The sequence below is a fragment of the Colias philodice genome, chromosome 27 (genome assembly GCF_061535455.1).
Source record: "Colias philodice isolate Cphi_HAF_F1 chromosome 27, ilColPhil1 Martin Lab GWU primary, whole genome shotgun sequence".
Lineage (NCBI taxonomy): Eukaryota > Metazoa > Arthropoda > Insecta > Lepidoptera > Pieridae > Colias > Colias philodice.
The window spans coordinates 6,515-150,693 of NC_143112.1; the positions used below are offsets into that span (position 1 = coordinate 6,515).

The window sequence follows — 144,179 nt, forward strand, 5'->3', positions numbered from 1 at the left end:
GCTCCGACCTGGCGCAAGATATCCGAATCTTGGGGCTGAGCAGGCAGCGACGAGCCCTGAGAGGCCTTCACCTCTTGGAGTTCCCTTTTCAGGGAGTCGAGCTCCGCCTGTAGGCGGGAATTGGCTGCCTGCAGCAATCTCGTCTCCTCAGAGACAGTGTGTTTCTCTAATAGAGCTACCGACTGCTCAATGTCATCGTGGGCCAATTTCAAGGCCTTTTTGAAAGTGCCCTTGAGATTTGATGACTTGGTCATCACCTTCAGGATTGCAGCCAGGTCATCGGCAATGCGGCGACTGAGAGCCTCGGACGTGTTTGTCTTTGCTGGAATGGGAGGGAGAGGAGCGCTAGCTTGCGCCACTTCAATGCGCTCGGCGCATTCAGCGACCTCCTTCTCGGCCTGTGCTTCCAACTCCCTCTTACGCAACCTCGTCATATCGAATGTGGCCTCGCGCCGAGTGGCGCTTGAACCCGATGGGCGGCCCTTCCCTCTTTTTGAGGTGGTCTTAATAAATGGGGATGTAAAAACCCCTGTGCCATCTTCTGTGTCGGAACCAGAACAGCTGGTGTCCAGCGTCCGCTTCCGCCACAGCCTGTCTTTTCCATCCATTTCTATGATGCTGTTGACAGAGCTGGAGCTTGAACGCAGCACAGCCCTGCCCCGCCTTGTCTCGACACGCGCCGGAGATATACTTCCGTCAGTGTCTTCCAAATCATAGAAGTTTTCAGTGTCCATAATTGTGTGTTTGCTAGAGTCGTCGTTGATCGGTTCGGAGTTAAAGGACATTTTTGTTCCCACGAGTATGGGGGATATAAAACGTCCATCCGGGCGGTGCCCCCTGCACCCGGATAACCCTTTTACACCATGGAGGTCGGGCGGTATCCATGGGTGTACACAGCTAAAAGCTCACGCTCTCCCGAGCCAAACTGTCCAAGAAGGACAGGAAATCCACGCCGCTGGACTACAACGCGGATTTGAGGGTTTTTGATGAGGTGTCCTTCCTCTCAGGCCAGCCGATTAAGGCAAGCCTCCTGGTCCGTCGTAGCTGCTAGACGTGACAACAACACTACGACGGATAACAGGTTGCCCGACGGGAGGCCGAAGCCTCTAACCAGGCGACAGAAAAACCTGCCGCCCAGCCCGCCGCGCCGCGATTGATACAACCGCCATCCATCGCTGCAAAGCAGCCCGTCGTCCAGTAGGACTAAATCGTCCGCAACCACTGGTCGCCATACCTCGCCGCAAAAGCAGCACTGTTCGAAAACAAACCCAGCAATTTCTCTGCAAAGCAGAGATTGCAACGAGGACGTGGTAGCCCTCGAGTTCCTCCACGCTGATTTTGGTCCGCGCCGGCAAGACCACCGGTACCCCCCATATCTGGGAGGCCTTCCCCTATCCGCCACCTGAGGACGCGCCCGATGGGAGACCAGAAACTCCACACGGGAACCTAACCTAACCTAACCTAACCTAACCTAACCTAACCTAACCTAACCTAACCTAACCTAACCTAACCTAACCTAACCTAACCTAACCTAACCTAACCTAACCTAACCTAACCTAACCTAACCTAACCTAACCTAACCTAACCTAACCTAACCTAACCTAACCTAACCTAACCTAACCTAACCTAACCTAACCTAACCTAACCTAACCTAACCTAACCTAACCTAACCTAACCTAACCTAACCTAACCTAACCTAACCTAACCTAACCTAACCTAACCTAACCTAACCTAACCTAACCTAACCTAACCTAACCTAACCTAACCTAACCTAACCTAACCTAACCTAACCTAACCTAACCTAACCTAACCTAACCTAACCTAACCTAACCTAACCTAACCTAACCTAACCTAACCTAACCTAACCTAACCTAACCTAACCTAACCTAACCTAACCTAACCTAACCTAACCTAACCTAACCTAACCTAACCTAACCTAACCTAACCTAACCTAACCTAACCTAACCTAACCTAACCTAACCTAACCTAACCTAACCTAACCTAACCTAACCTAACCTAACCTAACCTAACCTAACCTAACCTAACCTAACCTAACCTAACCTAACCTAACCTAACCTAACCTAACCTAACCTAACCTAACCTAACCTAACCTAACCTAACCTAACCTAACCTAACCTAACCTAACCTAACCTAACCTAACCTAACCTAACCTAACCTAACCTAACCTAACCTAACCTAACCTAACCTAACCTAACCTAACCTAACCTAACCTAACCTAACCTAACCTAACCTAACCTAACCTAACCTAACCTAACCTAACCTAACCTAACCTAACCTAACCTAACCTAACCTAACCTAACCTAACCTAACCTAACCTAACCTAACCTAACCTAACCTAACCTAACCTAACCTAACCTAACCTAACCTAACCTAACCTAACCTAACCTAACCTAACCTAACCTAACCTAACCTAACCTAACCTAACCTAACCTAACCTAACCTAACCTAACCTAACCTAACCTAACCTAACCTAACCTAACCTAACCTAACCTAACCTAACCTAACCTAACCTAACCTAACCTAACCTAACCTAACCTAACCTAACCTAACCTAACCTAACCTAACCTAACCTAACCTAACCTAACCTAACCTAACCTAACCTAACCTAACCTAACCTAACCTAACCTAACCTAACCTAACCTAACCTAACCTAACCTAACCTAACCTAACCTAACCTAACCTAACCTAACCTAACCTAACCTAACCTAACCTAACCTAACCTAACCTAACCTAACCTAACCTAACCTAACCTAACCTAACCTAACCTAACCTAACCTAACCTAACCTAACCTAACCTAACCTAACCTAACCTAACCTAACCTAACCTAACCTAACCTAACCTAACCTAACCTAACCTAACCTAACCTAACCTAACCTAACCTAACCTAACCTAACCTAACCTAACCTAACCTAACCTAACCTAACCTAACCTAACCTAACCTAACCTAACCTAACCTAACCTAACCTAACCTAACCTAACCTAACCTAACCTAACCTAACCTAACCTAACCTAACCTAACCTAACCTAACCTAACCTAACCTAACCTAACCTAACCTAACCTAACCTAACCTAACCTAACCTAACCTAACCTAACCTAACCTAACCTAACCTAACCTAACCTAACCTAACCTAACCTAACCTAACCTAACCTAACCTAACCTAACCTAACCTAACCTAACCTAACCTAACCTAACCTAACCTAACCTAACCTAACCTAACCTAACCTAACCTAACCTAACCTAACCTAACCTAACCTAACCTAACCTAACCTAACCTAACCTAACCTAACCTAACCTAACCTAACCTAACCTAACCTAACCTAACCTAACCTAACCTAACCTAACCTAACCTAACCTAACCTAACCTAACCTAACCTAACCTAACCTAACCTAACCTAACCTAACCTAACCTAACCTAACCTAACCTAACCTAACCTAACCTAACCTAACCTAACCTAACCTAACCTAACCTAACCTAACCTAACCTAACCTAACCTAACCTAACCTAACCTAACCTAACCTAACCTAACCTAACCTAACCTAACCTAACCTAACCTAACCTAACCTAACCTAACCTAACCTAACCTAACCTAACCTAACCTAACCTAACCTAACCTAACCTAACCTAACCTAACCTAACCTAACCTAACCTAACCTAACCTAACCTAACCTAACCTAACCTAACCTAACCTAACCTAACCTAACCTAACCTAACCTAACCTAACCTAACCTAACCTAACCTAACCTAACCTAACCTAACCTAACCTAACCTAACCTAACCTAACCTAACCTAACCTTTTTTTTTTTTTTTTTTTTTTTTTTTTTTTTTTTTTTTATAGTGGAGAATGCATTTAGGCATACCCAGAGCGCTCGGGGAAAGGGCCCTGGGTTATGTCGGACTCACACCGCAGAATGCGGCGACTACCGACTAAACTCCACTGTGTTCCGTCGCTCCGCTATATTGGCAGGGTCGCGGGTATTTGGTGTAACCGCTTCCGTAACCCTGTCAGCGGCAGCCTATTTTTTATATAGGCCCATCGCGATTTAGACCTGGCTAGTGTTCGCCAGTTCCTCCTTCCTGGGGGGCGGCGTGAACGGAACACGTCTCACGCCGCCTCACCGCACCGGACGATGGATTATGTCCCCGTTCCACCGTCCGGCACCCAACATTAGGGAAGCAAGTCGCGACCGTGTACAGCGGTCGCGACTCGGCGACTGCGCCCAATAAGACGTCGCCGCCGAATAGGATCCGCGTTGGGATCTCCCTCGCGGACCCGCTCTGCTTCCTCCTTCTGCGACATCACATCTTCACAGAATGTGATAGCCGCGCGCCACGTTCTGTCGCTGCCAACCATTGCGCGAGCTATGGAAGGCAGGGAGAGATCAGGGCCGACGACTGCGACTAGGTGAGCACGGGGCTCGGACCACGCGGGGCACACGGCGAGAGTGTGGTCTGCCGTGTCCTCCGGACTGTCACACCAATGGCAAGCCATTTGCGGCTCCCGCCTGGCGACTTTGCACAAGTACCACCCGAAACAGCCGTGTCCGGACAGCACCTGTGTCAGGCGGAAGGTAATTGCCCCATGCCGCCTGTCGCACCACTCGCGTAGGACCGGTCGAATAGCTTCGACCGTCCTCGCTCCTGCGCTGGGCCTCTCGAGCCGGCGTTCCCACTCCCTGAACCGCCGCTCGAGAGCATCAGCCCTCCATTGCTGGACTTGCTCCAGATATGGATTAATTCCATGCGATCTGGACGCCGTGACGCGGCGATAAACGTCCGCCAGCATCTCGGCATCCAGGTCCCACGGGGGCGTCCCAGCCATGACACACGCGGCCTCGAAGGACACTGTGCGATATGCCCTCACGACTCTGAGCGCCATGACCCGCTGCGGTCTACGCAAGTATGGTCTGGTACGGACGCTCAAAGAGTCGGCCCAAATGGGCGCACCATAGAGGGCCATGGAGCGAATGACGCCGGTGTATAGACGACGACACGCACCCCCAGCCCCTCTTAGATTCGGGAGCAGACTTCCAAGTGCCCCGGCCACCCCAACAAGACGGGGGGCGAGGCGACGAAAGTGCTCCACAAATGTCCACCGGCTGTCCAGCACGATGCCCAGGTAGCGCAAAGTGGAACCGACGCCGATGGACGTGCCACCCACCTGGATAGCTGAACCAGCAGCCTGCGCCCTTCGACGGCCGCGAAACAAAATTGCCTCTGACTTGTTCAGAGCGACCTCTAAGCCAAGTCGTTTGATTCGGCGCACAACATCCGCCACACCAGCGGTCGCAATGAGGGCTGCCTCCCTGTACGAGGCCCCGCGTGCAGTTACCAGGGTGTCATCCGCGTAGCAAAGCACGCTGACACCCGGTAGATAAGTGGCACGTAGGACCCAGTCGTAGCCGATGTTCCACAGAAGGGGCCCAAGAACCGAGCCCTGTGGAACACCGCACGTCACTTCCTTTTCTAGCCACCCACTACGCGCGGGGTACGCCACAGCCCTCTCCGATAAGTAGGACTGCAACAAGCGCACCATATACCCGGGCACGTTGTGATAGCGGAGCGCTTCGATCACGCAACTCCACGGCAGAGTGTTGAATGCGTTGGCGATGTCAAGGGACACCGCCAAAAGCACTCCGCCTTCATTATCTGCATGATCAGCGAGGTTCCGCAATTCAGCAATCGCATCGATAGTGGACCTTCCCCGGCGAAATCCAAATTGGTTCTCGCTTAGGTCCGGCCCCACTCCCTCCAGATGGTCGATGAGGCGAGCTGCGAAGACGCGCTCAAAGAGCTTGCTCACCTCATCGAGCAGCACGATCGGCCTATAAGCCGAGGGCGAGTCGCGCGGGCGTCCCTCCTTCTGCAACAGGACCAAGTTCCCGGTTTTCCACCTACGGGGAAATTGGCCCTGTTGGAGGCATTTTGTGAACAGCTGTTCCACCCTGGGTCCAAGAGATTCTAGCGCCAGCACCCAGGCCCGCCCGGGAACACCGTCAGGGCCGGGGGCGGCATTCTTCGCCTTAAGGCGCTCTACTGCCACAGCGAGCTCGTTGCGAGTGACTGGAGGGACATTTTCGTTGTTGAGCTCCTCCTGCGCAGTCATCGTGGGTGCCATCGGTGGGGGAGAATGTCTTCCCCGACTTGGAAACAAGGACGTCACCACTTGCTCCAGAAATCGTGGCTCGAGACTTTGAGACAAGGGCGGGGCCCAAGGGCGAAGCTTTTGCCTCACCCTCTTATACGGCCGACCCCAAGGTTCGCGGTTCAAACTCTCGAGCATCTCTTCCCATGCACGGGTCTTAGCGCTGCTGATGGCGTGCTGCAGAGACACAATGCAGTCCCTATAGACGGCGTATAACCGCGCTTCCTCCTCTTCGTCACGCCGCCTACGGCGCCTGTGCCTGGTGTACGCCCGCCTCGCAGCCACGCATGAAGCACGCAGCTGGGCAACATCGGCGGACCACCAGTACATTTGGCGCCTACGTGGAACCGACCGCACCCTCCGCATGCTCGCGTCGCACACCTGAGACATAGCTTCGGCAAGCCAAGTGGCCTCCTCCTCTACGTTTTCGCCGCCATTCTGCTGCGACGGGAGCCAAGCCTGCACTAAGGCAGCCTCAATGAGGAGCTCCCTATCGAGGCTACCAAGTGCCCAGCGTGGACGACAATCGCCAGGGGGGAATTGACTGGGAGCCGTCGAGGGCGTGGAGACGCTAAACCGGATATAACGGTGATCCGAGAGCGTCTCCACGTCCAAAAGAACCCTCCAGTCTTGTATACGACGAGCGAGAGGGGGGCTCGCAAACGTGACATCCACAATGGATCCACCCCTCTGCCGAACACACGTTAATTCTGCTCCACGGTTAACAACCGTCAGTCCCGACGCAACTGCCCAGTCAGCGAGTGTCGAGCCACGTATATCACTTGCCACGCAGCCCCAAGACACCGACTTGGCGTTCAGGTCCCCGGCCAGAAGTACAGATTGAGGTTGTGCGAAGTCTAGCAGATCCCTCAGCTCAACCAAGAACTGCTCGAAATCGGCGAGGCAGCGGTTCGGCGAGAAGTACGCCCCCACAACGGTGAAGCCATTGACAACCGCCGAGACGCATCCCCGTCGCCTTATGATTTGCTCAAGCTGTGTGTCGCCTTGAGCAACCAGCGCCACCAAGCCATCCAGATCGCCCACCCAGTTATCCCGGGGGGGCAGATTGTATGGCTCAGACACTACCGCCACGTCAATCTCCCACTCTGCCAGACTCTGATGTAAAAGGTCCTGGGCCCTGGCACAGTGGTTGATGTTGGCCTGTAGAAAACGCAGTGGGGCCATTACTGCGTTTCCATGGCTGCCTCCGTTTGCGGTACCTCATCAGGCACCGGAGCAGAGCGTGATGGCGTTGGAGCGCCATCTTGCTTCCGCATTCCACCTCTTTTAGGCTTCGGGGCCTTACAGGCTGCGCTTCCAAGCCGATGCTCTGCCGGTAGCTTTGCCTCCGTGCATAGGGCACAGCGAGCGGAGGCGGCATCGCATCCACCAGCTTTATGGCCTGTTTCACTGCAGCGGAAGCAAGTGGCACTCCTGTCCGTCGGCGAGGAGCACGTGGCGCTGACATGGCCCACCTCCAGGCAGCGGTAACAGCGCAGGGGCTTCTGCTCGGTGAGAGAGACTTTCGCCGAAGCCCACCCAACCATTACGCGCCCCGCCTGCGCCAGCTTCTTCGCCGCAGTCACCGGGCAACTAACCCAGGCTGATACAGCACCTCGGGGGCCCGTGCGCAGGCCACCACACTTCACATGCTCCGCGGTACACTCCCCTGCGCGCGATACCGCAGCCGCAATGTCCTCGACTGTGGCCGAGTCATCCAGGCCAGTGATTCGCAGGTCTGCGCACTTGACCGGCCTGGACACCTTAACGTTATCCTCACCGAGGACCTCCCGCAATTTGGCGGCAAGGGAGTCCGCTTCCTTGGTGCTGGTAGCACCGGGGATCTCTAGTATCCTGGCACCAGTGACAGCGCGCTTAAAACGCATTGCACTGATGCCAATTTCGGCGAGGTCTATTCCACGCCGCGCCTCCGTTAAAACACCGGCGTAGGTTACGCCACGCTCCTTCGCACTCGGCTGCAGGGTAAGGACGACAGCCGAGGAATTCGGAGCGTGGAGCTTTCGCGACTTCTTCTTGCGGGACTTAGCCGCAGGCTTCTTCCCTTTCCCCTTATTTTCTTTTCCTCGCTTTCCGACCACAGTCCACTCTCCGACCTTTGACGGCTGCTGCGGGAGGCCGGATGACGTGGCCAGCGTATCTTTTCTGGGGGGCTTTGAACCCGCCGGATCAGGCTGCACGGGGACCCTTTCCTTCCCCTTCGCCAATTTCTTTTTCCTCTTCTTCGAGGTTGCCTCGATCTCCAAAGCTGGGACCGCCGTCTGCTTCGCGGTTTTCTTAATTGCGGGCCCAGACACCGATCTACCGGGTTGCGATGAAGCCGCAACACCTGCATATGTCCTCGCCTTTGATGGAGGGGGCGGTGCGAGGGCATCAGCCATCGCTTGTTCAGCCGCCTTTGCCGCTTTCCTGCTATCTGCCGCCAGTGGAGGTCTTATGCGCTTTTCCGGCAGCAGACGCTCCTCTAGAGCCTCAAATCTCGCGTTAATCATTGCTCCGACCTGGCGCAAGATATCCGAATCTTGGGGCTGAGCAGGCAGCGACGAGCCCTGAGAGGCCTTCACCTCTTGGAGTTCCCTTTTCAGGGAGTCGAGCTCCGCCTGTAGGCGGGAATTGGCTGCCTGCAGCAATCTCGTCTCCTCAGAGACAGTGTGTTTCTCTAATAGAGCTACTGACTGCTCAATGTCATCGTGGGCCAATTTCAAGGCCTTTTTGAAAGTGCCCTTGAGATTTGATGACTTGGTCATCACCTTCACGATTGCAGCCAGGTCATCGGCAATGCGGCGACTGAGAGCCTCCGACGTGTTTGTCTTTGCTGGAATGGGAGGGAGAGGAGCGCTAGCTTGCGCCACTTCAATGCGCTCGGCGCACTCAGCAACCTCCTTCTCGGCCTGCGCCTCCAACTCCCTCTTACGCAACCTCGTCATATCGAATGTGGCCTCGCGCCGAGTGGCGCTTGAACCCGATGGGCGGCCCTTCCCTCTTTTTGAGGTGGTCTTAATAAATGGGGATGTAAAAACCCCTGTGCCATCCTCTGTGTCGGAACCAGAACAGCTGGTGTCCAGCGTCCGCTTCCGCCACAGCCTGTCTTTTCCATCCGTTTCTATGATGCTGTTGACAGAGCTGGAGCTTGAACGCAGCACAGCCCTGCCCCGCCTTGTCTCGACACGCGCCGGAGACATACTTCCGTCAGTGTCTTCGAGGTCATAGAAGTTTTCAGTGTCCATAATTGTGTGTTTGCTAAAGTCGTCGTTGATCGGTTCAGAGTTAAAGGACATTTTTGTTCCCACGAGTATGGGGGATATAAAACGTCCATCCGGGCGGTGCCCCCTGCACCCGGATAACCCTTTTACACCATGGAGGTCGGGCGGTATCCATGGGTGTACACAGCTAAAAGCTCACGCTCTCCCGAGCCAAACTGTCCAGGAAGGACAGGAAATCCACGCCGCTGGACTACAACGCGGATTTGAGGGTTTTTGATGAGGTGTCCTTCCTCTCAGGCCAGCCGATTAAGGCAAGCCTCCTGGTCCGTCGTAGCTGCTAGACGTGACAACAACACTACGACGGATAACAGGTTGCCCGACGGGAGGCCGAAGCCTCTAACCAGGCGACAGAAAAGCCTGCCGCCCAGCCCGCCGCGCCGCGATTGATACAACCGCCATCCATCGCTGCAAAGCAGCCCGTCGTCCAGTAGGACTAAATCGTCCGCAACCACTGGTCGCCATACCTCGCCGCAAAAGCAGCACTGTTCGAAAACAAACCCAGCAATTTCTCTGCAAAGCAGAGATTGCAACGAGGACGTGGTAGCCCTCGAGTTCCTCCACGCTGATTTTGGTCCGCGCCGGCAAGACCACCGGTACCCCCCATATCTGGGAGGCCTTCCCCTATCCGCCACCTGAGGACGCGCCCGATGGGAGACCAGAAACTCCACACGGGAACCTAACCTAACCTAACCTAACCTAACCTAACCTAACCTAACCTAACCTAACCTAACCTAACCTAACCTAACCTAACCTAACCTAACCTAACCTAACCTAACCTAACCTAACCTAACCTAACCTAACCTAACCTAACCTAACCTAACCTAACCTAACCTAACCTAACCTAACCAATTAGGTTATTGTCAAAGTTAGGTTAGGTTAATGTCAAAGTTAGGTTAGTTTAGGTAAGGTTAATGTCAAAGTTAGGTTAGTATAATGTAAAAGTTAGGTTAGTCTAGGTTAGGTTAATGTCAAAGTTAGGTTAGTTTAGGTTAGGTTATTGTCAAAGTTAGGTTAGGTTAATGTCAAAGTTAGGTTAGTTTAGGTAAGGTTAATGTCAAAGTTAGGTTAGTTTAGGTAAGGTTAATGTCAAAGTTAGGTTAGTATAATGTAAAAGTTAGGTTAGTCTAGGTTAGGTTATTGTCAAAGTTAGGTTAGTTTAGGTAAGGTTAATGTCAAAGTTAGGTTAGGTTAAAGTAAAAGTTAGGTTAGTCTAGGTAAGGTTAATGTCAAAGTTAGGTTAGGTTAAAGTAAAAGTTAGGTTAGTCTAGGTTAGGTTAATGTCAAAGTTAGGTTAGTTTAGGTAAGGTTAATGTCAAAGTTAGGTTAGGTTAAAGTAAAAGTTAGGTTAGTCTAGGTTAGGTTAATGTCAAAGTTTGGTTAGGTTTCTGGCCTGGATAGGTTTCTCTATAACAACATTAAAACAAAAAAAAAAAAAAAACAGGAACTAAAAATATTTCTGTAGCCTTTTGTAGAAGTCCAAATTCAAAAATTTTCAAATAATCTTCTTCAGTTATCATTTTTCTATTCAAAAAAAAATAAAAAAAAAATAGGTATAAAATTGTGCAAACCGAGTTGATGTGCCTAAGAGATGTGGACTGGGAGGGTGGGTGGGCGCTGCGTTTCGTTTTTCGCCGATTTCTCCTAAACCGCTGGGCGGATTTTTTCAAATTTGGTATCAAATGTAAAGAATTTTTGGGCCGCATCCCTGGACACCAAATTGAATGGGGTACATAGCCCAATTCAATAGATATGAGAGGTGGCTCCCAACGTGATTTTCCTCATTTTCTCCTAAACGGGTAAGGAAATCCTCATGAAATTATTATGAAACGATTGATCTCGCTATTGCGCATCCATAAACACCAAAATCAATAATATTCATTTACTGGTTAATTAATTATTCGAGGGAGAGATTTAGCGTTTTTGGAAGTGAAAATCCGCTATAACTCCTCAGCGGATGGATAAATTTTCACAATATTAGTTTCAAATAAAAGTTCTTATCGATGCGCATCTATACATACCAAATTCAATGAAATTGAACAAACGGTTAATAAAATATACGAAATAAGATTTTAACGCTAATCCGCACTATAAAACTCGGTTGAACAATAATTATTATGTAGTTATTTTGTTATTTACGTTAACTTTTATCCCAGACACCCTGTTTAACACCGTCTTTGAAGTATTTAGGGTAAAAACAACAAAAACTTCACGTACACAAATAAAATAAAATAAAATTTTGCTGTTTTAAAATTGTTATATAATGTAGTTAAATGTATATATTATAATATAGAAATGTAAAAAAAATAAGCTATACCTACCTTTTATAACTGCTATCCTCCCTAAGCAGTAATTTACAAGAATAAAGTATAATAATAATTAATTTTTACATATTAATGTCTTAAGTGTATCTACAAGATAAAAAAATACACTACAAATCCACACAATACATCTAAGTAGGGTATATAAATTATAATATCATCTGATATCGATATCTCGCAGATAAACTAAAAAAAAATAATTAGCATGCCCACCCGGGCTCGAACCCCGGCCCTTTTGGGTGGACTTTAATCACAGAGTGCTGCTGCGTTTATTAAAGTTTTTCATCCATCGCATAGATGGCCTTGTTTCCAAATATAAACATTTTCATTATATCTATCGGTAATCATAATAATACGCATAAATAGATAAAAATTAATTTAATGTAGAATTTATTTTAATCATCATTTCTATAGTACTGTCCTAAAAATGGCTTAATGGAGTGTTCACGACAGATCGTTCGATATAATTAATATTACTTGAGTAAGGTGATAATAGATGGCGGTAATTTATTTTTATTATTTCTGTATCGCACTATAATTATTTTTTCTCGAGTCCATATATTGTAGGGTCAGTATGGCTATAATTACCCTTCATGGTTAGGATCTATGGTTGTTCGGTTGTTCGGTTGTTCGGTTGTTCGGTTGTTCGGTTGTTCGGTTGGTTGGTCGGTTGGTCGGTTGGTCGGTTGTTCGCAGTTCGGTTCTTTGGTGTTACTTGTTTTTGGATGCTCGGTCTAAATTTTAGTTCAGACCGAGCATCCAAGAACATTGGATGGATACTTCTAGTATTTTATTTTAGGCTAAAATAAAATAGCGTCCATCGCAAAGTTGTTTCAATTTATTTGTAAGAATGTTCCCAATTGCCCACAGAACAATGAGAACAGTAAAAACAAATTTTAAAGTTCTGTGCCTTTGCCGTATTGGCCGTGACTAAAATTTATTATATAATATAATAATGTAATACTGCATCAGAATTTACAAGATGACTCGAAAAAAGAGGATGCCACCATTGCAACCTCATATTATATGGGGCGGCGAACTTGGGCACATGAGTAGATTTCTACTCATGTGACTTGGGGTTGCGTGATGCGTCCGCTATAAAATTAAATAATTTGGAAAATCCAAAAGTGCACGCCTCATAATTTTTTTTTTAATAAATATTTATTAATTATTATTTTTGTTTATTTAATAACAATTAAACCACATCGAATCAGACCCTGAAAAATGAAAGGGTTCTATTCCTGAGCATACTCAAGCGTAAGAGAAAAAAAAAGACTCGATTAGTAAAGTATTTCGGTCGCTATCGTGTTAACAAGAAAAAGGATCTGCACATACAGACACACGGACGTCCAAGACAGAACTTTTTTAAACTGTTTTTTAACTAGTTTAAATAACAAAAATGACATCAAAAATATCATGAACGTTAAAAATAGTGTTTTTTCTTAATATGTGTGTGTATGTATTATCTTACAAGTGCAATGTATGATACATAAAGACATTTTAAGTTTGAAAAATCAGATGTTTTGCGCGAAGTGACAGTAGTACCCACCTCAACGCTTCGCTTATGAGGCGTGCAATATTGATTAATGTTTTAAAAATTACCTTGCCTTAGATCCTCTTTTTTTATGGGTTGTTGAATAGATTGGTGGGGTAAAGCAGTTCTTAGTAAGATTAGGATTTGGATGGGTAGGAATAGCGGAAAAGTTTTGAAGTAGACTAGTAGGAAGACTATTATGATGTTAGTCGATCTGTATGAGTATGACAAATATGGGGTCATAAAAACAATCCAAGATGGCGCTGACGAAAATTTTACATCTTTTCGTCATGGGTGTCATTTCCATGGTTTTTGTGGTAACTTTAAACTAATTAGAGGTCAAAATCAAAATCCAAGATGGCGCCGACGAAAATTTGACATCTTTTCGTGATGGGTGTCCTTTTCATGGTTTTTGGGGTAGCTATTACCCAATATGAGGTCAAAACTAAAATCCAAGATGGCGCCGACGAAAATTTTACATCTTTTCGTCACGGATATCATTTACATGGTTTTTCGGGTAGCTATTAACCAATATGAGGTCATAACTAAAATTCAAAATGGCGCCGACGAAAATTTGACATCATTTCGTCACGGGTGTCATTTTCATGGTTTTTGGGGTAGCTGGTAACCAATATGAGGTCAAAACTAAAATCCAAGATGGCGCAGACAAAAATTTTACATCTTTTCGTCACGGGTGTCATTTTCATGGTTTTTGGGGTAGACCGTAGATATTAACCAATATGTGACTGTGACGTCAATACCAAGCACAAATCAACCGACATCAAGCCTATGTAGTAAATAGCACATCTAAATAATATGTAGTAATTAATAATATCAAATCTTTTTTATATTTTACTTTTCCGTTTTTGAAGTCGGTTGTTTTTAACGTAGTTATTTCTATTACTATTTGCACATAAAATCGATGGGTAGAATGTATCAGCCACGTAATATTATTGTAATTATAACATCTGTAATTTGTAACTCATTCTTGCAAATAAATATAATTTGAATTTGGCTAAGAATATTCACGACAGATATTATATTAGTAATAGTAGATAATTAATATTAGTTCTGTAATAGGTGGCGCTAATATATATTGTTAGAAATAAATCCCCAACTGGCAACCCAAACCGAGGGGGTGGTTATAAAAATGAGTTGAAAAGCGGATTTGACACACTTTGCATTTGGCTCTCGGACGTAACGGTCGTTATGGTTGTGTTTGGTCGTGTTAATTATTATTTTTAGTCGATTATTATTTTATTCTTGATTGAAGGTAGACATATAAAATCATTTTGTTAAGGAATTAAACCTTTCTAGGTTGAATTTAAAATCCCTAAGAATTATATAATTATTATAATAGAGTAAAGTCCATCTGGCCTTCGAAACACAGTAACCACTAGTTCGAAGGTCAGGGTCTGAACATAATGCTGTACCTGTTTCTTGAAAAATAAATTTTTATTATTTATTATTGCATGCAAACAAGAGTAAAGTTACCACTGCTTTACTCTTACTTTTTGGTCTCGTTTGACCCCAGCGCGCTCTATAGCTAGCTTAGTTTATTTAACATTGAATAAGTAGGGGAAGGAATTAAGAATCATAATAATTATACCAATAAACAGTACTTAAATATATTTATTACAAAAAAAAAACGAGTCAAAAGTGTAGATATTCCTTATTACGTTTCCACTTTCCATGTTGCTATCCAAATATGCCACCAGAAGCTGAAAAAATGTACAATAGTATTGTGATTAACAAAATAGGTAAAACAGCTTTCTTGACAGAAAAATATAATATAGAAAGGGTAAGAGGGTAGTTTACCCTCTTCTTTTATACAAAATGCAATCAGTGGTAATACTAACTGGCAGTGGCGTTGAGGAACTGCTCGGCGAGGTCGGCGAAGGCGAGCAGCTTCTCCACCTTGTGCTGAAAGTGCGCCAACGCCAGCGCCGACAGCAGCGACGTGCCGTTGGCCAGCTCGCTGCAACACGAGCCCACACTCACTCACTCTCATAGCTCCATAAGTTCACCTTTTTCATTCATACATGTTTCTTTCTTACTTTCTTTCATACTCTCTCATACTCTCTCCAAATGTTCGCTACATTACACACTACTACAATATACTACATAATATTATGTTTAAATTACGTACCCGGCACCAAATAGGTCTAATAGACCGAACTGAGGTCTGCTGTCGACCATGCCCATGTTCTGAAATAAAATATTGAAATTTATATAATAATGTCACTACTGTTAAGTTTGAGGCAACGCGGGCGAAGCCCCGGTAGGAACCTAGTACCTAGTGTTTATACTACAAAGCCGCAGCACACGCAGTAACCTGTAACAGCTATTATCCAATCTGCGGCAGTAGTCAGTACGTAGGTTTGATGATCTCAAATACAATATATTAATTATATTTACAATTATTGCGCGAAAGAATAATGGAATACATAATATAGGTAAGTATCTAATTTGAATTTGGAATTACATTATGTATAATAGTTTTATGATTCGACAATTTTGGTTTTGGAGCATGTCTATTTGCTGTAATCGATAAATATTTTGGAATTCATTTTTGAGTGTTTATAAAATAAAATAAAATATTTCAGATGTCTATGTGGTACTTAGTTAGATACTTATTAAACATTATAATAGTTGATTCCTACAATACCACATGCATAAGTAAAATTAATAAGTAAATTCTAGATTAGGAGTCCTGAATACTAGGTAGATAATATCATTATGTGCCACATAATGATTTAATTAAAGCATTTCAATAAGACTGACACTTGGCCAGCGTGGTGGATTATGGCCTGTACCCTAATAGGAGGCCCGTGTCCCAGCAGTGGCCAGTGGCAGCGTATACGGGTTGATGATGATGATAATAATAATAATAAAATCATCTTTATTTGGTTCTCACAACATTAAAAGGTTACAAAACTCAATTATACTACACAAAGAGAGGATAACGTTGTGAGAAACTGGTGCCTGAAATAGACTAAATAGAAGTCTGAGGTACAGGTCACCAGCCCCCCTCGCGGATATCATACAAAGTAGGTTAATTAAAGTTTACGCACCTAAATAATGGATAAAAGTATACAAATTTTACCAGTCGACAATTTTACTGTAAAAGAAAGAAAAAAAAATAAATAATACTATATAATACAAGGAAGAATAACCTATTTTAAATTCCTACCAAATCTTATAGATGTGCCTTAATGTGTGTGTGTGTGTGTGTGTGTGTGTCTTAATGTGCTTGTATTTGTGATGTGTTGAATCTGAATGTATGTGGGTGAAATTGAAGTTGGAAACATTTTGGGTGCAAATGTACAAAGTTAAAGTCTGGGAGAAAAGTATATAAAACATTACTTCGGTGGAGATAGCAGATTTTCAGTTTCTTCGTATGTTTGGGACTTAAGGTAATTAGTGACAGTTTTTTTACAGTTAGTTTTATTTTGAATATAAATGTTAAATCGATTGTTAAAATTGTTGTATAAAAATGGACCAAGATAGCAGAAGAAGCGGTGAGAATGGAAAGTGTTGAAAGATACGGTTTGACATACGTTATACTTGCGGCGTTTTTTGTTATAGAGATCAGGATCGAAATTTAGTTGGGAGTGTTTCTTCAAAATCACTTGTAGTATAAATGATTGTCTGATAGATAAAACATCCCACATTTTGAAAAGGTTAGCAGTAGGGAACCGGTAGGGAAGACCAGCACCTACCTTTAGTATAACTCGTTGGGCCCTTTCCACTTCAATCAAATGAGTTTTCGCACTACCACCCCAAGTTAGAATACAATAGTTTATTATCGATTGTACTAGTGCAAAATATACCATTTTAATGGTGTTACGATCAGAAATATTTCTTAAACTTTTAAAAATATAGATTAATTTACGCATCCTACAAACAAGAGAGTCTATGTGGCACCTAAAGGTGAGACATTGGTCGATCATGACACCAAGATACTTTATATTATCAGCCCTTTGAAGTGATAAGCATTGGCAGGTTAATGAAATGTGGTCGCAAGTATGAGCTGTAATGGATAGTAGCGGTGATGGTAAAAGGTGAGTTTTGTGGGCAAATGCAATATATTTGGTCTTGTTTACATTCAGGGTAAGCAAATTAGTTGTAAGCCAATCATAGACCCTGTCAAAGCCAGCTTGCGCAGTTTTAAAAAGATTGTCCCAAGTGACGTCGGTAAAGAAAAGAGCGGTGTCATCTGCAAACGTAAAAATTTTACCCCCAGTTAGGTTTAAACCACACAAATCATTAATGTATACTAAGAAGAGCGTAGGGCCGATTATACTGCCTTGAGGTACGCCATAAATGACCGGTAACTTGTCGCTTACCGTATGATCTATCCTAACCCTTTGAAACCTATCACTCAGATAGTTTTTCAAGAATTTTAAGGGGACTCCTCTTATACCAATATATTCCAGCTTATTTAACAATCGATGATGAATATTAATGGATGTGATACGTGCTGTCCCGCAGTCCCACTCCTTCAGCAATGGCATGAAACGTGGTAGGTACATTTTACTGTATTCTCTTTAAAGTTTAAGTAAATTTATTTATAATCTGTTAATGAGATTAGTCCTGTCAATAAAGAATTTTAACTTAAAATAACTTTTACTCTAATTGAAAAATAGATAAAATTCAAACTAAAATTGGTTAAAAGTTAATGTATGTCTTCAGCACAGTGAAGAATGAAGATAAACTGAAAAATGATAAAACTGCGAAAATATATTACCAGAAACAAGAACATTGCCAGGACACAGGAGAAGGCACTCGACAGCGCACGACACGAGAACGACATTTTGCTTGACTTCACGACGCTACGACAGATTATAGTACACGCTTATATACCGACATTACTCAATATTTATCTCATACAGAACATAAAACATCCTTTATCTCCATTATATTCACGTTTTAGCATTAAAATAAGTTGCCTTGTGCTATATCGTTTTGTTTTGTGCAGCAGCAATGGCAGCGCGAATTTGTTTGTTCAGTTTCCTTAGCAAAATAAATTAAATATTTCGCTCTATAATTATTATTTAAAGATTTATTTTTATTAAGATTTAGTAAAAACAGGATAAGTACGTGTGTATGCAAATGTTTTTTTCCATAATCCTAATATACTTTAATTTTTTGAAGCAATTAAGTTGATTGAAATTATAATAAAAGCATTGAATTGAATAAAATTAAGTCGTACGATTACGATTAATAAAAACCATGAAAGGAAATTCCTTAAAATCAACATCACGGTAATAGAAACAGCTTTGTAAAAAAGAATCACCATCGTGTCGCTATCGTCCCGCGGGGTGCGATGATCTAATAGATAAGGGTAGAGTGTAGGGTGGTGCGGTGCGGGGCGTCGGGTGGCGGCCGGCGGGCGGGGGGAAGCGAGTGCGCCATTCGCGAAAATGTTAGTATTTGCGTGACGCTCGTTTAGGGCGCTCGTGAGTTGTGGTTGTAGTTGCGCGTCCGTCCTTTGCCTCGCGGTGAGTCGAAATTTTGAACCTTTTTTTTCAGTTATATGAACAAGTTAGGCTGAAACGCGAAGTATCGGTTTTTAGTTATAATAAGAAACGGATTTACGACATGTTTTTAAAATTATTTCAGCTGGTGTATACAGTACAAAAAATAAATATTATGTACTTTGATTAAGTATGTAGAAATAATAAAATATTTCTCTTAACTTCCTGTACGATTACCTACCTAATATCTCGGTTGATGGCAAAAAACATAACAAACATATAAAAAGTAAAAACTTTCTCAATGCATTTTCAATTCATAGGTAAATGTACATATACTTACCTAGGTAGTAAGACAATAACTGTATTTAGTACCTAACTGTTATTTTCTTTTTTAGTATATAATTTGTTGTATTTTAATTTATTAGTAATTACAAGCAGGTATGTAGTTTTAGAACCTTATTATAATAAAATATTAACCTAAGTGTAGTGATAAAATGTCGCCATCTTTATTTTTAAAATAAGAACAACGCTATCGACCAATAAATAATAATTTAAATTCCATGAATGAACAATAATTAATTAAACAATCTTTTAATGAAACTCACTGTATATTTATATATATCTAGGTATTTCTTAGAGAGGTATTTAGTTTGATGAGTATTTACTATTTAATAATTATTTTTAATGTTAAAATATTATAATATTAGGTACATATATGGAATAGGTACGTAGGGGTTTGGGCCTTTTGTATGGGATAGTGGCGTCGCGTCGTGATAAACTTCCGCGGCCAGTGATGAATAATTAATAATTATGATACTTGAATATTTTAAAAGAGCACTACGTAGGTACCCTACATATATTGCATATAAAAGCGTTCATATACATCGTTTTGATTAGAATTCTTAAGTAAATAAAGGAGAAACCTTAAAAAAGTCAGAAAAATCTTATAGGTAATAGGAAATCATCTAGATTCTAGGTAAATGAATACCTAATACAATATCTCTGTTCCTACGTTTTGAGATTTGTGTCCATAATAACTTTTGCTTACTTTAAACCTACCTGATGCTCTTTTAAAATATTCAAGTTTCAACACTGGCCGCGAAAGTTCATCACGACGCGACGCCAACTTTACCCAAACCCCTTTAAAATCATATAACCTACCTAACAAATTATGTTGTGTACCTAATGTTGTAGCTTATCATGTAAAATATCTGATACGTAAAAGTACCTAAGCAGGTATCGAGTATATTTTTACAAATTAATGTGATGAAAATAATATGTGAAAGTGAAAAAATAGGTATTAACTCAAGTTGACCTGAGACTCGGATTAAAAACCTTTTGTTTTATGATTTGAGTATGGCCACAGATGACAGATTATTAGGTACATACTACATACCTAGGTAATAGCATCTTCTACACTACGTCCCTACTATCATAAAAGCTAGAAGGTAACAATCAAACAAACAAGGGATTCGAAATTCATTATCGGTGGGCATGTTAGTAACCAGTGGTAACCCCGCCAAGGCAGGCCTGAGTACCTATCTAATATTATTGTCTGAACTCTGAAATCGTACTGAAACAAGGTTGCGCGCACTTCATTATTTGATAGGTACGACACTGTTTTAATTTTCTATTTTTATATTTGATTATTCAATCACATAATATTAATTTGAATATACTATTAGTTTTATATTACAAATATTATGGTGTTAAAAATCATAAAAGCGTAAATATTTGTACACGACACGATACCACAGAATATCATTATAAAATAAATGTTATTGTTTGAATTTGCGGTATCGGTTTCGGTTGACGATTTCAATAGGTAGGTAGGTACTTACCTATTATGTTTTATTTTTTTCGTACAGCAGAGGCTTAGTTAATAAGTCAACTACGGGTAATGTACATAACATGGGACTTATTTCCGGGATTATTTGCTTTGTGTAGGAATTTTAAGAATTAATAGTAACTAGGTATGTGTATTGTAAATATTATATATTGTGATTTGTGACGCGGTACGATAGAAAGTAGACGAATTACTGGTTGGTCTCTGCATACACCGGGAATGTCAACTTTCTGTGGCCGATTTGTACGACTTATTAAGCTATTGCATAGCTTCTATCGCGGGCCTTGAGCGGGGACCGAATCGAGAAATTCTGTAACGAAAAAATCTCACGCTCCCCACTCCGACGGCCTCGGAGTTGTGGCTTGAAGGCATGCTATGCAATAGCTTTACCGCGGCAGTCCCCGAGTGCCACACGTCTTTTTATTTTTTTTCTTTATGAATGTGAAACGAAGCGAGGTCGGGTCGCTAGCATGATATATGAGGGCTCATAATTTGATTTAGGTGCGCGTTAACCTGGTGTTATTCGTTTTCGTTGTAGAAACATTTAAACAGGCTGATGGTAGGTTCGTCTACGCGTAGGCAGCTACGTGGCGTTCCGCTTTAGGCGCCACGAGGCGAAAATATTATATTATTGTGTTTACATGCTTTTAAATTGGTTTTTTTTGCACGAATCATTTTTCCCCGTAGAACAGCTCTACGATCGAAAATTGTCAGAAAATTTTGTTAAAATAGTTAATCCAAGTACCTAATCTCCTAAATTTGCATATAAGTAAGTACCATTTTATAGATAATAATTTAATGAAGTAATCTTCATAATAAATATATTGCTGCTAATAATCGATTCAAGAAAATAAATTCGGCAAAATGTAGAAATAGAAAAAAAAATCCCGTAAATCAACACTTTTTTGTATGAAACATTTTGCGATAAACTGTATCGAGAATGGTTATAGCACGTCATGGAGTAAGGCGACGATTTTGGTATATTTGAATCTTGCTAAAGAAGTTTCACTTCTGACACGTGTGCTCGGCACACACGCTCTTTTTTATTCTGTTATTTTTGAATAATTATATTTTTGAAGCAAGAGTCAATTAAAATTCAAATACCTAACTTCTTTATAGATAAATTAAAAATCCCACTATCTCTACACTAATAATAATTAATCCCCTATATTTAGTATACAAACGTCATTAACACGAAACTAGGATGTCCAAGATTTGTATGAAATAAATAAATTCTAAGCGCAACGTAATTTATTTGAGTCGGTTTACCATCACCTTTAAATGCTACCTAATTATAGTAAAATTACGTTAATTGTTGCTAATAAAATATGTAATCATAAAGCTCATTACGTCCGAGTCCTAGTAATTAACACGGAATGTTAATAAGACGAATTGCCTTGAAATGTTATAATAATTATAATGCGCGATTGGTGTTTCATGGGTAAGTTGTTTGAAGTTTCCCCTGTTCCGTGCTTTAAATTCGATTCTTGTAGCATGAATACGGATAACCTCATTACGCGTCGCAGATAATGAAGTCACCCCTGGCCGCGCGACTGACATAATATAATCTGTGCTCCTGTCACTTCTGACAGCTAACACCCCATTGTTAGTGATATATTCGTGTTTATTTTATTTAATAGACGTCATGCGCGTGTTGATCCCGTGGGATCGGCGCCGATTCGGGATGAAGTAAAAACACTCGGGAAGAACAAAAAAAATATGTATGTTCTTCAGAAAAGTTTAATTAAGCTTTTTCCTTATTTACACAAAGCTTAATACAAAATAACGAAAAGGCCAATAGAGTAATATTATATTTAAATCAGTGCTTTTGTTTACTGCTACACTGTATAATCTGTGGTATTACTACCTAAGTAGGTAGTAATACCACATATATAACTAAATAGTTACTACGAAAATACTACGCTCTGTGATTTGTGATTACCTATAGCACGCACCTAAAAAGATCTTCCCTTTTATTCAGAATGGGAAACACCGTCGCGTCCGTGAGAATAAAAGCACTTAAAGAAAATTTCAAAATCGATGAAAGTTTTCACATACATTTCGCAGAGAATACGATGCCGTGTTTCTCTTATGTAGCACAAAACTTTTCAGCTCATAGTTAGAAAATTAATAGAATTTGTAAAGAAATAAATAACACGTAAATGTTTTCTAACTTAGGTTCTTTTTAGAGCAATATTACTCGAAATGGTGGGAGCCTGCAGTGGGAGCATAAATACATACATACAATTACAATTACAATTACAATTTATTACAATATACAATTAATATTCATGTAAAATTATATAATTATATAAATAAAAGGCTACCAAAACAATTTATACAAGCCAATGTTTCCCTAGCTAGGTTACTGGGCAACCTGTGTTTAGGAGAAACAGCTTGCCTCTAAAATAAATTCACAAAAAGCCTCTTAGCAAATACTTAATTATAATTAAAATTGGTTAGAATAGAGAGTAGAGAAAAAAAAAATGTATAAATTTAAGATGTGAGAATGCTGGTGTGTCGTATGAAACTGTATCGTATGAAAGTATATATATTTGTGCGTGTAAGTGTGTGTGTGTGTGTGTGTGTGTGTGTGTGTGTGTCTGAAATATTATATTGGATTTAAGCAAGAGTCACGTTTATACTTTAAGCCAGTATCTCAAGAAGTTGTTCTGTCTCGTCATAAGTTTTTCCTAATAGAAAGACGCGTACGGTTAATTTACATTTAGAATACGGTAAGGCATAGATGCTAAGACTATCATTAATTTTGTTATACAAATAGGGTCCGAGGAAGTAAAAGAACCTCTTGGTGAACCTGCTATATGGCCGAGGAACAGTGCAGATTTTGTTCTTTCGTCGAAACGAGATTGTAACTAGAGGTGTTAATCGGTGTTGTAAAATAATAGTCTGTAAAATAAAATGTTGTCTAACGGTGAGAACCTTCCAATCTTTGTACAGGTCGGTTGTACAATACTGCATAGGTTTAAACGTGGAGACTTTCATAACTGCTCTTTGAGCCACCTCGAGGGGCTTCAGTATGGTTTTTGCGGCACCTCCCCAACATACAATACAGTATGTGACAATAGATTCGCACAAGGCATAGTAGACGGTGCGTAGAACGGCAGTGTTCGTGACGTGTCTCAAATTTTTAAAAATATAAATAAGTTTTCTGACCCTAGTTGTTAGGAGACCAATATGAGTTTTATAATTTAAAAGTTTATCCAGAGTTATGCCCAAGTATCTAATATTATCTACAGAATTAATGGTTGGACAGTGACACAGAGCTGTTGTTGGCATGTGACAGGAGTGAGCTTTTACTGAAATTGGTGTTTGAGGTTGTGACTTTGAAGAAAGAGAAAAGGTTATTAGTTTTGTTTTAGAAGTATTCAATGTCAGGGTGTTAGTAATAAGCCACTCATGTATATAGTTAAAGCCATTTTGTGCGGTATTTTGAAGTTCAGACCACGAATTTGCGAAGAATGTTACAGCAGTGTCATCTGCAAAGGATACTATCTTAGCGTTAGGTATATAGGCATTACAAAGATCGTTAATGAAGACAAGAAATAAGGTGGGTCCAAGTATACTCCCTTGAGGTACACCAAAGTGAATAGGAAGCTCCTTACTTGTGTAAGCTCCTATTTTTACCATTTGTGTTCGAGTCGCTAGGTAGCTCCTAAAGTAGTCCAGTTGCGAGCCTCGTATACCCATTATTTCGAGTTTATTTAGAAGCGTGGAAGTTCGAATGGTATCGAAGGCCTTGGCGAGGTCGAGGAATATTGTAAGAACCTTGTTTTGTGAGTTCAACTTATTGACAATGAAAGTTGTTAGTTCCTGAACTGCATCGGTGGTGCTTTTATTTCTCCTAAAACCAAATTGTTGACATGAGATAAGTTTGAAATTTTCTAAGTAGTTTATTAGTCTATTATTTACCAAGCGCTCAAGAACCTTCGACAACGCAGTGAGGACTGCTATGGGGCGATAGTTACCAGGAGAAGCTTTTTCTCCTCCTTTGTATATCGGGTGTACGATAGCTTTTTTAAAAGAGCTGGGAAAAGTAGAAGTTTGGAAGCTCAGGTTGAAAATATAGGTTAGGACAGGGGCCAAAGTTGTTGAATATCGTTTAAGAACGGAAGGGGGAATAGCATCCCATCCGGATGCTGCATTTGTTCTAAGAGAATGTATAATAGTCGTAATTTCGTTGGGATCGGTTTCAAGTAGAACAAAAGAGGCTACCGGACTCTTACACTGCGGCAGAGTTCGCCCCGTTGAAGAGTGGCTGTTGATTAAATTTTTAGCAAGGCTCTCACCTATTCCAACAAAGAATCTATTAAGCTCGTTACAAGACTGAGACGGTGAGTTTGACAGAGACAGTAAATCACTTGTTCGGTGTACCGGCTTTGTAGTGTAAGTAATTCTTTTTATAGTATCCCAAAGAATTTTTAAATTATTTCCAGCTTTGTTAAGTTCCTTAGTATCGAATTGTCTTTTTACTCTTTTTAATATATTATTACAAAAATTTCTGTATCGTTTGTAGCTGATCATTAGGGTTTCGTTGTTGGGTGATTTTTTAAATTTTTTGTGAAGTGCATCCCTGTGTTTTATACACCTAAGTAGTCCTGGAGTGATCCAGGGTTTAAGGATTTTTTTCTTAGCAGATAATTTTTTGACAATCGTGCTTTCAGTAATAGCGTTTTGGATGAGTGACACGAGAGCATCAGTAGCAATATTAACATTCGAGATAGAGTATATAGGTGCTAGATCTATTTGTTCAATTATTTTGTCTAATTTGTTAAAATCAATTTTAGATATAGTCGAGGTTTCATTGTTTTTTATTTTTTTACGATAGACGCAAAGCAGGGTAGAGTAGTGATCAGTGACTGTTGTGTTTAAGAGAAGCGAAAGTGATGGAGATTTAGTTCTTAAAATTATGTGATCTAGGCAGTTGGGGCCTCTTGTAGGTAATGTGTGAGCGGGAAGAAAGCCATGACATGCCAGGGTATTAAGGTAGTCATGACAACGAGGATCCGTTGTTTGTGGTTTGTCTAAGTTGATATCGCCAGTTAAAATAACAGATTTAAATCTGGAGAAGGTAGGTAGTATTTCGTTCAGAGTAGAGACGAATAAATCAGTGTTTACAATAGATGGTGATCTATATATACATAATATGGCAATGTCACAACCAATTTCAACCACTAAGCCTGTAGCAGAGTTTTTAAAATCTAATTCTTTATATTTTGTATTTAATTCGCTTCTAATATACACCGACATCAGTTGAGACATCACATCAGTTGAGACTTGAGATTAACACGGCCTTTGGTGCTTATAAGACGGTTCTATTTTTAGTTCTAAGGCCTTTCTTTTACTGAAATACTCTTTAATTTGAAACAAATACAAGTCGTTCTCGCTTATTTTAATCCGGTAGGTAGTTACTGTTTTCGTATCAAAGAATTCGTATTACAGTAATTTTGACACTAGTCTGTAGGTGTTTAAAATACAAGTAAATATTAATTATTTTTGAGTGAATATTTGGCAATATTTAATTCTGAATATTGGAACACCGAACATTGCATCGCCTGTCCCACCGCGCGCCGGCCGCCGCACAAGCCGTCACGAGCTTAAAAGCCGAATGGGCAATTTACTTTGCACCTAGCTTAGCCGGCTTAAAGTAATCGTGCTTAAAAACGTTTCGCTGGGCTTCCAGATAAGCTTTTAATCTGTCTGTGTAGACAGCCAATCCGTTCATATATCATTTCACTGCAAGGAGTATCGGTTATCTCGGTTATTAGTATGAACTAAGCCACCCGAGGACATTTGACTGTATAGTGCGAAGCAATAGTAGAGAGTAGAAATAGTGTGGAAAATTTCATTGTACTATTTTCGCGTTACGAATTATGCAATCACTTTTTGAGTGCTATTACAATTAACAGTACCTATTTTTTTAATTATTTTTTTTAATATAGACTATAGGGCATAGAGTATAGAGTATAGACTACTCATTTTTTTTTATATTTATCTGTATAAGAATACCTACATACCTTGTATTAACCACAATTCCTGCAAATAAATTATTTCATTTCATTTCATTACAAGTTACATTTAAAATTTAATTACTAATTAGCTTAATTTTGTCATAAAGTATGTTTTATTTTACGCATTTATGAAAAATCCTGACCAAACCTAGTCTCTATTTTTTGTCCTTTTTTTAAATAAATAAATAATGAATTGGAACATATCTCTGTCCCTCTCAGATGCAGCGGCCGTGGAGATGAGCTGTGTGGTCTGTCTCGCTCGCACCCCCCGCCCCCCGCACCATGCCGCGCGTCGGCCCTCCCCGCGCGCGCCCTTTACGCACTCTATACTTTATTCTTCTCGGTAAGTACATACCTACTGCTACTCAAAAAAATGAATTAGTTTCAGATATTGCTCCCAAAGGTAGGTACAATGGGACCCTCACAACGTAAGTCCTATCAATTACGTCTTAGCAGTGTTATGTTATGGTATTATTCACAAGAAAAAGATCATAGATTTATGAAAATTGATAACTTTGCGTTCGCAACTCATGCGCCGTCAGCCGATTGTATATTTTTTTCACTTAGAACATTTTATATTTCTGTCTTGTTCATTTTGCACGCCTCATAAGCGAAGCGTTGAGGTGGGTACTACTGTCACTTCGCGCAAAACATCTGATTTTTCAAACTTAAAATGTCTTTATGTATCATACATTGCACTTGTAAGATAATACATACACACACATATTAAGAAAAAACACTATTTTTAACATTCATGATATTTTTGATGTCATTTTTGTTATTTAAACTAGTTAAAAAACAGTTTAAAAAAGTTCTGTCTTGGACGTCCGTGTGTCTGTATGTGCGGAGGATTTTCTTGTTAACACGATAGCGACCGAAATACTTTACTAATCGAGTCTTTTTTTTTCTCTTACGCTTGAGTATGCTCAGGAATAGAACCCTTTCATTTTTCAGGGTCTGATTCGATGTGGTTTAATTGTTATTAACCTTTCAGCGGTCGCACCCTTGCGCCGAACACAAGCAGTCGCGCGCGGTCTGTGATTCCGCAAATTGAGACCTCATTTACACGAGAGCTTTTTTAACGTCCGTTAAAAAAGCGTCCAAATAGAACAAATGCATTCCCAAGTATATGTTCACACGTCAGCGCTTTTAAAGCGCGACGCTTTTTTATCGCGCAGTGTTCTATTTTCAACGCTCGGCGTTGGGCGTTAAATAAAATAGACCATAGGAAACTTCTTACTATTATTCAGACGAGCGCTAAAAAAGCGCCGGCGCTGCGTTCAGTATGCCGCACGCTCGCTCAGCGGTAGCACGTGATTGTTGTGCTTATAATCATCAGAAAATCGATACGATGTCGTGGATTGTTGATCCCGAACTATTAATTATAGATGTGGAGTCTCGTCCGTTCCTGTATTCAAAATCGTTATAGACATTTGAAAATAATTAAAAAAATTCCGGGGTATTGCCTTAACTCTTCGTACAGTGTCACAAACTGCCCTTTTAAGTATCTCTGTTCATTCAGAGGATGTACCCAGAATGCCTTTTGTTTTCTTTTTCGTCTTTTAATAACACAAATCGCTAGTGCCATTAATTTAGCAGAAACCATTTCCACGTCTTACTGAAGCCAGAGACGAGACATGAGTGATTTTAAAGCGTTAGTATGAACAACCACAGAGAGAACGTTTAAAAAGCGCCAACGCCGGGTTTTAACGCAACGCTTTTTTAACTCTCGTGTGAATGAGGTCTTAAGACCTCATTCACACGAGAGCTTTTTTAACGTCCGTTAAAAAAGCGTCCAAATAGAACAAATGCATTCCCAAATATATGTTCACACGTCAGCGCTTTTAAAGCGCGACGCTTTTTTATCGCGCAGTGTTCTATTTTCAACGCTCGGCGTTGGGCGTTAAATAAAATAGACCATAGGAAACTTCTTACTATTATTCAGACGAGCGCTAAAAAAGCGCCGGCGCTGCGTTCAGTATGCCGCACGCTCGCTCAGCGGTAGCACGTGTTTGTTGTGCTTATAATCATCAGAAAATCGATACGATGTCGTGGATTGTTGATCCCGAACTATTAATTATAGATGTGGAGTCTCGTCCGTTCCTGTATTCAAAATCGTTATAGACATTTGAAAATAATTAAAAAAATTCCGGGGTATTGCCTTAACTCTTCGTACAGTGTCACAAACTGCCCTTTTAAGTATCTCTGTTCATTCAGAGGATGTACCCAGAATGCCTTTTGTTTTCTTTTTCGTCTTTTAATAACACAAATCGCTAGTGCCAATCTTTCCTTCTTTCTTTCTTTCAAATATACCTAACATATAAAAATTAAAACAGTAGGTATTTTTATCATATTCCTTTAAGTAACATGTTTATCGATGACGAGTTTGAACAAATACCTAAGTAGGTACCTACAAGTGGTTTATTAAGAACAAACTTTCCGAGGAATTCTAAGCAAATATAATAATATAAATATCATAAAGATATTACGCAACTGACATTACGTAATTATTTTAGCAGAAACCATTTCCACGTCTTACTGAAGCCAGAGACGAGACATGAGTGATTTTAAAGCGTTAGTATGAACAACCACAGAGAGAACGTTTAAAAAGCGCCAACGCCGGGTTTTAACGCAACGCTTTTTTAACTCTCGTGCGAATGAGGTCTAAGTGTCTCGTTTGGGAAAACAAATGAATATTTCGACTTATTGTATAGCACATGATTAAAAAGAGGTCTTAAACATGTGAAATAAAATAAAAACAACTTAATTACTCATTACTTCTTTTATTTGTACTTAATAGAACAAAGGTCTATAAAAACTCAAAATTTTTGACTCTGGGTGGAAATCACCGTTATAAATCAACATTAAACAAAACAAAATGGAATTTTCTTTTTTACAATTAACAACTTATAAACTTGACTATAATTATCTTAGAAATAAATCACATTCATCATCAATTGGCACTGTGTAATAGGAACTCTAAAATGACATCTATTTTTGAGATCATTTTACGTAAAGTTCTTGAACATCTAAATTATAATAAAATGAAATAAAGAAAACATACCTAAAAACGACTAATTTTTGTTTAGAATAACTATAATAAACTATTCGTCATTAGTGTCCATAATATCTACTGGAAATGAACATTCTCGACATATAACAATCACATGTTCTAGACACATGTGTTTTCCACATTTGAAACAACTATACTTTGTTTTGCGGTTCTTTTTCCTATCGCAATAGTAACAACGACCTGCGACACGTAAAACTCGTCGTCTTCTTGGTCCGAAACGTCATCGAAGACCTCATCTTCTGATTCCACCTCCTCTAACATGCGAGATATTCGACGTTCTAAGTCTTTGTAATTCATTGTCTACAACAAAAATACATTGTTAAAACTATACTTTTATATTATTATAGTCTAAAGCATAAAAAGTAATAATAAGATACAAAAAACATAAAATATTTACCTCAGCTTCGGTTTAATTGCACTGGATTGTTCTGGAACACAATCGGTCGCGCGCGGAATCTGAGACCGCAAACACAAATAAGAAAGCACGTGTACATGCGACGAATGTCACAGGGCTACTGAGAGGTGCTACTTCAACCCCTCGAAGGTATCACGGAAGCGCAAGCGTCTATTGTTTACAGTTTCAGTATATTGACTCAAACAAGTTCGTTGCGGACTCAGAGACCGCGCGCGACCGCTGGAAGGTTAAATAAACAAAAATAATAATTAATAAATAATTATTTAAAAAAAATTATGAGGCGTGCACTTTTGGATTTTCCAAACTATTTTTTAATGCTACAAGCACGATCCCCACTAGATGTTTATTTGTATGTATCGTCTACGATTGTTTTTTTGTTGTTGGTAGCAAAGTCATACGTAGCTAGCTACAAAGTGAGGCTTCCCCTCCAGGCGGCGAACTCGGCAAGGCGCTGACACTGCCGAGTGCCAACTTTGCAGTTCTTTACGGCGCTAATAAAAACTCCACTCAGCTCACAAAGCTTTCGGTCAAAGCAATATCCTGAGGCCTCAAAGCCGCCGTTTGATATTCTGAGCTGCTAGTGACGGGGTTCAAAAGTTAATAAAACGGCTCGGCCCGAAAGTGATGGCTCAGGGCGCTTTAGATACACACTACATACTACACAGACCGACTCGACTCGTGTAGTTTTTTTTGCTTTCACGCCGTCACAGGGGTTCAGTTGTTGTATTGGATTATTGTTTAACGCAGTATTTATTTATTGACGAATATTATAAAATGAAATGGACAATTCTGTACTCTGCATCACATGGAACAAACTATTATTATTTTACTTTTGCTATCTGCGCGGGACAGCCCCAATGTAATCGTGCGCTGTACTGCGATTCGGCTCGACTGCTGGTATGTAAACCACTGCTGCAAACTGTCTGCTTCATTGATAGTATTGTAGCAGTGGAGTGCATTCCTAGTAGTCATAAATAAATTGTATTATTTTTACCAACATAATTTTTAAGTTATTAATTGTTACTAACAAAATGAGTCCTGGTTGCTTGAATAAATGAATAAATTATTATTATTATTATATTATATATATATCTCTCTTCAGCCTTTCTCCGTCCACTGTTGGACATAGGCTCGCCTAAGGCACGCCATTGGGCTCGGTCTTCAGCTTTTCGCCGCCATTCTGTACCAGCAATCCTGCGTATATCGTCGCTCATTTGCTATAGCGTTTCTAAAATAGGACGTACAAATAAAACACAGGCTTACTAACACAATCTGAAAGCTTATTCAGCCTCCACGAACTGAGGCGGCTCGTTCAACCGGCCAATTTAAAGCTTCATTTGAATAATCAGAGGATCAAGTACGTTACAAATAGCAAAGATATTACGCGTATCATTTTGTCAAATAAAAATCTCTTCATTGTTCGTAAAACGTAGTAAACTGTGGTAAAACTCTCTTAAAATGAAAATGAAAAAGTAATTTTTGCTTAAATCTACTTTGATTAAAAAAAGCTTATGAGCGAATATTTTGATACCGTAACAGAAAAGTTGAAAGCAATGATTTTAAATTCTGTTTTATTGTACCTATTTGTTATGTTTATCCTTATCAAGCTATAGAGTTTCTTGCCGATTCTTCTCGGTAAAAATGAATTTCCGAATCGGGAATAGTGAAATGACTATTCATACGAATTTGTAAAAGTTTACTAGGATAAATAAGTTTGAGCTTGAGTTTGAAACATGGGACGGTATACCAGCATTGCGACTAAGCTCGTCTTGGGTCGTGTTTGCGGACCTCCCCTCCCCTGCCCCCCACTCCACTCCTAGCTAATCTGCTGACGCGGCGTCTTTGATAATTACGCTGCTGTTTGTATTTGAATACCGGCTGGATCGATGTTCAAACCGATGTGTTCGGTGTTTACTCTAGTGCTGTAGGCTCTATGAAATAACTGATTGTTGATAGCATAGGATAAGTAGTTAGCTAGCTGTTGAATAGAAACTGTGCTGTGAGGCACCTGCCGCTAACTACATAAGAGACGAAACCTTCTGTTCAAGTCTCTCAATACGGAAATTGTTTACTCTTTCATGCAAATTAGATTTAAATTTTAAAGCACAAATGCTGCGGGCTAAAAAAGATTTAAAATTAAGATTTTATTTTTCACATGAGTACGGGTCTATAAGGTGGCATAATATTCATTACATCTTAGTTCCTCATACATCATACTTCCTCTATCTTGCTGAACAATAAAATATTCCTGAAAAATATTTCAATATCCTGTTTAATTCTGGCTCGCTGGTCGGAAGGAAAATGGCGGAGTCGCTGATGCGAGCAGGCGACTTTAACAAATCTCTGCCGACTGATGTCGAATATGTTGTGCGGCAAATACTACTGTGCTATTTACACTTGGCACTTGGCAGTTGGCAGTATTGTCGGATACTCATACAATGATACATGTGTTTCACTTATAATAATATGACCCTGCGATGGAAATCGTTGTTATAATTATTTATAATTTCGATATTTTTAGAAACTGCGAAAACGTTTAAGAATTTCATATGTATAATTCTACTTCGTTATTGGGATCAACAAGTGATGTTTTAATATTCTGAAATATCAGATACGTAAACACTTAATAACAAGTTTGATCGCAAACGCAATCGTTAATATCTCACGTAATAATATCAATAACATCGAACGAATGTTTCACAAATGGAGAACAATACAAAGTTACAAACAAACATTACTTTCGTAATTCGAAGATATAACGTTTCATTTGGAGCGAATCCAAAGTTAGTGAACTGGGCGCTTGTCGTGTTTGCTAATAAATTCTGTGTCGTTGTACTTTGCGTGTCTTATCACGTTACGAGTGCTTCACGTCGAATTATATTATGTGGATTTAGACAACGGTTTAAATAATACATAATAGATACGAATGCCTTAAGTATATATATGTTTATAAACAATAATAATTTGTTTACACGATCGATATAAACAACTTTCGTTTGAAGTACAATTCACAACTAGTCGCGAACCCTTTTTTTTCATTCATACATCTAAACTAATATACATACTAAACTGATAGAGCGTGTGATCAATCATACATGACGTAATCTCGTGAGATTTTTAGTCTGAAATCTGAATTGAACCTTATTCACAGTTTAGTATCATTACATAATATCAACAGCATCAAACTTTATATTCTACTATCCTACCAACTTACCAAAGCTGCTGGTATAAATGTAAAGCCGACACACACCGTGTACTACAATGTTCATAGTGCTAGTGCCACTTCTAATCATTATTCCTATCCATACATCTTTGCGCCGTACACCATCGAGATAGTATGTAGTACATATATCTCGAATCTCGATGCCGTACACACATTCAGAAGTATAGCGAAATAAGTTTAGGGTTTCACCTTTTAAGCCGCTTAAGTACTACTCAATAGTAAGCGCAAAGCAATTCAACGAAGCAATTAACTCATCCATATCCAATTTTAACTCGTCTATAACTACCCTCATTTCCGCTTACGTATGTCTCTATAAGCCTGAATCAATTACGCTATATTTGTTTTAATAAATTCAACGCTTGTGTGCATATTCCCCAAGCACACGCACGCACAGATGTACGTGTGTGTGCACACTTGATTGTGAGCGTGCGGAACAGACTTCAAATGGAATCTAATAAAGGCGTATTTACATTTTTTTGTGTCTTCGTGTACTACTAAAGTTGACTTTGGGGTTTGACATCAAACATTCTTAACGTGCTTATGTGATAAAGTCAAGCTTTGAGCAAGGTTGTTTATATATTCTCATCATGAAACATATCCACATAAAATCCAGTGTCTTATTCTAAGAATTTCAGGTTCATGATTGCTATAACCTATTAAGTAAAATTTACCAATAATAATAATTTTAACTCTAATTTGTAGTTAGTTACGAACATAATGTACGTTGTACTGTATGCCTACGTTTATTTTTCCACATTGATAGTAATCCCATAAACTGGCTGCAATCCACAGTATTACCATTATTTCCTACAGTAAGGAATCGCCTTTGATGTCGCGCGATGCCGCCGCCAGCGTAGGTAATTACGCTGCCACACGAAAATACGCTAGGGTTGCAACAAATGGGAAATAAAACAATTGTGATTATTAATATTATGATGAAATCTTTATTCATATGTACATTCAAAATAATTGCGATTATTAAATCTGATGTAATTATTTGTTTTCATAAATATATAATTACAGATATTGCACTGCTAAATATTATTTACGTGGACACTTTATTTTTGGATGTTCTTAATTGTATATTATAACATTTAACTAAGTAATGCATTCGCATTGGGATGTACAATCTGATTAGAAAATAATGAGGACAACATATACATAGCTTTGATTTTAATTCAACAGATACAATTAATACAATCTTTCTGAAATATTGTTTCCTTCTGGGATTTCAATGTAGATTTACATCCGTAAACCGAACAGTTTGTGCGCGCCATAATAGAATATGTAAGTACCTATGTATAATAAAATTATTACACAAAAAATACGACTGCGTCATCCTTTCGCGCTAGGTAAAGCAAACTAAGCGTGTTTGCTTTACGCGGCCCGCGTCGCCCGACCCCCGCCAGTTCCCCTCCGTTTCTCTGCACAAGTACATTCGTCGCACTACTGTAGGAAATAATGGTAATACTGTGCTGCAATCTAAGGAAGCTTCATCTCGCTCACGTTTCTGAAGATATAAAATATGTGATAACGGCTAAATATCTTGTTAAGAAAATAGTGTCTACTCCAATAATAATTTTTAAAAGCTATCGCAACAAATTTCCTGCAGCCTGATTACGTTAGTTTTCTATCGACTATCGAGAAAAATATTATTTTCCGTCAAAAATAATTCCCAGACAGAAACTGTTCGCTATCACACTTGAGGTGCTCGAGATACAAGGCGAGCATCAATGTTAGACGGTACACAGTCCCTTGCGACTCACACACGACGAGCCGTGGATTCACTACACGTAGATACGGTCTAGTCGGATTTTAGCAGGTTCCTGTATTAAGTACTATACTATACCATATTTATATTAATATTTTCATCGTAAACTATACTCATACGAACATATTATATAGTATAAAACAATGCGTATTGTCGCTGTTTGTGCGTCCTCATTTGTGCTTAAATATTTAAATCTATGCATCGAATTTTATTATAGATAGAGTGATTCAAGAGAATAAATGAGTAGGTATATAATTTTATCAAGTTTTAGACAAAGCGGGCGAAGTCGCGGGAAAACTAAAACATTGTCTTTCTTCAAAGATCATTTGGCATGAGGAATAGCGGTTTAATTATTTTATAATTATATAATACTAGCGGTCCGCCCCGGCTTCGCCCGTGGTACATATTTACGTTTTCTCTACATAAGAACCATCCTCGTACTTCAAGGAATATAATAAAAAAAGAATTATCGAAATCGGTTCAGCCGTTCTCGAGTTATGCGCTTACCAACACATTTTGCGATTCATTTTTATATATAAGAAGAAGACTAGAGGTCCGCCCCGGCTTCGCCCGTGGTACATATTTCGCAATAAAAGGTAGCCTATGTCCTTTCTCGGGTATTAAAATATCTCCATACCAAATTTCATGCAAATTGGTTCAGTAGTTTAGGCGTGATTGAGTAACAGACAGACAGACAGAGTTACTTTCGCATTTATAATATTAGTATGGATTATATCTTTGAAGCAGAACAGTAATAACCCTTTACAGGGATTACATTAGTGTGAGTGCAGTCGTGAGGCCGGTAACACTATAATCCCTGTTGATGTAAAGCTGCTATCACTGTCTGGATTTTGGGCGTAATCCTGATAAATAAACTTATTAATCTAGTCTGAAGATTATCTAATAGTATTGTTTAAAGATACTCTAAAGTCTTAGCCGTCATTTTACACTAATTTTCTCACACAATTAAAATTTTCGTCTTTATAATATTAGTTTTGATTTAAATAAGGGAAAAAATAGTTTTTGAATCATGTATGATGTACTCACAAGTTTTGATTACAACAAACAAAAAAACAAGCGTAGCTGCAATGGATTCAGGTGCTACGCCGTAGGTGCGTAGAGCATCACAATATTCGTAGAAGGAACACATAGCAAGGTTGAAAACTGTACATTTACTTGCCCAATTTATCATTTTTGAAAGTAAATGAACAGTTTATTAAATACACTATAAATGTACGTTAGTTAATTAAAACGAAATGGTAGCGACTACGAGTCACTTCTGGGAACAGGAATAACGCTTTTTTTTTGAGGAAATCGTGTAATTAAGTTGTTAGCAAATATAAACAAGTAGAGGAAATTAAAATTTATTTGTATTATATTTTCACTGTGATTTATATTTCGTACATGTGCAAATGCTTGCTGTTTTTCTTATTAATATTGCCAATGTACGGAAGTATAAGAATTTAAATTATCTACTATCGTGTTCTCTCTATTTTAGGTATTTTTTTTAAACAACCGCAAGGATTTCAACTGTGATTATGCTGAATATCGTATTAATATTATGTAGTTTGTACTATCCAAAGAGAAGATTACCATGAATATTACTTAGACTAAAGTGCCCCGTTCCCTTTGAAATCGGCAAAAACGCCAGCATCGCAATCCAATTAAAACACTTTGGAAACGTAAAAGTTTTTATTATAATTTCATTGGAACCGGTCAGCGGAGTTTGTTCCGACAAAAACTCGTTTCCAATCCCGCCTAGTCGGAGATAACTAAATATAAAACGTTTCAACACCATTTGCATTCGCAAAACCTCCGGGAGCGCCGCAATCTCGCAAACACTCACGAAGATACATTGTCCGTTTTATTATCGGAAATCGGGATGTACTCCCGCGCCAACAGGCGAGCCGAATCGGACTCTATCTCCGTGGCAGTAAAGCTCAAAGTGCCGGCTCGGCGAGCTGCCCCTCCGGCTGCAAAGAATAAACGAGATAGACATGCACAAAAGGAGGGTTATTTTGACAATTGGTTGTAAAGATAGTACTCCCCTTATAAATGTGACGCTAATTTATACAAGTCTATGGCGGGAAACAATTCGGTTAATAGCATTGTTAGATTCGGAGATTTTTTTTATTGAGTCAATGAGATAAACCACGTTATTGGTAATTTTACACTTATTTTACCATGTCTTTCTTGATAAAATGGTATCATAATAATATAATATTATTACAACTCAAACTCAAACATTTATTTATTCAATTAAACTATGTACATCTTTTGAATCGTTCTAACTTCTAACATAGGTTTACCATTTACCATTGGTTCGGAAAGCAGTTTCTACAGAGAAATAATTATTTTAAAGACTACGTATTAGAATCGAACGAGTATAATAATAGAATAGAATCGATCAAAATTTGTAGAAGTAAACATTTGAATGTTGTATGTTCTTACCATATTATTCAATGAACATATTATAATACTTAACATTAGGTACGAATTTGAAATGAAAAAGACCATAACGATAAAATTCGCTAAGATAAAAAATTTCATAAAATAAATGTTTTCTAATTACATTGCTCTTTCGTATTGTTCACTCTTATCGTTACACTGTTTCAACAGAGCATGTATAATACATTTCCTCGATGCAAGCTAAACTCGACCTTATATCGTGCTTCTAACATACAATTTTATTATGACACGACGTTAGTTCTTGTAGAACTTTAGTGTTTGTGGAGAGCAATCTATTTCCTACTTTATTTCAAGATGATAAAGTTAATATTTGTTTGTTTGAGAATTTGCTAACATTGCGTTGCAATCTATTTTCTACTTTATTTTTAAGTGCCTACATTTCATTTTTAAATGGGAGATTTTTCTTCAGTTTTGGTAGCTTTTAGCGAAAGGATAGTTTTTGGTTGAGTTAACAAATTCTCTAGTTACTCACTGACGACTATTAAATTATTTATTTGAGATATAGTTCATATAGTTTTAAGTGGTTATACAATATTACAGTGGTATTGTGTCGATATCTATAAAAGCATCAACGTCATCTAGTCTCTACGTAGCAATATGTGTGAAGTTCTTTCTACATGTACATTGTACGGTGTACAACTATTCGGACACAACGGATTTATCAAAAATTGAGCAATTTTGTGCTTATATTTTTATTTATTATATATATATTCTGCATATACAGGGTGGAAGGTTAAGATGGGGCATGAAGGGCAGGTACCTTAACCGTTGTAGCTACATGAAAACGTTCTTAGGAGACTATCCTTAAATTCTTGAGAAATTTTAATCTGCATTCACAGATTTTTGAAAAAATGTACGGTCAGCAAGGAAATCGGCAGTCTTCAAAAAAAATTTTTTTGATGCCAATCGATCCAGTTTCTCATGGGGATCAAAACACTCTAAAAGACCAACTGAGGTATGAGTACTAGAAAAGTCAGAAATCGCGAAAAACTATTTCCACACATTCACTAAGAAAATAAGTGATTCAACAAAAGATGCGCTAATAGAAAACTCCAAAGAGATTTTCAGGCTTCAATATTTTTTGTTTCTGATTATTAAAACACATACTGATAATAAGAAGAAACATTAATTTAATTAAACGGTTGTCAAAGAAAATAAAAAATAACAAAATAATAACAAAAAACAACATTTAAAGTGGTGATAATTCTAAATTACTAAATTTGCCCCGTAACCATCTGCAAAATGCAACTCTGCGTGCATAGTCCCCAGATTGCAATGCTTGGACTAATCGCCCATGGCGGTAGCATTTGTAGCCGTATTTCTTCCATGTTTTTAAAACTATCCAGTGTGAACAACCAACTTCGACGGCAACTTGTCTTGAAGAAATTTCGGGATATGCTTCCACAAGTGCTAAAATTGCTATCACCGTATTCTCACTCAATACGCGTGAACGACGCGGACGTGTCAAGCTTTTCTTAAATGAGCCACTTTCTGCTAGATTTTTTACAAGATTCGCAATTACCTTTCGCGTCGGTACATGTCGCATTGGGTATTTATTCCTGTACCATTCCAATGCAACTGTTGGGTTTTTATTATTTAAAAAGTAAGCCTCTAACCGATCTAAATGTTCCAAATTATTTAAGAACATTTTAGTGAAGACTTTTGAAAACTTTTGTTTTCTATGTGTTATTGTTTACATAAGCCATAAAAATGTGACGTGTTCGTTCGATATTCAAATTTAAATAATTTTTCATCTCGTGCACGAGCTGCCAGCCACCGCCCGCTCACGCCGTTATGTCGTCGCTGGCATGTTATGCTGCTGTGCCTTTGTCTTTTTACTTGTTCATGAATGAAAATAGTTTTTCGCGATTTCTGACTTTTCTAGTACTCATACCTCAGTTGGTCTTTTAGAGTGTTTTGATCCCCATGAGAAACTGGATCGATTGGCATCAAAAAAATTTTTTTTGAAAACTGCTGATTTCCTTGCTGACCGTACATTTTTTCAAAAATCTGTGAATGCAGATTAAAATTTCTCAAGAATTTAAGGATAGTCTCCTAAGAACGTTTCATGTAGCTACAACGGTTAAGGTACCTGCCCTTCATGCCCCATCTTAACCTTCCACCCTGTATACCTCTCATATGAATTTATACAATAATTAATCTTAACAATATTATAAAGGCGAAAGTTTGTAAGGATGTATGGATGTATGGATGTATGGATGTATGGATGTATGGATGTATGGATGTTTGTTACTCTTTCACGTAAAAACTACTGAACCGATTACAATGAAATTTAGCACACATATAGAGGGTAACTTGGATTAACACATAGGATAGGTTTTATCCCGGAAATCCCACGGGAACGGGAACTATGCGGGTTTTCCTTTGAAAACGCGGGCGAAGCCGCGGGCGGAAATCTAGTTATTTATACGAACATCAGGTAGGCAAATTGCGTTCTGACAAAATTCATTTATACACATAAAAATAAATAATAATATTTAAATATAATTAAAAAGTTAAAAACAAAAATGCTACGTCCATTAATATTTTTATTAATCTATGACAGTGTCTTGGCGAGTGTCAGTGACAGTGTAGTTGTTGTAACGTATCGCCTGCCTCCGACACGGACGGCTTTATGGCGGGCTGTAGAGTAATAGCTGCTGTATCCTCTCATAACACAGCGCTGTATTTTCTTTTTTAAGTCTAGTTTTAAACTAGCGCACTGTGCTGTGTGCGGACTTTAAATATTTTCTTGAGTTTTATGATGTTACGAGCTTTCCGTATGCAGCTCCGCCCGCGTTTATTTATCTATACATATAATAAAATCGTAGGAAAGTCAAAACTGTACATTGAATATTTTTTTAAAAGAATACATAATCCATGATCTATAATCGATATAGAAGCCAAAAACATAGTTTTTAGAATTTTTGTCTGTTTGTCTGTTTGTCTGTTTGTCTGTTTGTCTGTTTGTCTGTTTGTCTGTTTGTCTGTATGTTTGTCCAGGCTAATCTCGAAAAGTACTGCATAGATTGACTTCAAATTTTGCATGAATATTACTAACAGGTCGGGTGAGGCTTTTTTAAACATATTATCATGCTATCACCTCCGGGGGAGGAGCTGTGAACCTTTTTTTTCTTACGTATTCCGTGTATTACGACAGCGTACAATCTAAAGACTCATGTTTAAATGTTGGTTTCGGGTAAGCCATGCTATTATCTAGCTTTACACAATAAAAACTATGTCATTTACGTAATTTGGGCAGAGAATCAGTTTAATGAATTTATTAGTATACAAATTTGAAACAGCGCCATCTATGAGATTTCGTAAAAATCAAATCAGTTTACATGTTAACACTTCTGAACACAATGTTAAAAATTAATAATTTAAATATAATTATGTTATTTATTTATTTAACTCTTTAACCCATATCTTCCCTTCCCTATAAGGTGCGCTTATAATTCGTGTGAATATACTACATTTTTAAAAGTGAGGGTAGATGTTTATTATTTAAAGTCAAACTAGACACCATTACAGTTAATCTAATATTGATTGTGTTCATTGGTTACATTTTTAAAAATCTTCGTGTTTTAAAAATTCGATAACGAGGCGGGACTCGAACCAGCATTCTTTAGTGGTCGAATTTTTTCTATTCTTTATAAATTTATTGTTTATGAATTTATATTTATAAACAATAATACAAAAAGGTTAGTTCGTTGATAATTATTATTCCTTCATCATTTACATGTTGTAAGTAAAAATATACTTTGACTGATGAGTTGAAATGTGATTTTATTCTGAATTTTATTACTTTTGTGTGGAAAATTTACCTATTAGAAGTAACCATAATGTTAATTTGACCCCGCCCCCCCTACTACCTCAGCTTACCCTCAAACCCTTGGGGAATTTTGATATGATCATCTGGACATGTAAAGGAATAACTGTAGCGTATAACAGATAAATTACGTTTTATCGTACACTGTACAGTGTACAATAGAATGCCTTAGCAAATGTTCGCCGTGATTACTTATAAATTGTCATAACTTTTTTATTTATGAACCGATTGACATGAAATAAACACTAACTGTTAAATGAACATTACCACAATACATAAGTGAAAACCGCATTTAAATCGGATAAGCCGTTTCTGAGATTAGCGTGCACAAACATACAGACAAACGGACAAAAAAATTTTTAACTACAGTTTTGGGTTCAAGATCGATTTAATAATAACACCTGCTAATTTTTTTCTACATATTTTCATTGTACAGACATCGCTTTTCCACAATTTTATTATATGTATTGATGATGATGATGATTGATGATTATAACACTCTCAGTCCGTTTTAACTTAATTTTTATTTACTCGCATCAGTGCCACCTAAAAAATCTTTATATCGAAATTCGAGCAAAGCTAAGAAATAAGAGTTCTCAAGGATCGTTAGAGGTAAGAGGCTTACTATTGACCGAAAACAACATATTGTGTTATGCCGAGAACCTGAAACCGCTTCACAACGAGAATTGCGGCTCACAGCTGACCGCGAACGGCATGTACTATCCTGTGAGACCGAAACCTTCACTGAGAGGGTATAACGTCTCACAGCTGATCGCAAATGGCATATTTTATCTCGATACTCTGAAACTTTTACTCAATATGAACACCGATTGACAAATGATAGGGTGCACCATAATATTATTCGATCTCTTGAAGATGAACATGAGCATAAGCAATGACTAGAGTAGGGACGCGAATATTACCATTATTTGAGACAAGATTAATTGAGACAAGTACGATTAATAAGTTTGTTTAATGAAAGATTAAGAATTGAAACTATTTGGTCTCTTGAAACGGACGAATAGCGAGAGGCCCGTCTTACTGTAGACAGATATCGACAGTCTTAATGACTTAAGAGGTAAACATAGAAGATCAATCTACGAATTCGGTGGTGTGGTCCGACAAATATAAAAGTGGGTTTGCTTATAACCTCACAATTGATTACAGATCATCTTCTGTATAGGCGATATTAACGTAGTATGTTCTTTTTGTAATGCTTTAAAGAGGAGTAAGGAGTCGGCTTTCGTTTGAAGATACACCAGAACCTTTGAAATCACTACTTTTAGAGGAACATGTGAAATCTAAACAGTTCTTAGACAATATTCGCTCTTATAGTAGTGCGTTTTAAATGATCCTTTGGTGCTCAACAATTATCAGAGGATCCTTTCATGCTTACTTTTAGTTTTAAGATACAAGGTCAAGTTTATCATTTGATAGGATCCCTTTTGCCTGAAGGCCAACCTAAGTTTCTTCAAATATATTTTGTATTCGACTACAACGAATAGTCGAATACAAGAAATCAATATTTCTCGAATTTAAAATATTAAAATTTTTCCTACAGTAGGGCGACGAATGTATTTTCGCATAGTAACGGAGGGACACTCGCGGGGGGTCAAGTGACGCGGGCCACGTACCACAAACATGCTTAGTTTGTTGTACCGAGCGCGAAAGAAAGTCATCGTGTTTTTAGTAAAATTACTATGTAAACTAACGTAATTTAATACTTAGGTACATATTATATAATGATGCGCTCAAACTGTTAATCTACATTTAATTTAGATTATTATTTGAATTACTAAGTAATGTACAATTTAAATCAATTTCATGTTTTCCTCAGATTTTCTATGTCCTCCGATTTTAAGATTTTCTTATCAGAGTATTCAATTTTAATGTAGTTTATTTTTATAAGAGACAATTAAGAACATTCAAAAATAAAGTGTCACGTATTTTTTTTAAACGACGAATGACGAAAAACGACGTAATCGCGGACGAAGTCGCGGGCAACAGCTAGTCTACTAAATAAATAAATAAATCAGTGCTGTATGTATAGTCTTTCAGCGTATATCGAACAGACGGACATGGTATAGACGTGGCGGGACTTTGTTTTATAATTTGGAGTGATTCAGAAGCGATTTAGTTTTACGCTGGATTAAATTTTGTTTCCTTTAGATTGTGTTAGGCTTACATATTATGATTCAGTATTTACATACAGCAAATTTAAGCGGTTGATTCGGCGTATAAATTATCAGTGTATTTCATTCGAATGAAATAGTAATTTACTTGGTATAATATTAAAAAAAACTAGTCCCTTAATTACCTTAAAGCTGATGCTTATTAACGCATTTTCAACATTATTTTGCAAAACCTATTTCTTAGCTTTACTTGCGGTCTCTATAAAAATCAGCGCTCGTTGAAAGAAACCTTATTTTACTTGAAAATGAATAGTAAAGTCGTGAAGTCGCGCTGATACTTCCAGCAATTTTTCTTACAACTTGACAATGGAAGCAAAGAACAAACGTTGCCAACATAAAATATTGCTTTTGAAGAATGTGACGTCGCACGCAGCGTCGTCGCAGCGTCTCGTGTGGGTATAAAGTGCTTATGGCGCGTCTACGTGCTGCGAGCATTGTTCTCTGACATCGATCCGATGTTCTTGTGAGCCTGACATGGATATTGCTCTTCGGCTGGCTGAGGAAAAAGATCTTTTATTAAAAACGTGATGATGTTCGTTAATGTTTTATTTTGGTATATATTCTAAGTTGGTTGAAATATTTGTAGTTTAGCTATAGATGATGGAATACTACGTAAGAAAGAACTTTAAGGTTTGGTTTGTTTTTAAGTTAAACAACAAATCAAAACAAACGTTTGTTAAAGAAATCAAGAACATATTATGATGAAAATACTACTTGTTACTATATTTTAACTCGACATTTGTGCAAAGATTTTCCTAAAATATGAAGCTAAGTATTTTATATCAAATTCTAATCAATGTAAACAATTTTCTTCTTATGTATTAACGATTACTATACAACTCCCATACACAGTAACGTATTTATCGATAGAAACTCGTGCATGTACTGTGAAATCTAACTCCCGTGGACCAACTTCCATAATACAGTTGGATGCAAGTTCCCACTCAATATAGAACTATAAAGTCATAAGCTACCTTAACTTCTTTATGAGATCAGCGATCACGGCGAGTGCCTCACAGAGGCAAATTATGTCAAGGCATAAACTTTAAGTCTAATGCCTTCTTTGCTCTTTGAATTGAAGTTAAATGTTTGGATTATAGAAAGGACAAACTCTTCTCAAACGTTTATTTATTCAACTGTTTCTTGGAAGTGTTTCTAAAGTGTCACCTATTATGTGACAAATAGGTTCTTAAATCTTAATCATGTCTTCATGACTTTAATTTTACGTATAGGTACATAATATAAACGGATTTAACGTTCTTTTTTACGTAATATGAAAAAAAAAACATTTATTTGTGATTTATTTTTCTGTTAATTCAATAATAATGGAATTTGGAATCAAACCGGGTATACAAAATTTAAAGAGGGAATTAAAACAAATACGAGAGATTAGAGAAGGTATATAGAGGGTTTCCATATGTTGCCGGAGCCAGTCAAACCGGAGCGCCACAAAAATTCAATTCCCAGGGTTAATTGTATGAAGAGGATCCAGTGAAAGGCAGTTCATTTCACACGCCGCTAAATGCGAGCTTATTCATTCAAACACGGCCCCATTCAGTCTTTTAATTGAATTCTGTGCTGTCTTGTTTACAATTTGCGACTACAATTAGAGATTTGGATCCTTACACGAGCGGAGGTGCCACATTTATAAATTAAACTTTACAGCGGAATTAAAGCGAACGTATTCATTATTTTATTGAACGCCACCTTCGAGCTCGTTATAGTTTTCGAAACGTCGGGTAAAATAAAATACCAAATAAATTTAAAATCTGCTGCACCGTCCGCTATTTCTGAAGGAACGTTATGTTTCCATTGGTAGAAAGTTCGAGGCTACGTGACGTAAAAAGTTGTTCTTTAAAATGAAGTCCACATTATTTTCCCGTTCCGCCCGCTAAATAAAAATTCGGTCTTCTAGTTTCACGTTATTCAGCGCTCATGTGGATTTATTTAAAGTTCGTACATTTTAAAAATGTATGGAAATATCGTGACAAAAGTTTTATGCCAGGGTTGGTACTCTAAGTGTGATCAGTGGTTTAAAATTACTTGCTAATATAACAATTATTGGGTGTGATGAGAAATTTTTACAACTTACATAAAAATACATTATAGTAATATGTGTCAGTTTGATCTTGATGGAATTAAGTTTCCGGCGAGGTCTGGGTCTCCTATACGTTACCCTTCCGTGTGATCCTGTAATCCCGTCGGATCCAATCCCTTTTGAGATTGCTCTCACATCCGAGGGCAATCATTGTATGTACTTATGGGTGATGGGATACTTCTCCTTGTGGCAAAAGATCTAGTTCATGCTCATAAATAATTAATATTTTTGCAACTAACCGATGCGACAACATTTGCAAGAAACTCCAATTATCTTTTTAAAACAAATTCATATTAATCAGAATTTTTAAAATATCACACTAATTGGCTACAGTTTACAATAGCATTGCATACGTGTGAAATAACAACTGCCGCTAAATTTTCCCCGTAACAAATAACCAAAAGAATTGTTTAATACCGGCGAAGCGTACGGCGCATAATTTTCCTGGCACGTTCAAATCTTTTGAGTCGTGTTTCCTCGACTTCTTTCAGTTTAAAAGCTAAAGTTATGCGGCTCTAAGAATAGGTTCGTTAGCACGTGACCTCTGATATAACGAGATGTTCTGACCGACTTGAGGAACAACTAGAGTTCTGAAGAAAGCTACACGTCGGTTCTATAGCATTACCTATAGTACAGTTTCACGTAATAGTGGGAATGGCCCTGCTACCTTTAATGAGACGACAGAAGCAAGTTCTAGTTTACATTTGCAGAACTAGCTACTTGTGCGAACTTCGTCTGAGTTACACAGTTGTACATGTGATGTCTTATATACAACACACAGCTTTAGTTGTGGACTCATGAATCTTGGAAACAGTAAAATAATAAATTATTCAAACGGTGGCAGTAGTCCTCCAGTAGGATAGTGGTTTACGTATATTATGTTTTCGTTACATAATATTAAAACATGTTCGTGAATTACTAGATTATATAAAAAAGGTTTTAACAATTTCTAGAAGAAGTTGATCGAAATAATAAATATTCGCCAAATAAATTTTATCGGAACGCAAATAAATCTCCATAAAATTGTCTAGACTACTTACTATAAACCGATTTAAAATTTTGAATTTTATTATCGTTCATGTGAATTTTTCTTATTTTACCTATAGCAATTTTTGCTTCTAAAATTGTGTCTAGAAATTATATCTCCGTGGTCATTATAACATAATAAATAAGTTATAAAAACGTCAATCGAATCGGAGATAAAAATTCAATTTCATTTCAAACTAATGATGGACATTGGACACTATTGCTTCGGTACTATTAAAGATAGCCTAGAAATATAACCAATTACCAGTATAGCTTGACCTCTTTCTTGTATAAGAACAGTTACTTCACAGAGATCTAGTAGAAATTTTGTTATTTAAATTTTAGAAAATAGAACTTTAAGTTACAATAAATTCCAATAAACGTTGAAACTTTGTAGTGCAGTACATTCTAATGACGCTCGAGCAATTTTTCTATTTTTATTAGAGATGGATAAAAATGAAGAATTAATATTATATAATATTATATATATTGTGTGCTGGTAGACAGTGCTTTGCTGAACAGTAACAATAGAAAAAATAATGTTAATAGAACTTAGAAATATAATAGTTATACCCCTTGTTATTGTTCCTGCTTCTGGCTTCTCCAGTAAGAGAATTGGTCCCTCGGGCATTTAAGACTAGATATATAATCTTAATTTACTTTCAAGTTCGAATAACCAGTGCTTCCGTCTTATTCAAATGTTCTGCTGAATATTCTAAGTTAATTCGTTAGTTTCTATCACAGATATACATATTATACAATAACTGACATTTCCGCTCAAACATCGTTAAATTACATAATTCTTAGGATAACTTTGGATAGTTTTAATGTTAAAATAAAATTCTTAAACGGTAAAAAATAAAATTTGAACCGCGAACAAATTTCAATTTCCCAAGCTCCTTAATAATATCATCGCTCAAACAATATGCAATCTACCTTCATTCTGTCAAAGAAAATTCTACTCTTTGTGCGTCTAATAGAGTTTTCATTTCCTCAATGTTTGATAATTTACATTAAGAGGGTCTTATAATAAGGATGAGAAAGAAAATGGGCTATTACGGAGCTGTTTGAAGTTGCGAAGTTGCTTCTGGTAACGATTTCGTCAATGAAGACATTTTGGCTCCTCCACCAGGCCACGCCCGCGCCGTGCTGATGTCTGATGCAATTTATCTTCATTCAAGCTATATGCGTATACGCCTTATTGAAGATTATGTTACTAAGAAATAATAAAAAGATTTCGAAATAGGTCTGACCTGTTTAATGTTCATTCATTGCATTTGAAAATGGAAATCTTTATTTATCGTTATAGTACAGAAGAACAAAAAGTCTTGGAATAATTAACAGGAAAATAATTCAACGTTATACCATCCGGTGGATAAATAATTATTATGCAATGATTGGAACTCGTCTCTGTAAAGTTGTTATATATTTGCATATTATATCAGTACTTTTCCCTCCTTCGTTGCATTGTGACACGAGAAGCAATCGCTCAAGTGAACCCGTCCGTCACCAGCCGCCAACATGCCGCTAATTTATCAAAGCCACGAGTAAACACATAAATATTAATTAAATCTCGCGACCACAGAACGCTTCGTAATGAGCAATTATTTCTTCAAGTTAAATATTGATGAGCTTCGCCCATGAATTCATTACGCTCGGCTGTGGCTTTTTACATTTTATTCAAAGCTCCCAGCTTACATAATTTAAAAGCAAATCAGTTTATAAGTAGTACATGTACTTTGTTATATTTAAATGGTATAATGTTTAACAATGTTAGTATTAATTTCTTCACGTTTAAGACAAAACAAGGTCAAAAATGGATTCATCATTAGAATAATGTCAAGAAAATAAACATAAACCTAAATGCGTTGACAATTAGACGATAAGGCCGAAGTTCATCATAGAAATGTAATATCTACGTACATCGGGCCCGGCTTGATCAACGTCGAATCGTCGAAGTTAATGAGAGTAATTCAGGCGCCACTCGGAGGGCCATTTAATGACCAGCACTCAATTACAGCTACGGATTACGAGTCCCTGTTGCTAGCCTGTGACCTTGTGTACAATAAAGGACTATTGTTACATCTTTATAACTTATACGTTATAGTAGATTTACACACAAATGTTACGTTAATAATTATAAACGTCATTATGTTTGTAAAATTGATATCTAGGTACTACGACAAGTGCTACACGTCGGCGTGAAAGTTATATAAAAGTATCGTCACTAATTATAAATCCTTATAATATTCATTGTAAAATTTTTATCTTATTATTTTCTTAAATATCAATGACGACAATCAGATAAGATTATTGTCATTTTGTTGCAATGGACACAAGCCTTAATTCCAACCGTATAACCTAGCAAATAACTATAGCGATGGAAATGTACTAGAAAAATACTTGAGTGCTCTCTCGAGACAAATAAAGTTGAACACTAGACTCGCAGACGTAAAGTTAGGTAGTTTGTAAGACCTAACTTGCGTCTAGATTCTGTTCCAGCGATTTTCTAAGGGTTTGTAGATGTTATCCGATCCGTACATTCATCGAATTCTTTCGAGTTCAAATATTTTACAAGTTTAAATAGTAGGTACCGGTTTCTAGACGGTTCGATTTTAACTATCAACTTACACTTGTCTTGTTACTTGATTAAACTACACTAATACTACGATATGCTTGAAAATGTTCAATATGTACTAGGTGTACCTATATTTAAAGTTTCGTTAAATAAATTCCGAATTACTTGTATAAAAGACTCATAATATCTTCAGAACCAGAGGAAAAAAGGAACGTAATATTAAATTTATTAGTAACTCGTATAAAGAAAATAATTTTACAAAGTCAACAGTGTCGTAATTATTGCTGAAACCTTTATCATTTTCACCAATAAATAAGCTGATTCGCGAAGAAAGGAAAGTAGGTATATAATTTATGCATGTCTTATGCGAATTGGCTAAACTTTTAACGACACTTTCGGATTAAGTCGGAAAGAATAGTGCCCGGAGAGGTACGTAGCGTGCTCTGCTTCAATGTATAAAGTTGTAAGGATTTTTTTGCTTTAAGTTTTTCAGTTGTATTGGCTTAATGTTTCCTCTACCTACTATGTACATAGACGTATTATTTTCCTTGGATACAGGGGCTCCTAAATTGCTAGTGCTACTGTTTCTACCTTGTGTATTTCAAGCCTAAGCCAGTAACAGATGTCTTAATTAAAACTATCTACGGGAAGATAAAAAGAAACGTAAAACTCGCTACAAACGAGATGTCGGCGTGGATTTACTGCCGCCATTACTGCTACAACCCGACCGAATTAAGCGAACCAATCTCGGGTACATTCATTACTGATGGACGGGCTTTTTAATTTCGCCGGGTTACATTGCGCTTCGTTTGACCCTTATAAATGCAATTTGGCTTGAAAGGGAGCAAATTGATGAGATTAATGTTAAATCTTTATAGCGGATGCTTTAGGGCATTTCTGAAAGCTCTCGCTTTTAGTTCGGCACGCTAGTAGATGTATTGTACTGCGAGGGATTTACTTGCGAGATATTATGATCTAATCATTTATGGGCACCCTTTGATTAGGCATTAAGATTGTAATATAATATATTGTAATACGGAAGATATACAAACAAATAAGCGAAACAAATATGCAAGCGAAGTCATCAGAAAGAAAGAACATAAAAAGTTACGAGATCCCATGTTACCAAGAGTGTAATTTTCTTATCATTGAATCTCCAATTCAATTATTTTTGAGCATGTAATAATATTTTATGATTATTTTATATTAAAGCAATATATAATATCCCAGAAGAGATTCGGTTCGGAACGACGCTGTATAATATTATCATTCGTGAGTCAATAAACACAACACAATAATCCTCAATAGCGGTTTCTCAATTAAACAACAAAGCGAGCTTATTATCATTACTATCTCTATTGCAAACAGAAATTTAGATTGAATTTCTGTGCGGTGCAATAACAACTTCATAATACATTGCTTCTTATGTACTATAATAGCTTCTCGAACTACGTATGTAGAGATCAATGAGATACGAAGTCAAATTGCGAAGGCAATAGTCTATACATGTAGTTATGTTATTCGTGATAAAAACTGCTCTTAGATGGATGTAAATTGTTTTCCTGTATACGAAAGGTTAGTGTGGTGTTGGATTGAGGTTTTCCTTGAGAGTATGTCAAAGGGAAGCAGATGTAAAGGGGAACACTTGTTACATTTTAATGACACTGATGTGCGGAAATCGTTCGTAATATGTGAGTAATATTTAGTTTTACTATAATATTATGTCTTACAATAGAAGTGATGTGCGTGGTCGTGGAATTTCTCTTTCAAGTACAGTAGATATTAAAAAGTCATGAATCCTTTTTAGTGGTGACCTGCGCACATACCCGTGAGCGAGAGCGAGTTTCACTACGATCCTGGACTACCTAATATTTTCTTTCTTAAATTCCTTTCATTTTCCTAGCTCTCTTCTATGACGAGAAAATCTAGTATAAAATAGTTTTCGACCTCCTTAGCAAAGCATCAATCATCGTCGACAAACGCAAAGATTGATATCTCTTAAATAGATGTGTAACATCACTGTCCCATTTCTTTAGACAAAAATATGAGTACAACAACCCATGTGCCCCTTGTGAGGAGCGAGAGGGGCAGTGGGGGGGGAGCAGTGGGGTAAGGGGCAAAGCGAACTAAGCGTTACGACTAACAATCTGCTTAGCATCGATCCGATAAATTGGATTAAATTCGGCTCAGCTTAGCGGAAAGTTTTGTATGTGTACATTCTTGACCTATAAACTTTTGGCAGTTAGCAGTCGCTTCTTTGTAATCTTGTTTGGATAATCTAAAACTCCTTTACCGAGATCCTTCGATGCTGTGTATTTAAAGGGCTTATATTCGCCCTTATTGCCAATGGTTACTAATGGAACAGATGCAGTCAAGTTTAATTCCGATTTTGATAAAATGTTATTCGGTGAAAGTTGTAATGCAAGCAGACAGATACTTTCCTATTTATAACATAGTATTATTTTTAGGCATAAAGTAACATTGATAAAGCGTTACAACTTATTAGTTATTTTTGTAGCGTTATTATAATATCAGAGATTATGATTTCAGAATTAAAAACATTGTGAAATTGCAGACTGACTGATAGACTTATTTAAGTTATTATATTAGTATGAATACAAGATAAAGTAAAATATAAATTTAAAAACGTAACAAAGATGGAACCAGCATTAGGTACCTTTTTTTTTTTAAGTGGGGAAATCTTGCATAGATACCCACCCCACGGCTTCCGGGGAAAGGGCCGTGGGTTATGTCGGATTCCTACCGACCAAAACCCCACTGTATTCCGTCAAGCCGCATCAACGACGGGGCCACGGGTATAGGTAGAATTCGTCCGTGACCCCATCAGCAGCTGCCCGTCTCCAGGCCAACACTAACTATTAGGGAATGCAAACCGGTTTCACCGAAATTCGAAAACCCGGGTTTTTGTGATATTTTAAACGATAAAAAAACTCGGTTATTTTTAACAAGTTTCCGGTTTTTCGGTATTTTCGGTTTTTTTGTAACGGCAACACTATAGCACTGTCAAAGTGACATTTGTGAAGCAAAACCGCCAACCGTTTCAACTGTCATCATAATTTTCTTATAAGAGATGTTTGTTTCTAATGCGCTGATTACACCTAACGAGTACAGTGGCGAGTCAGTAAATACGCTCTCGGCCGAGACAGTTGCCGAACCGAGTGGGTGTTTACACGTATTTCACTAGTGGCGAGTCAGTTCAGTTTTGATCACGACGCGGACGTCTGCAATGGAACGAAAAAAAAAGAATTTAAACGGGTTTTAAATCGGCTGTTACCAGATATTATTAACGAATTGTGGGATTTATTAGAAATAATAAATAAAAATAATAATTCTTTGAAAAAATACAATGACGAAACGAACGAGTGGCGAGTGGCCGAGTGACGCGACGAGTGCGTGTTTATACCTGCCGAGCGGGATAGCGAGTGGGTACTCGGCCGAGTAAACAAATTGGGATTCTAGTGACTGTCTCGCCGCTCTTCTCGGCCGAGTACTCGGCCGAGCACTCGTTGAAGTGTTTATACCAACCGAGCACTCGGCCGAGGACACTGACTCGCCACTGTACTCGTTAGGTGTAATCGCCGCATAAGATTTAACGTTAACGTTATAACGCACTAGATAAAACGTTCCTAAAATACTTTAAAAAACCTTTTTAAAAGCAATGTTTATTAAGTTAAGAATTACATTTTTATAAGTTAATTTGTTAATTTCAATATTTTAGTTTAGCGAATTACTTTGTCTAAAGTCGATTATTGTAAAACTGATTCCTATTTCCTACTTCGTAATAAATAAACTAAACATTTTATATTTGTTTCCATGTAATTTATTTAAAAAAGTACTTACAAAAAAAAACTCATTTTAAACTCGATTTCACCGAAAACCGGGTTTTTTGAAATAGAACTCGAAAAAAAACCCGGGTTTTAATTTTGGCGGGTTTTGCATTCCCTACTAACTATGAGCCCGCCAGCTCTGACCTCATGGGGCGGCGTGAGCGGAACACGTCTCACGTTAGGGAGGCTGGTTGCGGCCGCGTAAATCAGCAGCAACGCGACGACGACGCCCAATAGGACGACGGTGCCGGATTGGGTCCGCGTAGCATTAGGTACCTGCTAAAATCTTACAGACGTACTATTTTTAGGGTTCCGTACCTCAAAAGGAAAAAACGGAACCCTTATAGGATCACTTTGTTGTCCGTCTGTCCGTCCGTCCGTCCGTCCGTCTGTCAAGACCCTTTTTCTCAGGAACGCGTGGAGGTATGAAGCTGAAATTTATATCAATTACTCAGGTCTATAATACCTTTAAGCTTGCAGGTTTGTACGGAACCCTCGGTGCGCGAGTCCGACTCGCACTTGGCCGGTTTTTAGACTCATATTTTGTAAATTTTACAGTTGAGATGTTGGAAATTGCAACTTTTCAGTAAATTACTATATTATATTATATTTATACACTGCGTAATCCATACTAATATTATAAATGCGAAAGTAACTCTGTCTGTCTGTCTGTCTGTCTGTCTGTTACTCAATCACGCCTTAACTACTGAACCAATTTGCATGAAATTTGGTATAGAGATATTTTGATACTCGAGAAAGGACATAGGATAGGTTTTATCCCGGAAATCCTACGGGAACGGGATTTTCCTTGAAAACGCAGGCGAAGCCGCGGGCGGAAAGCTAGTAATAAATATGTAGTACTTTTTTATAAGCTGTAGGTAATCATAATATTATCATCCAACCGCAATAATAATTCCGAGAAAATCTGGAAAGCACGTGAATTTGACGCGTGAATAAGTAATGATTGACCTTCGAAGAAAGAAATATAAAAAGGTATAAGAGCTTTTTAGGGTTCCGTAGCCAAAATGGCAAAAACGGAACCCTTATAGTTTCGTCATGTCCGTCTGTCCGTCTGTCCGTCTGTCCGTCTGTCACAGCCGATTTACTCGGAAACTATAAGTACTACAGTGATGAAATTTGATGGGAATATGTGTTGTATGAACCGCTACAAAAATATGACACTAAATAGTAAAAAAAAGAATTGGGGGTGGGGCCCCCCATACATGTAACTGAGGGATGAATTTTTTTTTTTCGATGTACATACCCGTGTGGGGTATCAATGGAAAGGTCTTTTAAAATGATATAAAGTTTTCTAAAAAACATTTTTCTTAAAGTGAACGGTTTTTGAGATATCAGCTCTCAAAGTCGTAAAAAGTATGTCCCCCCCCCTCTATTTTTATAACTACGGGGTATAAAATTCTAAAAAAAATAGAGGTGATGCATGCTAATTAACTCTTTCAACGATTTTTGGTTTGATCAAAGTATCTCTTATAGTTTTTGAGATAGGTTGATTTAACTGTAATTTATTATATTTGCTGCTACGGAACCCTTTGTGCGCGAGCCCGACTCGCACTTGGCCGGTTTTTATTATTTAGCTTTGAAGATGTTACTCGTATTATGTTTAACAGTATCTGCTTCATTTTAAGAGCACAGGACTGGATTAGAGTTTATTATAATTCTTTTCTATTGCATGAATATGAATACTTATAGAGCATATAATTCTAAAAGCTGTTAAAAAAAACATTAAAGATTCAAACTCAAACATTCATTTATTCAAATAAACTACTATTTAGTAGCACTTTCGAATCGTCATTACATAGTATTTTTTACATTTACCACCGATTCGGAAAGCAGTATCTATGGCGAAGAATCGGCAAGAAAGTCACAACAAAGATAAAGGAGACACGTTTCAGAAAATAAATATGTTTACAAAAGTGAAATTTAACGAGAGATATCACGTTTCATAGTTTTATTAAATACAATGAATAGAAGTTTCGGTGCCTAGGGTTTCATTAAAAACTAGCCGCCCATTGCGGCTCCAATCGGGCTGACCCAATTTAAAAACGAAACAATGTATTATAGGATTTAGGTTTTTCAAAACGGTGAAGTAGTTTTTGTGTGGAAACTTTACAGACACTCATACAAAAACATAAATGTTTCCTGTTTAATACCAGCTTAGATGAAATGAATGAAATAATGTTTTAAGCCCGTCCCTGTCGCGGCGGCTGCTATACTCAATATCTGTATCGATTCCTTTCTTTTGTATTATTCAGTTCGAAATTAATCTCTTAGATCTGGAATATCTTATTATCTTTAGAATAAGCGAATAGAAGCTTTCATTCCTGAACGGTTCAAGTAATAAAATACTTCAAGAACAGATCTATGAAGATCTACTATAGCGAAATAAATCTTTAATTTTTATATTCACCTATCTAAGTGGCTATTGTATGTGGATAATGATCCCTGGATTGAATCCTCGAGCGTAAAAAATGAAAATTTCGGATTTCAATTTGTTAATTTTCTTCAATAAGTTTTTGCACGAAAGCCTTGTAAGTATGTACACGCAAGTAAGTATATTATAAAATAGTATAAAAAAAAATAAAAATACACGCGCAATGAAAAATATATCTCATTGCAACAAAGAATACACAATATAAATCTGTACTTCAATGCATCTCGCATGTACACGATGCACTCGCACACAGTCACAGATATTATATCTTGCAGTGGTGTGACTTGTGAGTGACGTTGTTCTTCCCAATTCTCATTCCGATGTTCGGAGTGTCGGAGTGTAGGATGTGATATAGCATTTCATTTTAAAACCTTTACACATCCATACTATCCATACTAATATTATAAATGCGAAAGTAACTCTGTCTGTCTGTCTGTTACTCAATCACGCCTAAACTACTGAACCAATTTTCATGAAATTTGGTATGGAGATATTTTGATACCTGAGAAAGGACATAAGCTACTTTTTTGCGCGCGACGTTGCCACTCCTATGTAAACAAACACTGAGTATGAATACGTTCGCGAATGCAATTCTCATTCCTCGATGCGATGTTCAGTTAAATTTATTTTTACATTTTATGTTTACACTAGGATCTCGATGGGTCTATAACGATTTACGTAGTACTGCAAGTATTGTTCGCCCACATACTTCTGAAAATAATAAACCAGGATAAAGTAATATTCCGATTTCGGAAATTAATTCCATTTCGGTATATCAATTTATTTTGTCCGACAAACGAAAGTTATTAAGATCTTCTTTGTAGTTCAAGTCCGTTTATATTGGAAAGTGGAAACTAATAAAAGAATAACTTCGCTTTTTCGAGATATTATATAAAACTAGCGTTAAACGTGATTCCTCTCAACCAACTTGTTATGAAAAAAAAGTACCTACTTTCTTGTTTTGCCTGTTTCGGTATTTTGTTTAACTTCCGATCAGAGTTATTTGAATCGGGCAAATAAGTAGAGATATTTTATCCATAAAAAGTAAATAAAGTTTTTTTTATCGAATAATAGAAAGATTTGGCAGCGGAATGTTTACCAAGCAAAACATTCTAAAAGATCAAATGGTATTAGAGTATTTACACACGAGATTAGGTTGTTTTTCAGCGCTTTTCTTTGTAGTTCAATCTATTGCGGTGAGCGAATAAAACGACTCTAACTTCGTTTTCGCGGTCTATTAAAGCGAAGGTGTCAAATGAAATATAAGTGTGCAAGCTTATAAGAGCTAGTGATTTAGCAACAAATGGCTGTTAGCTGAGCCGTAATCGCTATCAGCCAGGCGATCGATACAGCGCGTCCTGCGCGCCGATACACCATACACTCGACACACGACACAATGCAGTTTTGGGGATCTGGTACACCAAATGGGATGATACCAGGGTATTGTAAGTCAGCAATACTTATTAAGGAATGATAAAGAACAGCTTTTGAAGCTTAGGTTTCGAGATATCTAGCCGAATAGGATGGTAGTCTACGTAACTACGGCATATTACGTTTAATACCACAAGAGATGTGTAGAAAAAGATTCGTGGTTCTATCAATGAAAATATAAACAAAAATGGTATAAAAATGTTGTTACGTGAGTTTGTTTATAAATATTCATTCGTGTTTGGTAAATATTGTATTGATAAAATGTAAACAATAAAAAGAAAATGATTTTTCAACTTGATACTCGTTATGTTTATTTTAGTTTGTATAAAGGTTTATTTTATTTTGATGAAAAATAAAGTAAGTATGCTTTTCTTTAGAAGGTCTTCATAAAATAAGAATTTCTATAATATAAAGAAGAAAGCAATGACACCATTATACATTTTATTATCCTAATAGAGGAAAAATAGGATATTTCTTCGATAACACGCGAAGGAAATGTTTTATTTGTTAACCACTTGACGTTCTTCCCCAACATTAATAAGCCTCCAACTTCATCTTATAGACTGGGGTAGAAGCCTTTAAAAATAATGAAAAGATAAAAAAAATCGCAGTCGGATGAAACCCATTAGAAAAGGAGGGGAATATGATAAAAATGTAAGGAAAAATAAATTACGGTCAATCCGAGTTCGGGAAGTGGGAGGGGGGAGCTTTTAAGAGAAAAAAATGGTCTCTCTCGATTTCCGACAAAACTACCAGTCCTACGGAAAAAAGTTCAATGGCAAAATTGTAGGTAATAAAAGGATCTACAACTTTTGTATTCACAATTTTTTCACATAACCTCAAAATTTAGGTGAAAAATTCAAAAAACCAAGTTTTTGGTTTTTTATTTTTATCTACTTCAAAATTTATTGTTTTTCTACGAAATTTGGTGAAAACTTACTTTATTGTGTCCCAAATACACTGTAATTTATTTGATTGAAAATATTTATTTTTTCGCCTTATTTTGAATTAATACCAAAAAAACAACCTAATTTTAAATCGAAAAGTCACCCGTCAAAATATCAGCTTTTTTCAAAAACTTGGGGTGCCTTTTATTCATTGAAATTTCTACTTTCATATGGTGTAAAAAAAAATAAACACCACCATAGTAAATGTTCTCAGGAAATGCATGCATACAGTGTGATAATGAGCTTTTACTAAATCAGGCACACTTCTCGAACTCTATATCTTCTCTTGTATCTGCTTTTCGGTAATATTTCAAAAGAAAAATAATTATCTGTTCTAAGTTTAATATTTTACAGCATATTCAAAAGCAAAATGATGTCGGATATAAACATTTCAGGTAGTTCGAGAAGTGTGCCTGATTTATTAAAAGCTAATTTTCACACTGTTTGTATGCATTTCCTGAGAACATTTACTATGGTGGTGTTTATTTTTTTTACACCATATGAAAGTAGAGATTTCAATGAATAAAAGGCACCCCAAGTTTTTGAAAAAAGCTGATATTTTGACGGGTGACTTTTCGATTTAAAATTAGGTTGTTTTTTTGGTATTCATTCAAAATAAGGCGAAAAAATAAATATTTTCAATCAAATAAATTACAGTGTATTTGGGACATAATAAAGTAAGTTTTCACCAAATTTCGTAGAAAAACAATAAATTTTGAAGTAGATAAAAATAAAAAACCAAAAACTTGGTTTTTTGAATTTTTCACCTAAATTTTGAGGTTATGTGAAAAAATTGTGAATACAAAAGTTGTAGATCCTTTTATTACCTACAATTTTGCCATTGAACTTTTTTCCGTAGGACTTGTAGTTTTGTCGGAAATCGAGAGAGACCATTTTTTTCTCTTAAAAGCTCCCCCCTCCCACTTCCCGAACTCGGATTGACCGTAATTTATTTTTCCTTACATTTTTATCATATTCCCCTCCTTTTCTAATGGGTTTCATCCGACTGCGATTTTTTTTTGTTTCAAAAATTATCTACTCTAGTCTATTAACTTTAGTTCAGATCTTTCTATACTAGAGTATATTGCGGTGTTACTCGCTTACTCGTTCGGTTTCGGAATATTGATTTTAAAACGTAAAGTACAATATAAGCTCCGTAGTAAATCTTTGTTAACATGTATCCTGGTACAAAAAACTATATATGATTGTATAATTCTCACACGTTTTGAAAACGTACAGCATTACATATATAAGTCCTAAACTAGCTGTTTCCCGCTGCTTTACTATGTGCTGGCCTAGACATATTATTTATCGCTGTACCAACTTTCCTACAGATCAGATCTGCATGTAACAAACATAAATTTTACATTGATACATTCGCGTTTATATTTATTAGCAATATAATTTTAGCTGTAAATACTGCACAATGTTCTTAATTAATTGTTGTTACAAATCACTCTTAATCTTTAACCTTAGGTACATTATATGTTTATATTCTGCCCTTGTCCTCCCGCTGGAAATAATATCTTTCTGCAAATTAGACCTTGATAATACTAATATACGTTTCATTAAACGTAATTTACAGTAATATAAAAGGTATTAAGAATATCTCGGATTAAATATTATTACGCTCACGTTGTACCTACGCATCGTGCATGTGTGTATGGCTGACACAATCCCTGCACCGTTGGACTTTACGGGCCTCATTAAATTACATCCCCATTTCGGAGGCTAATAGCTTTTAACGATGTTATAAAATTATATGAAACGTGTCATCCCGGCCTGTACTTGAACGGAATAATTTTGTCAAAGCTTTCGTTAGCTTTTTAAAGGGTTGCTAATTTATCCGGTAATGGGGCACGGCCGCAGGGGGCAAAGGGGCAGGAATAGCAAGCGTTTATTTTGTTCGCGTGTTTTACAAGAGCTCTCTGCAGTCCTTAGCTTTGAAAGTACAGATCAAACAGTCAAACACTCGTGTTACAGCTTTTTATTTATTTTGCAGCCTACGGTTTGTTATGGCAATTTTTATAACCTTTTCGTGAAATTATTATTAAATAATACTTAATCTGAAAAACATAATTCACTGACATGAAAATCTTTATCTTGCATCTATTTTTACGAAAACAACTTAAGTCGGTGGCTTTTCATATTTTATTTGTATACATGTAAATGATAAAATCCTGTTTCATCAAACAAATTATAAAAATAATAAGGGTTAACTCATAATTCATCAAATGAAATTGATACGACTCAAGCCGCTCGTAAATAGTGTTCCAAAGCACCCAGTTCCCTTGAACTACGAGATGAGCAAAACTTAACAAGTAATGAACAGTAATTGCTGCGACCCCTAATTCAAACATTAATGTACTCGGGACTCTTTAGCAGGTACTTGTGGAGAGTGGCAACATATTATGTCCTTTGTGTTATGAAATAAATAACTATAATTGTATAGAGAATAAACCCGCAGGACACCTTGTGGCGGGGTGTCGGGGAGTAGCGACCCCGCGGGAACCGAGTGCTCCTGGGGAAGGCCCCTGTCTTCATCTCCGGCTTACCTTCACCGGCCGGTCGGAGTGAAGCCTGACGAGGACAGGACCCCCACCTCTGGCTTGCCTTAACCGGCCGGCCAGAGTGGAGTCGCGAGAGCTTTTAGCTTGAAGGGTGGATGCGAATCGTAAGTGGCGAGTGGGCACGTGATGCTGGACCCTCAGGGAGCGCGTGATCGTCGTTTAAAGTCCAGGGACGCCTCTCCACCCTTAGCTGCTCACGACATGTTGCCCTCTTGTTGCTAAGTTACAGCGACTTTTTAGAGGGCCCATCTGTGAGAGGGCGAGTCACCGTCTGCCAATATATTTTTACAAATTTTGTTGTAGAAAGGCAGACGCCATAGTTCCTATAGACCCAGTAACCTGTCCACATAGCACCCCTTTCCATAGTCCAGTTATTTATTTCCATTTTCTGTAATAGTCCTACATCGGCCGCGGACTGCCCAGGGCTGTATCTCTATATAGTGCAGTCATGGGCAGGCTGCGGCTGGTGTCCCATAACACATTAAAACTCTCAAAAGGGCCTCTGCGTGTTGGATCCGTAAGCCTTCCAAAAGACCGGGTACCGTCCTTCTGGTGGTACCCGAGTATTATGGAGTAGAGAATAATTTGTAATCATTCCACTTACTGTTTTGCATATAGTTAAATTTAAACATTTATTTTATTGAAACAGACTTCTTTACAAAGTGATTTTAAATCAAAATGCATATTATAATATTATTCTTCAGCGTAGAGCAGGCATGAAACTGTAGTTTTATAAATAGCTATATTTATAATATTATATTATGTTAAATATTAACTGATTAGAAAATTAACAGAATAGTTTATCAAAAATATGTGAAAAATTTGAAAATTATTCCGCGCCGTATTTTTTTTTTTTTTGTAAACACGGCTGTATTAATCATCGAATAATCTGTAGGAGTCTTTTACATAATTAGTTTCCTTAGGTATTAATCAAAATCTATTTTAGGATAAAAAAATACGCTGTAGCCTGTAATATTACCGCCGCGGCCGCATCACATGACAGCAGAAATTGCGCGCGACGTTGTCGGTTATTACCGTCGCGGCCGCATCGCATGACAGCAGCAATTGCGCGCGACGTTGCCACTTCTATATAAACAAACACTATGAATGAATACATTTGCGAATGCAAATTCGGGGATTTTCTAATAATTATTATTAACTAGCTGCGCTCCGCGGTTTCACTCGCGTGGCTCCGCTTCTGTTGGTCTAAGCGTAATGAAATACAGCCTACAGCCTTCCTCAATAAATGGGCTATCAAACACCGAAAGAAATTTTCAAATCGGACTAGTAGTTCCTGAGATTAGCGCGTTCAAACAAACATACAAACAAACTCTTCAACATAAATTCATGATTCTTATGCTATTAAATATACGCGTAATTTTTAAAATTACGCTGTTTTTCAGACAATGTTTTTGTATCATTGTTATTTAAATGTGTGCAATGTACATAATAATATTATCTATGTATCGTGCTCTAGTTAAAAATATTAGCGAATTCAAATAGCCCATATTTGGCTCGACGGGAAGTTTGAAAAGTTAGCAAACGTGTGACAAACGACATCGTTATTCATTGTGAGTAAAGTTGAGTACACTTGTAATTTCTGTAATGTGATTTGTCGCGGATTTGTCATATAAACTATATTTTATGTGGATAAAAATGTGAACTCACATTCCCTTGGGATAAATGTATGTTATGTTGAACCTTTGTTGAACTGATTGTGTATCTCTATGACTAGTTGTAGTTATATGAAACTAGCTTTCCGCACGCGGCTTAGTCCGCTTTGTCTAAAACCTGATACATTGTATACTAAAACCTTCCTCTTGAATCACTCTATTTATTAAAAAAACTGTATCAAAATCTGTTGTGTACTTCTGACGATCTAAGCATGCATACAAACACATTAAGAAACGACTTTGCTTTGTACTATGTAGTGACAACAATATGATTTTAAAACTCTACTGAAAATCGAATGATTTGGTTGAAAATAATATCTTAACGAGTGTACCAAGTAAATTGTCTGCTATAAGAGCAGAAAATAAATGGAATTGTGTGTCTTAAAATATAATGTAGGTGAGAGGGAATTGGAAAACAAATGAATGTCACTTTGTATACAACACATGGCTGCTGTAAGCACGCGCAATAAACAAAATGGGATGAGGAAATGGGATGTGAAATCCAGATGGGATTGCAGTAATAAGCTGTAATTACTTTCATTTTAATGTTATCAATAAAATTTGAGTGTCTGTTTGTAAAGTCAAACAGAAGACTTTTGTTGATAAATACGAATGTAACGTTTTTAAAGGATTGATATCAAAATAAATTATTCAAGTTACCATAAAGTTTGTCTGTTCTTTTTCGGTTAAATTCTTAAACGTTGGAAATTCGTTTATTTCGACGATTTTTCTTGGTACATATCTTTTACATGGAGTAATTTGAAATACTATTAATTCAGTCAGAGAATGAGGACCATTTTAAACAGTTGATAATAAAATAAATAAAGTAGATTTAAGAATCCTAAGTTAGATCCTATAAAAGGGATAATGTGTATATAATTATATAGTAGTAAATGCGAAGCTAATGATTGAATTACGTATAAATGGGGTAGCTAGAGAAGTAGAGACGGCATCAGGCATCAGCGTAACGCTCGAGATTAAAGTGTGTGAGCGGATTACTGCCAATTAGCAATATCACTAACAAGCATATATCGTAATCAAGTTAATTTGCATGTCCTGAAACCGAGGGCCGACCCTAATTACAATAATTGACTAAAAAGGAACATGCGAGTAAACAAGATTATCTATCCGTTGAGGGATCGGTTATTTTTGATAGAATTACAGTATCATTCAATTTACCTCTATTATATTAAAGAATCACTTATCTACAAAACTGTATATTATATTTCGTGATATCAAAGGTAGCATAGGCGTTTACACATAGGTAACCCTACATGCCAAAATTGTTGTTTATAAGTACATACATATTTTGAAATCATAATATCAACAATCACATTATAAAACGCTTTTTGAATTATCAAATACGACTATCAACTCGATAGATTTTATAATTTCTCATTTTTCAGGTTTCTGTTTTTTAATTGAATCCAGTTCTCTTGTTAGAAATTTTGGAACCGGAAGTAGGTATAAAATACAACAAAATCCGCCCACGGCTTATCTCTCGTCTCGAGTGGATCTCCCGTTATCGCTTTTCCCTCTCAAGTTTTACTGTCGCGATACATCTTACTAACTTATCAGCATGTCTTAGTCAGGCTTTCAATTTGTCTATTTGTAAACTAAACAATATGAAAATACCATAACATTTTATTTTTTCTTGGAACTTATTAAACCACGGATAAATAAACTCATTACTAAAACTAAACGAATAAACATGATCACGATCAATTCTACATTTTAGTTACATTCTTTGGACAAACATAAAAGTGTACATAATATTATAGTGAACACGGAACAAATTAAAAACAGTTCAAAGGTGATGTCAGGCGTTAAGGAAAATCCCAATAATATATAATGTAGCGAAGGCGGGAAACCCGGCGATCAATACGCGTAAGGAAGCCTTCCGCGAACTTTCTTTTATCTTTTGTGAGCGTGGAACCCATTTGAGTGGCGAAAACATTTCACTTGCGCGATTCAGAGAAATGTGTCGCTACTGTGTACGATCGGAAATTAACACTGTACTGCAAAAGTAGTGAGTTGAGATTTGGTTTGGACAAATTAATAGAAATAAGTTATTTCAAATAACTTAAAAATGCATACCTAGTGGACAGGATAGACAAACTAATTGCTTAAACTCGCAAACATAATATTTTTAAGATAACACAAAAATACACATTCCAATGTTTTTTTACTCGGTACTATGTACATTTTTGAAATCGGCGTCTGTAAATATTTCATATATATGGTTTGAGATGATTATTATAGCAAATTATATCCCCATAATCGTCGAATAATACGAATAAACTGAAAACTATTTGTGTATGAGCTGTCACAGAACTCACATCTTCAAAAGTAAGCGCTGTATTATCTTTGTCGCTGTAATGTCTTTATTTTCATTTAAACCGATTAACTTGTCACGCTTATCTCACTAATAATATTCAACAGTCTCCACACATATAGGCCCTAAAGGCCGTAACTACTAGTATAGGGCCCGTGGACCGCCCCGCATCGTGACAGGAATTTTAATACGCCATTTCGGAATTGTGGCTCTGCCTTAAGCTATGCCGCTTTAGATTGCATTGGATTAGGGGTTTTCTTGGATTTAGGTAAGACGAGTGTATGAGGGGAAGCTTAGATGAATAAGTTCGCAAGAGTGATTCGGGAAGATTGATGGCGCTGGTAGGCGATGTGTATCGTCTAAAGTGAATTAAAATGTAAGATAAAAGTTTTACAACTTTTTATGTAACTTGCTGTACAGTACGGATTCCCTCGCGGACGAACCCGCGCGTAAATTCATGTATATCAATAGCTCATGTGTTATTTCAATATCGTTCGTTCGTTCGTTCGTCAGCCGTGGGACGTCCACTGCTGGACAAAGGCCTCCCTCAAGGATTTCCAGTACGACCGGTCACCGGCGGCCTGCATCCAGCGGCTGGATATATATTATATATTTCAATATATAACATATATATTACTGTAAAGGTTCATTTTAATCCGTCCAGTAGATTGATTTTTCGTAAAAGAGTAACATCCATCTATACTCACAAATATATAACACTAGCGGTCCGCCCCGGCTTCGCCCGTGGTACATATTTACGTTTTCTCTACGTAAAAACCATCCTCGTACTTCAAGGAATATAATAAAAAAAGAATTATCGAAATCGGTTCAGCCGTTCTCGAGTTATGCGCTTACCAACACATTTTGCGATTCATTTTTATATATAAGAAGATATATAATATTACTGTAAAGGTTCATTTTAATCCGTCCAGTAGGTAGATTTTTCGTAAAAGAGTAACATCCATCTATACTCACAAATATATAACATATATACAGGGTGTCCCAAAAAGTAGTGATGAACGGAAGCTGGGAGGTAGAGGACCTAAAGGGCTATCCGAATCACCCCCATGTATGTTATGCGATTTTTCGTATTTTCGGAGTTATGACGTTTTTTTCAATTTTTCACCTATCGCCGAGTACGGTGATATTTTCACTCATGGTGACGTCAATTATTGCGGAAGGTGCTTGATTTTTTTTGTGTGCTAAGCTGAAAGATAGGCCAATTCAGTATGGTAACATTTACTATCGTTAGATCTTTGAATGGAATAAAAAAAAGAATTAAAATGCCAAGAAAGATAAAATTACCCAGTATGTTCTCCACTTCAAGGGCCCGTAAAAAAATAAAATCACATAAAAAAAGTTTTCCATTTGGCTTTTAAAAACTTGCTCTATCTATCAGGTAGCTACCCTGAAAATTTCATTTTATTATTCAGAAGGCTTCAATCGAAAAATTGAAATCTAAATGAGGTAAGTGCAAAAATTGAATTAACATGATGATTAATAAAAACAAATTAAAACCAATAACAAGGTGTTTAATTACCAGAAATTTTTAAAATGACCCCGCTATTGCTCAGTGCAAGTGCGACATCACCGTAAAAAGTTGTCTTTTAAATGTCTGAATGCCCTTTTATCATTTTTAATGGTTTCTTCTGCTACTATGAATTTCCAGGTTATTTCGTTCAAATTGTGGCAGTATCTCGTCTTTGTAGTATCCCCACGGAAAAAAATCAATAGGGTTTATGTCCGGGGACCGTCGAGGCCAGGCTAAAGGGCAAAGATACCCTGAAAGATGGATTGGTCGTTGCAGCCTGCGCATGCGCTGGTGACGCCTGCCTTAAAGCCTGGCCTGCACGGTCCCTCGACCTAAACCCCATTGATTTGTTTCAATGGGGATACTAAAAAGACCTCGGCTACTTGAGAGAATGCTACAATTTGGACGAAATAACCCGGAAATTCATAGTAGCAGAAGAAACCATTAAAAATGATAAAAGGGCATTCAGACATTTAAAAGACAACTTTTTACGGTGATGTCGCACTTGCATTGAGCAACAGCGGGGTTATTTTAAAAATTTCTGGTAATTAAACACCTATTTATGGGTTTTAATTTGGTTTTAATGATCATCATGTTAATAAAATTTTTGCACTTACCACATTTAGATTTCAATTTTTCGATTGAAGCCTTCTGAATAATAAAATGAAATTTTTAGGGTAGCTACCTGATAGATAGAGCGAGTTTTTAAAAGCCAAATGGAAAACTTTTTTTATGTGATTTTATTTTTTTATGGGCCCTTGAAGTTGTGAACATACTGGGTAATTTTATCTTTCTTGGCATTTAATTCTTTTTTTATTCCATTCGAAGATCTAACGATAGTAAATGTTACCATACTGAATTGGCCTATCTTTCAGCTTACCACACAAAAAAAAATCAAGCATCTAGCGCAATAAGTCACGTCACCATAAATAAAAATCTCATCGTACTCAGCGATAGATGAAAAATTGAAAAAAATGTCATAACTCCGAAAATACGAAAAATCGCATAACATACATGGGGGTGATTCGGATAGCTCTCTAGGTCCTCTACCTCCCAGCTTCCGTTCATCACTACTTTTTGGGACACCCTGTATATTACTGTAAAGGTTCATTTTAATCCGTCCAGTAGGTAGATTTTTCGTAAAAGAGTAACATCCATCTATACTCACAAACTTTCACATTTATAATATCAGTAGGATAATAATGTGGGATCTAATCTTCTAATAATGACTTCATGTATAAAATCAGACAACATAATATATGTAATTTCTAAGTTTCCATAAAGGACCGTAATAAGTAGTTTAATTAGTTAAACGGTTAACGACTTGCCATGGAAATTAGCAATTTATATTAACATGAACGTGGGTGTTTCGTATTTGTCGCTTATTCATTGGATTTGTTTACGGTAACTTTTAATAGTTAATAAATGTTCGAATTACGCTGTGGGAATATTTATTTTAATCTAAAATAAATAGAATGGTCACTTTTATTATTTATCAAACATATTTATTAAGTAGTGATTAAAATTCTTAAATATTTATAAGTATCTTAATATAATATATAAATCTCGTGTCACAATGTTTGTCCTCAATTGACTCCTAAACCACTTAACCGATTATAATAAAATTCGCACACCATGTGCAGTTCGATCCAACTTGAGAGATAGGATAGGTTTTATCCCGGAAATCCCTCGGGAACGGGAACTATGCGGGTTTTTCTTTGAAAACGCGGGCGAAGCCGCGGGCGGAAAGCTAGTATCTTATAAAAACAACGGGCATAATGCATAAATTCATACTATCATCAATGACTTCGATATTCCATGTATTAAATAACATTAAATAATCGATATTCTATTGTAGAAAATACTAAATCCAAGTAGAAATAACGTCGCGTATCGAGATTCGTAATACCGGTAATACGATTAGAGTAGTTGTGATTCTCAGCGAGCGTCTCAGACTAGCCGGCAAATACGATGGGCTAATTGAGTTGAAATTCAAACGTGTGTGAAATACTAAGCAACTCGTGAATTGGCAAAACTAACTCGAGTTTACGGGCGAGTGAGTGAGGAAAATGTGCCCGTCCTTGCAACTAAATAAATGTGAACACAATGATATCTAATTCCAACTAGACAGCATGTATCGTTAACTAGACTTATGCTTTCGATACCAGTTTATTTTTAGAAATTATCACTTACTAAGTATTACCTCAGAGAACACGAAGTACTCATTTATCTCATGCCTAAATTATCTTCAGTAGTGTACATACATCTTTTCTTCTCTTTACAATTTAAGATAACTTTTAACGGTGCAGAAGTACACCACAACACTATCGCTATTTGTACAGAGATCGACTTTTGTTGCCCAAACCTGGGAGTTACGGAACAAAGATAGGTAATATACATCTATTTTATTCTCTATAAAAGTCAAGTGCGTCCAACCTCACAGTGAGGAATTATTTACAAAAAGGCGTAGGTATTTGCGCAGTGATGAGGAGGATTTTAATAAAATATTAACGGCGCTTGAACTTGATCTAGTACCGTTTTGTCTGCTCCTGCCAGTTTCTTGTTTTATTTGAGAACTTCTTACAACTAATTTTATTAGGGTTTTACTTGGATAATCAATGAGCTAAATGTGTACAATGGTCTATAGATAACGGTATTTTGGAAGAAGTTTATGATAATTTTGATATAAATGAAATACTATAATCGGCATGTTTCATCCTGAGCTTTCATCTCGATTAAAGTAGTGTGAATTTTTATCTAAATGATGGTAAGTCAATCTTCTGAAATCTGAAATTCACTATTTTTAAGTGTTTATATATTTTAGCATGCTTTTTTACGTTTATGAAAAATAATTTTTTTTTCAGTTAATGAGCTCCCAGTTCGTTACTCCGAAACCTATTTTTTAAATATCTCATCCTCATTCTTCCTCCATTTAAAGTGTTTAAAGTTTAAACCGACATTCGCAACAAAGTATCACAATAGAGCTAAACAGGCGCACCCACTGTGCCCACTGCCAGCAAAAAACCGATAAACTTACGTCAGCGAAACGAGGCTTGCATAAAAGTTACATTTAAACAGTTCCAACATGAAACTCCACAAAGTTCGAACAATAAAATGATCGTGTTGACCGCACGAGCGGCAACTCATTAAGTTAACGGCAAATTATTTTCCGGCAGGCGGCGGCCCTAGTTCACACTTGTTATGAAACTAGCTTTAGTTTCCCATCCCTAAACGTAAAGTGGCCGTTTTAAAAGTTGTTTCTAACTGCTCATTTCAACATTAGCATACGATTTATAGAATAAGGTTTGAGCGTGAGGTCTTTGTTAAATTGTTTTAGACAAAACTATTCAGTTTTCCACTGTAAACATTTTGATATCAATCCTGGGAAATTATTACGTTCAATAGCTACAACCAATGCTTCAACCTCGATTTGTTTCGTAATTTGTAAACGTCTAAATTATATAGATATTCACGTCTTATTCAAAGGGTAGGATTATGGTTAGGTAATAATTTACCTTTATAATTTAGGTTCGTAGATCTCAATTTTCATCAAGTTTTTGCATATTTTTGCAGTGAAGGTGGATGATTACAACATTAATTAGGTAAATTGGATAAAGAAAGAAATGAGTGATAATTTATATAATTCGATGGTGGCGTTAAGGCGTATCTTTTTACAATGGCCCATAATTGCGAAGGACAATTGTGTAAGAACTTTGTTGCCGGTGAGAAGCTAAAGAAAGCTTGAAGGCTCACCCGCCAGCGGCTCCCCATCTGTTCGCAATTTGTTGTCATTAAATTCAATTCAGCCTCTAATAACTTTGCTCTTTGAACAATGTATTTCTAATTCAAATTTCTGTCTAAAACAAACTCTCAAAATTCAAAGTTAACTAAGAAAGCGCTCTTAAATTTCTAATTTCGGAAGTTTCTGGACGCTTCTAAATCAAAACATAAACAAGTTAATTTTTCGTCATTCGTCTTCGAATTCAATTTGGCAATTCCCAACGATTTTCGGATGCTGAAATATATTTTTGTAATTTCTCTCAATGCTTACGTATTGAATAATATTAACGTAAACAAAATGATTAATGCTTTTACAATAAGGCTCGTTTGCATGACTCAGAATTGTCTTTCATTTTATGGTTATTTTGAAACGTTTTATCCATCGTATAGGTGAATATTTAAATTTTATAAGAACTGTTTATTCAATAAATGAAAAGGTTGATATAAATCACAGTTTATTTTACACGTTTATTTGTTACCTATGATAAGGTTAGATTAAGTTTTCCATAACTAAACAAAATATGATATTATAACTTTATGCTAATATAATGTTTCTTTCGCAGGCTTCTTCCCTGCTGTGCTCACCGACCAGAGCAGCTCCGAGCGCTCGCTCGCTTCTCTGGACGAAGCTGAGCTCCTCCGCGACGCTCCCCTCTACCCCCCTCTTCAAAGCTCTGACACTTATCGCTTCGACTCCCAACCGACCCTACAAGATGACAAGCAAAACACCGAAAGTGATCAAACGAATATAGAAAACGAATATTTTTATAAAACAGACGATTCTGTCCTAAATCAACCTGATGTAGAAATAAGAAATGTTAAAACATTTGATGTTTATGATGAACCAGAAACAAATATTGAAGATAGTGTTGTAGTGGCGCCGGAACGCACTGAAAAATTAGAGTTTATCCAAGTTGTTGAACCGCAGAATAATGTTTTTGAAATGTATGCGAATGAGAGAGATTTTTTCACCCCAGATAATGTTTATAATAGTGAAAATCCATTTAAGACTAATATAGTAGCTAGCGATCTGCCGATAGAAACCAGAGAACCTAGTGCTGGTTTTATAGTTGCACCGGGATCAAATTCCGACGAAGTGAAGAGGTTACTAGATGACGAGGCTAAAGTGGAAGACGAAGATGATAATAAAGAACCTAAATTAGAAAATACTGATACAGGAAATGAGGCCAGAATAAAACGTAGCAGTGGTCAGGCTTGGGAAAAACCAGCAAAGGTAATTTAATTCATAATTTACTTTTTTACTATTTAATAGAAACTGATTATAACTCAAAGATGGTAATAGTAATAAAATATCTTTGTCAACGTGAGTTAATGCCGAAATAATAATTCTTATAAGCATATTTTTGCAGTTTGAAACAAATTTATGATTATTGATGTTACTGTAAATATATTCATTTATCTCCAAATTTTTTATTAGTCCCGCCGCGTGAAAACGGGCGACACCATCCTGAACATCCGAGGCGCGGTCCGCGACGCTATAGGCGACGCGGGCGCCGCGCCCGGCCCGCGCGCCTCCTCGCGGGTGGACGCCTTCGTCATCAGACCCTCGCCCGTCATGCGGGACGAGCCCAGGGACCAGGCCAGGGAGGCAGAGTCCAGGAGGGAGAGACAGCCGCCGCAGGTATGGAGGTTTCATATATATTCAGTATGTCTTTGGTAATAATGTTTTCTATGGATATCAATTTTTCAAATCACAGTTACCAAAATGTAGGTATAGACTTCTAGTTATAAACACAGTAAGATTTGATCAAGAACTTGTGCTTATATTATACTAGCGGTCCGCCCCGGCTTCGCCCGTGGTACATATTTACGTTTTCTCTACATAAAAACCATCCTCGTACTTCACGGAATATAATAAAAAAAGAATTATCGAAATCGGTTCAGCCGTTCGTGAGTTATGCGCTTACCAACACATTTTGCGATTCATTTTTATATGTATATAAGAAGATTAATTCATAGTATGTATTCGATGTACACTTTTATGTATTTAACAACTTCTCTTAAAATTTAGTTTTTTTAATTAATATTCGAACAAGAAGTTTTAATTGCTGATTGCAGTTACATACATGTAGATTGTAGAAGCTATTAATTTTTTTACACAATATGTATATTCGTAGTTGAGCATGCAAATATTAATTCCCGTTAATACAGCATCATTAAATTATTACTTTATATTCTTGTTGTCGAATTAATCACAGGAATAAATTAAGATCGACTCCAAGATTTGTTTTAGGATTTAATAATTATTAAAAGCAAACGGACACACGATACGCAATTAAAAATTAAATTAATAATCTCTAATTGGGTACCGGGCTCGAAGAAAATTGGTGGATGAATTTTCTGTTTCGCGTAATAAACTATAATAAACAGCGCTGAGTTGAATTTATTTTCTAGCAAAAATAAAAAGCTCTCAACTAAACCGCTTCAAGATTTTTAAGAAAAAGAAACCGAAAGACAGGAACAAATCACTATAATCAAGAAATCTCTTAATTATTGTAGTACACTGAATTGCCTCTTACACAGAATGACTTAAAGGATTCTTGCGAGCACGAAATAAGCCACTCTCAACTCAAACTCAATTAATTTGAGAGGCTTATTAACGGCGGCCTTTAAAGAGAGCCCCTCAAATTGAAGTTCCTTATTTTTTTCGTCTCAATTTTCTTGGCGAACATGTTTTGTGAATTTTAAATTTGAATAAAGTTGTTTTGTTTCTTGAACGTTTTTATTTTAGAAAAGCTCCGAATGAGTGGATTGATTTATGTTATGCATGTGTGTGTCGGTTTACATATAATATTATGTAATATGTATACATACAGGTTTGTGTGTGTGTGCATGTTTGTATGGAATTAAAATATCCCGCTATTAAAGGTGAATATAATCACTATCACTACATAGTATAAAGCAAAGTCGCTTTCTCTGTCCCTTTGTATGCTTAAATCTTTAAAAGTAAGCAACGGATTTTGATGCGGTTTTTTTTAATAGATAGATTCTCGACGAAGGTTTTAGTATGTAATTTATTAGGTTTTAGACAAAGCGGGCGAAGCCGCGGGCGGGAAGCTAGTTTTTCTATATTTAGCATCGTGACCGCCTACATGCACCCAAATCGTCACACGTTATGTTTGGAATTGTTCCATCTTTAGGAATGAAAGCCTATATTATATTACACATAGTAGGGTATTTTGTTCCTTAATTATTAATTGGCTTGTATAATATTTCTTAAACAACAGGTACGAGTAGTTGCTCACAAGTTATACCTGTTATTTTGCTAAATTTCATCCTGTAAATATCTTGTCTTTTAAACAATAAAGCTTGTCTTTCTATATCTAATTCCTATCTTTGAGTGGTTCTTGTAAGTGTATTCAGCGTTATTGTGTCTCGATAAGGGAGCAGACAAAGGGCCCTCGAAACAGAGACATCTTCAGGATTTATTACTGAATTTAGGACCACATTTTAGGTATTATGTTACTTGGAAAGTAAATACTCGACTCTTCTACTTTTAATTTTGATTAAATTGATATTTCTTGTTTGCTCCTTTTTCTTTGACTTTGATAAATAGACGTTTCCATTTACGAATAATATTTAATTTACTGTAATTATGAGGAGGTATAGTGTACTAGTATTACAGTTTTTTAAAGCTACATCGATCTAATTAATTGTGAATTGATGTTTATTTTAACGGTTTACTACGAATAATATACCTACTATGATGAAAATAGAATTTCATCTTACAATCCTAATTATATTTGAACCTCTCAAAGGTTCAAATATTTGTAATAAATTGAATGTTTTGCTTGCTTTGGTACTATAAAGCAGTATTGATTTTTATGTATTGTTTTAGCCACAAAAATTAGAGAAAGAACTTCTAGTGGAAGCACACGCGCGCGCCCGCATCGCCTGCGACCTCGTCAATGCTACCAACATCCGATGGTATAAGGACAATGAGGTGGGACATATAACATTTATTTATTCTAATTTTTGTAGTGTAACTAATTCTTAGCGCGCGTTTAGAATAATATTTCAAGGTCGCATCATGGCAATACAGTCATGTCATGGGGTAAAGCGACGATTTTGGTATCTTTGAATATTGTCAAAGAAGTTTCACTTCTGACACGTGTGCTCGACACACACGCACTTTTTTTTACTTTATGAGTTCACTGATTTGTCTCGTTTTTAAGCCTTACTCTAAAGGTGCGATGTTGTTTAAAAGTTATATTTTAGAGGTAGCTAAAATTTCGGCTGTCAGTTTGGGACCAATTAGTGATTCCAATTTTAATTAGTTTCAGAATGTTTGTTTGGTTTTATTTTTCTATTCTATCATCGGGAGTGTGCTATATCTATTTGATATCGTGATATATAAGAGTGTTTTAATAATGTAATACGGGCTTATATAAAATAATAATGATCAGTAAATGAGCCATCTTTCATATCCCTGCATTAATATTACAATTTATTTTGATATCTAGCAAATTACAAATCACGAAAGACTAACAATTTTAATTACATCACATCGAAAGTTACTTTTCTTCATAGCACTAACAAATGGATCTGCGTCATCCGAATATTATGATAAACAAAATAAAATAAACGGCGATAAAAGCGTGATATATCGTTAGCAAGTAACGCTCGGGGTATCCGCGGAGAGCGCGGGCGGCGAGGCGTACCGGTCGGGCGAGGCTGTGGAGATCCCGCGCGCGAGCCGCCACCACGCCGCCAAGTGGCGCTGCGGCGGGCGGGACCGCTCCGGCCGGCCCGTCGCAGGCCTGCCCACACGACTGCTCATATACGGTATGCAGTATACGATACTCAATACGAACACATTACACTGCATTGCACAAACATTGTTTATAAACAAATGAATGGACGTTGCAATGAATGAAAAAGACACAATACGATTAGAATTTAATAATACAGTAAAGATTTCTCATTACTCATACCAGTGTTCAAAATGCAATCCATTTTAATATTAACAAAATATGATCCTATAGAACCAGTCAGATCGGTGTATCTCGCGGTGGATGGCAGAAGATTGGATGCGGGCAACACGTGGGTGCCGGTGCGTGACAAAACTGTACTGGAAGTACGCTGTGTTGCTGAAGGTATGTAAAGAAATATAATTTATGGAGATGAGTATTAAAATTACAACTTTTCGTAGAATTGATATGATCTATGTTGTATTAGATTATATTTTGATGATGACAAAGTGATTTACGAAAGTATGAAAACCGTCCGGTCTGTTTTGATCATTTATTTATTTATTATAGCAAATATTTGGAAAATATCAAATATTTTATAAAAATATGATAATGTTGTATTATTTTTACAAAAATCCGTGTCTAGATTTTTTACTTTGAGTAAAAAGATATCGTTAATTATAGCTTCAAAAATAATATAATGGAAAAGTAATTATACTATTAATTAATACGAAATTGGATATTGAGTGCCCATTGCTTTTATTTGGCAAATCTTCTGAGATTTTATTAGTTTTCGTTACGCTAATATCAACTTGTATTAGCTACGGTATCGAATGAACTCATCAAAAAAATAAATATAATGTTATTGTGCTTCGTAAGTTTAAAGACGGTTAGTTAAATTCCACACAAGGGACTTCTAAAAGCCATTTGATAAGTAACATCGTACAGGAGAATTAATATTCCTAATGTTTCAGTGATGCATGCGGCAGATACTATTTCACTTTTGTAACTAATCTATTATAAAAGCATAAAATGATTAGGTATACAGCTTAACTCGGCGAAAGGAAATAAAAATTATTTGGTGTCCCCCAGGGACCAGTATAAGGACCATAACATTATAAATGTATCAACATAATATGATATTTGTTTTGAAGTGAATTTATTATGTTAGGTGGTGTGCCTCCACCTGATCTATCATGGCGGCTGCTCGCGTTGGAACCGGCGCTAGATCACAGACCATATTTACGGATACACCACACGAATTATTCAGTGGGTAAGATGATATAATTTCTAACAATACTTAATCATTAGAAGTAGTAAGCGGGATTGAGTAGGTTTTTTACAATATTGAAGAACATCATGTACTTCAAAATTTAATGATATATTTAATGATAATGATACTTATGATGATAAAACTTCTGTTGTTGATATTTTTAGTGTCGATGAAGAGGTTAATACTGATAACAACGATTATAATATACTAGGTTTCCGCCCGCGGCTTTGCCCGCGCTGACAAAGAAAACCCACATAGTTCCCGTTTCCGTGGGATTTCCGGGATTGCGTCATTTTCCCGGGATAAAAAGTAGCCTATGTCCTTTCTCGGGTATCAAAATATCTCCATACTATATTTCATGACAATTGGTTCAGTAGTTTAGGCGTGATTGAGTAACAGACAGACAGACAGAGTTACTTTCGCATTTATAATATTAGTATGGATTTGGTGTCGCTCAGAGGGCATGTCGTGGTCCCGCGTGGTGGTGACGGCGGCGCGCGAGCTGCACAACGCCACGCTGCAGTGCGCGGCCAAGCAGCGCCAGCCCGCGCCCGACGCACACAACTCCTCCAAGCACTACGACGTCATGACCGCCAAGCTCGAGATACATGTCACTTGTGAGTATACACGATTTGTAATTGGCCTTCGTTTTGTACAAATGTTATAATTTGGTTTGATCCGTGATAACGATTTTGGATGACAATTGTTCTATGAAAACAACGGCAACGGAGCTAGGATTGATGTGGATATTTTTTAGTAGATTGCTGATCAAGGAAAAGTGAAATTGGGGATAGATAAGCAAGTTAACAATGACTCAGCATTATGACTAGGCATAATGTGGCATTTTAGTAAATTGTTGATTGAGGGGAAATTATAATGATTTCTTTGAAAACCATATCTTGAGTATTACTTATTTACCTATCACTAATTTTGCTCATCCCGAATTTTAAGACAAACGTGAATTTGTTGCTCTTTTACGTAAAAATTACCGATCTAATTAGAATCACATTTGGTATCCAGATACTTAGTTCATGACGTCGTAAAAGAAGTAGGTATTGGATTCAGGAACAATATTCGTAACAAATATAAAAAGTTTATCATGCTAACATAATATTACATTGGAAACAATTCCTATATGATGTTGATTAAAATAAGATATAGAAGTTGTGAAATTATTTATATTACTCGCAGGGAAATAGGAAAGTCAGGTAACACTCGCATACTTCAAAAACTAATCGTTTGAAATGTTTAGTTCATTGAAATGTTACATTTTTTAGGCCTAACCTCGCATTTTTTAGAGGACGCAATTTTGTTTTTTTGATATGTAGGGGGGGTCAGTGTGAAGCTAAAACCAAGTTTGTGGGGTCGCCACCCTTGTCCCACGGCCGCCATCTTGAAAATAGCGGTTGGAATGGTTTTTACGACATATCTCTTAAACTATTTATTTGATAAAAAAATTTCGTTCACATTATTTGTTGCAAATTAAATTCTCTACAACTTTGGTCCAGTAACTTTTTGTCGTAGAACTATAAATAAAAAAGTTATAAGCGAAAATGTTCAGAAATTAGAGATGTTTATATTTTTCAATAAAACTTTTTTTTATAATTTTACGAAGAAATGATATTAGACCATTTTTGTAGATTGTTTTTCGAGGAACAACTTTTATATACAACATTTTTTCATTACGTCAATAGCTAAGGTTTTACAGCGCTCAAAAGTGAGTACTCTCTAATTTCTGAACATTTTCACTTATAACTTTTTTATTTATAGTTCTACGACAAAAAGTTACTGGACCAAAGTTGTAGAGAATTTAATTTGCAACAAATAATGTTACTCAATGTTTTTCATCAAATAAATAGTTTAAGAGATATATCGTAAAAACCATATCAACCGCTATTTTCAAGATGGCGGCCGTGGGACAAGGGTGGCGACCCCACAAACTTGGTGATAGCTTCATACTGACCCCCCCTACACATCAAAAAAATAAAATTGCGTCCTCTAAAAAATGATACCCCAAATGTAACTTTTCAATGGAGTAGTTCGACTGTGGTCTATTTATGACATTCTTTACACTGCATTTAATTTACTGCCTTGCATTTTAATTAATTTAGGTTTCACATAGTTTTTAACAGAATTTACCATTTAGTTTACGTGTGTGGTTAAAAGAATTTGTAATGATTTGTGTACATGACTTTTAATTGAACACCTCACTCGTTAAATTCCCCTGTGAGAGCGTGACCTAATTCGAACTGATTAAACATGTTCAACAGGATTTCATTTATCGCTTAAATTCGCGCTTTCTCTATCTCTTACGTTCATTATGTTACACAATATCACAAAGTGATCATGACTAAAAGAATTTTCAACATATGGAAAATCGTTTACAAACTACTATAGTAAACGAGGAAGGAATATAATATAAAAGAGACGTCAGTAATTAAAAAAATATTGAGACAAATTGATAAGTATTAGGCAATAGAATTATTTTGCAGTCAAACTTTAGACTTGAGTATTGAGTTTGAGAAATGCTGGGATGGGGAATTGGGATTGTCTTGATTTGAATTGTGTGCTGCTAATCGCAGATCCTAGTTCGCAGCTCGCAATGCCAGTTTCAGTTTTGTTTAAATTGTATTTTTTTATAGCTTAAGTCTGGAGGAAAAACATGTTATTATTCAATAGAGCGAGGAAAAAAGTTTTTTGTTTCTTGCACAATAAAGTGTTAAATAAATAAATAAATAAAAAAGAGGTGTCAAGGGACACCCGGATGGAACAAATTAAAATAACTGGCTCGCTTTCTATGAGAGAGAGAGACAGATAGGGACGAGCGCGTACGCCGCACGGATACAACTATAGCAAAAAATGTTGTTCCAACTTTTGGTCTCAATTCCGTCTCTCGTTCCTTTCGCATCACGCGATAAGATATTTCGTTCCAAAAACAACAAAAAAAAAAAGGCGTGTGGCACTCGGGGACTGCCGCGGTAAAGCTATTCCATGCTATGCCTTCAAGCCACACCTCCGCGCCCGTCGGAGGGGCGAGCGTGAGGTTTTTCGTTACGCAATTTCTGGATTCGGTCCCCGCGCTCAAGGCCCGCGATAGAAGCTATGCAATAGCTTAATAAGATCGTATATCTGTCCGGCAGACCCGCCGTCGTTCGTGATCTCGCGCTGGCCCGGGTTCGGCGTGTCGCTGTGGGCGGGGCGCGCGGCGGCGCTGCGCTGCGACGTGGACTCCAACCCGCCCGCGCGCCCCGCCTGGACGCGCGACGCCGACGTGCCCGCGCCGCACACGTGAGTCCTGCACTCCCATCACCTCTAGTCACTTTAAAGCTTAGTAAAAACATATTTCACACAATGTATGGACCAAAAATGGATCCCTGTGGAACACCTGTATTAATTGATAGGCCGTAAAACCGACAACAGTTGATATTCTGTTCTGAAGTTATGAAGCCATTAGGCCCTGAGCTAAACCTTAATTTCTGTAATATAATTGATTTTTTGCAAGATATAGGAATGTTTTACGTAGTCAAATGCTTTGGAAAAGTAAAAAAACGAAAAAAAAAAACATCAATCATTTAATTATTTACCCATGCCTCACATCTTATATGTATTATAAGATCTGCTACACAATCTACTGTCTATTTGTTGTATAATGTTCACGTGGAGTGTGTTGTGTGGGAGGTAATGTTTGTGTGAATTTGTTGTATAATGTTCAGGTGGCGTTTTGTGTACTGTAAAATGTTAATGTGGATTTGTTGTATAATGGTGGCGTGTTGTGTGCAAGGTAATGTTTGTGTGGATTTATTGTATAATGTTTGCGTGGCGTGTTGTGTGCAGGTTTATATTACGTTGATTTGTTGTATAATGTTCACATGGCGTTTTGTGTACAGTATAATGTTAATGTGGATTTGTTGTATAATGGTGGCGTGTTGTGTGGAAGGTAATGTATATGTGGATTTGTTTTATAACGTTCACGTGGCGTGTTGTGTGCAGGGTTATTATATTATTGTATTATGTTCGTGTGCCGTGATGTAGTTCTGTGGAAGGTAGTGTTAATGCGTTGTGTGTGGCGCAGGTCGCCGGCGCCGGTGGAGAGCGCGGACGGGTCGGCCACGCTGCGCTGGGCGGCGCTGCGGCCGGCGCACGCGGGCTGGTACCAGTGCCGCGCCAGCTGGCTCGACACCGAGTACTCCTCCATCGGGTACTACCTCAACGTGCTGTGTGAGTGGCACACTGGATCACTGGCTCACTGGCTTCCCAGCTGGCACCATTATAATACGACATATATACAATATGTTTAAAAATTACACTCGATATTTTTCATAAATAAAAATGTCAATATTTTTAAACACATAAATTTTCTGTCAATCAAACACAATTAATTTAAGTTTATAATAATTTTGTGGGTATAAATAGGTAAACACACGTTAACACTAATATATTGTGATCTACAACTATTGTTCGCAACCCTTCCTAGAAACCCCTATCTCATAATACAAGTTTCCTCCCAGCCCCAGATGAGTCCGCGACATCGGCGACAGAAACTAACGAGGAGCCAGTCCATCAGAAAGTGGAAGTGCCGCTCGGAGGGAACGTTCAGTTACATTGTCCAAAGGGTAAGCAGAAAAAAAAACACCTACTAAAAAAACGCTGACATTTTTATTGCCATGTTTTAAATTTATTGGATGTTTTGCTAACCATTCTTCAATTATAAAAAAAATACCAGTATAGTCTTACAGTTAATGTTAACGGCTTAGACATTCAAACAAATGCATATACTTGTGATTTTCAAATAGTGTGTTATGTGTAACATGGTGCAGGCAGCGTGGGGTGCTGGTGGCGGCGCGTGGTTGGCAACGCAAGTGACAACTGGGCGCCCGCCGGCAGCCATCACGCGCACGGCGTGCTCGGTGAGATTATATGCTTTGTGTTATTTTACCTGTTGAAACCATCCATACTGAGATGAAAAAATATCGTATAATAATCGTTAAAACTGTGACTTTCTAACATAACGGTAAAATATTTTTTAAAGTAATACGGAGCTTTTTGAATAAAAGTACAAAACGTCCTTCCAAACGTTTTCATTATTTTTAAAATTGTTAGTCAGAATTTAACTTAGTTCTTGTGAATAACTTTTTTATATTTGTTATAATTTTGCGGTTTAATTATAATATTGCAACTAGATTTCCGCCCGCGGCTTCGCCCGCGTTTTCAGAGGAAAACCCGCATAGATCCCGTTCCCGTGGGATTTCCGGGATAAAACCTACCCTATGTGTTAATCCAAGTTACCTTCTATATGTGTGCTAAATTTTATTGTAATCGGTTCTGTAGTATTTGCGTGAAAGAGTAACAAACACACACACACACACACACACACACACACATCCTCACAAACTTTCGCATTTATAATATTAGTAGGATTAAAACTGCTCTCTGCTTAAGTTCTCTTCTGAACTGTTTGAGTTAAATGAGTTTGAGTTTGAATTATTTCTGAGAAACTCGAAATATAAGGTTATTTATTATGCATACCATGTTTAAATATAAATTTATAGTTGAATCGTTTCTATCGCCTTAAATACGTAATTTATCATAATTTATCTATAATATTATTTTTTATTGACTTATCGAAATTTTCCTGACATATAGAAATTTTCCTGACGTATAGAAATTTTCCGGACTTATGGATTTTCCTGACTTATATAAATTTTTGCGGCAAAGAGAAATTTTACTTGTTTATATAAATTTTCCTGGCGTATAGAAAATTTCCTGGCTTATAGAATTTTTCCTGACGTGTAGAAATTTTCCTGGCTTATATAAATTTTCCTGACGTATAGAAATTTTCCTGGCGTATATAATTTTTCCTGTCTTATACAAATTTTATAGGCGTATAGCTTTTTTATGGAAATTTTCCAGCTTATAGAAATTTTCCAGCTCATAGAAATTTTCCAGCTTATAGAAATTTTCCAGCTTATAGAAATTTTCCAGCTTATAGAAATTTTCCCGACTTATGGAAATTTTTCCTCACTTATCGTAATTTTTCTGTCAATCGAAATTTCCCTATCTATTGTTAAAATCATTTTTCTAATCTTCCTAAAATTGGAAATTTTTACGACTGATTTAAGTACTACCAACCACCCACCTATTCCCACCCACATCCCGTACGCTATGCTCTCTATCCACAGGCCGCGCATGCGCAGAATGGCTCAGTATCTGCATAGCTAGCGAACGTATAAACTCGCCCGGTCGTTGGGCGCTTTCACCAGGGAACTGGAATTATGAAATTATTATTAATTTCATGAACAATATCATCATCATCATTTTTATTGAAAACAATATTCATGTATTTTTCTTTGCCCGCGGATTCCCCTGATGTTAAATTCGCATTAGTATGAGTCGTTTCACCGCTGTCAAAAGTTACCCATGGCCATGTCACATTAAAACGAATAAACACACTTTCGCATTTATAATATTACTAGAGGTCCGCCCCGGCTTCGCCCGTGGTACATATTTCGCAATAAAAGGTAGCCTATGTCCTTTCTCGGGTATCAAAATATCTCCATACAAAATTTCATGCAAATTGGTTCAGTAGTTTAGGCGTGATTGAGTAACAGACAGACAGAGTTACTTTCGCATTTATAATATTAGTATGGATTGCGAATGTCATGTGTTAAGGACAACTGCCAGTTATTGTCAGTTTATATTCTTAGTATGCAAAATACACGTGTATATCAGGTCACTAGCTGTGCCACGCGGTTTTACCCGCATTGCTCTATCCCTGTTAATATTCTTAGCGTGATGATATATAGCTTATAGCCTTCCTCGATAAGTGGGCTATCTACCACCGAAAGAATTTCAAATTAGCGCGTTAAAACAAACTGTTCAGCTCTATATGAGTACAGCTGACGGTGCGTGTGCGCAGGTATAGCGGAGGCGATGTGGGAGGAGGGCGGCGAGTACCGCTGCGTGGGCGCGCGCGCCGCCGAGCGCGAGCGGCTCCGCGAGCTCAAGCGGGTCACGCTCTCCGTCACCGGTATGTGCTAAAATGTTATCCGATATAAATAATGGATAACAAAACTCACAAGAAAGCAAGAATAAAAAGATTTTTTTTTCTTTACAGAAAAAAAAATCGTTCCAATAATTGAAATGCTTCTTTTTCTTTAATGTTTTTTATAGTTACTTATAATTTTTTTCGATATAATATTATTTGAAAAAAAAAAAATTTTTTTTTCATCGGATAAGTACTTTTTCTTGATCAAATTTTCTTTCATTGAGTTTGTAATTTAGATTCAATTGAATTTTTTTCTTGAAACGTTACTTATGTTATTTTACAACCAAAAAAAAAATTCTCTAGGTGGCGCAACAGCAAAAACAATAAGCACAGAACCCGCACAGAACGGGTGGCGTCTAACTTGCGGGGTGTGCGGTCGGAACCTGCGCGTGCTGTGGGTCACGAGCGGCCGGTCCCAGCCCGCTATACTCACCCCCGACTTGTCCCAACACTGCTGGAGGGCGATCCTCATCACCCCCGACTCAGAGGAAGTGTGGTGTGTCGCGGTGTCCTCTAGCGGGGGGGCTGTGGCCGTGTTCCCCAAGCGCAGTCTCGCGCCGTCCCTGTCGCCCGCGCGACACGCGGTCCGAGCGCTACACTCCGGAACCCCCCGACTAGAATCGACCCCTTCTCTACTGACCCCCTTTCTATTTCTGCTAGCTTCTGTGTTAGTATGAAAATTATGTTATACGTAGTCAATTTGTGGTGGAATATAATAATGGGTGGCAATGTTTTCTGTTCACTGTAGAAATCATTTTTGTAAGCATAATATATGGATCGCGGTTTTGAAAACATCGCTACCTACTATTGTAATAAAGACTGTTTGTATCAAAATAATCTAAAGTACGATTTTTACTTATAACTGTAGTGATAAATGTACGCGGTGTGAATTAATATGCGATTAAATTCACATTACGTACATATAAATGTGCTAGTCATATGTCTATGTGATACGAAATATCGTCTAGTAAAGTCAATGTCTGTACTTAGGCTTGTAGTGTCTCCATCTATCTCTTGTAAGCTGTAGATCCTTCTAGGGCTCATGTGTATTAGGTATTAAGGCATTTGACGTGACCTATATTATGTGTATGTGTGTTTGTGTGTCACGTCGAACATTTATTACTGAATGAAAAGAAAATGTTTTTTGTGAAAATAAAAACTTTAAACCCCATAATTGTTATGACTCTTGACATATTATATAGGTTTTTTGTAATACCCGCAGTCGTTAAATATGCAGTCTATTGTATTTTTGACGCGCATTGAAGTGGTAATTTTTTTTCGATGTAGGGTTGTTAATAACCCTAACTCAATTACTACTTAATGGTCGTGTCGTCTAATATTTAGTTCGCTCTTAATACTTTTCTATAATAATAATACGTAATACTCAAATAACCCTTTTTATTCAATAATAACTGATCGTCCAAACATAGCTAATACACACAAGTATGCGTGTTAGATTTCCCAATTTTCTTTCTTTTCCTCTTTCCTTACAAATGTGCCAAATTGTTATATTTTTGTTATGAATGAGATATATTATTGTATTTTTTCGTTAATATTGAATGGAATTCAAGTAAAATGAACACCAAATAAAATTGTATGTAAGATATATGATAAGTCGTGAATATTGTATTCGGTGTATTTATATTTAGAGATATCGGTCTCGTATGTGGAAGCTTCAGGACCGGGGCTGGAAAGGGCTGTTTAGAAAACCTTAAACATTATTACAAATAAAATTAAGGAATACTAATAAAGTATCAGCAATTACTTTTTATGGTTTCATGCTAGAGTTTAAATTTCTTATTAATATTGCATTTTAGTATCTTCTATTTATATCACCCAAATTAATGATGAAAACTTTATTTGTTTTTTTAACGTATTTTCAGTACATTGAATGATTTAGTAATTTATTAAAATACAAAAAAAAGGTATGCGAAGAAGCAATTAAAATAATTAAGAAGTTCATATAAATAGGCCACAGGGGTGTGCCAATAAATGTAATATAATTAAATCGTAGAATATTGCTCGTATAAATGTAACTCTCGTATACAGCCCTTAAGTCCTGCCTATTGTATTTCGATGTCAATTTTAGAAGGCCGCGTAGTTCGGCGACATTTTTGTATCAAAAACATTTGCTAACACAATTTTTGCAACAATCATATAGAATAAGAGAATTATATCAATTGTTCAATGTTGAAATGTTAAAGTAGAAACTTTCCTGTCTCCATCTTCATTCAGGAGTTAATTGTTCTAAGAGTTTTGTTTGAACTTGCGACGGATAACAAAGGTGAGCGAGCTTTGGAATTCAGTTAAATGCATATGAATTAACATATTTTAAAGTGTTTCTATCCCTCTTTCTACCCGACTTTACATACGAATTATGTATAGCCTTTATGCTAATACCATCGACCACACCACCACACGTGGTTGTGTGGTCGATGGCTAATACTCTTTATTTTAATGATAAAAATCGAGCTTTAATTCGCGCAATTAATTTCCTGATATTCGTTGACCAATATTATTTATTTATTTATATAAGGCACAGTTACAGGATATAATCCAAGAACATTTACATCAACTTACTAAATTAAACAATATTAAGATTACGACCCAATTAAAACTGCACACAACATTTAAATCATTACAATAACATAAAAAAGTGAATACAGCAACTAGATACCATCATTAATTATCAAGTCAAATGTTTTATCAATGTATCACACAAAAAGTACTCATTAATTAAAATAACAAAAATAATTTAAATTAATGTTAAGTGTTAACTTGAATTTTATGTTTATTATTATGATTATCCATTTTCTCAACTTACCTTTTATTTATTATAAAATGAAGAGTCTTGGCGATACCTAGTTCCAAAGACCATGTGCTTAAAATTATATAATTGAAATATAAAATTAGCATCATAAAAGACATATTTTAGAACAATTAACTTCTCGCCATCTTGATATTTTGGGTCATTTTCACTTAAGCTGGGAATTTAACAGGTTTAACTGAAACGATTATACTAATGATGCTCTCATCTTTATCACATACTAGCGGTCCACCCCGGCTTCGCCCGTGGTACATGTTTACGTTTTCTCTACATAAGAACCATCCTCGTACTTCAAGGAATATAATAAAAAAAGAATTATCGAAATCGGTTCAGCCGTTCTCGAGTTATGCGCTTACCAACACATTTTGCGATTCATTTTTATATATAAGATTACTGTAATATCATTTGATATATTTTGTGAAAATTCAAACGTTTATTGTGAAATTGATCCAAAAATCGTTCTTTCATAGATTGGTATACGTTGTGGTTAACATCACATCACATCACTGCAAACCACCGTATTTACGTTTTTTATGAAAACGATTCGTACTTTTACGTTTATCGTCCATTTAGTAAGGAGTGTTAATATCAAAGTAATATTATTGAATGAATATTGTTCGTGATGTGATGTTTTACAATAATATATACGAATAATCAGAAATATTGTTGTTAAGAATTGTGCTACGGGCTCTGGGGCGCGTTGTTGAAATTATTATTAAGTTAGAGTTAGAGGTGTATTTTTGTACTCTCGAGTCAATTCAAAGGGAAATTTATTGATCATTTGTACCTGTTATTTGATCCGTCCAGCGGTCGATGTAGAGACGTAGACGAACTTATTTATAATCTTGGAAAAAATAGGTTACTTTAGTAATTTGATCTTTATACCGCTTTCTTAGAGTGCTCAGACGAAAAAAAAACTATGGTAAATACAGAATCTTAAATAGTACTGTTTTTGAAATGGTATTAAAAATTCGTTGTGAAAATGATTCGTTTTACAAGTACCTAAAACCTAAAAAATTTCCAAGATTATACATAATGTTTAAGTAGACCCTTCCTTGCTCTTGTCTAAAATTTCCATATATGCAGATTGTACATTAATATATTACGATTAATGACGTAGGAAACTAGAATCTTTTCCTTAAAATATTATATTATATTGGTCATAAATTGTTATTTAATAACTACGTTTCGACAAAAGTATAGATTTTCATGAATTTCGACGCAATTAAATATGCAATAACTTTTTAAAACTTGACGTTTTGTATTTAAGCTTATAATATATTTGAGAGAAAATGAATGAGATTCAGTAAAACGATAAACTTTCACACGCTCGAAAGTTTAAAAGATATTTCGCTGAACATTTATGAACTTAAATGAGAAGTCGTTTACGTTAAGACATTCGCGAGTTTTATTAATGTTAAACTGGAAAGCTTTTTAACATTTAGCTGACTGCGTTGCAAACTGACAATCTAGTTGTAGAACAGTTCCTAATTTTAAAACTTAGATGAAATCTTTACCCTTTATCAACAGAGACTATTATCTAGAGATAATATGAACAAAAAAGCCATTGCTATTGGATTCCTTTATAGCAATAGTAAGCTTTTTAGATATTTGTTCTATCAACTCTACGTACAAAAACGTGCGTGTACTATTTCACTGCTCTGAATGAATCGTCAAGGGTATTAATCGTAATATATTGATAGCTTTTATCGACGTCTTATCCTATTTCTGGCTCCCCTATCTAGAGGCTTTGCGACCCCAGAGCCCTTATATCATACGTTCCAATGTTACTGCTATATGCCTGGATCTCGTTACGCGGCTCGCATTTGGCCCGCTCGATGTCTGCCATTGTTGTTGATTATTTGGCGCGTCGAATGCGCTCGGTGTAACGCGATTCTCGACAGGCAGATCTGTAGTATCGGCTTATGGATGTGCTCAACTATATGGCTGGTGTTAAGTGGTAAAAACATCGAATCATTTAGAAATTTTGTACTTAGCGTCCATTGACGTTCGTCGCATTGGTGCCAACATAATAGATATATTTACATTTTATTATACATTTTATTGATTTGATATTAATGTACATACCATAATCATTGCAATGTATGGAATCAGAATAAACGATGTGAAATTATTTTGTGTTTTATTTTTTATCTACACACTAACCTATGACTTACACCTAATTCAATACATTCTAGATACAAGAGCATGAAATCTTACACAAGAACAATAACTTTAATGCAAAAAATACATAAAAATATATTCAGATACAGTTATGGATTGTTGACTGATTAACTAGGACTGAAATAAACTATATCAGACGGGTTTCCACATAACTTTTTAGTGTAAGATATCACTTTCATTTTTGTTTCTTAAACATGCCCCAGCCAACTGCTAGGTGCGGCATTGAATACAAGTTTCAATTATTTTTAGATAGAACTGAATCGATTTAAGGGGGCGCATAAAGCAAAATAACCAATCTTCTATTAGATGATACGTGTAATATGCAAGACCAAATCTAAAAAATAAAATATATATTAAACTAGATGAACAAAATAAAATAAACCACTTTTATCGTGACAAAATCAAACGTTTATCTCGAGAAAAAAAGAGCGCCAAAAGTGGTTTATCGCAGATAAAACCAAAACTAAAAGTAATTACACAAAATGCTCTGATAAATATCTTGCAAATGTTTTAATATAATTGTTTATGAAAAAAAAATCATAATAAGTATTACCATGTCAAGTAGAAAACGTAAAAGTGTGAAAATTAGAGCTAACTTGGTGATTTTTTTTTATCGAGTAAATTTTTATATTTTATGTTTTTGATTAAACAGAATCGTTGAACATATCATCTAGTTTGATATATATTTTATTTTTTAGATTTGGTCTTGCATATTACACGTATCATCTAATAGAAGATTGGTTATTTTGCTTTATGCGCCCCCTTAAACAAACCTTTTCACCCATGAGCAGGATCTATTGCTCTAAAAAGTTAACGGAAATGTCTTATCATCCAGATAGTATAATTCCGCAATAGCCACAAAGTTACCTACATAAACATTTCCTATAAGTACATATGTTCATACAACGAGTAACACGAATCACAAATTAACATAGCATTTTAAAAGCTAAAACTTTGAAATCACAGCTAAAATAAAATAGCATCAAATGTCGACAGTCAAAGTTTCCACTGAAATTTTAACAGGAAATTCGTAAAACCAACAGTACCTAACAATGGAATGAGTGCGGAAATAAGTCGTGACATGGAAACTTTTGACATTACTGCTCCAGGGCACCTCGCCAGCAGCCAGCCTGTGGTGACGGCGACATTCTTGCACCAACTTACTGTAGATAATAGATTGAACTTCTTATTTAGAGCTTTGTTTGTAAGATTTTAACATCTCCTCTGATATTGGAAAATGATATGGAAGACGATGTAGCATTTATTTGTGTGTAATCGTTAGAATTTATTGAGGGGTATACCCTTGTATTTATACCCTTAGCCTCGTAAACCCTTTTTATTTGAATTTCCAAAACATAATTTGATGTGGTAATGTGACCAATCTCAGATTAAGGGTGCTTTTTCACCAATAATGTGTAACGAAATAACTAGGGATGCATCGATACGCCTTTTCGCCGATACGATACCGATACCGATACTCTTATAAAAATATCGGCGATACCGATACCGATACCGATACGCTTACTGTGAATTCAAAAATGAAAGTTTAATAAATAAATCACAAGTCAGATTTTTCTTTTATTAATATAAAAAGTAGAGACATAGGTAAATAATTAGGCAATTTAATAGTTTAGTAATTAAAATTAACATTGATAAGATTTTTGTTTAAAAAACAAAGTAATCGGAAAAGACTATTTCGCAACTTGTCTATTTGAATAAGACCTGCGCTGGAAAATAGTCTCTCAGATGCAACATAACTCATTTGGAACTTTTGCACAATTTTTTCAAGTTTGGGTATAAAACGTCATTGCGCCAGAAAACGAATGGATCTGCATCTCTCGATATATTGGGACAACTCAACAACACACTCACAAGCGCGGGGTTTCCCCGAGCATAGTTCATGCCTCGTTTGCAACGGAATAGACGAGACAACACGCTCGTTTACATTACATTTTTAAATTAAAAAGTATCGTTGAAGCGGTCAAAAAAATATCGTCGATACCGATATATCGGCTAAACCGAAGTATCGCCGATATATCGGTATCGGTATCGATATCGGATGCACCCCTAGAAATAACCAATAGTATCGCTTCAAATGCTAAACGCTTCAAACTTCAAAATAAATGAAGCGATATTATCTTGTACTAGATCTGTGGATATTATGATTGGTTTTTACAAACACATTCCTCGCTACACAACCTCGCACATTATTAGTCGAAACGCACCCTAACGCGCTAATTTCAATCCAGAAATTAAACACTATTTACCAATCTGTAGTTTTATTGCCTTTATATCCAGATACATATTTAAAGAATTAATACTGATTGGTGCATCAACTACAAGTTGGTAGGTAATATCCATTACTAGCTGCGCTCCGCGGTTTCACCCGGTTGCCTCCGCTTCTCTTGGTCTTAGCGTGATGATAATAATATTATAAATATATCATACAGCCCTTCGTCGATAAATGGGCTATCTAACACCAAAATAATTTTTCAAATCGGACCAGTAGTTCTTGAAATCAGCGCGTTCAAACAAACAATCTCTTCTGCTTTATAATATTAGTACCTATAGATTATCAAGAATGATTAAATTTACATTTAGTTATGAAAAAAAGCTAAAAGAAAATTGTTTCCGCTGTAAAGCGTATGCCAAATTGTCAAACACACTATGTTTGTGTTAACAGATTAGTAAAAAACTAAAAAGTGAACCAAAATAAGGGCTATAGTTAAATAAAATGTGACTAAACTGTATGACATACATGTTTGTAACACGACATGCAACATGTCTGTCCGCCATACTGGCTTTTTGCACATGACAGGATTTTGTTAGCCGAAAGGATATTTTATAGAATTTGTCATTTGTTTTGTATTCATTTTCTTTTACTAATTGAAGTAATTATACCATTTGCGAATATATGGCGAAAATTATTGCGTGAATGAAAAGTACATAAATTATAACAAATTAACTAAGGTAGGTTAAAATATTTTCACTAATAGACAGTATTAGGTGTATGACTACCTATTTTGTTACTTGCTCAATACTTCAATAGATAAACACTAGATCTTATAAACCGATATTTATAATAATTAAAGATGCTTTCAGCTAGGGCCTAGGACGCATTATAGAAATAATTAAAAATAGATTAAAATTTATTTGTTTGTACAATGTACACATTGAAACAGCAAATCTTATATTTATACTCCAATATATCTAACATACTTACAAAAATGTCATACCAGCTCTTCACGTTCACAGTCGCAGGCCTAAGCTAGTCAAATTAACACAATATTGTGTGTGATATTAAATCTATATTTCCCGCAGCAAGGGAGCGGCTTCGACAGGATTTACATTTCATTTGCATACAGATGATCTGCCTTAGAGTGACAAGTCGAGTTTTTAATAGTGTTGCAACAGAACTCTGCTTCCGCTTCCGCAACTGCAGAAGTTCCGCATGTTTTTTCACTTCCGTTTCTGCTTCTGGTTCCGCAAACTTTATAACAGAACTCTGAACGGAAGCGGGGAGAAAGCGATGAGGAGACAGACGCTACGTCGGCACGGCGCGGGCGGTTGCGTGGGCCGCGCGTGGAGTGTGGACGAATGACACGAGCGTCGAGCGTCCAGGCGCGCGTGCTGCCGATAATTGCCGAATATACCCTTCCGCGTATTTTGGGAGGGAGGGGCGCGGGGTAAACAAACGACAAATTAAACGTAGTCACAACGAGTTCGTTCGTTTATTTAATTATTGTTTTTACTTTTTAGTTCACTAACCGCATCTCCGCGCCCAGTGACTTTGAGTAGTGACATTTTCAGTTGTTTTTTATTCTGTTATTGTTTGCTTGATACCTAGTTGTATTTAGTGCAATAAGAGTGCAATTATGAAACCAAAAACAAGTCCCATTTGGAACTATTTTGATGAAATCGACGACTCGAGTGCCAAATGCAAACTTTGTGGAAAAGTGTATTCGCGAAAAGGCCGCACAACTACAGCTTTAAAGAGTCACCTAAAATCAATTCATGCCGAACAGTTTGCAGAGTTTGAGAAGTTAAATGATGCTGTCAAACTTTCATCGGAAACGAAAAAACAAATGGTCAGTTAATATTTATTTATTACTTACTTTACCAACTTTGAGTTAGTGAGGTCGTGCATGGCCTAGTGGTCGAATATTAGTATGGATACATGTTTTATTTCGTGAAGTAATCGTAACCAATTTATGTTGTTGTAATTGTAGGTTACGTTAACTCCAGCCGAAAACGCTAAAAGACAATTAACATTACAACAAAGTCTACAAGTAAAGGATTATTGGGATTCATCGCATCACAAATCTCAAGAAATGGATCGTACGATTGCTGAAATGATCGCCCTCCAAAACTTACCCTTTCATTTTGTCGAAGGTACAGGATTTCGTAGAGTAATGCAAGCTGCTCTTCCAAAGTACAAGTTAAGAGGCCGTGATTTTTTTTCTTCCTACGTGTGCGACAATTTGTACAATAAGTTAGCAAAGAAAACCAAAGATTTACTTGAAGAATTTGACAAGTTATCTTTTACAAGCGACATATGGTCGGAACTTCATTCTGCTGTTTCATTGCTTAGTTTAACTGCTCATGGGATCTCAAAAGATTTTCGCAAAAAGACTATAATTTTGAAATGTGAAGTCATGGATGAACGTCATACGGGCACCATAATATCAACAAAGTTTCAAACGATTCTTGAAGAATGGGGCATTGATCGCCAAAAAGTTCACTGCATGGTTCGTGATCGTGGATCCAACATGGTTAGAGCAATGCAGTTGTCAGGCTTTGAGGATATCAGTTGCGCAATACACCAAATTCAGCTGTGCATACGAGCAGGTGTTGAATCTCAAGAGTGGCTCCTACAACTTATTGCTAAATTGAAAAAAATTGCCACCCATTTCAATCATTCCTTGGTCGCACAAGCAGAGCTTACAAAAATTCAAAAGGAACGCCTTAATCAGTCTCCTCTTTCTGTCATTCAGGATTGTCCTACAAGGTAAATATAAATACCTATTAATACCTAGTATAAATTACTAATAAGCAAATGTTTTTATGAGTTATAGGAATTTTTTGATTGTACTTATAAATAAATATATTTTTAAGATTAGGTAATTGAATTTGAATTTATATTTTGAAAAGAACTAATATTTTGACATTTAATTTTGTATAAATTTTTGCAAGCCATCATTAGGTGAAATATCTAACATTTTATTTTCTGTGACCATCTATTTATTGATCATATTTCTAGCAAGTAAAATTGATTTGATTTTATTTAATTTCAGATGGAACAGCACATTCTACATGATGGAAAGGTTTTCAAAACTCAAAGATTCGCTTGTCTTGTACCTAAGCGCAAATCCAATCGCGATGATATCCCCCGAAGACTGGATGAATATTCAAAAATTTGTGCAATTAATGCAGCCATTTGAAGAAATAACTAAAAATCTAAGTAGTTCTAGTAGTAGTATTTCATCGGTCATACCGTTAGTTCAAGTTGTTCTGAGGACATTACAACAAGAAGAGACAGTAACTACTTCAGAACAATTCATAAATTTTATAACAAAATTACGCGATGAATTGAATTCAAGTGTAAGATTTGGAAACCTAGTCGAAGACGACAAATACACTATTGCGACGTATTTGGATCCGCGATACAAATCGCATTTTTTCACCAGCGTCATTGCAGAGCAGGTTGAATCTAAAGTACTTAATATGACGATTAACACTATTAGAACCAGACAATCCAATTCCATCCAAGATGATGACTGCGAACCTTCCCCCAAAAGAAGCCGAACTCAAATTGCAATTGAAGACATTGCAGTGCAGCCTTCTACTTCCAAATCATCAGCATCATTGCAAATATTGGAATCGATGTTAAGTGTAAATGAAGACCAGGAGGGGGACTCTTCTACAGCTGACGATGGTGACAATTTACTTTTAAAGATACAGTCACACCTTCGGGAGTACAAGAAAGAAAAAAGACTACCTCTTCATGAGGATCCCCTTATGTGGTGGAATGGAAATGCTCATAAATACCCCCATATTTTGCCAATAGTTCGCCAATACCTATCAGCTCCCCCCAGCAGTGTAGCCAGCGAGCAATTATTTAGCGGAGCTGGTTTAATTTATGAAGAGCACCGAAATAGGCTGAAAGGTGAAAAAGCGGCCAAGCTACTTTTTATTAAATATAACCTGCCGCTATTTAATTTTGATTACTAAAAATTAAAATACAAATTTAATAAAAAAAGTTTTAAATGTACAATTGTGTTTTTTTTTTCATAGTGTTAACGCTTCTGTTTCCGCTTCCGTTTCCGTTTTCGCTTCCGTTAAGATTTACTTTTGACATCTGTTTCCGTTTCTGCTTCCGTTATGCCAGTTCCGTTGCATCACTAGTTTTTAACCCGAAAAGTGCTTTGATATACAACCGGGGTATATCTCATTTAATAAACTATTTTCGCTTTGAAAACTGCAGTGTGCGTATAAAGGCTAGTGAAAAATGGTCGTTGAAATAACTGAAAATACAGTTTCTCGTAATTTTGAATGTCACAATGGATGTGGATCAATGTTGACGAAAATTAAGTTCAGTATCTAGACTAATACGATTCTGATTGTTTTACCAATAAAGTGCTTATGTACATATATCACTATCACTATCATTACATAGTGACAAAGTCGCTTTCTCCGTCCCTATGTCCCTATGTATGCTTAAATCTTTAAAACTATGCAACGGATTTTGGTGCGGGTTTTTTAATAGATAGAGTGATTCAAGAGAAAGGTTTTAGTATACAATTTATTAGGTTTATGACAAAGCGGGTGAAATCGGGGGGGGGGAAGCTACATAGCTTAAAATAAATCAAACTATTTATGTATATTGTTATAAAATAAAACCAAGCAACGAAATCATGAAAACCCATTAATTTGAACAGAAACAAAGCAATTGTCCAGCATTCAGCGGTCAACAACGCGTTTTTTCAATTGTCATATAGAACACGTTTGGCTTTGTCAGATAGAAGTCGCTTTCTCTGTCCCTATATCCCTATGTATGCTTAAATCTTTAAAACTACGCAACGGATTTTGATGAGTTTCTTTAAATATACAGAATATTTCTCGATAAAGGTTAGTACATCTTTTATTAGGTTTTATACAAAGCGGCTGAAGCCGCGGCAGAAAGCTAGTTGGTAAGGTGATAAGTTAATTTTTAATTTGTAACAACCTACCAATATAGGTAAGAAAAGCTTTTGTACTGCTTATTTAATCATGTGTCACGCAAAGCGACAACGCTCTGACGCGCAGTCATACGTCAGTAGGTACGCTTTCTATCTAGCAAAGCTTTAAAAGTTCCATTGTACTCCCGCTCGAAGCCTCTCAGCGAATGTATTGTGCGACGGTGGCAGGTCGCCAGGAACACTATGAGAACTGCTTTACTTCTTGAGGTGTTCCGCTTTTATTGGAAACAGTCCTGTACAAGTTTTTGGGTTGACAAGTTCAGTCGTACACTACGAGTGATACTTTTATTTTTGGTTAAGTATGGACTTTGTACATTGGACAGTCGGACTGAGAAATGCTTTTACCAATAATTTTATAAATGTCTGGGTTTTAGGTTACATCGTGAATTTAGTTATTTTATATTTTAATTTTAGTTATTTCTGCTATGTTATAAGTACCTATACTATATTTATTTACTGTGGTAAGTAGTTGGATAAAATGTGATTTATTTTTATAGAAAATAACTTCGATTCTTATAATAGTATATTTCGTCGTGCTGTTATAAATATTCAATAACGATAATTGTTAAAAGGAAATATGAATGTAAAAGGTGATAAGTTAATTTTATGATATAATATCTTTTACTATTAACATGATATAGATATGTGTTGAAATGGTTTCTGATAACCAATAACATTTCCCAAGAAACCCCAAAAGCCGAAGAAAGTTTATCCGCATGTTTTCCGTTCAAAGCTATCAGAAGCCATGAATTAATTTCTCCGGTCATCTCCGAGTTTTTCCCAGTTTTTCCGAGTTTCCTCAGTTCCGGCTCAAGAGATATCATCCGATATGATTTATATTTCTTCAGATTAAAGTTGTTCAAACTTTTGTGTGTATTATTTTTGTTATGTTTCGTTTGTGGTAAGATATTATATTATGTTTTTGTGTATCTATCTGTATACTGTAATAAAATACTATTGAGTTTTATTTTGTGTGAATTTTAGTAAGTATAGATCATAATATCATTATAGTTTTATTGTATTGTATTGTATCAGCCTGTCGCGTCCCAATGCTGAGAGCAAAGGCCTCTCCAAGTCGCTTCCATGAATCGCGGTCTTGTCATAATGAAAAGTTAAGAGTTTTGAGTATAATTCTTTGAGATTATGAATAAAAAAAATTGGTATTCGAATTATTTCATCAATTTTATATCAGCTAGATTTTAAAATCTTAACAATGTTACAGTTATGGTTATAGAACCAATAACTAATAACTAATTAGAGATAATATTGTAAATATCACCACTACTTATCTAACACATACAATGTTCATAATATTGAAAATAAATTTATAGATTTATTTTGTACCTACTTACTCCCTTTATTTTTCATTCCCCGAAGTTTGAGAAGCGCAGTGCCGTCGTAAAAACTTCCGGCCAGCTTCCAATGAATTTACTTGGCACATATTTATATTTATACACGTAGCAAACTTTCCACGTGATGTATGCTCATTGCTCGTGCTTGTCTTTAGAAGGTAATTTTTTCTAATATTTTATTGATCGTAAAACAACAAAAATGTACTTATCTCGTCTACAGAAATTAACTTATAATTAACAAACTTTTAGAAAAGACAAATGTATTCCAATAAAAACGAAACAGAGCAATTAAACCTTAACCAATGAAACACCAGATGCTATCGAACATCTGCTTAAGCCAATAAAAACCTTTTTCATTACGAAGTATATAAAATGATAATTTACCAGAATCACAAAACAACGAGCCCGCAATTGCTAAAAAGTCATTAAAAATTTTCCCTCCGAATTTTAATGTTCAAATTCATGGCCAATGGCTCGGTTTCCCGCCATAAATCAGATACACTCTTGCCCAATCAAATTATCATAAAATTCTTCGAGAGCTGCTGAATATTTTTGCAGTTACAACAATATTTGTCTTTATAGGAAAGAAAAATACGCTATTATACAGGCTTATATCTAACTAGCATTCCGCCTGCGGCTTCGCCCGCGTTTTCAAAAAAAAACCCGCATAGTTCCCGTTCCCGTGGGATTTCCGGGATAAAACCTAGCCTATGTCACTCAGAAATGATGTGTCTTTCCAACAGTGAAAGAATTTTTCAAATCTGCCAAGTAGTTTCGGAGCCTATTCAATTCATACAAACAAACAAACAAACAAAAAATCAAACCTTTCCTCTTTATAATATTTGTATACATGAATTAAGTATAAAGTTAAAATAACAAACCTATATAGCGATAAGTACATTTTTCTCGTGAAATATTTAAGGAGTTTTAAAGTGAAACTTTTATTACATCGTCTCAAACTTTTTGGTCTGTGTAGCGCATGTCGCGTGTATCGCGGCTGCCGAGTAGGTATACCTACTCGGCAGCCGACCGTCACGCGACATGCGCTACACAAAGCAGTGTTCGGAACCGTTCGAACAGTTTCACTTTTACCGTGGTTTCATAAAACCACACAATATTTTTTATAGTCTCTCTCGTTTCAGAAATACCTATCAAACTGGTATTTCTGAAGCGCTTTAAAATCACATTTGTCTATCGAACATCTAGTATCAGTCATGGACAATGTAGGTACATTCAGTATCCTACAGAAAATGTGTTCAATAAATGTTTGGATAGCGTTATTGAGTATCAAAGCTTTTATATTTTACTCTTCATTCATTTGAAAATTCTGCAATTCACTAGATAACGTTCAACTAGATAACATCAAAATTTATAATTGATAAATACTATAAAATAAGATTATTTTTTAAATTATTGAATAAAATTATACTTTATTTACCTATACATATTATACTAGATTTTCATAGTTCTCGTTCCCGTGAAATATTCAGGATAACAACTATCCTTTGTGTTAATAAAAGTTACCCTCTACCTGAGTGCCGGAAATCATGAAAATCGGTTCAGCAACTTTTGCGTGAAGGAGTAACAAACAAACATACAAACTGTTACATTTATTATATTAGTAGATTGGTGACACAATATAATATTGTGACTCTTACGCTACCCTAGAGGCTCGCCACAATTAACGAGGGACGGTATGATTCCGAAAATTAATGTACCGCACAGAAATCACTACATTACCGCCTAATTACTTCGCTATATCCCATTTCTGTAATAAGATGTCTGATATACCGTAAGTGCTTATAAAATGAATATTATTTATTGGTGTCACATATTTTATGACATTTTAGTTGGACATTACCGTAATAGAATATTGCTATGTTATTTCGTGGAATAAATACTATAGCTGTGCCCCGCAGTTATACCCGCATTACTTCGCTTTATAGCCTTCCTCGATATAATTTTTCAGAGCAACCATTAGTTCCTGAGATTAGCGCGTTCAAGCAAACAAACAAACTCCTCAGCATTTTGAGGTGAGTTAGTACTTATAGATAACTGAAACCTATTCGAACTAAAAACAACATTCATCGCTTTGTCATAAACTAGATTTAGATTAGAATTAACATTTGTGGTATCAAACGTGGTTAAGAATGTCACATTACGTATTCCACCCACACTATGCATCCCATTAATCTTATATAAGTGGGTTCCAATACGGCATGAATCCTTTACCGCTAATCTACAATCGAACTGCAGGCGAATGGTTTCTGAAGGCATCGCACGCGTCCCGGTGGCGGACTGAATTCGAAGTTGGATATCGATCGATGGAGGTTGGTCAGTGACAGGCATAGGTTGCAAGGTGGTTGCAAGTTATTTTGATTACATTCAGCCAGTCTTGGAGCAAATAAACGAAACTATTCGAGGCTAAGATAAAAGGAGAATTATACAGAAAGGCAAAAATTGATCTTTTACTTTGGGCTAGTTAGCTTGCAGCGTCAAAGGTTGGTCGGCCTTTAGCGAAAGCTACAGGTTTCAAGCGATGTGAGGGTTGTATGACTTGTATGTAAAGAAATATAAGCAGAAAGGTAATAAATTGTTTCTTTATCAATATCATATGATAAGAAGCTTTTATGATACGTGGTGCAGAAATTTAACATTTGGTGTCTAGAAATATTAGATGAACTAATTTTATGGATTATTTTTTAGTCATCAAATTTACTAATGCCTATTAGTATTATGTCCTGATAATGCAACGAAAAATATACATTCACAAGCCATGAATCTCTGGTAGATCTTGAATTAATAACTTTCAAGTAAAATAATTCTTACCAACAAGACACCGTTTCATTTCCTTCGTTTATCCGCGATAAAATATTAAAAGATAAAACCCGCCCGCGCCGGTATCTCACAGCCACTTCACGCAACTTTAGAACACAAGCGTGTTTTATTCGATCGAGCGTGTCTCGATAGTGCTAACACGCGTCGCTCGGATTTGCTGTTGTTTTTACTACACTTTTTGAACGAACTGTCTATTAAATGTTTATACATATGAGAAGCCTGTTAGATGGGAGATAAAAATGTTCTTGAAATCTTATTTAGTCGAAAATAGATGACGATGGCTAGTAGAGTCATATTTCTTATAGAGAAGAATCGATTAAGTAGACTCAATTTCTATATCTATTCCTTTTGGTGAAGTTAAAAACTATTGTCTTGATACAATTACATCGAAACTGAGGTAATTAAACTTATTATAGATATACTTAGACATAAAATTAATGTTGTCACACGTTCGTTAACCTAATAGCATTTTACATACACATGTTCATGGCAATTTCAATAAGAAGCTGTTGTTTAAAGTACTTATTATTTCAAAAATTCATATCATACTTCCGAAATACATAAACGTACAATCGCAAGTCTGGCGAAAATTCAGTTTGTTTTAATAGGCGCATAGCCGGCTAGGCTCGCGCTAAAAGCAAAAGAAATATTCTCCCAATTAAAAACTTCCAAAATATCCCTTCAAAAATATTCCTTTGTACAATCAACGTTTTATTTTTTAGCCGCAAACGTTTTTAGTAACAATTGTCGAATATAGATATAGCTTAGTTTGCATTCAATGGCCATAACTACGCAAATTGCTGGAATTCAATAAAACTATTGCGTTATAAGTTATTTTAAAATTTTTGTCGAAAAATTCTCGTTCAAATTTGATTCGGCAATCCAAATACTACATTAGATCAGAACTAGAGTTTTTTTTTTGTTTGATAGGGCAAATATTATATCTGTCACCTGATATAAAAATTGGTTTACATTTTTCCGATTGAAGTATCATCCGGAAAAAATTAAACAAAAAAATTAATTCCAAGTGTTTGTATAATGGTATGTGTAACTCAAACTCAAACTCAAATAAACGTGTTATACAAGGGTTCCTCAAATATATCCACCAAAGGGACTGAAACCGTAGCAAATATAACTCAGTTTCTGAACACACGTTTTTATTACTAGCTAGTTACCTTATTCCTGCGAATACGAATCTTCTTATATATAAAATTCTCGTGTCACAATGTTAGTCTGCATACTCCTCCGAAACGGGTGGACCGATTCTCATGAAATTTTCTGTGCATATCGGGTAAGTCTGAGAATCGGCCAACATCTATTTTTCATATGTACCACGGGCGAAGCCGGGGCGGGCCGCTAGTTTATTTATAACAATAGAACTAAAATACAATTATTTGAGCTCTATTTCTGGAACTAAAACGAAGTGTTCACATACCATGCTCCAGTGAAAACTAAACAGTAAGGTGACAAACAAAAAATAAAATATTATAAAATCTTTTCCGAAGCGTTTATTAAAAAAAGGAATGGAAACATATATACAGCTGTAACGTGATAACATGAAGATTTTAGGCAGAATCAAGAAAATTAACGATATTCATAATTTGTTTAATTAATATGGTAATTAATATGGAAGTTATACATCACCGTACGCGCAAACACACGTTAAAACAACCCTCTTTTGCGCAGTAGGTAAAATCAAGCATAATATTGTTTAAGCATACGAACAGAACTAGTAGGGGAAGACAAACTAAGTTAGAAATACTTTGATGAGTTCACTTCAACCCGGACTCCCCCGGGCGAGGGGAGACAAACTTACGGATTTATATCAGCTAGGTACATCCATTTTATCATTTTTGTAGGTATTAATGGTTTGTTTAAAAATTGCAAGGAACTTGAAGATAAACTTATTGCTTAAGATTCTGAGCGTCTGTAACTCTTTCCCGGCTAAACCTAACCTAATAATCGATTTGGATGTAATTTCGATTGAAAATATTCGAAGAAAAATGAAAGATAGAGCAGTTTTAATAATTAAAGCAGTTTTGAGTTCTAAGAATTTATTGTTACTAACAAAATGAGTCATTCAGTATTTCAAACAAAATTTCATGGAATTTGCGATAGGATGGGTCTTACAAATTACATTAAATATTATTAATTGCTAATAATGATGAGGTTATTTAGACTTAGACCGCCCAAATGGAAAAAAATTCATCAGATAAACAATTAGGTAGGTATTTAATAATTTATTATTATAAGACAGACTATAAATATTCGAAATTTTTATGTTGAGTGTTTTAGTGTGCATTGAAAATTGTATCGTTTAAAGTACCTAGTACCTAGACTTAGATTTAACGTATGTTTTAATTTACATCGTCTCTAGCAGCTTCCATTTTGTTAGTTCACACGCATATTACAGCAATTATCTGCATATTATGTACATATTCTTAAATGTCACATTTTTTTTAAATCCTATCCGTCAGAAACTTTAATGAAAAAAGTAAAAAAAAATAACATTTTTCGTTATCCTTCAGGATACAATTAATAAAACCTGGGACACGCTGTAAACGGTCACTCAGAAAAGTCAAAAATATTAGAAACACAAAGCGAAATTTAACCGCGAAAATTATATTCGCAAAAATGGAATCACAAGCGCCACGTTTTCACTTAATCAAGTACGTTTATTTTGCACGCTGTTTTAGGCTTTAAATCCGTGGATTAAGGGCCAGGGTCCCGTGGGTTCGGTCCCCTAAGCCGCGGCCATAAAGACGTCACAGCGATTAATGCTGATACAAAAACAGCAACAAAAGTAGCGCGTATAAGTAAGTCCTTTTATACAACCCGCAGTAGGGCTGACACAATCATATTTCATTGTTTATTTCACAAATTCAAATGATGACATATTATTGAAGAGAATTTGACTACCAATTCTTTTTTCTTTAATTTAACTAATTTAAATTGAATACATTTTCACTAAACTGTAATGACTACTAATTATTAGTAATTATCGTACTTGTGCACTTCTAAAATTCTAATGACAGTGAAAACGTTAAAAAAACATAGTCACATGACAGAATATTTTCTTTATTTCTTCCTTCTTAAGTTAGTGTGCATCTGTTTCACCACAAACTGATAATGTCCATTTTTATCTACCCTTAACTTATCTGAAACAATAATTATTTATTAGGAAAATTGATACGATGTTTTTAGGAATAAACTCTTGTTTTCATGTATTTTAATTATTATTTTTATTACATAATCAAGTATGGTGGCAGCCCTACAGCAAACAATAGGGTATTGTCTGTCCCGCGGGTCGGTTATCGTCGGATTACGCGGACCCAAATGAGACTTTCAGTGCCTCGCTGATGAATACCAAATTGTAGTGCTTTGATTGTGTGCTTTCGACTATTTACAGTTTATTACGCACCTGATGAAATACCATCAAACTTACCTATATTATCATTAATTATCTCGACTCTATCAATATATTATTATATAATAAAAATGAATCGCCGAATGTGTTGCTAAGTGTAAAACTCGAGAAAAAACTCGAGAACGGTTTGACCAATTTGGCAATCATTTTTTTAACGTTTTTGTTAAGGCACATAGAAGGTTCTTATAGAGAGACATTACGAAAGGGCAGAAAGAGCAACGTCTGGCGGGCAGCTAGTTAAATAAATAACATTCTCGTATCACAAATCACAATATTAGTTGACCATACTCACCCGAAAGGGCTGGATCGATTCTTATAAAATTTTGTGTCGGTAGATTTGAGGATCGGCCAACATCTATTTTTCTTACGCATAGTGATAAGAGAAGCAAAACAACGTTTGCCGGGATAGCTAGTTTCTATATTATGTTTCTGGACCGTTCTTTTCTGCTTATTCACGTTAACACGTTCACTGCGGCATGTCCAGTATCGGGCCATCAGCGACTACACCACAGTGCGGCGCCCAAAATCGCAGTTTTCACCGTGGTGCGGCGAGGTTTTTTATATGTTAATCAATGACTAGAAAAGAGACAAATATATTTTTGTGATCACAGTTTGAAGTAGGACTCAATTTCTTTTAAAAATCGTATGGCAAAATATTGGACCAACGCATAGAAAAGAAACCGTTTCTTTTGTGTGCGGCATGTCAAATATTTTGCCATGGACAAGCACCTCATGCCGCACTGTACTGCGAGCGCGCCGCGTGTCAGTCTCGCATAGTGATGCACCAGGACCGAAGCACTTTTCTTTTGAGTTTTTTTAAATGACAATGATACCTTAAAGGCTTTAGTTTTTTTACTTTCTTTTATTTCGTAGCATAAATGCAAAAATGTGATGACAGTTGTGAAAATAATATAAAACATTAAAACAAAAGTTACTGAACAAATTAAAACAAAAGTTACTGAACAATTTCCTGATAGTACTCTATCAAGTACCTTGTTTTATATGTGTTTTTTTTTTGTATCGACGATCTCGTTATCTGTTAACAAACAGACTGAAATATACAAAATTGATTTATATCGATATCGATGTTTTATTTTACAGTTGAAATTTCATGAAATTATTAACCTTCAAAGTCAGAAGGTGCGATGTGATAAAAATGGCTCATGACGCACAGTGGTGAACTTGCCGATGTGAAGTATGGAAGACATGCCGCCACAACGGTAAGTTTGGCATTTTAGGTGCCGCAGTGAACGTGTTAATTTCATATATCGAAACAATACATCCGTACATACATGTATAGTTTCGTATCACAATGCGGATTTGCCGAAAGTGTTTCATCGCGATTCGTACAATGACTACCAGTAGATCCTTGTTTTAAATATGAATCTATTAATTGAAGCTAGATATTTTGGTAATAATTGTTTGAACAATTGAGCAATACAAAACCAACATAAAGGAGAGCTTCACATATTAGGTCAAGGGTGTGTTGCTAGTGCGTAAAGTACGAAAGAGAAAAACAATGAAAAAGTAAGAATCCATTACACATAGCTGTTTCACTTATAGATTTTCTACGGATAAAAAGCTTGTTCTACGCTTCTAGGCATAAGTGTTAATAATTAAATTTCAATTTGAATTATGATTTTATTCGGTTTAATTATTGCTTGAATGAATATTTTGAAGTATTTTCGCAAAGAAGTTCCAGTAAAAAGTTATTTCAAATACGTTCCATACCCGTTTAATTTTAGAATATTCAATTCCATTGCTTTTAACGCAGTCACTCGAATAAAGCCTTTGTATTGCACATTGCTATAAAAATAATATTAAGGATTCTGCGAAAATATACAGACCTTAGACGTCGTAAGAATTAAGGTCACACGTTTTCCATCTCCACATTTATATATTCCTGGATGTTTTTATTCCATTTTCCTGCATCGGAATCAGATCATTTAGCCCCGTCGCATACTACGAAATACGCTTGTATTATATTTTTCAACCTCCTACTATCAATATAGTAACAATGTTAGAATAAACAAATAGTATCGAATGCTGTAATAATTTTGGAGATGTAATTCATTCAATTTCATTTACGCTTCAGAGCATGTTTTATACTTACGTAGGTACTAGGTACATAATATTATGACATTAACCAACATTAACCTCACATTCCTCTGTTCAAAAAAACAAAAGTGGTTCCAAACCAAAAGTTCAAATAACCAAAACTTTTGGTTATTTGAACAGAACAGAATAATACGGAATCAGTCATATATTACCATCAGCGATGATACCTATTTGTGTACAATCATTTCTTCGCATGATTTTAAAAGAGCAACTACAGAGTTTCTTGTCGGTTCATCGACGTAGCAAAAGCTTTCCGAAGCGTAGTAATTGGTAAAACTATGTAAAGATAATTCAACAGTGCTTCTAAAATGTCTAATTGAATAAATAAATATTTGAAATTAAACTCTGTGGTAAAGTTATGTCAGATCAAATTCGAAGCTTTTCCAAAAAATACCATACAAATTAATATGTTGCAATAGTTTCTCAATATTGAATAAATAAATGAAATATTAAACAATAGCGGTCCCGTATGCGAAGGTTCTAAGCATCGTTAAGCCCTACCATATGCTAATGAGGCAACGCTGTTCCTTTAAAATGATTTCTTTTCTTTGGAGACCGTTGTTGCTGATTGCGTCAAGAGAGGAATTGTCTCCGTTTGATGAAGCTTGATAAACAACCAATGTTTGTTTTAGAAGTTTGGGTAAGTGGACTGTTCTGGAAATTCGTTTGGTAAAGGCTGTTTGAAAGGCCTTTTAAAAGAATTGAATTTGAATTTTTTTCAATATCTCTTAAACAGGGTAATATGCATAATAGACAGATAGGTAGTTAATATATAAATTCTATTGTTTAAAATCATATTATTTATACGCAGTTGGCTAATCACAATTATTGGGATTGACCGGCGCGCCTGAAATTACAGTTAAGTATGAGTTTCAGTTGCGAGTTATATTATGTATTATAATTATTATGTGGTTTCTTTATTTATATAAGAACAGTTAAAAACATTAAAATAATCTTAAACACTACGGGAATAGAACATTTCGAAATGTATTAAATGTTTGGTTCCAACACAAATACAGGTTTTCCGCAAGCTCTAGGTATTCACTTTTGGCAGATGTGCGGTTAGACTTTTTTGCCTTTTTACATGAATTAAACGTGTAGGTACTAATGAAATAAATGTAAACCCCATGGTAAAATGTTTATTGCATCCATATGCAATAAACATTTTGTTGAATGGTTCATTACAAAGTATTTAACAAAACCACCATTATCAATATTTTTCTTTGTTATAAGTACATTTCGGTGATCAAAGATTAATTAATTTGTTGCTTTATATATTTTAACGAGACGAAAAACTGATAAAATTTATCAATATCAAAATTATATTTACTCAAAGGCAATTCAATTAGGATCTTTTTTTTAGAAAATCATAAGCAGGGTTGTTAAAAATAAAAATATCCGCCAAATAGAGCATTTAGTAAGAAAATATACTCTTAAGTCTAATTAAACCACAAAGTATAAAGGTTTCACCAGCCTAGAGTCACCATAGAGTTCATTCACCCTAGAGTCGCCCATCCATTTCGCGGCCGCTCGTAAACACCCTTACCTCGATGGTTGTAGTATACCACGTGATATAACGCGGGTAAACGCTAAAATTTTACGATGGAATATAAGAAAACGATTTTTCTTCGTGTTTACGATCGCGGAGCAAATGTTAGCGATTGTGAATGGGGTATTTTTATCGTTTTGGGAACTAATTTTCAATATATTTTGGGTCTTTACTGATATAAGTAAACAGACAGAAATAACCGACATTTTTAACTATATACTTGTAAAGAAGATTCGCTGATTAATGCAAAATAGTTGAGATTATAATATTTATTTACATAGAGTTCGTGTTTTCCATTATATTTGATCAAAACAGCAAGTTATTCTTCAAAAGTAAACAAAAATAATAATCACGAGGAAAATAATTATATTTATTATTACTGAGTAACAATATCTTTGATAAGATCGAATAACCGACCTTCAACAAAATGAAACTAGCTCCGTCACCGAATTGTTCGGAAAATATCTTCTAACAAGATTCAGAGGGTAAAGTCGATACAATTAAGTAAATATATACCTAATACATAATATATTGTATAAGGTTATTTTCGTTCACAACTAACTTTTACGTATACGAATTATATCTAGGTTTCCCTTTTAGTCTGTACAATGTACATATATACTTTCTGAACTAAAGAGAAAGGAATGAAAATCTTGATTTTCATTTTAAAATTTCAAGGGTTTTTCATGGCAATACCATGGAGTAAGGTGACGAAAGAAGTTTCACTTCTGACACGTTTGCTCAACACACATGCTCTTTTTTCTGTTACTCTTTCTTATGTTTTTTTATAACTCGACGAAATTCGTTCTTTGAGAAGTAAAGACAATAAAGAAGATAAAGGATTGATGGCAAGGAACTACATATAATCGCCAACGGAGCCGCGGGCGGAAAGCTACACATAAAAAAACGATGTAGTCATCATCAAACAGCGCTATCCTGTATTTTGAATCGAATAATTCAGTCAAAGAGGACGTTTCCACTCCATCAACGAACACCTATGAAACAGCGAAACAAATTGCTTGTTCGCGCGCAAAACACAGCACAGATAAAATATAGCGCTGTCATTCCAATTTGACAATTCGTTTTGGTAGCCGTTATCTGTGGCCATTGTTTTTGGCGTTCAATTAAGATTTGGATTTAGATATTTTTTATTTAAGTTTTAATGAGAGTTAAACAAGAGGTCGGTTAATAGTTTTCAAATTTAAACAATATTGTAACTAAGCAATATTATAATAAAGTTCTTAAACTTGATGTTTTTATAATATCAGTTTAAATGTAAAATATAATATGTATCTTTAGAATTTTAACTAATCTTTCAGTAATAGCGTAAAATATTAAACGAACCTGGTAATTAGCTATTAAATTACATAACAGCATACAATTTAATATATATACACGTTTTGTATCGTTGAGTGACAGACGCGCGACATTCATTCAAATTTCCATTATAAATCAGCACGTTTACCTGCACAGTAATGCTCTGGCTCGGTGACTGCACGTTTGGGAAATTGTGGATAAATTAATTATTAAATAAATCGGGATAGAGTTACAGTACAGCTTTATTCTAAGATTTTCAGCAAGCAAATAAATATCACACGTTACTACAGTGCGACACAAAAGAGATGAAAATAAATGAGGGCGCCACCGTCGCTCATATAGCAACACTGATACTGCGACGCAAGCGATCTTGATACTATAGAATAAAAATCTATATAATATGTATAATCTAAAATAAATACCGCGATTTAAACCGTTATAATTGTTTCATTGTAGCAATAGTGTAAATTTAAGACAAAAATACATTAGTATTTTAATTGACCTACCTAGGTCAAATTTTACTTAAATGTATTTGGAATTAGTTATTTTATAAAAATCGGTCAAGTGTTTAGACTGCAGAGGCGCACATAGAATCAAACTTACAAACAAACAAGCATACATGCAGCTCAAACACATTACACTCTTTCTGGGTCCGTCGGGTAAGAAAAAAACAAGGCGATTTGAAAACTAAATATTTTTATTTTTTTTGTAGATAAATTTTGTACATTAATATAATTCATCAAAATCTAAATATTCTACTCCTTCAAAGGACTGATCATCACTCTGTTTCGAAGTACTGGCAAGAGGGTACGGGGCATCTTCAGTATCATCATTTGGTTCTTCAGCACAATAACAGCTATCTGAGTCATCTTCACTTCTCTCATCACCAACGTGAATAATAAATTTACTCACGACTACCATCATACCCAATGTCATCACGTAACTGAGCCAATAATTTGCCAATTGTTGGCACTTCCTTTTTAACGGTGTAAAAAAAATGAATTTTTTGGCGTATTGCACAGACGTCAAAGTCATCTAAAGTTTTTGATGGTCTACCTCTCCTATGTTTGGCTGGCGTTGAAAATTTGCCTTCATTTCTACTCCCTTCCTCTACTATCCTGCGTACTGTGCTTTCAGAAACCCCTATAACAAACGAATTAAGATGAATAAAATCAAATAGTACATTTAACATATTTTTATAGTAGCTTAAAATTAAAACTTCCTTTATTTTAATAATTTTTTTTTAATGTAGGAGGCCAGCATCCCTGCGCTACTCTAGTAAGTAGTTAGTAAGCTAAATCTAAAATATGATTTTTTTTCTTATGGTTTGATTGATTAATAGATAGCTGTATGAAAACAGTTATCACTATACTATATAGTAAAATCTAAACTAGGTACTTTATTTGAGGCTGGTTGGATTGGATATAACTTCTTGACTCAAATTGTGCTGGTCGCACTATAAAAACTAGTTTTTGTTTACATACAAATAACCTCAAATTAAATTGCGAAAACGTAATAATCGCCATACATACATACAATAAACACTCGTCACTAATGGAATATTCTATTTTACGTAGTACTGAGCAAAAATAAATGGAATCTCACCGGTATATTCTGCTGTACGTTTGTAAACGTTTTCCAAATCAGTCAATAACTTTCCAGCTTGAAATTCGGACAAACACCGAATAAAAACTTTATACACGACATCACGGACACCGCTACGTTTAACCTTTTTCATGTTGTCTCCTTTTTTATTTAAATTTCTTGTTCTAAATAACAATTTTATCTCAATAATTCTCCACTTCACGAAAAAAACAACAAATTTTTATTCAACTTGACAGCTACATTGGCAATTCAGGGTTGCCAGGTAATGAAAAACGAATTAGTTCCAAAATAATTAATTTCATCTCTTTTATGTCGTACTATACGTTTGTAAAACTTTATAGAAATCGTAACATGCATAAAATTTGGTAAATTGATGAATCCAAGTGCTACAATATCTCTACATAACGAAAACTGAATTTACAACGACATTACGTATAAAAGGTAATAAATAATGATAATAATTAATGTCCATTGATTGATTCATTTATATTCAAAAACTTTACAATACTTAGCTACATAACAGTAAATACTGAAATTGAAAGAATAAAACTAATAATTATACAACATTAATTTACTTATTACTATCAGCTGTGTCTCTCTGTTTCATCTACGAGCTAAAGCTACATCATACGATACCTCACTGCCAAGTACCATCAAAATCGTGTCAGTAGTTTTTACATGAAAGAAAAACAAACATTCATTCATCCTCTCAATTTTCTGCGTAATCATTTTAATAAAGATAATTTTTAAAATAAGGGTCTGTCCTAACATTTCCAAACGCTTGGTTCTCGTTCGTCGTGTGTGGACGTGGCTTAATCTAAAACGTGCCGCAGCGCCGTCTGCGAGATTAAAATATTATATGCCATTTGTTTATCAGCTGTAATGGGACAGGGATTTATTTCCACCAAAATACTCGTTTTATCACACAATGAGTCTACTGGGATACCAATTTTATGTGTAATTTGTATTGGTTTCGCGAATTAACTAGTTCATATTTTAGTGTTAATTACATTTTCCCTGGTCATCCTATAAATAGAAAATTTTCATAATTGTTAATGATTCATATATAATCAAATTTAAACATTAACAACATTACTATACCTTATAGATATTAATATAATTACTGCATATTTCATATATGTTTATTATTTAAAAGAAGCCGAGTTAGTTACTTCACTATTTTAGATAAGGAGGTAGTTAAAACCAAAAAAAATCAACGAGTGGAACCGGAGCAAGCGGCTAGTATATGCAACATCTAAAAATAAACCATAACAAATTGAGATCTTCCCTTTTAAAACGACTTTTCACGATTTTCAATGTTGCACAGTCATCAGAAGACAATTGCAATTGCCTCACCAGAGTGACTGCGTAACTTTCAGTTACAAAATATCTAATTGATTTTCATTGCTAGTGGGTTTTATTTACATTGTATAGAATGTTATGAGTTATAGTAGCCCACATGTTTCGTTGCTTGTCCTGTCATAAAAAGTAGAAAAAAGATTATTCAAGAATAATAAGAATAACACCTCTACATTCTTCACAATGTGAAAGTAGCAAGGGGCTTGTCGCCTAACTTACCTGTGAGTTTACTTGTATAAATTACTATTTATATGGAGTTGCCCATAGTACAGAGTTGGAATTGAAAATAGTATTATAGTAGTTATAGAATCATTTGCATTCAAACGAGAATGTATAATTAACTGTTAATATTTATAACAGTCAAGTAAAAACGATTGACATCAATGAAATCTGGATACTCGAGAATCATGACAATATTTCTATCCGAACTACTGAGTTTAAAAAACGAGTTTTAAATCAATTTCGTTTCTCATCCTAAATAAAAACACATACAACCATCCCTTTAGCTTCAGTAAAACCATGTAAAAACCGTATTACAACCGAATAATCGGTTCACGCAAGTATTTTGCGGTGCTTAAAACTTACGATACTCCCCATAAGATTGCCTTCCATACACAGCATTAAAAAGCTCCATCACATACATTTCATACACACGCAGCAATGTACATCGAACATGGAAAAGTTTCAGGCCCTAGGGTAATGGTTAGTTACAAGGGAAAAGCCACCGCTTACAAAGTTGGGTATCCAATAATTACTTGTCACGTAACTAGAAAGTTGCCACAAGTCATTATTGGAAACGGGTAGTTTTCTAAGTAAATCTACGCAATGTATTTTCTGGGCTTCGAGGATTTTGGTTTATATCTCTAACTTTGTTTTACAAGAGAATTAAACACGCAAAGCAGGAAATGCTAAAAATGTTATTTAATTTTCATTAAAATCTGATATTGAATTGTGTGCAAGAAGAGACATTGAAAATCTAATATCACAGACTAATAATAATATACTACAGTATACAAAGGACGTAGATTTCGCAATATATTGGCAATTCTAATAATAATTAAAACCTTCCTAGATCACCTTAATTTGAATATAAGAAATACATTTTCATCGTAATTATGTTTTCAGATTTCATGTATAATTAATGTTGGTTTATTTCCTCAATAGTAAAAATTTTATCAGTTGAGAATTTACATCTTGATTCATATTTTGTCGTGTTCTATCATATTGATATACCTACATATTTTGTTCTCGTATTATAAATTAAATTCGATGGTAAGTTTTCACAAACATTTATCTTTTATTCCAGAGTTCTGCTCGGTTTTCCGCCATTTATAAATACGAATATTCAAAGTGAAGTGAATTGAAGTCCGTATGCATTGTCTAGACAAATGTACCGATAGATTTAAAGCCATTTAACAAATTCCCTCCATATATAACAATCGCAAATCAAATAGAACTGTCTTCGAGGATTCATAAAATCAATATCGACGCCTTAACAAATAGTCATTTTGTTTTTACAATTTTATATTCTACTGCTTGGCAATAGAGTTAAATTTGCAATGGATAGTTTAAGACTGATTTGGACCATAATGGAAGGGTCAAGGCATGTCTCTGATACTTTATTTAGGGTTTTATCAATCTCTGCACATATTCCGGTATTTCCTTGGTTCCGTTTAACAATGGAAAACTGATGAGTTTTGAGATATTCTATTGGTAAAGGTTCCTGCTTATAATAGAAAGGTTTGAATGTATGTTTAAGTTTATTAGTATTTCAAGATTCATTTGCATGACATTGGAAACGTTATTTTGTTCATATTATGGTGAATAAATCATTTTTTACTTTTATTAAATCTGCACGATGAACTTTTTTCAAAGTATTATATCCGTTAAAATAATTTTGTACAGAATCATTTTATTTTGATCTTGGTTGTTTATGAAACGAGTACCTAATAAATTAAACAGTTGATTCGTCTTACTAGATTAATTTTAAATACTAACTCTCTATGAAAACATTTTAATATATAAAATTTTGTATCAGATCGTGCCGTGTGTGAAAATTGTCCTGAAATATTTATATTTATTTATTTACTAGCTTCCACCCACGACTTTGTACGTGCATCCCCGTTTTTCCCCGTTCCCGCAAGAATTTCGGGAAATCCTTTCTTAGCGGATGCCTACGTCCTAACAATTACCTGCATGCCAAATTTCAGCCCGATACGTCCAGTGGTTTGGGCTGTGCGTTGATAGATCACTATATCAGTCACCTTTGAGTTTTATATATATAGATTTAAATATTAGTTAATACAGTGTTCGCCAACTGAAAAATAAAAAGCATTTCTATAATATATTAAACAGAATCTTCCAATCACTTAGCTCTGTAGGTATATATGTCCTATGATGTAAACTAACACGTTTTTGTATGACACAGCGTGACAGTGTAAAATATATCAAACGTGACAACTCTTGATAGACGACGTGTCCCGAGAGACACGGGATGGAGGGACATGATTTGATTTCATATGAGATTATGGCTAGACTCTGGATGACTAGTATCGAAGTAAGTTCGGGAATTTGGTTACGATTAATTTCGAATTTTTGGTAATAAGAGGTGATTAATTGAATTCTCTATTTTCCATTGCAAATATAGAATTCTAAAAAAAAAAATGCCAAATTTTATTGCATCCACTCATTATAGTAAATTAAAATCTCTTGATAAAATTAAAAATAAATGTGGCATTGAACCCAGATTTGTATGATTTTTTACTGAGTTTAGGAAGGATGTAATTAAAAACCAATTACACGCTTTAATTTAAACTAATTTAATATAGAATTATAGCATTAAGAAGTGATAGAGTACATACCTACATAAAGTCTAAAAAGACGATTCTATGAATATCCTTAAAAGAGAGAGTAGAGTCTAAACTAAATCTCTCTACATTGAAATGAACCCAGGACCATTGCACATCACGTTTAACCACTGAACCATCGAGTAAGCAGTAAAAGGTAATAAAATATAAAGCTGGACTAAAATTGCACACGATATTAATTAAGCTAACAATAGCCGGCTTAAATTCTATTATATCCGCTTGCGCGTTCATTTGGAAAATCAAATTTATTCCTCTATACGTTTTAATTTGCTTTTTGGTTGGAAATTTATTTCGCAAAACATGGATTTGGATATATGTTGCGTAATTCATGATATCAAAGCTAATGTTTGTCAAGTGCTGGTTGTGTTTCAGTTGTCGTCATGTTGTTAGAATTGGAAACATTTGATCGGATTCGAACGCTATTTATACATTATTTTATTTATTGGGTAATTTGATAACTTCATCATTTCCAGAGATAGTCCGGATTTTTTTTTAATTATTAAATGTCAATATGTTCGCGCCAATAAAACAAAAAATTGAAATACTTACTCGTCACATCGAATTACTAGATGTTAAGTTTGTTAATCTGTCGATTCAGTTGCTACGAAATATCATCTACAGAGAATAATATATAAAAAATAATTTGGAAAATCCAAAAGTGCACGCCTCATAATTTTTTTTAATAAATATTTATTAATTATTATTTTTGTTTATTTAATAACAATTAAACCACATCGAATCAGACCCTGAAAAATGAAAGGGTTCTATTCCTGAGCATACTCAAGCGTAAGAGAAAAAAAAAGACTCGATTAGTAAAGTATTTCGGTCGCTATCGTGTTAACAAGAAAAAGGATCCGCACATACAGACACACGGACGTCCAAGACAGAACTTTTTTAAACTGTTTTTTAACTAGTTTAAATAACAAAAATGACATCAAAAATATCATGAACGTTAAAAATAGTGTTTTTTCTTAATATGTGTGTGTATGTATTATCTTACAAGTGCAATGTATGATACATAAAGACATTTTAAGTTTGAAAAATCAGATGTTTTGCGCGAAGTGACAGTAGTACCCACCTCAACGCTTCGCTTATGAGGCGTGCAATTAAGTAAATGTATCTATAGTATAGAATGCATAGTAGATATAATACTCGTCAAACCATACCAGTGAGGTGATATGTATTATAATATTGTTTATTCGTCGTTTATTTTGCTACTTGCTACGAAATATCAGCTAGGCACAGACTTAAGTAACTGATTAGTAAAGTAGTAGATTAGTAAAGACTCTCTAATCGTGATATCAGACACCTCTTAGGATAGCTTTCAGCACGCGGCTTCGCATGATAAGGTTTCACAATATAACGCGATAACCGTTCACTCTAAACATTGTATTTTTTTACATTTTAATTAGTATTTTATATACTTTATCTATCTACATTCTACACACCTAATTATTATGTATAAATTATTAACCAGTGTGAACTATTCACAACTTAATAAACAGACATGGCAACAGTTTTAATTCCATCCTCGAATATATTATGGTTTTTTTATCATTATAAAAATAGTTAGGTTTATACGCGTATCATTATGTATAATGATGCTACTCGTTTTAACAGCATATTCCTATTTATTAAGGATCTCTCCACGGATATAGGCCATTTTGAAAGCGCATAAAAGCACTACAAAATAATACGAATGTTATTCCTTCGATTAAGTTGCTATTTACCTAACTTTAAATACATACATATATATTTATTATCGAATTTACAATAAAATTACGAATATTTTAGTATAGGTGGTTCATAACAAAACCACAGAATGTCAATAAAGTTTACCATTTTTATTTTTATTTTATGGAATAGGTATTTGTTATTTTAATGACAAGTCCAGACCGAAAATAATTTGCTAGGTTAAGCTACTAACTCTCTGATATTCTATCTTTTTGAAACCTTTTTTTTGCGGTGAACGTTATTTTAACGTGGAAAATATCAAACTGTCAATGCCTTTCATTCGCTTTGAGATTCAAATTCGCAGATTATCCAATTATTGTTCACTACAGCGCTGTAATTTGGCCCCTTCAATTTCCCCTTTACGCGTGTCAATAGTTCAATGTTTTGCCATCGAAAAATATACTTAGGAAGCACAAAATAGAACTTAAATTCGTTTTTCGGTATCGTTGGGCAGGATTGGCCACAATCGCTTTAGAACTGCCGTTAGTTATTGGAAAATAAGGCTGGAATATTATTTGTGCTCTTTTTAAAGGGGTGAAAAACACACGTGGCTTTTAAAATTGAAGCTTATTTTGTCTGTTGTGCTGTTGTTCTTCAGTATATTTGGTATACTATGTGCACTCTAAATACTTATAGGATTAACGATTACAGTAAGATTTCTTTGACTTTTAAGTCAATTATATATTATTTATAAAATTCCCGTGTCACAATGTTAGTTACCATACTCCTCCAAAACGGCTGGACCGATTCTCATGAAATTTTCTGTGCATATCGGGTGGGTCTGAGAATCAACCATAATATCAATTTTTCATACACCTAAGTGATAAAAGTAAGTAGTTTTTATAATAATATCAGTCATAGTCATTTTACACAGAAAAATTTAATTTATATTAGTTTGGAAGTTATCGGAACAGACGTATAAAAACGAACCTAAAGTAACTATTTTCTGATGCTGCGAGTTAAAATAAACATTTACGCTGGTATTTATAAAGGCAGAAACCTCTTACAATTCTAATTATATAACGGTAATTAAGAATACTTCTGGTGAAAGAATTACTCCTACGTAATGTTTACAATTTTAAAGCTATTGACTGAATTCTGAAAATCTTAAAGTACATCTAATTAAGATCAAACAATTTTTGATATTCTTCTTTGAAAGAAATAAGCAGAATACAATATAGATTCACGACAAAATCCAAGCAAAATGCTTGTTCTTACAAATTTTACAATATGATTCGTCGATTTAATAATCAAATTTTGAAGTGAAACTTCGTGGTCGCGTCATGGCAATACCGTCACGTCATGGAGTAAGGCGACGATTTTTGTATCTTTGAAACTTTCCAAAGAAGTTTTACTTGTGACACGTGTGCTCTGCACACACGCTCATTTTTATTTTTTTCTATCATGCAATGAATTAACTTAAACAGAGACAGAGACAGTCTTGACAGAATACCAGCGCTGTAGTCGCAGCTTGCTGCGATTATGGCAGAAAGCTGAGTCAAGATCCTTTTCTGGATATGCAGTGCACACACAGTACCAGATTCTCAACAAACATGGCGTCTAATTTATGTCTAATTTTATTATGTATCGTACTTTCTTTTTTCTTCTATTTTGTGTTTTCTTCTTGTGTGTGTGTACCTTTATCTAGAAATAAATGTCTTTTCTTTCTTTCTTTCTTTCTTTAAAACATTCCTGAATCGATTTTGAAAACACTTTCACAAGGAAGCTACATTATTTTCAAGTGACATGAATATATTTTAAACTCTTTATTCCAGATCAACACAGCCGGAGCGTTTAATGGAATCCAATTTAGCAGAATACATCGGTATTAAGCCATTATTTAAATATCGCCTCATTAAAGATTTTCAGCATGTTCAAATATTTTATTTCATTTCGGTTGCAAGTTTCCTCAATTAATAATGAAAGCGGCATATCCCGTTTTAATTAAATCGTACAAAGAGAAATTATACGTAACAATGGGATTACACATTGCTGTGTTTAAAATGATCAAACATGGAGGGGAGACTCCCTGTGGGGGGAGGTGATAGTCCATACTAGCCAGGATGTATGCTATTTAGTGCTCTGTTTTTAACGCGAGTTTAAAAAGAGGTAATTTAGAGGTAATCTAGGACATACAAATTTGTATTTATTTTAAAAATAATTTTTTAGTGCTCAGAAGTCAGAACTAGCTGTGCCGCGCGGTTTAACCCGTGGACGACACTAAGGAAATCTAAGTGGACAACCGTATTTCTATAGCTTCTGTGTAATTCAAGTACATAAGCTACAGCAGAGCCAAGTACCTATCATCAAAATCCGTTCAGTGGTTTTTAGGTCACAGAGTGACAAACATCCTCACTTTTGATGTTTACAATGTTAGTGAGATGCTTCCCATAATCAATAGGTATGGGTACTTGGGACTTAAGCACTAATCTTTTGAACTAAATCCGATACACGCTTGACCCAATTCATGCCACTGTACATTATTTCGTGTACGAATATGAAATATCAAAATATAATTAGCCTCTTAATTTCGCATTATCTATCATCACTGCTGTTCAATTAAAAATAAGTTCTAAAGCTGTTGCATTAAAATCCACATTTGAGAGCACACTTTTTTCTATTTCATAGATCCCTTGATATTCGGTTAGTCTATGTTTATAACGTCTTATGTGTATTTAAAGATAATTAAAACTATACTTTAAGCTTAAGGAGTAAGGTACAATTTTCTTCGTAGCAAAAGCGTGTAACAATCGATAAGTTACCATGTCTTTTGGATATAGAACACTTCCGATTTAAGACGAAGCGAACATAACAAAAACTGTACAAGCCAATTTGTTCCTTATTTTCCTAAAAATAAGGATTCAATTCCTTCAAATGGTTTATGAAAAACAAACTATATTTTCAATGCGTAGTTATGCATTAGTAATTTTTTATTTTTATAGAAATTGCTCTCTTATCTCCTAAAGTTTATAACATCGTGGTATTTTTATGGGAATTTTATTCTTTCCAGGTAGTTTCTGTTTGAAATACCTATAAATTTTTGTTTGTTTTCGAAAATTTCATGAAATATTTTATTAGTACTGCAATTGTTTATTTTGATCTCTTATATATAAAAATGAATCGCAAAATGTGTTGGTAAGCGCATAACTCGAGAACGGCTGAACCGATTTCGATAATTCTTTTTCTATTATATTCCTTGAAGTACGAGGATGGTTCTTATGTAGAGAAAACGTAAATATTATGTACCACGGGCGAAGCCGGGGCGGACCGCTAGTTTCTTATAAAAATCACGTTTTGCAAACCAATTTATTATCTAATGTAGAATAAAGAGATCGTAAAGGGCCAAATTTAGAGACGGAAATAGGTTATTAATTACTACCTATTAAGTAACAACAAAATTTATTTCAAAGTATTATTAATTATTCAAACAATTTTGCTTACTAATCTAATAGTAAAACGCTAATTACAAATCTATTCAAAACAGTAAAAACCCTAAAGCCCGCGCCTTAACTAGATCTAAAAGTTAACCCTAAAATTCCTAAATCCACACACGTCCTAACACTAAGCTAGTGGGACTTTAGATCCAAACAAATGCAGATAAGTGTCCCCGGGGTAAATATGTCCCTCGTATTGTAGTAATCGAGGGTTGACCCACTTGACCCTACGAGGTTACAGTGAGGGACATAAATATGGAACAAGTTTTAAATCAAATATCTTTATATTGCTCGTATATGCTTGGTAAGGCGTTATCTACAATATTTTTTATCATGTTTGCAAAATGTAGAGTTTCAGAACGGAGATACGAAACCGATCTCGATTCTCTCGAATTCTGGGCGCACTAGCTGCGTTGTTTGTATAAATATAATTCGTTTTTAATTAAGTAAGTACATGCACTTATGTTTTATAACAATTATTATAAGGATGTGATTTTGACGCACAACTAGGTGTTAGTAGGCTATCACAAAATCATTTTGAATAAATTAGTTCTAATATTGAATAGCATTTGGTACATGGCAAAAGATTATCGAAAAATTTCTGTAAAATTAACTGGCATATACCTACGTATGGAAAAAATCAAACACAAATAAAATTCTGGCTCTACGAAAGAACTTAAAATATAACATCCATTGGTTTTAATATTTGTATGATCATAAAAAAAGATTATTTTCGTAAAGGAAACACACATTAATTTCTATTTCCTTGTTATAGTTGTACTATTTCAATAAATGTCATAGAACACATAGTTTTAACATAAACGTGTTATTTTAAATTGCTCGCTAGTGTACCGCCCCCGCTTCGCTCCTTGCGACGCAATTTACTGTTAATGCGAAGTTATTCGCCGCAAAATATCTTTGGTTCGCTTGTAATAGCCTCTCTTGTTGGCTGAAATATATAAAAAGATAAACACATGATCTCAACCCTTTGCGCTATCAATAATGGCTTTTAGCAAGAGTTTTATGGCCCTTTTTGTTTATATTTTATATTGTTCGAGAGAGGTAAGAGATGGTAATCGAAGAACCTTTTATAAGTAAGCTATATTACTTGCGTATGTTATTCTAGTCATTTGCCCTGATTCCGTCTGGTACTGGTATTAGACAGCTTTGAATTTGTAAAATAATTTTCTAAATCAGTACCAATTTTTGACTTTATAACGAAATTAAAAAATATATATTCGTAATGTAATTCTTACCTGTGTATAGATAATGTTAGTGTAGATTTGTTGTGTGTTTCTATAGATTATGTTAGTGTAGGTATGTTATATTTATTTTTAAGTTCAAACTTTATAAAAAGGACTTGTCCTTTGGCATCCAACGGTTTTTGAAAGGAAGCGTATAACTGCGAAATCATAGTTTCGGTCGTACGGAGAGGGTAATAAGATACATTTTAGTCTGACAAAGCACACGTCATGCCCTTGGCCTTAGGAAAATCAGATAAATCTACCCCATAGGGTTCTTTTGATATAGAGTAAAAGTAAAAAATGTGCTTGCAAGGAAAATGCCCGGAAAGTTTAATTTCATTGCAATTTTCTATCTACTAAAGCTTTTTTTAGAGTTTCTAGTTTCGTGCTTCTAGAAGAATTAAATAAATGTTTGAGATTGAGTTTCTATGTTTTTGTTCGTATTAAAAAAATGAATATTAACTAAATAGCAAACTCTCTTTGACAATTTAGCAAAAATAAGAATATATTGCCTCACTGTGACAAAATGGTAGATAAAAGTTTAAAAATTATATTTGACTAGCTTTCCGCCCGCTTTGTCTTAAACCTAATAAATGACACACTAAAATCTTCGTTGAGAATCACTCTATGTAATAAAAAAAACCGCATCAAAATTCGTTGCGTAGTTTTAAAGATTTAAGCATACAAAGGGACATAGGGACAGAGAAAGCGACTTTGTTTTATACTACGTAGTGATACAGCTAATTTTCTAACTACCCCCAATTATGTTATCGTTTTCAGGCCACGTGATTTACACTGTCTCCCATCGAAGGCTATGTAAATCTTCACACCAGTTCTATATTAAGTCGGTAACATCTGGTGTGGCCCCACTTGGAATACTAAACGAACTATCGGAATTTCTGATTCCTTGGTACCGAGGACGGGAATAAGTTGAACGATAGTTTTAAGGAGTTGCTAGTACATTGCTGCTTTTGTTGTAAATTGTATTTGGTGATGTGGTTCGCTGTAATACATTGCTTAAGAGCCTTAATGCAAGAAGATTGGAAGATAGAGTTTCAAATTTTAGTATATTTTTCGTTCTTTAGTGTTTTAATTAGGATATAATACAGAACATGACCAATGATGAATAAATGATGACTATGACCTTGGATAATAGTAACATTACTAGCTGCGTTCCGCGGTTTCACCTGCGTAAATGAGAATCTGAATAAGTAGCCTATTAGTTACGCTTTATAACATCGGCTACCTGTCGATGAAAGTCCCGTCAAAATCGGTCCAGCGGTTCCAGATATGAGAGAAACAAACAAAAATTGTAAAAAAAATATGATAAGACAAAAATTATATACCGTGTATACCTACATCCATATGTATTTATTGAAATGCAGTTATTCGATTATTACAAACATACACTCTATTATTGGTATGGATTAGTAAGTAATTAGTAAAACAAACTAATAACCGACGCGTACAATATGGGGGTTTTCAAGCGTAGAGTGAACAGGTACCTTCTAGGGAAGCGCGTAACATCTAAGACCACATCTCAACTTAAAATCAGGCGAGATTGTGGTCAAGCGCTTCGGTATTCCCAATAAAAAAAGACGGGTTGCACTCCGGGAGTGCCGGCAGAAGTGAAAACTTGATTATTAACGTTCAGCATGTTTGATATTTTGGAATGGTATCCGTCTTACGCATGGAATATAAGGGCTAAAAAAAAATCCGTCTTACGCTTTTTCGATCAGGCCACGTGTCCTGACGCGAGTTTAAGATTTTATACCCAACGCCGCTAAAGAAGTTTTCACTTAAAAAAAAAATCAAATGTCATCATACTACTACTACTACAGTTTACTAATAAGGGATCACCCTCTTCAAATGAAAGTTCTAGCTGTATGCATAATTTTCAAATTAATCATAACAGAAAACGCAATGTATGCAAAACTTTTGAAATAACCGCAAAACTGAATTCGCGCGGGGCTGCTTGTCAATTCAGTTGTAGCAAACTTCTGAATTTGTACAAACTTTTTTTTACCAAACTCGCGGATTGCACTCGTTTGCGAATACAAAATTGGGTATAGTCTATCGTGATTGAAGATTGAAGTATTATTTATCAACAAAGTAAATAACTCAATTGAAATTGATAATGTTAATCGACTTAATTATGTATTGTTAATTTTTTTCGAGTTCTAAGAACAAATACGATTGTCATATAACAATTTTATAACAACAACTTCGAACCTATTGAAATGAAATTATTATCATTGCCGGACGAATTTTTACACAGTACAGTTTAATTTTCTTGGAGTTTTCTTTCTCTTTTGTTTTTGGATAATAAATCTTCCTCTTCTTTTCTTTTACAAAAGACCTATGTAGACAATTCTAGATCTAGATAGAATACCATTATATATATTTGAAGATAGATTTAGTTAGATATTCAAAGTAACTTCCTCCAGCCTACTTTTAACTAAAAACGGATTACACCGACCTTTAACCCCACCGAAAAAAGATAATATCATGTATAGTTTTGTGCGGGATTACAAGCGCAATAAATCCTCAAACTTATCCAAGGTTCTACCTGAAGATGAACAGGACGATATTTTACGCAGACATCCTTATTCTGTGAACATTTTTTAAGTTTTTAGATTTTTTCGCTTATTTGTTAATTGATGTCTAAAATATATAGTTCGTTATCATTAAAATTTATTGTTGTAAACTTCAAGATTTGATATCAATAACATTAATGTTATTTATTGATAGAGCTGCAACATGGAAATATAAATTTGACGCACCTGAAGTCTTATAGAGTGCTTTAATAAAAACAAAATTTTACCTACGTTTGATCTAGTTTAGTTAATTATATCACCCCAATCGGCTCAGTCGTTCAAATGTCAGCAGCTGCAAACATACAAAATTATCTTCAAATTACAACCTTCACAAAATATTTTTAACCGGCGATTCCAATACGGCTGAAGGCTCAAATTAAAAAACAAAACATAACATATGAAATATGCTATTAATAACGATAAAAATAATAAATAATTTGGAAAATCCAAAAGTGCACGCCTCATAATTTTTTTTTAATAAATATTTATTAATTATTATTTTTGTTTATTTAATAACAATTAAACCACATCGAATCAGACCCTGAAAAATGAAAGGGTTCTATTCCTGAGCATACTCAAGCGTAAGAGAAAAAAAAAGACTCGATTAGTAAAGTATTTCGGTCGCTATCGTGTTAACAAGAAAAAGGATCCGCACATACAGACACACGGACGTCCAAGACAGAACTTTTTTAAACTGTTTTTTAACTAGTTTAAATAACAAAAATGACATCAAAAATATCATGAACGTTAAAAATAGTGTTTTTTCTTAATATGTGTGTGTATGTATTATCTTACAAGTGCAATGTATGATACATAAAGACATTTTAAGTTTGAAAAATCAGATGTTTTGCGCGAAGTGACAGTAGTACCCACCTCAACGCTTCGCTTATGAGGCGTGCAATAACGGTTTTTTTATTAAAGTGAAATTTTTATTACATCGTCTCAAACTTTTTGGTCTGTGTAGCGCATGTCGCGTGTATCGCAGCTGCCGAGTAGGTATACCTACTCGGCAGCCGACCGTCACGCGACATGCGCTACACAAAGCAGTGTTCGGAACCGTTCGAACAGTTTCACTTTTACCGTGGTTATGCGGGATTTACACGGGTCGATTTTCGTCGTGCGGCTAGTTGCTTGACAAATCGCCTCATCATGCCGCATCGCTAGCCTATTTACACAGGTGACTAAAATTGCACGCAGCTCGATCATTTTTTTATTCATGGATGGCATTACATGCAGCGAGCCATCTCCTGCAACTGATCGTTTTACACGGTCGATATTAGTCACCAGCCGCATGCGACCGGTCGCCGCGCGGCAAAAGTCGGATGCTAGTCTACTTTGGGGCTTGCGATTTTAGTCACTTGCGGCCTAGCCGAATCGCCATTTAGACGGTCGATTTTCGCCGTGCGGCGGAAATCGTGCGGCTTTAGTCACCCGTGTAAACACCGCATAAAACCACACAACATTTTTTTCAGAATAAGCCGCTTTTTTGGTGGGAGGCGATTGCGTGGAAGGCTCGTGATTTATTTTCAAAAGAAACGCATATATTAGCTTTGAATTGAAGGCAATATACGACCTTTCACGCACTAAAATGTTAATCCTTGCTATAAAAATCTCTCTTTTAAATTATATTAACTAAAATAAATGCATTAGTTTTATAATTTCTTACATAAAGTAAACAAATTAACTTCATATTCGTCTGTTGATTTATTAAAACATCATTCAATTAATTACAGTTACACAATAACAAAACATCTAAATATTTGTTTTCATATGTGTAAATAATGTCGAATAGACATAACAAGAGAAAATGTGATGTACTAGAAAGTCCTAAAAGTTAAGTTTTAACCTTTTAAAGTCGCCGTCACAAGTTTCTGAGATTTAAAAGTTATTCACGTCGAGACTTTCACTTGCCTTTATATTTTAGAAATACGAATAGTACAGCTGTAATAATATTTTAAGTAAATGATATAGTGAGATATCTGTTTCTAGCTTTTTCGCATCTAAAAAAGCACTAAAGCTTAATTGACGAATTTTTATGGGAAGATAGAATTTGAAAAATTACTTATATTTGTCACGAGAACAAAATATGGCTAACTGATTTAGCTTAAATGTCCAATAGGTAGAACATGAACAACTGGTACCTATTACATACGTAGTATATTATTATTAGTCTGTGCTATTACCTATTGGCAATTAAACTTAAATTCAGATAAAATAATCAAAAATAAATTCGGGTGTAATTTATATTGTCTGTTTGTCTGCTTATTTGTAGTTATATTAGGTACAGCTACCGATTTCAGTAAGGCTTTCACTGAATGGAAACAGTTTGTAGGACCACATAAACTCAACATTTCATCGCAGATATAACCCAAAAATACCTATAAAACCTACGACCTACTAAAAACAAAACAAACTATCATTTATAAAGTTAAGATTTCCCGATACAATATCATTATGTATGCATTACCTGAAACAGTGAAACGACCTGATTTAAAAAAACAGGATTTTCCAAATTATCATATGTTTTTCAAAATACAGGGTGTCCCGCTATTGGTATACTAAGCGCGAAGGGACTTGTAGTTTTACATACACTGATCACGTAAAAAATACTTAAACAACAAAATTACGTCAAAAATTTTTTGCTAAATTTTTCCTGAAAATCCATGCTTTCTTCTCTAACTTCGCGCAGCCGGCATATACCGCTTCTCTAATATGAGCATTTTGTCTATGAAAACATAATCTTAAACGATAGCTCACGTGCTGGTGGCAAAGTTGGGCGGGTTGCTTGTTATGGGTGTACACAGAAGAGTTTTATAAGAATACATCTATCTGAAAAAAAATGCGTCTGGAATTTTATAAGTATTTTTTACGTACTCAGTGTATGCAAAACTATAACCGCCTTTGAGCTTGGTATACCAACAGTGGGACACCCTGTATATGTCTTTCAGTTCAACATCGTATTGCACAGTTTAATTACCTGAAATAGTAAAGCCTAGGTTGCATAACCTTCGCTTCGCTATATCTTGGCACTGTGTGTCCATTGGAGCGGTTTGGCAGCGAGTAAATAAAGCAGATAGTGTGAAATACTGCCGCATTGTGGCTACATACCGGCTTAGGGTTTACTGCTTGGGAAAATAGCGAGCAGTTTCATTATTATCTATACTTATAATATTATAAAGAGTTTGTTTGTTTGAACGTGAATATCTCAAGAACTACTAATCCGATTTGAAAAATTCTCGGTCTTGGATAGCCCATTTATCGAAGAAGGCTATATATCATCATGCTAAGACGCACAGGAGCGGAGCACTGCGGGTAAAACCGCAGGGCACAGCTAGTACCTACGTATATATAACTCACTCTCAACTCAAAAATCATGGAATCGCTCCGTTGTGACGTGAAAGAAAGATAAAGAAACATTCTTTTGCATTTTATTAAATGTATTATACTGAACTGAAATGAAAACAAACAGTCATATAATAGTCAATAATAATGTAGCATTATCAGCGGTTTTACCCTTGTGATGAAATATCTTCCAGGCGACCATGAGGTAGAAAAAACAAGATAATAAGATTTACATATTTTTTATTGTGTTCAAGAAGCGAATTTTATTCAAACGTAAAAATATTCAGCATTTTGAATCTACAAAAGTTTCAGAGCTGAAATTACGTTTACCAATAACATATTACGTACCTAGAGACTTCATAATTAAACAACTCAAAAGTGCAATTAAAAGAAGCCTGCTTTTACAAAAGTTTTACATACTTTATTAATTAACGAGTACTATTCTACAACTTGATAAAACGAACTTTTCAAAGCTAAAGCTTAAAAAAATAATAAATTTACCATTCCATGTTGGCCATTCTCTAGGTCCGTGTGTCTCGACACGACAAGCACGTCTACAATGTTTGATAAAGAAACTTTATTAGCAAGAACTTAGTTTACTGTACGTGAAGCTCTTGCTCTAACGAACGCTCTCTTTTCTTAGAACAATCATATTATATTTTGGAACAACAAATCGCGGTTAAAAGCCTAAATATTTAATGAAAAAGTTAAATGGTTGTTGCTTTGATCAATTGAAGAAAAAAGTACATTGAATAACTATATAAGCAATGTTGTCATTGCTTATAGAAATAATATATTGCAACTAAATCTTCGAAGATTCGAGATACCGCTGAAAGAAAAATATATATTCACGAAAAATCTAAGTACATTTTACTAACATACGACCCAATGGGGTTGTCTTTTAGTATTTCAATATAATATAATATATATATAATATTTAATAATATTTGATAGAATATAATATTTAATATGTATAATTCTATAAACCAGCAGATTTGTAAAATGCTTCATGAAGGTCTTTGCAGGTTTATGATAATAACAAGAAGAAAATTTAATCCAAAATCTAGAAATAATTTTAAACGCCCTTTTTTTTTCGTTTTTAGCAAAATGAAGCGAAGGTAAATGATAAAACTATGCTATGAAGGATTAATAAATATATGTTTGAGTTGGAGAAGAACTTGAAGAAGTTTTGTTTAAGTTTGATTCTGAATTTGAAGACAAAGCGTGACCTAGTAAATAATAATTATTGTAATTTTTAATAATTCTGATCAACATTATAATAAAATCAAGTTCATAAAAACAGTACCACATCAAAAGGAACATAAAATAACATTTAATAAATTCTATTATTTCAGCGTTTCAGATATTTTCTCAACTTTTACGTCGAAACGTTTGAAATAAATTATTAATGGCCTTTGCGATGAAAGCTAATGAATGATAAGGACGGATAATAATTAGTGATGCGAGGGAAAGAGATGGGTGTACTTTTTTAAATGCGTTAATGAGTCCATGAGTTAATAATTGTGTATGGATTTTTTTGAAAATACTTAGGTAGGTTCTCATTTTGTCGAGATTGAATAAAAATTGTTATGCAATGTATTGTTACAGAGCATAACACTATAAAAAATTAAATCTGTCTCTGGTCTCATTATTTGTATTATAATATAGATATTTTTCTTTTAGATTTATAAAATAAACATGTCATATAATTGAGTTAGTGGAATAGGCACTAGGAAGCGTTTTCAGCTGTGACGTCAGAGTGATGTCATGGAGGTGCAAGACGGAGAAGGGATCACAGGCCAGCTAGCGATGACGGTGCCAGACGTCAGACACCTCTCGGCTTCAACCATCGGATCGGACGGACGTTCACCATTCGCTTATTTATTAGCATAGCATTTATAAAAAAATTGTTAACGTTTTAAATTAAACGTTTTGATTGTGCTTTGGTGATATTTTTTTAAGAAATAACCGTCTAAAACGCTAATTATTGTTTATATTTTACAATTTAGATTTTAGACTATTACACTAGATTACACTAGACTTTGAATAAAGAACCTCGCTAAACATTGATAATATAGGTACAGTATTGTACACAAAATTTAATGAAAATTCTGTCCTAGACTTTCCTGCATCATGGTCACCGTTCAATTACTTGTCGTTCCAATGAACACTAAAAGCGAAATTTTTCAGAACATTTGATCGCGAACAAACACTCTAATTGCCTCAATGGATAATTAATTTCAAGACGATTTTTCTTTTTATTCAAACCTATAAAATAATAAAATTATGGTCCTTAATAATTTCTTTATTATGTAAATATAATAATTTTATATTAAACTAGCCGCTTGTCCCGACATTGCTCGGATTGCAACATGATAAAATAGTCTGTAAAGATGTAGCGTTCTAATTGTACAATAATATTAAAACCGATAGAGTAGTTTTTAGTAAAATCGAAACAAACAAAGAATACCTTTATAAGTAATATCTATAAAGTAATTAATAATTATTAATTATGTTGTACGTTTCTATACTATTTCAGTAACATGTCACACAGTTAAACGAATTGAATAACTTAAAACTACATTCCTTATTAAAACATAAAACTACTTTTAAAAAATTAATGATTTTAACGGATTTTAAACGCGATTTATTCATCATATTCTAAATGAATAATACTTATTAATAGTTAGGTAGTGATAGTTTAGGTATCTTCTACTCTAGTTTCACATTGATTGATATTATAGTGTTATATTTAGAGGGCAATAAATAGCTAGGATCCAATAAGGGCCATCAAACGCAGATTTCTTTCGCTGTCCCTTGCTGGTGATATTTTACTAACGAACGTCTGGTCGTGACAGGTGCCTGTAGGGTCATAGTATAAGCGATTATTTTATTTATACTAGTACTATTAATCGTAAAAAGTGATAGGTATATTAAGATGTAGTAAAAGTGGAATTCTGTTGTGTACAAAACACTTAGAAGATATTTAATAAACAATCCAAGGTAATTGCAATATAAAAGTTATAAAAAGAGCGTGTGTGCCGAGCACACGTGTCAGAAGTGAAACTTCTTTGGCAAGATTTGAAGACACATAGGTACCAAAATCGACGGTTACTCCAGTACGTTTCGTTATATTAGAGGCAAAAAGTAACTTCTAAATTAGTTCAATTTATTAATCCGTGACAAACATAATAAAATAGTAAATATTGATTAAAATATTTTAGTTTTAAGTTTTAACTATTATAGCTATCTCAAATTATATTACTTAATATATTTGCAATAATAACTATCTATAAAGATTTAAATATTTATTTGTAACTGTTTTCCTTTCTTTCCACTCGATTGCAGCTCTATATAGATAATTTATCTGCACATAAAAACATGTCAAAATAACTCGCTTACAGTGACCCCCCAGAAGGGCTCCCAACTCATCGCCGACTCGTCTACGATTTGATTGTCACGTCACACCCCAGTTTAAATAATTTATTCCGGACTTTACGATTAAATTGATAAATAACTTTGTCAAACAATATTCATCATTCTGTTTTGGGCCTATTTTATGTAGTTATATGTACAAGTAATGTAAATTTTTAATAAATTGTATGTAAAAACTAAAAATATAGTTTAAGATACACACAACTCGTTTATACATTAGGTACACATTATAAAACATTATACAAATCTGTTTCAACTTTCATTCGCAGAAATATGAATTTACTAGTATACATATTATATCCTATATTCAATAGCCTTCTTAGGTATTATTAACATCACAATGTCGCTTCTACAAAAATAATAATTATAATAAGAAACTCAATACAATGTATTAAACTTATACATTTCCAAGAACAATGAAAAAAATATAAACAACAAAGTTTTTTGAATATTATATTACACAATACAATTAGGTTTCATATTATGTTCTTAAAATAATAAAGAGCCTGTCAGAAGTGAAACTTCTTAGACAAAATTCAAATATACCAAAATCGTCGCCTTACTTCATGACGTGACGGTATATCCATGACGCGACCTTGAAATTTTACTCTCAACGCGCCTAAAGCAGTTTCACTTCAAAAATAAACAAAGATAAATGAAAATGCAGCCTGATTAAAACCTCGCGCGAAGCTAAATGCGTATCACAAAGGTGAAAATTGTATAGCTTTTAAAAAATGAAAAATTTCCCAGTGATTTATTGCCGAGTTTCATGTTTGTAGCTAAAACTGATTCATTATGTTAACGAGGCCATGAATATTTATCAGCGGTTGGTAAAACGAAAGATTTCTCAATGTCAAACATTTTGTACACACTTCCCGCTTAGTCTAATGAATTCAGATACGGGTAAACAATGGATTTCGGTTTATAATTTTCTGCTAAATACTTTATTTGATTTGTGTTTCTCTGAGGTTTCTCTTTGACAGAAAATAAGTTAAGAGATTTTGTTCAAAATAATTTTTGAAGTGAATCAGTCCTTGGCGCGTTGTGAGTAAAATTTCAAGGTGTTCTTTTTTAAATAATAAAAAATTGGCTTTATTACCTACAAATATAAATATATTTAGCACCTTCAACTCGCAATAAATATTATATTATACTTAATCGTTTTTCCATATTTTTTAACATTTAGCTAATAAACGTTATAATAACATCTCATAAACCCAAAACAAATACATATTCAATATCCCCCATATCAAAGGAACTTGTGAAAATATCGTTTATTTTAATTTCTTTGCGCGTTCAATTAAGCGTGTATTTTGAGAATTTTCTTTCGTTTCTAATCTGTTTGTGGAGCGATCAAACAAATTCTACTGAAGAGGGCTTGAGAGGAATTGGTGTAAGAGAGCGGAGGCTGCGGACATTTCATTAAATAAAGGAAGATTTAATTGTAAAGTATCACAATATTATAATATGTATATGATAAAATATAACTTATTATGTGAAGGATTGTAAAATATTATTTTACGATAAATTGGATAGGGTAGTTATATTTATTTTAATGTTTAGTTAGTATACAACGCTAATTAAGAGCACTAAATAAATAATTTATTGATTTCATTTAAAAAAAACTCTATACTTTATTAAATAACTTTATGTATATATTTCTATACATAAAGTTATTATAGAAAGAATACAGTACAACAATCAATTATTGTGCTCTTAATTTCGATTTATTACAACTAATTATTATTTTTTACTTTAGTAATAAGAAGGTGGTATAGGTACGAGTAATAAAGCTCTTTTATTACTAAATATCTCGGTACACATTAGTTTCAAACAAATAACCTTTCACATACGTTTAATCATTAAATTCGCTTCTCACTCATGTTACAGACATTTTCAGCTTTCATGCATTTTTCCGTTGATAATGTAAACGTATGTTAGGTTGAAGGGAAGAATAGAGCAGGAACAAGCAGTTAGTTGGTGGAGTTGGAGTTAGGGCTTTATTGAAGGGAATTGCTCTGAACTCTGTAGAGTGTAGGGCGTAGGTACTGCAATAGAAAAGTTGAGAACCACTTGAGAACCGTGCGTAAGAATCGCTTGGTATGAGAGATTTAGTTCTTTTTGTGATAATTCGTTTTTGTTTAAAGAAACATAATAGAAACGCACATTTTTATTTATTTATTGTACAATAGGCATAGGTATATTATGTTGTTTGTGATTAGTTGCAAATAAGAACGTTTAGGTATTATTAGTTCTGGTGGGTTCAGAATGAAAGTCAAATAATTTTAATCTGAATGTTATCAATTGTGAAGTCATAATACTTTTTTATATAATTATTCATCACCGATTCGAATGTTGCTAAGCCAAATTAATCTATACTAATATTATAAAGAGGAAAGGTTTGTAATTATGTATGTATGTATGTATTCACGCATAAACTACTGGACCGATTTAAAAAATTCTTTCACCATTAGAAAGCTGCATCTTCACTGAGCAACAACGGCTATATTGCGTTTTAAAAAAAAATAGAGATCCTTACCAAAAATGCAATAATGTAACCCAAGGTGTAAAAAATTCCTTAATAAAAATTCTGTCATCGCGTGCGCTGCGGAATCTATTCTTTGAAGTACGAGGATGGTGATTATGAAAAAAAATTGTAAACATGTAGGTACCACGGGCGAAGCCGGGGCGGACCGCTAGTTAACAGCTATATTATGCTATGCAGTTTTATATCATGTATTTGATAGACAAATCAAAGGTGTTTATATAGAAATGTATAGAGAAGTTAAGACCACGAACGAAGATTCTCAATTCATATCCTATTGTAGATTCGCTTCAGTAATTTATTCATATATTCTGTGTAGTAACAATTTGTAACAGAACGTCTTCACACGTTATAATACTAAACATGACCTCTCCATTTCCACTAGAAAATAATATTGTTTAAAATAAATAATATTTCACATTTATCCCGTAGGTGTAATAACTAGTGATACATATCCTAGTGCTCTGGGTCTGAAAGAAATTAGATTTTCTCTTTAGATAATCTTCTCATTCCTGTATACGATTCTGAACTGTATTCCAATTGAATAAGGGGTATATTAATGTGAATTACTTGTATTTCCTCGGGGCGGATCTTAACAGGGTTTAGGCGTTGGTTTCTCTCTCAAATCTTATGGAATAGCTATAGCCTGTGAATTTTGCCTGTAATTTATTTGCTTGGACCAATATATTATGCACTTTATTATATATTGCACTTTATTTGTTTCAATTTTATTTTGCTATATTATATCATTTCTCGTTCCCAGATCTAATTATTATTAATGACTCCTTAATTACCAATTAAAACAAGTACAAATACACATTATTTAGTTTGCAAACAAATGCAAATGCAAATTGATTGATATTTCGCGAAAAGACGGGGCATATCGGATCAGAAAGGTTATAGAAAGTTGACATAATAATCGAGGCAATAATACATAATACTTATTATATACATAAGTAATAACATTGAAAAATAATTAATCAAAATAAAACAAATTCGCATATTACCATATCAATACTATGGAATAAAAGCAATTTATTTGACAATGAATTTATCCGTCTAGGGACGGATTGTTTTCCTGGGTAAAATATCCCGGGATTGTCCTTTTCCATCCGTTTCGGTTTTACGGCGAGTCGAGGGGAATTTTTATTGTTTCAGCAAAGGAATATATTTGATATTGAACGTATTTTTTTGTGTGCGTTTTGGGACATTTGCAGATTACGCGGAAGACAAAGTTTTATTAATTATTGGCTTGGATTAGTCTTTGTCAATAAAAATAATTTAATCTATGTCAGTTATTTATAGAAATATTGGTATCATCAGCAAGAACAGGTATAATAAGTAAGCTTCCTAATAATGATAATAGGTACGTGGATATATTTACGCTACTTTTTTAGTCTTATACTATAGTTTTTTCAAAACCATACATATTATATACATATTACTTTAAACATAGATATTTAAATAACATTAAAGTACTTAAATAAATCTCTCTATAAATAATCAATACTCTTACTAGGTAGTTATGCATGAAAACTAAATGTAGGTACTTATGAAAAAACTTTGTCATTAATGCATCATATTTTTTCAAAGTATTTGCTATAGGTATTTGAAGATAAATATTTTAAGTTCCTAATAACTAACTACCCAATTTTTATTTACACAGTGTGAACTCAGACAAATACTAGGTATGCCCCGCGGTTTCTCCTAAATCATGATAATGATCTCCCCACTGGAATTAATTTTCTGGAAATATTTTTATCTCTTTCAACCCATTAAACGGCTGTACGACTCGGTTGCAGTTTTAATAAAACGATAGGTCTTTTTTATTTATATACTAACGTTCCCGGCTTCGTCTGCTTTACCTGAAACATAATAAAATATTATATATACTAAAACATTCCTTTTCAATCACTCTATCTAATAAAAACCGCATCAAAATCCGTTGCGTAGTTTTAAATATTTAAGCATACACGGGGACAGATAAAGCTTGTTTACTGTGTAGTGATGATACTAGCGGTCCGCCCCGGCTTTCCCTGTGGTATATATTATACAGAGTATAGACTATATAACTTAAGGTTAACGTACATAATATAAATCAATGAAATACATTTTGAAATCGGTCTTGTAGTTCCTGAGATTATCGCGTTCAAACAAACTATTCAGATCTACATTATTAATTACGAAATTAATAATGAGTGTGGATTTTGTTATATTTTTTGCTTTTTTTACATAATATATAATATTATGTTAATTAATTCATATGCAACAAATAATATGCAATTTTTCTATACCTTGTTTATACCTTATCTAGATACACTGTACAATGTACATCAATGTTAACTTCCGTATCAAGCAAAAAATAAGATCTTGCTTATTTGAGACAACCCTTCACGAAAACAAGTTGTGAAAAATTATACCCACAGATCAGGGATATAAAGTACTAGATGGTTGTATATTTTCTGTGTTATTATTGCATAAATATATACAAAATAATAATCTTTGTTAATTATTTATCAAGTCCTAGACAAGAATGACGTATAAGACGAAATATAGAGTGCAGTTATTGTTTAATATTATAAAGTTCAGCTGGATCGTATTATTAGCTATACTAATATTTAATTAGTAACTACAATTATAGGCATTAGGTTGAACGCGCAATTCAAATTTAGGCTAACTTTTTACACACTATGACTACAATATACCACTGAATAATAACTAGTAGCTAGCTAGCTAACTATACCAACAAGAGCTTAATAACAATCAAACATGTTGCAAAATTGCTCCTTTTGATATTTAGTTTCATAGCATTAAAATGCTTTATAAATGAGGATTTTTAAATAACACAAAAAAATCGATCACGAGGCGGGATTCGAACTCGCGTTTATCGTCTTTCCGAGGCGTTGCCTGATCTTTTCTATTCTTTAAAAATTGCTCAAAATACTCCTTTTCCCCTAACTACAAATTCGCATAAATCGACATATTATTATACTAGCTTTCCGCCCCCGGCTTCGCCCGCGCAGTCAAAGAAAAACACGCATAGTTCCCGTGGGATATCGTTTGGGCGTGATTGAGTAACAGACAGACAGACAGAGTTACTTTCGCATTTATAATATTAGTATGGATTCACTTCCAGTCATCTATATATACGTTACAAAGACATTAAAAGAACGCAGATGCTGTAGGGTTATAAATAATAAAGTTTTTCGCCGCCCACTCTTCGCTTCGAAGGCGCGTAAATCATACGCGTAAGTAGATATTTCATATTGGTGTGTTTTTATCAATTTTTACACATATTTTACTATTTGTTATCAATTTTAGCACTATATCTGTGATTTATAAATTAAATTTATGTAAATTGTTTGTGTGATTTAAAACGATATTTATTTTGAGCCACCTACGACTCTACGAGTAATATTTAATTCTAAGAGTAATGTTTTAAATGAACAAAGGAACAGACATCGGTTTCATATTATGCAATACAGGCTTTCCGCCCGCGGCTTCGCCCGCTTTGTCAACATAATAAATGATATACTAAAACCTTCCTCTTGAATCACTCTATCGCGCGCGCGCGCGTTGCGTAGTTTTAAAGATTTTAAGCATACATAGGGACAGAGAAAGCGACTTTGTTTTATACATACTATGTATCACTACATAGTATGTATAAAACAAAGTAAACATAATATGTACAAATTTTAAGTAGGAATTGAAAGTAAAAGAAAATATTTCCTAATGTAAAAAAAAAATTATCATGTGAATGTTATTTTTTATGACTTTGATTACTATATTGTTAGAATAAATATTTTAAATGTTATCTTGATAATATAAATAACACTATTTTTCAAAAGTATTTCATATTATAATTCAATCGCAAGTATTTCGCACTTCTATTTTATTTTTTCATCACAGCCTATAATAATATGTACCTTACACCTACAGGCTACAGTGTCAGACAATCATAACAATAATTGGCTAGACCGTAATTAATAAAACGTTATGAAAAGGATAGCTCACGCGTAGTAGCCCTAGGTCATAAAAAGAGCTCATATTATGTTCATGATGTATGATCTGTCAAACGCACTTGCTATAGATCAGCGACTGTGCAGATGTGACACAGAGAGCCAAGCGTGAGTCGGGATTATAAATATAAATAAAAAGTGTAATTAATAATTATATTATGGAACAAAAAAGTTTAGTTGATAGTTGAATTATTAGAGCGAAATTATTCGAATAAAATTACTGGATTAAACAAGGAGAGATATTATCGTAGCTTTTTTTTAAACATGGTTTTCATTCTTGTTATTGCTAATATATGAAAATTGTCAATAGCTGGAGAATGTTCAATTTCAAAAATATCTAATGTACCTAACCACTGATTAGATCAGAAGGATTTAAAATTTCGTGTCATAAGTATAAGTTATGATAAGTAGTTAATTCAATCAATAAGATTTCAATGATTTGCATTATAATATTGCTTTGAGTAATACTTATAGTCTTGTTTTAAAAGTCACATATTCCTTTATGTTCTATATAGTTTTTAAAGAATGTGTTACGGTACGATTCAACGTGACGTATTTATTATAACGGTGCATTTAGATCAAACGAACATAGAGCTAGAGCTAGAGCAAGAGCACTCTTTCGTGATCTTATATTATATTGTAAACGAAAAACTCGTATTCAGTGTCGTCGTTCAGTATTAGAACATTGCAATCTTTTCGAACGCTCAAAGAACAACGATAGAATGCTCTTCGCCTGTTTACACTAAAATAATTTGGCATGGTGGGGTTAGAATGAGCATTCGCTCGTTTGATGTAAATGTACCATTACAATTTACAATGTCTGACAAAGATGCGCAGTTTCTCATTATCGCATTATCAAGCTTATAATATTAAGAGTATCTACACTAATGAATCTTTGCGAAGTAGCCCGGTCAGTGTGTCCATAAATTATTAATATCGCAGACATATGCGACGTTAAAATATATTATCCACTGTGCTGCCATCGCTCACACATTTCACATTTAATACAGCGTTATATTTGATATTAAGTTTATTCATTAGTTCTTAGCCTAGCGCTTGTGAAAATAAAGATTTCCTTACTTTAAAAACAGACACGAAAAATTATACACTGAGGTGTAACTACATACGATGGAAAAGATGTAAATGTGTGTGATCAATTACAATGTATTTTATTTTCATTTTTCGTTGATTGAATAGGTTGTTCGTTTGTTTTGAACGTTTGTTTTGAACGTGAAATAAAAGGATATAAAACCAGATAGAAGTAATTTAGATCATTTTATCATTCGATAAAATATATAATACAAACAAAGTTCTATAATTCATATTAAAGTTGATAATACTATTAACAACTAAACCTGTAAACAACAAAAATAAAGCGCGGCTATAATCCGCTATTATTATTTATGTTCATAATAAAGCGTAAATCACAAGCCAAATGTTTGCGGTCAGATAACTCAATGAAACATTAATAACACTGCATTAAACGAGAAAATTTTCAAATGATTTATATTTGCGACATAAACACAATACAAAATAAATTTGAACGCCAACGCCGAAACCCAATACATTTGTAAGGGCGATAACATTAATTTGACGCCTGCCGGTTTATATCGAGCAATAATTTCCCGACGCTAATTGAGCTCAAATTAGATGGTCAGGCGTATAAATTTGTGCCCATTTTGTTCGTTCGCTTTTTGTTCGGAATAATTGCTGTAAATACAATTCCGTTTAAACGATCGATGAATAAATTGAAGCGCTATTATGTTTTATCTGTGTGTACAGTCACGCCAATGGAGTTACGCAATTTTGGTATTATGTATAATGTCGGATCATTCTAACAATTTAACAAAATATATAATATATTAGCTACAGTAAACCATAATATTTTCAATCCATGTAACACAGTAACAATGTATTTAGTGAGATTGTATTGAGTCATTTTGTTTTTTTTTTGCTTTACATTCCAGGCAAAGATTACGTAGGTATAAAATATAGGTAAGATAAAATTACAAGGCGATTTTTGTATCGCAAACTTTTGAATCGCAAACCTTTGAATCGCAAACATACAGTTATAAAAATAAACAAATTATTATCATTATAAATACCACGACATTCAACATTGTTTATGGAACTGTAACTTAGACTGAAACTTTATAGATAAATTATTTTTTTTAATAACCTGCTGATAGTGTAGCGAAAGGTTTTTCATCAATAATGTTTTTAAAATACCTCTACATTTTAAAACTGTTGCTGAAATCGGCTATCATTCTTATCGTAAAAACTACAGAATAAATGCTGAGTGCTCTTCATTTTATATGCTACTCTACAATATTTTATTTTCTCTTTAAAATTTGTATCTTTAATCTCTTTTCTTTTAAAAGCAATTCCAACGTTCAGTATTTAATAGATAGTCCAATATGTGTCTGGATCGCTAGTTATTTTCATTTAAAAGCAATTGTTACCGTCGCTCCCAAATCGTCGACATTTTATACTGTTTAATTGCGTTTCTGTCGTTTCATTGAAGGTTAAATCATTTTATAGATGTTATTTTTTGTTATTTACATGACCATTTTTAGTAATTATTGTAAGAAATTATTACTGATGTAAATGGTATGGCTATATTTTTTTAGAAAACGAAACACTAGATTCTAGAAAATATGATATTATGGATGATAGTTTCTGTCCTTGACTTAGTCCGCGAGTAAAACCGCGGGGCATAGTTAGCTGTTTATACTAATTTATAATGAATAAATATATGTATTAAGGTAAGTACTTCTATTGTATTTAATTTTTATCGCTTTACTAATCTTTATATAAACTAATTTTATAATTACTCAAGTATAATAAAACCTAGTATTAAATTATATTTTAATAAATCTATTTGAATTAAGCAATTTTGTTATACTCAAGTATATTTCTTTTAATTCGTATTGAAAGCAATTGGAAACTCCAACTAAAACATAAAACTTTTTATTCACATTAACTTAGTATTAAATTGACAATTTTCAAACTTCTACCGAAAAGTTTTAACTAAATAGCCTTATATGTACATTGTACATACTTTAAATCTATAGCAAAACAAGTTTTCGTGTTTTTTAACTTTGAAATCTCAAATAAAGATGACGTCAAACTGTATGTTAGATTATTACGTCATTATATAAACCTTAGTTTAAATTATTATATCATCTCTATAATTGTATTATCTTTGTTGTATGAAAAAAATGATCATCGATCAATATATAATATACCATTGTGTGAATTAGCTAAATTGAACCTACGAATTTTATATTCATTTAATTTTAACGAGAGAATTATTCTGATAGAGTTTTACCATGTTTGTAATCTAAGTTATGTGATTGTGAATTGAGAGTAGAAATAAATAAATAAAATGAATGGATGAAAATCATTTTACACACACATTTATTATAAACTAGCTTTCCGCCCGCGGCTTCACCCGCGTTTTCAAAGAAAAACCCGCAATGTTCCCGTTCCCGTGGGATTTCCGGGATAAAACCGATCCTTAAAATCCTTTCTTAGGGGACGCCTACGTTATGACATCTACCTGCATGCCAAATTTCAGCCCGATACGTCCAGTGGTTTGGGCTGTGCGTTGATAGATCACTATATCAGTCACCTTTGAGTTTTATATATACCTATAGATACATGTCACACAGGTATGAATAATCTTACGAGGTAACTAAGTAAACGGATCATGAAGTCAAGCAGTTTGAATATAAAATGAATTTTCCTAAAAAAACTCGACGCACAATCTACGTAGGTATAACAAACGAATGTAAATTACTGACAGGTATACAGATTACAATAAAAATTGGTTCGGTATTGTTTTGCCAAAAGTTATAAAGATAATACGAGAAATAAAATTGGCAACGGCATTAGGGAGCCGTTTCCAAGGAGAAATGATTTTATTTTGAAAGTTTGCCAAATGCCCCGATCCTGTTTAAAAATTTCTATTCATTTTAGTTTAACTTGGCTGGCGATCAAGTGAGGATTACTTTTGTTTAAGTGTGATTGTAACTTGGTAATTACCCATGATCGGGGCATATAGATACAAAAACTATAAACTATCAGCTTGTGCAAAATCCTCTTTCGTTAATGGAAAGAAAACAAAAAAAAAATACAAATCTGAAATAATATAACATTCTTCAGCTCTGGTTTTGATTTCATTTGTTACAAAAATAAATAACCAAAAAAAAATCTTGTCCCTTCTTTATATTAGTAGAGATAAAAGTAGAGCCAAAATAAGTGTTAAAAATAAGTGTCGAATTTCTACTCAGTATTTGTTGTTTTAGAAATTACAATGACTGATTATCAGTAAACTATTACATCTGTTTTATCCTAACCTGAAAGTTCCCGGTCAATCAATTAATACATCATCACAATCTTAGGCACAAAAATACCTGGCTTATATAAAGAAAATTTATAAGAATCCTTATGTAGATGGATCCTTATTCCTTACATGGCTTAATGTTTTGCAAAATTCGACCTCATCGTAATGATTCTATCGATTTAACGATGAAACACACATTCGACAAATCCACATTGTGACCATGGTGTAGATAGGTTACCACATCAGGATTCGATCTTCAAAAACGCCACACTAACATAAAAGAGATAAATTAAATTTTATTGTGGCTTATTAGCGACACGTGCTTCTCCCGGAGCGAGTTTGACCTAGAGTCTACACTTTTTTAATCATAATATCATTGGAAACAACAATATACATAATAGTATCTCGATATGTGGAAAGAATACTGAAATACGCACACACTACGTACTATGTGGTATTATAATTAATATATATACTCAATACTGTATACATTATTATGTATACAGTATGTTTACAAAAATATATTTATTTGAGTTACGCCACAAAACCGCAATTTATTTAAAGGAAAATCACTGACAACAGAATACATTTTTGGCGCCAAAACATAAAATACGCCATTGATTTTAACCACAAAATACGTAACAAGACCACAGGCTTGTAAATAATTGGATTATAATTATACTCGATGTGACTCACTTGTTCAATAAAATGCTTAAATGCAAGTGTTAAATACTTAATTCGTTATATTGTAGTACATATATCTCGATGTTATATTGATATAAATTATGAATATGACAAGAATTTAATTTGTTTGTGAAATAAACACGGAAAAACGTGTTTTAAAACCGATTAAATGTCCGTTTCAAAACCGAAATCGAAATATCAATGACCCAACCACAGATGATATTTTATTCGTCCATACAATAGCCGCGCCCTGCTTCCGCTGTATTTATGGCCGACAATGGATTCGACTGCATTGCTAGATAAATTATAGCCTTTTTCGAAATATATGAATTTTTGTTAAATATGCCTTTTACTTTTTATATTAAACTTTGTTTTATAAGGTTAAATTATAATTATAAGGGCTGCTAACTGCATATAATTTTAGTTAAATGTTATGCAGTTAACACTTACGCTGTTATTTTTGGTTTGAAATAACATAATCATATCAACTTTTATACTACGCAGTAGAAAAATTTGTAATTTGACGAAAATATATTTTTATTTATGAAAATAAAATTTAAAATTGACAAAAAGAAGACAGATTTATGATGGAAAGTATACCAAAAAGTAACACTTATTAATAAAAAATAAAATCTTTTTAGAAAAAAATGTCTTAACCGTAAAATCAACAATTCTAACCTGAACCCTATGAGTCCTGTAATGGATAAATAGAATAAAACCCAAAATCAAATCTCTAAAACCACAAAAGCTCTCTAGCGATCAATTCTCTATGTCTGAAGTCTAGATATTCTCTATCCACAGTGCTGACGGAGCGTATACCGCCCTCTGAGGAAACCACATCGAACGCTTCGAGCGATGACTACGCACTATTCTTGCTTTAGACTGGCTTAGTTACTGGCACCAGTTGAAAAATCATATCGTGAAATTGTACCTAGTAAGAATAAGAAATACTTTACGGCCCTCTGAGGAAACCTTACATTGAACGCTGCGAACGATGACTACAAATTATTCTGGCTTTAGACTGGTTTAGTTACTGGCACCAGTTGAAAAATCATATCGTGAAATTGTACCTAGTAAGAATTAGAAATACTTTACGGCCCTCTGAGGAAACCTTACATTGAACGCTGCGAACGATGACTACAAATTATTCTGGCTTTAGACTGGTTTAGTTACTGGCGCCACTTGAAAAATCATATTAGAAAAACGCTCTATCGCGACGTGGAAAAGAAATACAAACAAACAAATATACTTTTCAAAGAAACTAATAACGAATTTTGCATTTTATTTGTTTAAAAAAATACCCTAAATATCGATAATTATAATGCAGCTATACATTTTAATACTCTCATGTGGAGATACGTTGTGACAAGTGATATCAAATCATTTAACAGTAAAGTAACCTTTTTTCTTTTAACATAAATTTTAAATAATAACAGTAAGTATATAAAAAATAAATAAATAAATTTTCTATATAACGTCGTGCTAGAGGCCAATTGCTTTGAACGCGTGTTTCCAAAACAAACTATTATTAATTTTGCCTTTAATTAAAACATGAGTGGCTCTTAATAGCGAATTTATGAAATTTAATTATAATTTAACTCGCCTACTGCTTCCCTTACCTACATAGTGACAAAATTCATATATAAATGAGATGTTTTACTGCGGCAATAAGTAGCCTAGGTCACAAATATCCTATCGGAGTAATATAATAAATGCGAGAATTTGTGAGGATTAATGCATGTATGTATGTTATTCTTTCACGAAAAAACTACAGGACGGATGCAGATAAAACTTTACAATAATACTGGTTATACATTAGAATAACACATGAGCTATAGAAATGCTATCTAGATTTTACCGCGCCTTCATCCGGATGAAACTGCGGCACAGTCAAATCACAAAATCGCTCCATTACAACGTGCAAGAAAGACATACAAACAAACATTACTAGCGCCAGTTGTAATTAAATGTAAAGGGTCGCTAAAGTACTCAACTGATTTATTGTTATCGCCTCACAGGCGGGAATTGAGACATTTTATTTATCGGTGTTTAAAGATTTTACTCTTTTCTAATTCTCGCATTTCCTTCGCTTTGTTGAGGTTTTCTTTGTGGTCTGTTATTGTATTTTTTACGATAGATAAGATCTTAGTATGTAAGTATGTAAAGATTAAGTATTTTAATGAAAGTTTTGATAAATAAAGTTGTAATAGCAATTTTTTATAGCTAGAATAAGTTCACCTCTGCTCTGATTAAGAGCAGAGGTGAACTTCTTGTAAATTAGAGATTGACCGCAGTTTCAGAACGTCATTTGAAGTTAAATACTTCAATATTATTATTTATATAATTTTATTGTAGGTAAAATTAATTAAAAAGGATTGCCAATAAAACCATATCTAAATCGAATCAGCCATTCCCTCATTCATAAGCCTAATTACACTATCAGAATAAATTACAACCAATATTACTAATGTTTCAACACAAATATATAATCATCAACATAACAATACATAATAAATATCTTTATAATTACGTGCTTCTATGAATACTAAATTAGCAAGGTGACAAATAAGTTACCGTGTTAGCACGTCCGTTCATACAAGTGACTAAGTTATTTAATAAGTAGCGAAAACAAAGCATTTTAACATTTTACTCAAAATAGCAATCAAACACACACTTCTTATGTCTTATAAAAAGTGGAAATTATTTTCTCTAGAGCTCTATCGTAACATTAGTCGTGATATTTCAACTTAATAAATTATGAATTATTATTATATTATAATGATATAATTTAATGATATAATATACCTATTAATATTACCTATTCTTAATCAGCGGATAATTCAAAGGCTTCCACTATATCGTCATGTAATTTAAAAACTTATGCTGAAGTTCCTAAAAATAAATATAGAGAAAACATTTGTTACTAGTAACGTTTTTACCCAAAAGCTACTGGACCATTTAGAAAAATTATTTTATAATAAAAAAGTTTCTTTACCGCTGTGAATTGGTAACTTTTTTTATCTTGCAGCCGGGCAGAGCCAGGTCAAGCAGCTAGTCGTCAAATAACAAGAAAAGGAAAGATTCGCTTTCGAAGTTCTAGATATTACTAGTAGGAACAAAACTAAACCGTATTAGTATAAATGACTTACAATCCTAGCGTATGCTCGTAAAAAGAAATATCTTATAA

The 144,179-nt window shown here is 35.2% G+C and overlaps 1 protein-coding gene and 1 long non-coding RNA gene across 2 annotated transcripts; one reads left to right on the forward strand and one right to left on the reverse strand.

The window, feature by feature from the left end:
* Positions 1-14,927: 14,927 nt before the first annotated feature.
* On the reverse strand, positions 14,928-18,136 carry LOC149476421 (uncharacterized). The gene is made up of 4 exons (XR_016317803.1): positions 18,051-18,136; positions 15,450-15,508; positions 15,160-15,278; positions 14,928-15,021 (listed from the first exon to the last, which is right to left on the reverse strand). It is a non-coding gene; the product is annotated as an uncharacterized LOC149476421 (long non-coding RNA).
* A 595-nt stretch (positions 18,137-18,731) lies between these two features.
* tei (irregular chiasm C-roughest protein teiresias) lies at positions 18,732-85,348 on the forward strand. The gene is made up of 15 exons (XM_089711958.1): positions 18,732-18,804; positions 26,875-26,998; positions 70,463-71,133; positions 71,338-71,541; positions 73,759-73,863; positions 74,534-74,705; positions 74,906-75,016; positions 75,783-75,884; positions 76,343-76,501; positions 79,025-79,172; positions 79,957-80,102; positions 80,393-80,497; positions 80,702-80,791; positions 82,801-82,911; positions 83,233-85,348. The coding sequence occupies exons 2-15, from the start codon at positions 26,938-26,940 to the stop codon at positions 83,604-83,606; spliced, it is 2,559 nt and encodes an 852-aa protein (XP_089568084.1). The 5' UTR covers positions 18,732-18,804; positions 26,875-26,937; the 3' UTR covers positions 83,607-85,348.
* Positions 85,349-144,179: the final 58,831 nt, after the last annotated feature.

Bases quoted from the DNA above. Each gene is read 5' to 3' on its own strand.
- tei (XM_089711958.1), top strand. From the start codon at position 26,938: ATGCCGCGCGTCGGCCCTCCCCGCGCGCGCCCTTTACGCACTCTATAC. The intron at 80,498-80,701 runs GTAAGCAGAAAA...AACATGGTGCAG, and splicing joins TCAGTTACATTGTCCAAAGG to GCAGCGTGGGGTGCTGGTGG. The intron at 80,792-82,800 runs GTGAGATTATAT...GCGTGTGCGCAG, and splicing joins TCACGCGCACGGCGTGCTCG to GTATAGCGGAGGCGATGTGG.